Source organism: Heterocephalus glaber, unplaced genomic scaffold (genome assembly GCF_053883595.1).
Source record: "Heterocephalus glaber isolate CG9 unplaced genomic scaffold, H.glaber_assembly_v1.0 deba00001773, whole genome shotgun sequence".
NCBI classification, from domain to species: domain Eukaryota; kingdom Metazoa; phylum Chordata; class Mammalia; order Rodentia; family Bathyergidae; genus Heterocephalus; species Heterocephalus glaber.
In genome coordinates this window covers 10,850,190-10,972,085 of record NW_028258463.1, presented here as the reverse complement: position 1 = coordinate 10,972,085, position 121,896 = coordinate 10,850,190, and the positions used below count along the sequence as shown (strand labels likewise).

The window sequence follows — 121,896 nt, the reverse complement described above, 5'->3', positions numbered from 1 at the left end:
AGAAAAACTCCACTTGCTTCTCACTATGTAATTTAGGCTGCGAACTCACCATACAGCCCAGGCTGGCCTACGAACTCACAGAGATCTGCCCCAGCTTCCTGAGCACTGGGATTACAGGTGTGGACCACCACACCCGGGCTCATGAACTATTTTCCTCTCAGGGCTGGGACTGTAGCTCAGTGGTGGGCGCTTCATGCTGTGCCTGTGGCCTTGGGTTCCATTCCCAGCACGAAACAGAACGAACTCGCTGAGTTTTAGGCAGCGCAGTAAATATAAGCAGAGCATAGAGAGGCTGTTTTCCGGGGCACCACCGGAAGTGGCAGAGGCATGGCCCAGCACTATCAACACGCGCCTCCTGCTGCTCCTCCTGGGGGCCCCTGGGGAACACAGTGCACCTGGGGACCCAGCATCCACTTCCTTCCCCCCCAGGTGGGGGTGGAGGTCACATCCGCAGGGCCACGGCTCTTTCCTGCCCGTAAACTTTTTGAGTTCTTAGCCTGCTTCTTCACTTCTCTCCCCAGAATGGTGTGGGAAAGCCCGGCATGGGTCACGGCTGTCCTCATAGCACAGAGGGGGGCTGAGGCAGGAGGATCGCAAATTCAAACCCAGCCTGCCCTTAGTGACTTAGCTTCTTAGCGGGACCCTGGCTGGTGATGGCGCTTGCATGAAGGCCCTGGGTTCGATCCCCAGTATGAGGGGGAAAAGGAGCAGAAAGTGCTAAGTCTGGCCTGTGAAGTGAAGATCGTATTTAATGGGGAAATAGCGAGGGCGAGGTGACGGTCGCCCTCGACCCCCAGTGACGACCCCACTACGGCGGGCCGCCCTCGGGGCTCTCAGCCGCCTCCCCCGCGCTCTCGGCCCCGCCTGGCCCCTCTGGTCCCCCCGAGCGCTGCCCCCGGGGCTCCCCCGAGGCCCGCGGGCTCACAGCCTCCTCCGCGGCGGAGCTACCCCGGCTGCAGTCCGGCCCAGCTCCCTGCAGGGCCACCCGGAGCTCCTCTTCTGATGGCGCCCCGCCCGGCTCCGGGTCCCACTGCCGCACCACGCGCTCGGGCGCGTCCCACGAGCGCCTCCGCTCGGGCCTGACGGCTCCTGGCTCCTCGTCGGCCACCGCGGGGGCGTCCTCTGCAGAACAGGGCGGGGAGGGGCCGCGGCTGCACAGCGAGACCCGGCTCAAACGCGAGTAAGAAGTCTCGCCGGGGAAGAGCGGCAGCCGACGACCCCTCGGCCAGCCGGTCAGGCCCACAGTCGCCAGCCCCTTCTTGCACCGGCCTCAGGCCTTCCCGGAAACCGCGGTCCCCAAGGGCCCCCAGGCCGCCGAGGTCCCAGTCCCTGCAGGTGACGCGGTGAACGACACTGCCACCTGCTGGTGGGCGCAGGGACTGTGCCTCCTGGGGCGCGCGAGGGGACACGTTCCTGAGGGGAGGCCAGGCCCCACTGCGGGGACAGTCTCAGTCCCTCTCCGAGGCCAGCTGCACTCCCCTCGCCCAGGTGCCGGAACCCACCCTGTGCCCAACCTTCCTTCCCTTTCCTGTGGGACCCTCCTGCCTCAGCCTCCCAGAGTGGGAGGCAGTGACCCTGAGACCCTGAGAACGGAGGCAGAGGGCCGGGGATTTAGCTCAGTGCTTCCGCCACCTGCCTGGGAAGCACAAGGTCCCGAGTTCGATCCCCGATACCCCCCTCCAAAAAAGAAAGAAAAGGAGGCAGAGGCGCAGCTGCTGGCCCGTCCCAGAGGAGTGGCTGCTCCTGTGCCGCTGCTGGTGCCACCTGCCTGGCTGTGACTGGCAGAGCCTGGCCTCCAGGTCCCCCAAAACAGTCCCAGGCCCAGGTGGCAAGCGTACAAGAGGGGCCACTGGGCAGCCCAGGGGGAACTGCAGCCTCCATCTCCCGAATCTAACCCTTCCTGGCACGGTAAGTGCTCAGTGCACATTTGATGAATGACTTTTTCTTTTGGTCCTGGGAATTGAGCCCAGGGCCTTCACACTGAGCTGCATCCCCTCCTCTTTTTTATTTTCAAGTCAGGGTCTTGCTAAGTTGGCCAGGCTGGCCTCACACTTGAGATGCCCCAGCCTCCCAAGTGCTGGGACAACATGGGTGCGGCTACTTCATGAATAACTTGAAAAACTAAATGAGTCCCAAGTTCAAGCCCAGCCTAGGAACTTAGTGAGACCCTGCCTTAAAAAAAAAAATGAATGAGGCCGGGGATGTAGCTCAGTGGCGCTGCACCTGCCTGGCAAGTGCAAGGTCCTGGGGGAATGGACCTCCGTGCAAAGGCTCTGGGTTCAATCCCTAGTACCACAAAAAGGAGGAGGCCAAGTGAGGTGGCGCACGCCTGTGGTCCCAGCACCTTGGAGGCTGAGGCAGGAGGATCGCCGCAAGTTCAAGGCCAGCCTGGGCTATAGAGCGAGACCTTTTCTCAAAAAACAAGAAAAAAGGAAGGAAGACGAGGAGGTGGCAGAGGGCGGCTCAGCAGGTGCTGCCCTCTTGGTCCAGGGCCTCACCTGCATTTCTCAACGTCTCCCTGTAGCTGGTTTTCTTCAGCTCTTCAATGATGCCCTTGTTGGCGTCATCCAAGGCCTGCGGGCAGAGGAACTGGTGAGCTCTTTTTCTCTTCTTTTTTTCAGTGCTGGGGACTGAACTTGTGATCCTCCTGCCTCAGGCTCCCAGAGCACCAGGGTGACAGGTGTGCACCTCGTGGGGCTGGGTGAACGCTCTTTACCTGTTTGGCACCTGTGCCTCCTCCTTCCCGCCAAGATCCCGTCCCTTTGTCCCAAAGGCCCAGATGTGACCCGCAGGCCCCCTTCCCTTCTGCCATGGAGGACCCCGGCCCTGAGACTCAGTGGTGAGTGTTTCCATCCAGGCCACAGTGTTTCGTTTGGCCAGGCTGGGGTGGACCCAAGCCATGGGGCCCCTACGTGCCTGTGGCGCCAGGTGGCGGGAGTGGGTGGGACTTGTGGGCAGGGGAAGCCGCTGCTTGCTCTCGGCCTCCTGAACACCGGAAGGCCAAGGAGGGGACAGTGGAGGGACCAGCCCCTTCAGAATGGCTTCCCAGGGCCCTGACGCAGCCTGTGGGCCTTTTATTTTTAAGGCAGGGTCTCACTCTGCTCTCCACGCTTGCTTTGCAGCCCTATGCTCAAGCAACCCTCTTGCCTCAGCCTCCTGAGGTGCTGCCAGGTCCCGAGGGCAGGTCCCACCCTCTTCCTCGTCACCATCACAGTGCCAGCCGGGAGTGTCATTCGCCTGAGCGCCCGATGGCCTCTTCCTTGGCGAGGTGCCAGCCTTGGCCCCTGGAGGCTTCCTGCCTGGAGCTGCCAGGCTAGGAGGTGAGGGGTTGAGGACCCGTCCCATGGGGAGTCACTGAGGGCCAGCAGGCGCCTTGTCTCTGCTGTCAGCCCTTCAAGGTGACCCCATCCCTCCCAGGAGGCTGTGCTGTCACTCTGTGTTCCCCAGTGCCCCTGTCCTAACCTTCCTGCTGACACCGGGATTCCTGGGGACCCCAAACCCAGCCAGACTCAGCAATGACTCCAGCTCGGAAACCTCTTCCCCCTTTGGTTTTTTGAGACAGAGTCCATGTAGCCCAGGCTGGCCTTGAGCTTACAGTGACCCTCCTGCCTCAGCCTCTTGTGGGCTGGGATAATAGGCGTGCACCGTGCTCTGTTTGCAGGGTGCCCAAGGGACAGGACTCAGGACCACTTGTGTGAGCTGTGGCACACACTGGTGCGCAGCCCAGGCTGGGCTTGAGTGCCAGGAGCATAGGTGTGCAGCTGGCTGCTTTTGACTGTTAGTTAACAATAAGGATGACCAATGTGGCTGCAGCTGCCTCGTGAGCGATCTAGACACCTGCAGTTCTGGGACTGAGCCCAGGGCCTTTCCACTGAGCTGCGTCCCAGCCCTTTTAGTTTTTTACTTTGAGATAAGGTCTGGCTAAGTCACTAAGTTGCCCAGCCTGGCCTCAAACTTGTGATCCTCCTGCCTCAGCCTCCCAGTGTTGGGATGACAGGCATGTGCTCCCACTCCCAGCTAGGTGTAGGCAATGCTAATAGAGCCATGTGGCTTCCCCGGGGATGTTTGGGGCTGGGGATGCTGAGAGAGGTGGCCGGCACCCAGACTGAGGGCTCAGAGGTGCCCTGGGGAAGTTAACAAAAGGAGGTGGCAGGGACAGGAGCAGAGCTTGGGATGCGGGGCCCGGTGGGGACTAGCCTGGGACTCACAGGGCCTGGGAAAACAGCACAAGCTCAGCCACAGACTGGAACCGGCAAAGGACTGAGCAGGACAAGGAGGTGGGGTTCTCCAAACTGCAAGTCCTAACTCTAGTTTATACGGCCACAGTTGCCAGGGATTTAGCTCAGTGGTTCTGCCGCCTGCCTTGCAAGTGCAAGGTACCGAGTTTGATCCCTGGTACCAACCCCCCCCCCAAAAACAAAAAAAGGATGACACATTCTAATAGGGGAGAGAAGAAAAAACCCCACAACATATAAGGCCACAGTCACCATTAAATGAAAGACAAATGGAAAGCCAGGTGAGGTTATCCACACTGGTAATCCCAGCTATGGAGAAGGCTGAAGCAGGAGGACCTCTTGAGCCCAGGAGTTTGAGGTCAAGCTGGGCAACTCAGAACCCCCCCCCAAAATTTTTTTTTAAAGAGTGCCAGGGGGCCGGGGATGTAGCTCAGTAGCACCGTGCCTGCCTCACAAGCGCAAGGTCCTGATTTCGGTCCCCGGTACCAAAAAATAAAAATAAATAAAAGATTGCCAAGGATGTAGCCCAGTGCAAAGGCCCTGAGTTCAATCTCTAGTACCCAAAACAAAACAAAACACACACAGAAGATAATCGGAAATATCAGGATAATAGTTATGAAGGTAACTATGTAAAATGTTCTTGTTCATTTTAAATAAAAGTGTGCATAGCTGCCACACCAACAGCAGGAGCCAACCTCTCCAGGCACCGGCCCCATCCTGCGCCCGCCCGACAGGTGGTAGAGAGGATAAACCGCTCATGAGGCCCCGCCCCGTCGCAGGCCCCGCCCCGCTGTAGGCTCCGCCCCACCCGGCCCCGACTCCTCACACTGATGATGGCTCCCTGCGCCTCCTGATTGTGCACCAGCTTCGCCCGCTCCAGTGCCTTCTCGAAGTTGTTCACGGCCGACTGGAAGTCTCTCAGCTTCACTGGGGTGAGGGAAGAGCCGCAGCGGGCAGTGACCCTGCATCCGGGCCGGCCCCTCCCTAGTACCGCCCTGCACCACCCCCTGGCAGAGCCCACGGGTCCAGCTCTCCAGTGTCCCCAGGTTTGGGAGGGACCCACACTCTGTAATGCTCATCCAGAAATTTCAAAAACAGCCAGCTGTGGAGGGCATTGCTGTCATCCCACCTACTGGGGAGGCTAAGGCAGGAGGATGCCAGGTTCCTGCCCACCATGGGCATCTGACAACGGACCGAGACCCTGTCTCTAAATGAAAAATGGAAAGAGCTGGGGTGCAGCTCAGCACGAAGGCCCTGGGTTCAATCTCAAAAAGAAAACAGTCCCACTGCTCCCAGGTATTCCTTCGGACAGTGGGGCGGAGAGCCGCGTTCCCGAGTCAGCTTCAAAAGGAGAGACAGACGGACTGGGGAGGCCAGGGGATTAACGTGCCTCCACGCACACATCCACCCCATGTCCACACGACTGTGCACAGAGCATGTGCAGCACAGGCTGGTCCTGATCCCACAGGGCTGTCACTGCATGCCCTCCAAGGTTGGCTGCACACCTAGGGAGGCTACAACAGACATTAACTACTCAGGAGACTGAGGCAGGAGGACTCAAGTTTGAGGTCATCCTGGGCTACACTTAGCAAGACCCTGTCTCAAAATGTTAAAAGTGCTGAGGGTGTGGCTCAGGGGTAGAGCATTTACCTAGCATGTGCCAGGCCCAGGGTTCCAACCCTGGCATCGGGGAGGGGGAACATGTTCCATAAAAATATGACAGCCCATGTTTAGGACTAAGCTCCAGCATGAGGCCCCAATCAGATCAGGCTCAAAATCAAAGTGGAGTCAGGCATGTTGGCGCACGCCTGTGATCCCAGCACTCGGGAGGCTGAGGCAGGAGGAAGGCCTTCAGTTCAAGGCCAGCCTACCCAAGTGGAGTCACTGACACTAAAGTTCTGTATCACCAAGGTGACCCCAGCTGCTTATCTGACCTTAGCAGGAGGGAAGTGGACAGATAACTGCCACATTTCCCACCCCTGCCAACTGCCACCAGCAAAACTAAGAATTTCCCTCCTGCCTTGGTCCTTACTCAGGGAGGTAAGCCCCAATTTTCTGTGCTGTTTCCCTGTCCCCACCTTACAGGAAGAGTAACACTGATGAACATTTATTTGTTTTGTATTTATGTTCTGTTTGTAACTTTTGTTCTGAGACGCAGTCTGGCCGTGTCGCCCAGGCTGGCCTGGGACTCCTACACTTGAGATCCTCCTGCCTCAGCGTCCTCAGTAGCTGGGCCTGCAGAGGTGCTCTGCTCTACCCTACCGGAGCTTGAACCTGGGGCGGGGACAGCTGGGGGCCGGGCTCTGAGCTACCTTGGGCCTGCGCCACCAGGACGCTGGCATTCAGCTGCCACTCGATGTCGCCCTCCTCCTCTGCATACTGCAGCGACCTCTCCCCATAGTACTGGGCCTGCAGGGCCTGGTCCAGCTCCAGGTAGCAGCGCCCGATCTCATGCAGCAGCCAGGTCTTCTCCAGCGCAGTCTTGGCCAGAGGGATCTTCTCCTCCCACCTGGGGGAAACTGAGTCAGCCCTTCCCCTGCTCCTGCCCAGCCCAGGGGCAGAAGGGAATGCCTCCAACGGCAGGCCAGGGCAAGCAGGCAGCATGAACATAGAGCAAAACCACTAAAGTGCTGGGCATGGTGGCACAGGCCTTCAATCCCAGCACTCTGGGAGGCTGAGACGGGAGGATCTCTGTGAGTAGGAGGCCAGCTTGAGCTACACAATGAGTTCATGGCCAGCCCGGACTACACAGTGAGACCTTGTCTCAAAAATAAAATATATAGGGCTGGGGATTTAGCTCAGTGGTTTTGCCGCCTGCTGCGCAAGGGCAAGGACCTGAGTTTGATCCCCAGTACCAAAAAAAAAAAGTATATATATATATATATATATATATATATATATATATATATATAAATGAAATATATATATACATATTTATACACACACACACATATATATGTTTATAAGAGAGAAAAATCAACAGAGAAAAAACCTTAGAAGGAAAAACAAAAGTATCGACAAGAGTAGAATTACTAAGGAGCCGAGTTCGATCCCTGGTATCAAAAAAATAATGAGTAGAATTAGTGCTTGTCTTTGGATAGCAGTGCTGCTTTACTTTGAGCACTTTCTTTCTCAGTGGTGGGGACTGAACCCAGATGCTTCACACTGAGCTCCATCTCCAGCCTTGGTCTGTGTTTCGTTTTGAGGGAGGGTCTTGCCAGAGTTCACCAGGCTGGGCTTGAACTTGGGACCCTCCTGCCTCAGCCTCCCAGAGTGCTGGGATTCAGGTGTTTGCCAACATGCCTGGCTCTGCTACTAGTTTTCTGTATTCTCCAAATTAATATTTAAACCACAAGCGCATCAGTATTATAAAGCAGTTTTGGGCAAGGAGCAAGTAAGGGTGGATGCACACACTGAGGGTGAGGGGAAACCGAGTCACGCAGGGCCGCAGCTGCCGGCACAGCTTCTCCCCAGGAAGTGCGGCTGAGCCTGGGGCTCCCATGGTTCTGCGGGGCCAAGCGGACCCCGTCCACCTGACCATGGGGTCACATGCAGCTTCCCCAGGGGTCACAGCCTAAGGATCCCGTGTTGGTAAAAACCAGTTCCTGAGCCCCAGCCCAGCCTGGAGAGTCCAAATTTCCAGGGGAGAGGAGAGGTCAAGTCACTCGGGCCTAAAGACCTGTGATCCAATTATGGGCGTGGACCACCGTGGCTGTCTGCTGGGAAATCGGAGGAGATGCTGATTCTATTGCATCATCTCACTTAAGTGAAGCCCAGAGTTTAAAGTGGTGTCCAGGGCTGGGAGGGCCAGAGTGCCAGGCACAGGGCTGCCCCGCCCCTCACTCACGTGTCGATGGCCTGCTGGAACCTCCCAATCCGGGCGAAGGCCCTGCCGATGTTGTCTAGGGCTCTGGATTTTGCATCAGGGAGGTTGCTGTGGGGAGTTGGGGGAGCAAGCCACTCAGCAGGAATCTGCGCCTCTGCACATCGAAGACAGAGGAGACAAAACCCTGGCCTTCGAGTGGTGGCACAGGCCTGTGAGGCAGGAGGATCGCTGTTGAGTTTGAGGTCAGCCTGGACTACACAGCAAGACCCTGTCTCAAAACAAACAAACAAACACCCTGGCCTCAGGACTTGGGGCTCGAGCTGGAGGAGGATGGGCCCAGGCCAGGAAGGCTGTGGTCCGAGGACTCCCTCACAGTGATCCTCCTGCCTCAGCCTCCTGAGTGTCCGTGTGGAGATCACAGGTTTGCAACCCCAGGTCTGGCCAGGGCTCTTCTCTGAATGCTGCCGAGGGACAGGAGGAAGCCCGGCAGAGGGAGGGCAGGCGTCACTGTCCAGGGCCGGGCACCGTAGGGCTCAGCTGGGCGCAGGTGCTTACCCGGGCCTGGCTTTGTCCTTCCCTCAGGGCGGGTCCCAGGAGACAGTGACCCAGTGGTCCCTGAGGGCCCAGAGGCACAGAAGGGGAGCAAGTGGGTGGTAGGGAGGGAGGGGAGTGGGCTTCTGGCCGGGAGTCCCTGCAGGGGTGGGGATCTGGAGTGGACAGGGCCGCAGGGACCCTGAAGCTGCAGGGCTGAGTGGCCAGGACCTCGTGGCTCAAGGCAGTGTCTGTGTGGCCTCCTAACTGCATGGCTTCAGGAGGCTGGAAACAGACCCACAACTTCCTCATCTGGCTCTGCTGTCTTGGCCCCAGGGTCTCTGTCCCATTCTTTGGGGCCAATGCTGAGCCTGGAGGAACAGAGCCAGGAGGACCCGTGGGGGGTCGGCCTAAATGCGGGCCCTTGGAGGGGCCTAGGCAGCAGGGAGGTGGCCTCCGTGGGGCTGCAGGGACAGCTCCTGGTGCTGGGCGCTGAGGGAAGGTGGAGTCAGGAGAGGAGCGGCCTGGAAAAGGCGGGAGGCAGCACCCAGGAAGTGACCGGTCCCGTGGGGCGCTGTCCCCGGGCCCCCAGGCCATGCTGGGGGTGCAGCCTGCTGTCCACGGATCTTGGCCCACAACCTTAGGATCGGCATCCCTTCCACCTGAGCTAGGTGCTGTTGGGTTTATTTGTTTGTTTTTATTTGTTCGTTTTTTGCCATACTGGAGATTGAACCCAGGGCCTGTGAACTAAGCTGCATCCCAGCCCTTTTATTTTTTCAAGACCCCTAGGGTATTGTTAAGTCGCTAAGCTGCCCAGACTGGGTTTGGACTTTCGATCCTCCTGCCTCAGCCTCCTGAGGGTTGTGATGACAGACATGTGCCACAATGCTTACAGGACCTGCTCCCCTGCCCACTCACCACAGCCCCAGCAGGCCACCTCAGGCCCAGCGACCATCTCTCCGTCCCGGTGAGCCTCTGTAGGAGCTTTCGATTGACATCTGCTGGGAACTGACCCTGTGTGTGGTCACTGCTGTGTCCCCCGTGATGGCGGGAGCTGGCATGTCTGGTGATGCATGCTTGTTGAGATCAGGCAAGAATAAAAATACTGGGCTGGGCCAGGGATTTAGCTCAGTGGTTCCGCCGCCTGCCTTGCAAGTGCAAGAACGAGTTTGATCACCAGTACCAAAAAAAAAAAAAAAGAATAAAAATACTGGGTTGGGAAGTTGAGGCAGGAGGACCTCAAGTTTGAGCCCAGCTTGGGCAACTTAGCAACCCCACACACACACAAAAATTTTTTTACTTCCTCATAATTTAAAAAAGTTGGGCTGAGGCCGCCGAGATAGCTCAGCTAGAAGAGCGTCAGACTGAAGATCTAAAAAGTTGGGCTGGGGATTTAGTTCTGTGGCGCCTCACCTGCCTTGCAAACGCAAGGTCCTGAGTTTGATCCCCGGTACCGGAAAACGAAAGAATTTAAAAAACTAGTAAGGGCTGGGGACTCACTGCTCCTGCGCGATCTCCAGGTCGCGGCGGTGGCTCTGCAGCGCGGCTGCGGTCTGGCCCAGCTCCAGCTGCGCGTTCCCGATGCAGCTGTGCAGGTTGCCCAGCAGCTCGTCCCTGTTGGGCACCTCGTCTCGGCCCCACTCCAGCACCTTCTTCAGCACCTTCTCCGCCTTCTGCAGGCTGCTCTCGGCGCTGCCGCTGCTCAGCACTGGGGCGAGGGCGGGGCTGAGGCTCGGCCCCTCCCCGCCCTCCTGCCCCGCCCTCCTGCCCCTCCCCCTCCAGCCCTCGCCCACGCACGCAGGTCGACGTCCTCCAGGCTCTTGAGCACGTAGTGCGCCGTCTGCGCCGGGGTCCGCCCGTGGTCGCGCAGCCAGCGGTCCCGCATCAGCTTCCGGTCGCGCTCTCGGGCGTAGATCGGCTTCTGCTGCTGCCAGAAGCTGCTGCGGGTGTCCAGGTAGTTGATCCCCGTCAGGATGAGGTCCTCCACCGTCACGCCGCTCCGGATGGTGCCCCGGATGAGGTCTGCGGGCGGGCGCAGGCGGGTCAGCCAGGCGCAGCGGGCTCTGGGGCCTGAGCACCCCGCTGGGTCCACGGGGGGGGGCGCCCTTCTCGGGCAGGCAACCCCCTGGAGGCCCCAGGTCGTGGGGGTCTGCCCCCTCCCGCTGCACCGGCAGAGAGCAGTCTAAGACGGGCGTGGTGGCGCATGTCAGGAATCCCAGCATTCGGGAGGCTGAGGCAGGAGGATGGCCCTGAGTTCTAGGCCAGCCCGGGCTACGTAGTGAGATCCTGTCTCCAAGAACCTGTCCACAGGACAGACAGCCAAGCTACAGGCAGGTCCAGCCCGCGCCCGCGCCCTGCGCCTTCCCCGTTCCCAGCGCCGACAGCCTGCACCTTTGTCCAGCAGCAGTTTCTCCAGGTACTCCTTGTCCACGTACAGTTCGCCCAGCAGCTGGCGCACCGATTTCTCGCTCTTGAGCAGGCCCTTCCGCTTCACCTCCCTCTGCATGTGGTGCAGCGGCTTCCTGGGCTGGGGCTGCTGCTGGGCTTTCAGGCTCTGGGGATGGAACACCGGGCTGGACCAGGAGCACAGGGACCCGCCTCGCCCCAGAACCATACAATATGCCCCCCAAGATCCTCCCCAGAGCCTGTGCCCCACCAGGAGGGCCTAGAGCAGGTGCCCTACCTCTGCCTGCTTGCTCAGGAAAGCCAGGTCCCCTCTGTGTTCCAGCTTAACTGAGGAAGGACCTGCAGGGACAGGTGTGGCTGAGCTGCCCGGCCCCTGGGCACGACCTGTCGTCCCTCTTCATGTGCCAGCACTGCCTGGCCAGGCCACGCCACCAGGGGGCCGGGGAGCCCTAGGGCGGCCCGCAACCCTGTGTGCCATACCATTTGCATCCTGCGCTGCCCATGGGCAACCTGTTCCTGTCCTCCTCCTCCCCTGCTAAGGAGCTGCTGGAGGAGGGAGGAAGCCAGGGCTGGGGCTGCTGGCTGAGGACCCTGTCTGCCCTTTGACTCCAGGCACAGGCTACTATGAAACAGCCCTTCAGTGCCCTTGGAGAGAATTCAGGGTAGTTCCTAGCCTCTGAGACCCTCCTCCATGCTGGGTGTGAGGACACACGCCTGTCATCCCAGTCCTTGGGAGGCTGAAGCAGGAAGATCATCTGGAGTTCAAGGCCAGCCTAGGCCACGTAGTGAGTTCAAGGGCAGCCTGCACTACGGAGCGAGACCCTGTCTCAATCACAAAGAAAAAATCAGCAACAGCCAACCTGTGTGTGAGGCTGCCACCCACCCCGCTGCGTCTCAGGCCCCCGCTAACCTGGTGACCCCAGAGCCCTCCTGATGAGGGCCTGGCCCCACCACACTCACTTCCCACCGAGTTGTTGATGGCCTCCTGCGCTTTCTGAATCCCCACTTTGAATTCCCGGTCGGGCCGCAGCTTGTAGCCTCGATGGTAGAAGACCAGGGCGAACTCAAAGTCCCCCATAGTGTACAGCGTCTCCGCCTTCTGCAAAATGCCCTGTGGAGACAGAAAGTTAGATCCCGGCTCCTCCGCTGTTGTCGTCAGGGGCCACAGCAGCAGGGACAGCAGGGCCCTCGTGTCCCCCACCTTGCAGAAAGTCGGGTCGCCTTGGAGTGAGGCCTCGGCATCCTTCAGGGACCTCTGCAGGTCCCCCATTTTCAGGTAGCACTTGGAGCGGGCCACCAGGCAGCTCTTGTCTCCGGCCTGAAGGTGAAGAGCCTGGGGAGGACCACGCGCTTGGCAGGGCCCGGAGGCTTGGCTTCCAGGAAGGGTGGCCCCACCTCCCTTGGTGGCAGGGGACACCAGGCCTTGGGGGACTTTTTTTTGAGACAAGGTCTCACTATGTGGCCCAGGCTGGTCTTGAATTCACAGTGATCCTGCTGCCTCAGCCTCTCAAGTGCTGGGAGGACAGGTGCTATCACACCTGGCTTTTTTTTTTTGGTACCAGGGATCGAACCCAGGACCTTGCACTTGTGAGGCAGGCAGCAGCACCACTAAGCTAAATCCCCGGTCCTTTTTTTCCCTTTTTTTTTTTTTGGAGAGAGAGGAGGTCTTGCCATGTTGTCCAGGCTGGTCTCAAATGCCAGTCCTCCTGCCTCATTCTCCAGAGTAGCTGGGGTGACAGGTAGGCACCGATGCGCCTGGCTTGTAGCTAATGGGGAGCTGTTGGCATTTCAGGATCAGGATTGGGAAAACTGAATCTGTGCAGGGCCCTTCCCCACGCCCCACCCCACTCTCCTGAGGAGAGCTCACCACAGTCTGTGGTCTGCTTCCTTCACGAGGCCTGGGCTGACTGTGCCCCTGCCACAGACCTTCCTGCCTTCCGAAGAAGCGGAAGTCGCTACCCCTTTCCTGGAATGAACCCACATCTCTGGCCAGGCCACCTTCTCTGGAGGCGCCTGTCTTTCTGCCTGGCTCCTCCAGAAGGGGCAGGGTGCAGCAGAAGGACTGGCAGGGCACAGGGCTCCAACCCAGCATTCACCTGCTGGGGTCTGGGTCTGTTGTTACCATGTGATGAGTGACAAAAGGGACACCAGACTCTGGGTGACGGCTGAGAATTGTGGTTTTAGCGTCACTCTTGGGCCCATGAGCGGGCTGTGGACCGCTCTGTTTGGAGGGAGAGGCATTTGTGGAGCCTGTGTGAGGCCGAGGTTGAGCCCAGCACCCTCCCTCCCCAGCAGCAGCAGTGGGCCTTCTGCAGCACAGGAACTGTAAAACAACAGCTTCCGGGTCACTGGTGCTAACTGTGGGCCCGCATTGCAGCGTGAGGACCCGGCTCTGGGTCCAGGGGAAAGGATCACGATGCGATGTCGCTGTGTGCCAAGCCCTGAAGGTGGGCATAACATCTACCAACAACACACACCCAACAGTGAGAATCGTTCCTCATCCCCAGCCGTGTGCTGCCTTGATCAGTGTTTGGTGGCTTGAAATAGCATTCAACTCCGATCAAGGTGTGGTTATACCAAACTCTAAACCTAATTTCTTCTAAGGTTCTTTTTTTTTGTTTGGTACCAGGGATCAAACTCGGGTCCTTGTGCATTTGAGGCAGACGGTGGAACCACTGAGCTAAATCCCAGGGCCTCTACTAAGATTCTTTTAACGATGCTAATATTTTCTGACCACCTTCTATCCATAAGCGGCTCTGCACCAGAGATCTGCAGCCTCTTCACGCAGCCGCCCGGCCGTTGACTGGAAATCGATGCTGTTCTGTGAAAGGTTAGTCGCCAAACATTTACATAAAAGTAGAGGGAGGGTTCACTCCTAATTTGGAGAATGAAGGACCAAGTAGAAATTGACAGAAAATGACCAAGCGACGGCGTTGGTGGGCACACCTGTCATCCCAGCACCCTGGCAGCCTGAGGCAGGAGGATCTCAGGCTTGAGCCCAGCCTGGGTGACTTAGTGATTTAGCAAGACCTTGCCTCAAAAAAAAGGGTGGGGGCTGAGGATGGAGCTGGGTGAGGAGGCCCAGGTGCAGAGCCCAGTACTGGAGGGTAGCGGAGCCCCGGGCCCGGGCTTGTCTGGTCAATCAGGAATCCGAAGGGATTGGACACAGAGGGTGCCGCGGCATCGGCTGGATCAGCGCCCCGCGCCCCGGAGTCCAGGCCACCGCGGATGGAGGGGCCCGGCCCACTCACGTTGCTGAAGCTCTGGGCGGCCTTCGCGAACTCTCCGCACAGATAGAGCCGCTCGCCCTCCGCCATGTAGGACGGAAAGGTGCTGCGCAGGACTTCAGCCTCGGGGTCCGCCATCGCGGTCTGGCAGGGAAAGAAGGAGCTGCGGAACTTCGGCCTGGCTGCGGGAAGCCCGTCTCCTAGCAACCGGCAGACGCGGGGTGACTTCCGCCCGGCTGGAGCGCGGCTCCGCCCTGGCCCCGCCCCGGGCTGTGCCCATGCGCACACGCCGTCACCACCACCTCGGAGCAGACAGGAGACGAGCGCGTGCCCGGCGGCTGCCGAATGGGTGCTGGCCGCCTGGCTCGGCCACGTGGGCCGCATCCTGTGCGAGGCAGCCCCGAGAGCCAGACGGGTGGAGGCCGAGTTCCAAGAAAGGACGGGGCACTTAGAGGCTGGGCCTGCAGATGCGGAGTGGGTAACTGAGATGAACCTTAGCAGCTCGGCTCTCTGTTTTCCTTTTTGGGGATTGAACCCCGGGCCTTTGGGCTGAGCCACATTCCTCCACCCCACCCCTTTTAAAATTTTGAAACAGTCTCGATTGCCCAGGCAGGGCTCCAGATTACAGTCCTCCTGCCTCAGCCTCCCAGAGTGCTAGGCTTAGAAGCAGTCCTTCCTCAGCCTCCTGAATGCTGGGATCGTAGCCGTGTCGTGCACAGGTGAAGATGGCTGTCCCAGAACCTCGAAGAACCAGTCCTGAGATACCGATCAAGTAGACCAAGCTCGCCGGGATGATACGCACCTCGCAGCCAGCGCCTTTGCTTCCGTTTTCTGTAAAAGCCTAAAGCTGCCTGGCGCGGTGATGCACACACTCAGGCTGAGGCAGGATCGCTGTGAGTTCAAGGGAAGCCCGGGCTACACAGTGAGACCCTGTCTCAAAACAAAACAAAACACAAAGCTTTCGTCAGCCCTTCAAAGAGAATAGGTCTTGAAGCCTTGAATTTCTGTCCCTGCCAGCGAGGCCAGGCTGATAAAAGCTGCTTTCACGATGCTATCTCTTTGATCGGCATTTTGGGGCTGCACCCTGTCTGTTGGGATCCCTGGCACTGGGAGTTACCCCTAAAACCTCCAGTCAGAGACTGCAGTGGGAAATGACTTCAGATTCAACAGTCAGTGAACGCCCACGAGTGGCAGGCTGGACGCGGCTCTCCCGATAGGGGCCTCCCACATCCACAGCAGGGCCAGGGCTTCTGGCCGCCACCCCTAGCAGCTGTCCCAAGGAAAGTGGGCGCCCCGGAGACCACCACGCTAAGTGAATAAATCAGACAGAAGGTTACATATGACGCGGTTTCTCTTATGTGAGAAACCCGAAGCATAAATAATTTGCAGAGGAAAATAAAAGATCAATGACCAAGGAAGTGGGCGCTTGGGAGATGGGAAAGGGTTGTAGGAATGGAGACGGGGAGAGAAACAAGATTAGGAGTCACTGTCGGGGTGCTGGTTCCTCACCTTGACAGCACTCATTGTCCCACATGTGTACTAACAAAAATTTTTGAAGGGCTAGCGTGCCTGTAATCCAAGCACTCGGAGGGCTGAGGAAGGAGGGTTGCTGAGTTTGAGGCCAGGCTAAACTACCTAGGGAGACCCTGTCTGAAAAATAGATAAAAAGGTTTATATCTCTTCCGATATGAAACTCCTACTCATTATGGTGCTGTTCCACCTGTAAGTAGTTTAACAAAACTGTCTCTTGCAAAAACCATTGAACAAAACCAAGATTTCCATTTTTAGCTATAAAGAAAATTCTTTTCTTTTTTTCTTTTTTCTTGTTACTGGAGACAGCCTGGAGCCTTTGCACTGAGCTGCAGTCCCAGTCCTTTTTTGCTAAATCACTGAGTTGCCCAGGGTTGAGCTTGCACCCTCCTGCTTCAGCCTCCCAGAGTGCTGGGATTTTGGGCGTGCACCACCACTCACTGCCGAAAATTCTAAATATGTATTAATTTGTCACTGTCACCAGTGTGTAGTTCCAAAGGACCAGAGTGGAGATGATCTATAAGAAAACAGGCGAAGTAACAATGCTGAATGTAAATATCCTTTAAAAAAATGGAGTGGGTAACCCTGTAATCCCAGCACTCTGGGAGGCTGAGACAGGAGGATCACCAGCTGTAGTCCAGCCTGGGCAATTTAGTGAGACCCTGTCTCAAAATAAAAAATTTTAAAAGGGCTGGCGATGCAGCTCAGTGTTAAGGCCCTGGGTTTAATCTCCAGCACTGAAAAAAAAGCAGACTAATTTAAACAGCCTGAGTGTAAAGTACTGTGGTGACTGCCTAGGGGCCGGGCCAGGTTGGGGGGCTTGGACACTCCTGAGAGCAAAGGGCAGGTCTCCTGCCTGCAGTGACAGTCACACACATGCCAAGCCCATCCGCTCAGCACCAGGTATGTGCAGTTTATGGGACATTAATTACATCTCAGTAAAGCCGGTTTAAACGGCACAGTGGAGCCCCATCACAATGACTTGTGATCCCTGGTGGGTATAAGTCCCGGCAGGAGCGAGCAGCCCTTTTCTGGTCTCACTGTAAAACACTCGGGCCGTGACACACGGGGCCCTGGGCCACAGCGCCAGGACCCAGCTGAGCCGGGCTGGCCCAGGCCTCAGGCACCTTGGCAAGTGAAAGTGCACAGGAGGTAGTGCCAGTCCTGCTCTGCTCTGTCTGGCTTTTTTCTCTCTACTAGGTTTTTGCTTTGTTTTTTGAAACAGGGTCACACTGTGTATCCCAGTGGCCTCGAACTTGTGGCAATCCTCCTGCTTCAGCCTCCCCAGTGCTGGGATGACAGGTGTGACCACCATACTTGGCCTGGCAGGTTGGGTTCCTGTGACTGTGATGGAGGTGCTGCTGGGCAGCTCTTGGGGTGCCCAGGCTGGGGTCCCACATGTTCCCGGCTCAGGCATCTTCCTAATCTCTTCAGTTTGGTGTCTGATGGACATGTTGGCAGGCACGGTTACCTCTGACGCTGCCTGGCTTGGAGAGAATTTCCAAACCTGGTACCTGGCCGGAGAGATAAGGAGCAGAAATAATAAATCAATAATAAGCAGAAAGAAAGCCGCACGCAAGATAAGGCTGAGTGGGTCATGTGGACTGGTCGAGGGTGTCCATGTGCATGGACAGGCACAGGTCCAGGCTACCTGGGAGAGGGGCAGGCTGCGCACTGAGCCCCATCCTGAATCCCTAGAGGGGGGCTGCAGCCCGGGGAGCACCCTGCAGTGTTCTGGGGTTGGCAGCCTCCCAGGAGGGTGGGCTGTGAGGCTCATCTCCTGGGAGCTCTGTCCGTCTCCAGCTGCTTGGGGACAGGTGGCTGAGCTGGGTGTGGTGGTGCACACCTCCCATCCCAGCACCTGGGAGGCTGAGGCAGGAGAATTGCTGTAACTTGGAAGCCAGGCAGGAGGACACGGCAAGACCCTGTCTCAAAAAAGAAAGAATCCAGGACAAAGGTGTTTTAGAACAGGACACACCCAGAAAGAACCTCCTCCTGTCTGTATCTCCTCTCTACTCATTCTACTCTTCCAATGTAATTGTTTTTTTGTTTTTTGTTTTTTGATTTTTTTCGGTACTGGGGATCAAACTTGGGTCTTTGTGCTTGCATAGCAGGCGGAGAAACCACTGAGCTAAATCCCCGGCCCTCCACTGTAATTCTTTCTTTTTTGGTTTATTTATTTTTTGTTTTGAGACAGGGTCTCACTATGTTGCTTAGGCTGGCCTTGAACTCAGTACATAGCTCAGGCTGGCCTCCAACTTGCAGTGATCTTCCTACCTCAGCCTCCCGAGTGCTGGAATGAAAGGTGTGGGCCACCGTGCCGGCTGGAGCTGCTGTTTGCAAAGGCTGAATGAGATGGAAGGGATGGGAAAGGGGCATGCCAGGGCATGGGGATGTCTTGTCCACGAGAGTGTCACAATGCTGTGGCTGGGCACGTGTGACCGGAGTGCTTGGCAGACGCCAGCTGCTGATCCTGGGCTCTGGGCTGACCTCATCACCTGAGTAGTCATTGCAGGGCTCTGGCTCCCTGCCTGCAGCTGTGGGGTGCAAATTCCGGCAGGGCTGGGGGCTTGCAGGACCTGGCTTCAGCAGCACCTGGTGAAAGCCTGTCTGCCTCGGTGCAGGGGGCGGGAGGGGTCGGCTGAGTGTCCAGCCTCAGCTTGGATGGGAGAAGAGCGGGCTGCAGGGGTCCCAGCATCCCGTGGCCCACCGAGGCGACCAGGCATCAGGGCCTGCGGCTGTGACTGGTGCCTCCCAGCCCCACCGGCCACCTTGTCCCATCTCTGGTAGTCTGATGGCGGGGCACAGCACCGTGACGATGTGGGAACCAGAGAGCTGTCTGCCACGGCTGCTTAAAAAGCGAGTTCGGCCGGGCGTGGTGGCGCACACTGTCATCCCAGCACCCTAGGAGGCTGAGGCAGGAAGATCACAAGTTCGCGCCCCGCCTGGCCAATTTAATAATTTAGCAAGATCCTAAAAAGTAAAGAGGCCAGGGGATGGCCCTGGGTTCGATTCCCAGTGCCAAAAATAAAGAGGCAGCCAGGTCCCCCAAGCAGCTCTGCGGACTCGCGGGCAGCACCCGACTCCGTGCAGGACCCCACCCGGCCGCAGAGATCAGGCCACAGCACCTGGCCGCGCACGCTCCGCTTCGCTCCGCTCGCGGCAGCTCCGCCCATCTCCTCATCCGAGGGCCCGCCCACTCCCGGCCTCCCAGAGCCCGCCGAAGACATGAGACTACAAGTCCCAGCAACCTTCAGGAGCGGGGTCGGGGTCTGCGCGGCAGCCAACGGGGAGGAGTCCTGGTGCTCGGGCTAGGGAACGCGTGTGGCCAATCGCGGTGCCGCGCCGGGTGTGAGCCGATGCGCCCGGGGCGGAGCGTGCCGGACCCGGACAAAAGCCGACTCCCGGGCGGCCCCGGGCGGCCGGAGTGCGGGCGCGGGCTGGAGCGGACCTCGGAGGATCTGTGAGTGCGGGGCCGTCCCCGGCGGGTGGTCCAGCTCTCTCCCGGAGCTCCCTGCCTCCCTTCCCAGGCCGGGGCCGTGTGCGGCGTGCAGCTGCACCTGCCCCAAGTTTGGGGTCCCAGCCCGCACCTCGTGGTCCCCACAGTCGCCCCCCGGGGTGGCGCGGGCCCGGCCGCTGCCGCCGCTCCCCGCCTTTCAGGCTCCCGGGCTCTTCCGGGCCACCTCAGTGCCCATGCGGTCCTCCGGCCGCCCTCGTTCCTGCCCTGGGCCTGTGCGCACCGCGGAGCCCCACGGCCGGGTGGAGAGCGGCCGGGGTAGAGGCCGCGGGGTGAGGACCCTCCTTCCCCGGCGCCAGGGGGCCGGGTGCGGCCTCCCGCCTCCCAGCTGCCCCGGCGTCCGGATGCAGCCACGTCCCGGGGGGGCGGAGGATGCTGCCCGCGCGCCGGCGCTGCTGCCCTCTCCAGCCTTGGCAGTCGCGGGCTCTGCCCGGTGCGGCCGGGATCTGCTGGGCTGGGGAGGGGAGGTGTGGGGTGCCTGCCACGCTTGCCCGCCTCCCTGCCTGCTCGGCCCTCTCTCCACGCCTCAACTTCGCCTCTCGGAGCAGGGGCTGGGGGACAGCCGCTGGACGGGGGACCTTGCACCTCTCAGCTTCCCAAACAGCCTCGGGGGGGCGGTGAGGGCAGAGCCCCCCAGGCACGGGACAGCTGGCGCCTCTGACACAGCGAGGCTGAGAGCGCCCGAATAGTTCTGCCCCTTTCCCGTGCTCTTAGCAAACTCAAACTCTACAGACTCTAACCATGCTTCCCAGGAGGGCCCTGAGAGCGCCCTGTCGTTCCTCTCCTGGCCCTGGCCGCGTCCCAGCTGTGCCCGCCAAGAGCACGGGCTCCTTTCATTCAGCTTCCCTAAGGCTGCTGCCGGCCTCAGGGCTGCTGGGTGAACTCAATCCCGGGTCACCCCATCTGCAGAAAGCACCCTTACCTCAGTGCACGGGTGACCCCGTTCCACACCGTGACTTCTTACCTACAATGGTTCGTGCATTTACCTGTTAGCAGGTGACAATCCTGGGGCCCAAGCTCTGCCCTGAAACCGTCTCTCCCAAGTTTATTTTTTATTTTTTTATTTTTTTGGTACCTGGGATCGAACTTGGGACCTTGTGCTTACCAGGCAGGCGGCGGAACTGCTGAGCTAAATCCCCAGCTCCTCTCCCTCAAGTTTTAACAATTCAGCCATGGGGTAGGCAGCCTCAGCCCGGGGGACCCCCAAGCCCAGATTGGTATATACTTTGACGTATTGTTACTAGGAGCACATGCCCTTGTCTGGTGGGACCCACACATTTTCCTCACACGCTAGAGAGTGCAAGAGCAGAGTTGGGGAGACATTGAAACCCCGATGTGGAGGTTTCTCTTGTCTCCTCCCTGGCCTGGCTCTGCCCTTGATTACTGAGCCTGCTGCCGCTGCCGTGGTGAGCATGCAGAGTCAGGCTCTTCCCTGTGTGTACCCTGTCGCACCCTCCCCGTCCAAGCCAGAGCCAGCACCGAGTCCCCATTCTCCTGCCTTCTCTCTGACTGTCCGTCAGTGACCCTTTGGAGATGGGCCATTGGGTCAGGTTCAGTCTGGTCTCAGGAAATTGTGATTTCTTTTGCTGCCAAAGGTTGCGTTCCTTTCCTTCCGCTCATGGCCTGGCAGGAGCCTATGTCCTGGAGAGGCTGGGCAGGGGCTTCTGTCTCCCAGCCTCGCCAGGCCCTGCTCCTCCTCTCTGCCCCATCTGCCCCATTTGGAGGGGTGGGGGTGCACCCATTCGATTTCAGGACCAGTTTTTCTGGTCTGAGTCAAGGTTGGGAAACGGCTGGAGTGGGTGGGGGTGGAGGAGTGGGGCGTACCCTCGGAACCACAGGGATGCTCTTTGCTGAGCCCCTTCCCGCCAGCCTTGGGGGCTTCGGGGTAAGTGTTGGGTTCAAGTCCTGCTGATTAATGAGCTTCTTGGGCAACTGGTTCTTCACCTAAGAAAGGGGTTGTGACTCTGTACCTTGGTCTCATAGGGACTGGGGACCAGACCCAGGCCTGGCAGGCACACGCCGGGCAAGGGCTCTGCCCCAGCCTCAGCCCAGGCTCTCTGCACGTGACCAGGCGGCTGCTTCTGCCCAGTGAGAAGGGACAGCAGGGTGGTCCCCAGGGAGGGCTGCGCTGTGCTCTGAGGGAGCAGCAGCTGACTCATTGGTGGCAGGGTGTGGCGAAGGTCAGCTCTGTCGTCAGCCCTGTAGTCGGTGGGCGTCTGCTTGTCAAGGGGAATTAGCTGGGGTGGGCATGGGGAGGTTGGGGTTTGCTTTGCGAGGTGGAGTCATCCAGGCTGTCCCCGTGGGGCCCTGCAGGAGGCTTGGCAACCTTGCTGGCCTAGTGGGGTGCGTGTGTGTTGGGGTATGGGGCAGGCAAGGCCAGGGCGTGCCTCCTGCCAGGTCAGGGAAGCGGGGCTCTGTGTCAGTCCCACTGTTCTCACTGGGGGGACAGCCTTCTGTCCGTCCCGCAGGGCAGCCCTTCCTCCCTCTTGAGAGAAGCCTCGAGTGGTGCTCAGGGACGGTGGGGATGGGGTCTGCCCGGGCTCCTCGTCCCTGACCCCACTAACTGCACAGCACCTCTCACAGGGAGAGCAGGTCCCTCTGCAGCCATGTCTGCCAAGGCCATCTCGGAGCAGACGGGCAAGGAGCTCCTGTATAAGTACATCTGCACCACCTCAGCCCTGCAGAACCGCTTCCAGTATGCCCGGGTCACCCCTGACACCAACTGGGCCCGCCTGCTGCAGGACCACCCCTGGCTGCTGACCCAGGTGAGCCCTGCTGGCCTCGGGCCCAGGAGGACCAAGGTTTGCAGGGTGTCTAACCCAGGAGTCCTGTACTCCAAATCCCGGGGGATGTGGGGCCGAGCAGGGTCTTAGGCTCCCTCTTCGGCCTTAGGACTGGACTCTTGTTTACCCTGTGGCTGGCAAGCCGTGACACAGCTCTGAGCTTTAGATCTTCCATCTGTCAGCTGGGCTGACCCTGTGATTGGAGGATCAGCAGCCTGTTGGGAGCAGTAGGTGGCCAGGCACGTGCACGCTCTGTCTGGGCAGCTGGAAGGGCGACCTTGTGTCTGTGCCGTGCAGCAGCTGCCCAGGCTCAGCCCAGAGTAGAAGCTGCAGCCTTCAGACCCACAGGGTCCCAGGGCGGGGCCAGCACCGCAGGGGTACTGAGATGCCAGGCCAGTGGTGGGGGGTGTGTCTGCCCCCTGGGGCTGTTGTGAGGGAGGAGACACAGGGATGGTGACGGCTGGCCCTGGAGTCCCCTCCCCGAGGCGGTGTCCGTCCTCCCTTGGGGATCGAGGCTGGCCTGTCCTGAGGGCCCCCATGGGGTAGGGAAGTGCTGGGTGTTCCTGAGGACCACCCCTGCCTGGCCCGCCTGCCCGGGGCATTAGGCAGGGTGGTGAGGGAGCTCTCGGAGCTGTCCCCATCCCCTCCGCTCACACCAAGTACAAACCCCTCTCCTTCCAGAGCCTGGTGGTCAAGCCCGACCAGCTGATCAAGCGGCGGGGGAAGCTGGGCCTGGTTGGGGTAAACCTCAGTCTTGACGGGGTCAAGTCCTGGCTGAAGCCCCGGCTGGGCCAGGAGACCACGGTGAGTGGGCGAGGGGTGGCGTGGGCAGCTGTGCTGAAGGAGCCCAGGGCCAGCGCGCCCGAGTCCCTGGATTTCTGTCCAGCGCAACCGCCCGTGCCGCTGGCGGCCATTGTGGAGATGGCTCTGGGCTGCTTCTTTCCAGGTCCTGGGGTTCCCCGGCAGCTTGTGTGATGTGCGCACTGGGTGCTGGTGTAGGGCGGCTGGCGGTGGAGACATTGGCCCCCTCCTGGCTTCCTCAGAGGCGGTCTTGTCGGGGTGGAGGTGCTGGGGCCCAAACCCAGGGCCTTGTGGCTGCTAGGCGAGTGTTCTGCCACTGAGCTACACCCTGTTTGGTACCGGGGATGGAACTCGGGACCTTGCACTTGTGAGGCAGGCGCTGGAACCACTCAGCTACATCCCCGGCTATTTAGGTTTTATTTGGGGTCAGGGTCCCTTGGAGGGGTCAGGCTGGCCTTCCACTTGCAGGCTTCATGTCTCAGCCTCCTGAGCAGCTGGGTTAGAGCCTGCCCACTGCGCCTGGCCTCGAGGGAAGAGAGGGACCCTTGGAACTGCGAGGGTCTGGGGACAGAGGGGAGAGCGTGGGCCTGGGGCTGCGGCTGTGCGGTGTCCCCAGGGAGCCTCGGGAGGGGCTCAGGGACGCGGGCTGTGGCATTGGCTCAGTACCTCTGATGGATCACCGCCTGGTCCCTGACTCAGCAGTGATGCACAGCCAGTGGGGGTCGCGCGGGCACTCGGTCTGTCTGGCCTCCGCCGCAGCCAGGGCCACACTCAGCCTGATTGGCTCTGCAGGCCGCTGGCCTCGAGGCTGGACTCCTGGGCTCCTCCTCAGCTGGGGCAGAGCGTCCCCTGCCTCCACGGGCCCCCTGTCTGCCAGGGATCTGGGATAATTCAAGGCCTGGATGGGAGTGAGATGCCTTTTGATGCTGTGCTCTGTTTTTTCGTTTTTGAGACAGGGTCTTGCTATGTAGTCCAGGCTGGCCTTGAATTCAGGGCAATCCTCCTGCCTCAGCCTCCCAAGTACTGGGATGACAGGCGTGCGCCACCACACTCTGCTCTCCTGAGGGCTCCTTGAGTTTCGGGATCTGTGACCCCATTGCCCTGGGTTCTGGAAACTCTGCCCGGTGTTTGTGCCTCTGGGAGCAGGAGGTGCCACCCACTTAAGCTTTGTCTCCCTACTTTCTCCCAGGTGGGCAAGGCCAGGGGCTTCCTCAAGAACTTCCTGATCGAGCCCTTCGTGCCACACAGTCAGGTACGCGAGGGGCGCAGGCTGGGCCTTTCCCTCCGTCCACCCCTAGGGTGAGGGAGGAGGGGTGGGGCCGCCAGGAGAGGCCAGGCCCAGGGTCTCCGAGCTGCCCCAGGGGCTGAGGCAGGAGTCCCCAGGGCGGTTAGGGCAGGGGACAGGGGGCCTCCCCTGCTGGGATGAGAGGGACTTGAAGGCTGGACCCGCCGGTGGGGCCAGGGCAGCCCGGAGGGGCAGTGGCTGTCTCTGGTCCCCGAGGGGAGGGTGGCCGCTCTGTCCTGGCTTCACCGGCCCGGGCCCCGCCCTGCAGGCGGAGGAGTTCTACGTGTGCATCTATGCCACTCGAGATGGCGACCTTGTCCTCTTCCACCACGAGGGCGGGGTCGACGTGGGCGACGTGGACACCAAAGCCCAGAAGCTGCTGGTTGGCGTGGATGAGAAGCTGTATCCCGAGGACATCAAGAAACACCTGCTGGTGCAGGCGCCAGAGGATAAGAAAGAGTTGAGTGAGGGCCTGATGGGGAGGGGGAAGCGGGGAGGAGGAGGGTGCAGGGCTGAAGCAGAAGCAGAATCAGTATGCGCCCAGCCTTGCCCCAGCCTCCGGCTGCCCTGTCTGCCACCTCCGGCCCACGCCTGGCAGCTCTCTTCCGCCTCAGTGGCCAAGAGTGATGTCCAGGGCCCAGGGTGTGCAAGGACTGAGGACCGGGTGGGGGCGCTCCCCACAGGGCGGTGATGGTGGGGCGGGGCCGGGCCGGTGTCTGTTGGGCAGGGCCCCTGGGCTGACAGCCCCTCCCCGTGCTGCAGGGTCCTGGCCAGCTTCATCTCTGGCCTCTTCAACTTCTACGAGGACCTGTACTTCACCTACCTCGAGATCAACCCCCTGGGTAAGGCTGACGCCGGGTGCGGGGCCAAGGGTCCCTGGTCACGGCCCAGACCTCGCTGCCCTGGGCCTGGAGAGGCAGTGTGCTGGTGCCGCGCCGGCGCCTGCCTGCAGCCTCAGCCCGCACTGGTCAGTCATTGACCCCAGCAGAGCACAGGCCTGCGGCTGTGAAGGCGGCAGCTGGCATGGGGGGCGTGGGTGGTTGCTGCTGCTGGCCAGGCCCCCAGGGCAAAGTCCAGGCTGAGCCCGGGAAGAAGGCGCTCGGGCTATGAGCAGATGGCCGCCTGCTGACTTAATTAGCTAAGAGGCCGGGAAGGGACGCGCAGTGTCCCTGGAGGTGGCAGGCACTGGGCCTGCTGGCAAGCAGCACTTGAGGCTTCTCCCAGCCTGGCCTCAGGCCCTGGCTGCTCACCAGGAGTCCAGGCAGGCAGACCTGGGGCTTCTGCCAGCTACGTGCTCCTAAGTGCTTCTGATTTATTTCTTAGTCTTTAATATTACTGTTGTGGGGCCAGGGATTTACCTCAGTGGTTCTGCTGCCTACCTCACAAGCGCAAGGACCCGAGTTCAATCCCCGGTACAAAAAAAAAAAAAAATTACTGTTGTGTTTTTTGTTTGTTTGTTTGGTTGTTTTTTTTGTGAACTCAGGACCTTGCGCCTGTGAGGCAGGCGAGGTGCCTCTGAGCTAAATCCCCAGCCCCTTGTTTTGTGTTGTATGGAGACAGGATCTCACTATAGCAGCCCAGGGTAACCTTGACCACCCTGCCTCAGCCTTCTGAGGGCTGGGATTACAGGCGTGCACCACCATGCCTGCTTTTTATTAAAAAAATTATTTTTTTGAGACAGGGTCTCACTATGTAGTTCTGGCTGGCCTTGAGCTTATGGCAATCCTCCTGCCTCAGCCTTCTGAGTGCTGGGACCACAGGCGTGGGCCATCATGCCCAGCTCCAGTTTGTATTTTATTAACTGATTTTTGGTACTGGGAATTGAACCCAGGGCCTTAGGGATGTTAAGCACACTCTGACTGTGCACATCTCCAGCAGGTACTTTTAAATGGCAGGGCTATGGATGGGTGAATGGTTAAATATTTAAGGCAGAGAGTATACCATTTTACTTCTTCATTTTTATTTTTCTGTTTTTAGATAGGGTTTCGCTGTGTAGCCCAGGCTGGCCTTGAGCTCGTGGAGATCCTCCTCCTTCAGCCTCCCAAGTAGGGGGATTGCCGGTGTGCACCACTACGCCTGGCACTTCGTTTTATAAGACGTCTGAAAATTGCCATGGCAACTAATGGACCTCCCTATCCTATTAGGAAAAGGGCAGGGAGTCGCGAATCGTCTTGGAGAATTTTTTTCCTTTTCCGGTGCTAGGAGTTGAACCCAGGAGCTTTGTGATGCACTGTATCTCCAGCCCTTTTTAAAATTTATTTTCTTATTATTTTTTAATTTATTTTTTAGTTTTATTTTGGTACCGGGGATCGAACTTGGGACCTTGCGCTTTCGAGGCAGGTGGCGGAACCACTGAGCTAAATCCCCAGCTCTTAAAATTTATTTTATTTTATTTAATTTTTTTAATTTTTTATTTTTTGGTACCGGGAATCGAACTCAGGTCCCTGTGCTTTCGAGACAGGCGGTGTAACCACTGAGCTAAATCCCCGGCCCTTAAAATTTATTTTAAGAAGGAGTTTGGCTATGGTACTCAGGCAGGGCTGGAACTGCAGTCTTCCTGCCTCAGCCTCCCAGAGTGCTGGGATTACAGGTGTTGGCCCCCACACCCGGCCTAGAACTTGTCTTCCCTTTGCTTGGGTGTCTCTGGAGGCCACTCTGGGTTCGGGCTGGGATCCGAAGTCCCTGGCCCGAGAGCGAACCCTTGGGGTGTCTGGTGTAGGCTTTGGGAGCTGCTGGTCGCCTCTGCCAGCGGCCGTGTCTGATGCCTCTGCTCATCTTGCAGTGGTGACCAAGAATGGCGTCTACGTCCTTGATTTGGCGGCAAAGGTGGATGCCACGGCCGACTACATCTGCAAAGTGAAGTGGGGCGACATGGAGTTCCCTCCCCCCTTCGGGCGGGAGGCCTATCCTGAGGTCAGGCGGGTCTCGAGGGGCCGGGGCGGGGTGGGGTGACTCAGCCAGACAGCCTCTGGCCCCCTCCCAGGCTGAGTGTTTGGCCCGAAGGAGGTGCAAGGAGCATTTAATTTGCTTAAAATCCCAGTGGGGTGGGGCGGGGCAGCCCAGCCTCTGAACCCCAGCCAGAAAGCCTCTTAGCCCTGCGGCAATCAGCCTCCCAGGGCTCTGTCTGGATCTGATTCTTCCCACGATAATTTCAGGCGGCCCCTGCTGGCTGCTGGCTGTTGGGAAGGGAGGAAGGGAGGAAGGGAGGAAGGGAGCGTTCCTTCCCCCTGGGCCCTGGTCCTACAGATGTGCTCCTGCAGCCCTCAGTGACAGGCAGGGCTGGGGTGGGGTACGTGGCCCTGTGTCACTGTGCACCATGGTGACAGTGGCCTGGGGGACTTGGGACTCGATGTCATCAGTGTCCCAGGTGCTGGGGGGGGGGGTCTGGGCTCCGGGAGGGGCCGCCCCAAGGCCACCGGTCTCTGCTCCCCAGGAAGCCTACATCGCAGACCTGGACGCCAAGAGCGGGGCGAGCCTGAAGCTGACCCTGCTGAACCCCAAGGGGCGGATCTGGACCATGGTGGCCGGGGGCGGAGCCTCTGTGGTGTACAGGTGACCGTGGGACTGCTGTGCTTGGGGTCCGGGCGCCTACCCTGCTGCAGGGCAGGGCCTTGTGGGACAGGCACGGGGAATCGAGTGGCCTCTTCTGCAGCCTGGGTCTGCTTGGAAATGATCGGGCTTGGGGCCCAGGGCCTTCACACTGGACAAAAAATATAAACATTTTTATTTTGAGCCAGGGTCTCACTGAGTTGCTAAGCTGCCCAGGCTGGGCTTGAGCTTGTTTGTGGTCGCCCTGCCCCAGCCTGCCAAGTCCCAGATTCCCGGTGTGCCCCACCAGCCCTGAACTTTTGCTTTGTTTTGTGCTTTGAGCCTAGGCTGTCCTCAATTTCACGGTTGCCTTGGCCTCCTCCGTGCTGGAGTTTGAGTTCGGGATATGTACCCCATGCAGAAGTGTGACAAATGCAGGAAGTGAACCAGAGATGAAGGTTGCCTGGTGTTTCCCTGCTTCGCTCTGACCAGGGCCCTGGTGTTTTTACTACGCTGTCGTCCCAGGCTGGCAATGCCATTTGTTTTGGTTTTATTTTGTTTTTTGAGACAAAGTCTCCCTGTGCAGTTCAGGCTGCGATCCTCCTGCCTCTGCCTCCTGAGCGCTGGGATGACAGGCGGGCTCACCACGCCTGGCTGAAATACTAGCAGTTCATAGAGCCACTGGGGTCACAGTCTGCACTCTTCGTGGTAGTCACCTGCAGTTGTTTGTCCAGAAGCTCGGTAGCCGCTGCCCTGCCCCTCCCTGAGTGGCTGGGGTTGTGTGTATCGGGTGCTCGCCAGGCTCCTCCAGCGCACGCTTCTGTCACTCGGCCCACACTGTGCCCAGGCAGGAGACCTGGACAGCGCAGCAACTTCCATGGGAGACCTCGGGTCGGGTCGGCTCTAGCGCCCGGTACCCTGTGCCCGTGCCCCAAACCAGCCCTGAGCGCATGTCTCCCTGCAGTGACACCATCTGCGACTTGGGGGGTGTCAATGAGCTGGCCAACTACGGGGAGTACTCGGGCGCCCCCAGCGAGCAGCAGACCTACGACTACGCCAAGACCATCCTGTCGCTCATGACGCGCGAGAAGCACCCGGATGGTGAGGCACGGCACAGGTGGCACAGACACTCACGCACCCACCCTGCTCCTCCCAGGCGGCCCCCTGCGCGTGGCAGCGGGAAGGGCTTGGTGCCAGGAGTCACCGAGGCTGTGGTCCAGCTGCTCATGTAACTCAGGGCCTGTTTCCCACGGGCTGCGGGCAGACGGCGTTTGCTGGAGCGGCGCGTGGGGTGGTGCCTGCCCGGTGTCTGCGGCTCCTGTCCCCTCCCTGGGGCCCACCGGGGTGCCCAGACCCCAGCTGGGTTCTGGGGGTCCTGCCCAGTCCCTCCTGATGCCTCTGGAGTGGGGCGGCTGCGGCGCAGTCCTCCGAGCGTTTCCTAACTCCTCCAATGCAGGCAAGATCCTCATCATCGGAGGCAGCATCGCCAACTTCACCAACGTGGCTGCCACCTTCAAGGTGAGTGGGGGCTGGGGTGTGTGCGGGGGCGTGAGGCCGGAGCCGGGCGTGGGCAGCACTCGCCGTCCCTGCCCCCTCCTTGTCAGTGGGGGGATGGAGCTGCCCCACGTCCAGGCTGGGCCCTGGGCAGGAGCTATGGGCCTGAAGCTCTGGCTCTGGGCTGGCAGCCGCTGTGCCCTGGGCCCAGCCTCCCCCAGGCCGAGGGAGGCCGAGATTTGCTCCCCTTCAGGCCCGGTCCTGGGGCGCTGGCCCAATCAGCCTGGCCCCACACTGCTCGCTCTGGGGGCTGCGCGTGCCGGCCTTTTATCTCCTGGCCCTGGCCCCTTCCCCAGTGGACAGGCGGGGGACAGGGATGACCTGTGCCTCCACATCCCATCTGGGGCCCGGGCACGGGTCAGGGCTGTAAGGAAAATGAGAGACCCGGTGAGGCAGGCACGCCTGTTAGCCAGCACTTTGGAGGCTGAGGCAGGAGGATCAAAAGTTCCAGCCCAGCCTGGGCTACTTAGCAGCTTAGTAAGATCCTGACTGAAAATAAAAAATGAAAAGGGCTGCGGGTGCAGCTCAGCGTGAAGGTCCTGGGTTCTGTCCCCCGTACTGGGAAAAAAGAACCCAAAAGCCCTGACTGCCAGTCGACAGGGCTGATGGCCATCCCCGAGTGGCCGCTTCGAGGGGCTGCCCCAGGATCCCTTCGTCATTACAGTGACACCCGGGCCCCCCCTTCATGCCGCCTGTGCCGGCTGCACACGTGTTTTGAAAACACTGAAGAAGTCAGAGTTGACCTTGGCGGTCCAAGTGTGGGGTGGGAGCAGGGGAGGAAGGAAGGGGTTGGGGGCTCCGCCACTGCTGCTGCCCGCTGCCCACAGCTGATGTTCCGAGCCTCCTGTCGTGGTGAGCAGTCCCGCGTCTGTTTCCTCTGCACCTGCAGGGCATCGTGAGAGCCATTCGAGATTACCAGGGCCCCCTGAAGGAGCACGAGGTCACCGTCTTTGTCCGGAGAGGTGGCCCCAACTACCAGGAGGGCTTGCGGGTGATGGGCGAAGTCGGTAAGGTGGAGCTGGCCTCCCTGCGCCGGCCTCAGCCTGCAGGCTCTCCTCTGTGCTTGGTTTTCTTTTGGCACTGCTGGGGATTCGACCCCCAGGGCCTCTGCATTGGGCTACATCCCTAGCCTGTTTCTGTGTTTTATTTTGAGACAGAGTCTTGCTAAGGTGCCCAGGCTCGGCTTGGACTTGTGATTGTCCTGCTTCAGCCTCCCAGCCTGCCGGGATTATAGGCACAGCCACGCTACCACTGTCGCTCGATAGTGTCCATATGCAGTTGTCTTCTGCCTGTCACCACCAGGCAGAGGGCTGTCACAACCTGAGCGGGGGCTGGAGACCACTGCTGTCTAGGAAACACAGCCAGGTGTGGTGGTGCAGGAGGCTGAGGCAGCAGGAGCACAGGTTCCAGTCCAGCTTGGGCAGCTTCTTGACTTATTTTTTTTTTTTTTTGGTACCAGGGATTGAACTGGGGTCCTTGCACTTGCACAGCAGGCAGTGAAACCACTGAGCTAAATCCCCAACCCAGCTTCTTGACTTCCTGAGATCCTGTGTCAAACTAAGATAGAAATTTAAAAAGGGGCCAGGGATGTAGCTCAGGGTGGAGAGCTTGCCTGCCTGGGGTTCAGGCCCTAGTCCTGCCTGGAAATGGGACGAAGAAGATGCTGCCAGCTAGGAATCTGCAGCGTGGTGGGCGGTGAGGCCAGCGAGGGCTCTGGGCAGGTGGCAGGCAGTAACGGTGCAGGACGGAGAGGCGAGTGAGGCTCGCAGAGGACGCAGCAGGCCGGCGCGCTCTGCACGGGTGACGCAGTGTGGGCTGGAGGCTGAAGTGGAGGACGGAGGAGGAAGACAGGAGCTGCTGGAGGGAAAAATAGCGCCCAGCAGCAGGAGGGACTCAGGGCTGTGGAGGATTTAGAAAAGAGGGCGCTGAGGACGGGGCCACCTGGTCCGTGTGAGCTCTGACCCCAGGCTCCTGTGAGTCGGCCGGGCTGGGGGCTCCTGCCTGCCGCCTCCCTCGTGCAGCCCGGGGCCCGGGGAAGGAGCTCAGCATGGAGTTCTGACAGCCAGGCATCCTGGAGCTCGGCTGTTGGGGACTTTGCTGCTGTCGTGGCGACTGGGCACTCAGTCACCGCTTTTCCTGCCCTCGCAGGGAAGACCACAGGGCTCCCCATCCACGTCTTTGGCACCGAGACCCACATGACTGCCATCGTGGGCATGGCCCTGGGCCAGCGGCCCATCCCCAACCAGCCCCCCACCGTGGCCCACACTGCCAACTTCCTGCTCAACGCCAGCGGGAGCACTTCGGTACGTGGTGGCCTGAGCCCAGCCCTGCCTCGCCTGGATCCCGTGCCCCCCTGCTCAGGGTGTAGAGTAAGGAAGACTCGGGCTTTGAAATCAGCTGAGTCCAGCCAGGCGTGGTGGTGCCCACCTGTCATCCCAGCACTCAGAAGGCTGAGGCAGGAGGATCACCGAGAGCTTGAGGCCAGCCTGGGATAATAGCAGGAGCCTGTCTCAGAGAGGATAATAAGTAAATAATACCAGAGCTGAGCTCACACCCGCACCTTCCTGCTGGGAGCGCAGCCTGGGCTGGTACTCAGCCCACGCAGCCCCCGTGCTGTGCTTTCTCAGCCCTGGCTCAGGAGTGTTCAGGTTGTGCCGCTGATGCCGCTTAGCGGGGCCACGCTGCAGGCCTCTTCTCGAGCTGATGTCCCCTGTGGCTCTCACCCTTCTCTCCTCCGCCCCTTAGACGCCGGCCCCGAGCAGGACGGCGTCTTTTTCTGAGTCCAGAGCTGAGGAGGTGGCACCTGCGAAGAAGGCCAAGCCGGCTGTGCCCCGAGGTGAGTCCCAGGCTGCGGACCGGCGTCTCGGGCACTGTGGCCGCCGCCTCCTCCTGCTCCTCCTCCACCACCACCTCCTCCTCCTCCTCCTCTTCCTCCATGTCCTTTTCCTCCTCCTTTTCCTGCACCTCCTCCTCCTCCACCACCTCCTTCTCTTCCATCTCCTCTTCCTCCTCCTCCACCTCCTCCTCCTTCTCCTCTTCCACTTCTTTCTCTTCCTCTTTCTCCATCTCCTTTTCCTCCTCCTTTTCCTGCACCTCCTGTTCCTCCTCCTCCTCTTTCTCCTCCTCCTCCTGTTCCTCCTCCTCCACCTCCTCTTGCTCTTTCTCTTCCCCCACCTCTTCCTCCTCCACCTCCTTCTCCTCTTCCTTCTCTTCTGCCTCGTCCTCCTGCTCTTCCTCTTCCTCCTCCTCCTCCTCCTTTCTCCTCCTCTTCCTTCTCCTTCTCCACCTCCTCCTGCTCTTCCTCCTCCTCCTCCACCTCTTCTTCCTTTCCTCCACCTCCTTCTCCTCCTCCTCTTCCTTCTCTTCTGCCTCCTCCTCCTGCACTTCCTCTCCTTCCTCCCCCCACGCCCATCGGTGGGAGCAACTGGCTCTCTGCTGCTGCAGTAGGCTGGGGCTGGGGTGGGAACAGGACGGGAGGAGGTGGCGCAGCCCTCCTGGCTCTCCTGAGGGGGAGGCTCGCTGCCTGTCCACTCCGCCTGCTCTCGGCCTGTGGGTGACTCGTGGAGCAGGGCTTCAGGTATCTCAGGAAGTGGGGGCTCCGACACCCCGTCCTGGGAGCCCTGCTAGGGAGAGGCCTTGTGCCCACCCAGGATGTGCAATGGCCCCAGCCGCGCCCCTTGCTGATGCTGCCCCCGTGCTGAGCATTTGGGGGCAGGGATGCCGTCGGCTGGGTCCCCAGGCTGTGTGACGTCTGCCGTGTCTCACGGGGACCAGGAGGGGTGGCTTGCCGCTCTCCGTGCCCTGGTTCTTGGCGCCTCCCTGCTCCATGGGCCGCCCGGCAGCACCTTCCCCTGGCTGCCAGCCGCTCCCGTCGCTGCGGGACACAGGCCTCGTCCACACCAGCCCCTCTTCCCACTTCCGCCACAGCCTCTGGGCCTCCGCAGGTCACTCAGTCGCCTTGGTCGTTTTCTTTGACAGATTCAGACCAAAGTCCAAGACCCCTGGAAGGTAGGACCCCCGCCCACCCACCTGCGTGGCTCGGCAGTGGGCTTCAGGCTCTCGCGTGCTCCTCCACCTGCCCCGCGGGCGCAGTGCTGTCTGCTGCATTTCCTGCCCTTGCGTTGCTGTGGCCTAAGCCCGAGTCTAGTCCTGCTCTGTCCCTCCCACCTTGGCCCAGTCACCCTCCCCGGGCGGGAAGGAGGAGCAGTGGCCGCGGCGACCACTGGCTCATTCTGATCGCATCGCCGTCCACACAAGCGCATCCCGAGCACCCGGCACCAGGCCGCGTGTGGGCCCTCCGGAGTGGGGGAGCGGGCGGGGATGGGTGCGCTGTCTGCAGACCAGGTCCTCAGCGGGATGCAGGGCTCAGTGCAGGCACACAGCCCAGGGGTCAGCTCGGAGCCCAGCAGCTGCAGGCCGGGCCGTGTGCTGAGGGCTGGGGTGACGGGCAGCGTGCAGCCTTAGTGCTTCGATCCCTGCGCAGTCTGCCGTTGTGCCCCGAAGGCGACACAGGAACCGCTGTGCTGCTGGTGGGCGTGGTGCCCCACAGCCCCTGCTCCCCTGTGCTGGGGAGGGGAGCGCTCAGGCTGGCGGTGCCCGGGCTTGTGGGGACACGGGGTCCGTCCCGGCTGCCATGTGTGGTGTGTGGTCCCCGGGGATGGCAGGACCTCTGGGTTCGTCGTCCTCCTCCTCAGGGCTGCTGAGCTGCTCCCTGAATCGTGACATAATCGGGCCTGGCGTGAGGAGACCCAGGAGCGCTGTCACTGGCCTCCCTGGGCTTAGCTACCCAGGGCAGCAGGGCATGCGGGTGGACTGGGTGCGGCCCTTGTGCGAGAGCCCCATCTCCTCCAGCCCTCGAGTCCAGCCAACAATGGGTCCCGGTGTCAGCACCCTTAGGTGCCTTCCGAGGGGCTGAGCCAGGCCTCACCCTGGGCCTTCTGTGCCCGCGCTAGCACACGGTGGACCTGTGCCCGGCCTGGGCGCTTCTCCCAGGGTGCTTTTCCCTGCACTGCTCCTCCTCCTGGTCCCGCTGCCAGCCCTGCCCTCCTGCCAGCTCCCTTTACTCTCTCCTTTGCCCTTCGCCTCTCCTGCCTGGGCAGAGGGGGGATTACAGCGGAAACAGGAGCGAGAAGGGCCAGGGCCTGTGCCTGAGCCCAGGCTGGAAGCTCAGCTGCAGACCAGGCTGTGCGTCCTCTCCGCTCTCTGCCCTGGGTCTGCCCAGGTCCTGAGGGCCTCTGTCTACCCAGATGGACAGAGCATTAAGCAGTGCTGGGCACTGTCCCGCAGCCACCAGAGTAGGGAGTGCTGAGCATCCTCTGTTCAGTTACTTTAAATCAAAACTTGCTAGGGGCGGGATTTAGCTCAGTGGTTCTGCCTCCTGCCTCATAACTGCAAGGACCTGAGTTCAATCCCCAGTACCAAAAAAACCCCAACAAATCTTGCTAAGCCAGACAGCGGCACATGCCTGTAATTCCAGCTGGCATGCAGAATTGTGAGTCTGAGGCCACCCCAGGCCACCTTAGCAAGACCTTGGCTCCCAGTAGAAAATGAAAAGTTGGGCGGGGGATTTAGCTCAGTGGTTCCGGCGCCTGCCCCGAAAGTGCAAGGTCCCAAGTTAGATCCCCAGTACCAAAAACAAACAAACAAAATGAAAAGTGCCAGGGTGGTGAAGCGTTTGGCTAGCTTGCTCGAGGCCCTGGATTCTATCTCCTACACCATAAAAAAGGGAGAAAAAGAGTTTAGAGCTCACTTAGGCCCACTTCCTGACCTGGAGCAGCTCTGGGTTTGGCAGCTGAGGCCCGGCCCCAGATGGGGTCCTCTTTGTTTGTGTGGTGCCTCAAACCTGGCGGGCGGTCTCACTTCCTCTCCCCTGCTGCCTCCTTCCAGAAACACCGAGGCCCTCTGCGGCCCCAGGGTCTCCGATCCCTGTCCTTAACATCCTGTTCTGTCTTGAAGAGCCGCCATCCTGGAAGCAGGGCGCCCCATCTCCCCTCCCTGGTCCCCACGGTCCCCAGCTGTGGATCCTGGGTGCACCTGCTGTGTCTTTGCCCACCAGGAAAGAGTGCCACCCTCTTCAGCCGCCACACCAAGGCCCTTGTGTGGGGCATGCAGACCCGGGCCGTGCAGGGCATGCTGGACTTCGATTATGTGTGTTCCCGCGACGAGCCCTCGGTGGCTGCCATGGTGTACCCCTTCACGTGAGTCCCCGCAGGCGGAGCTGGGGCGGAGCACCCTCCCTCCTAGCCTGGCGGGCCAGGTCCTGACCTGTCCCCTGCTGCCTCTCAGGGGGGACCACAAGCAGAAGTTCTACTGGGGACACAAGGAGATCCTGATCCCCGTCTTTAAGAACATGGCGGATGCCATGCAGAAGCACCCTGAAGTGGATGTGCTCATCAACTTTGCCTCCCTGCGCTCTGCCTACGACAGCACCATGGAGACCATGAGCTACGCACAGGTGGGCGCGCACGGGCAGGGGCCTGGGGGGACACAGGGCAGGGAGCTGCAGAGGCCGGGGCTGGGACCTTTATTTTATTTCGAGACAAGGTGTTGTAAATTGCTGAGTTGCCTGGGCTGAGCTCAAACTTGCATTCTCCTGCCTCGGCCTCCCGGAGTGCTGGGGTCATAGGCATGCCCACCACCTGGGCATTTGTGCTTCTCCACATCGGGATGGGCATCAGCGACGAGCACTGGCAAATGCTGTGCATCCTGCAGGCTGGCACGCTGCGTCAGGTTGTGCGCATCCGGAAGTTGTGGGCCCGGAAGTGTCGCAGTGAGGCCAGTGATGTAGACCCCTCTGGTCCCGGCGCCTGGGGTTTGCCAGATGACTGGCTGTTCGGTTAGTCTGCACCCACCCTGTGCTGGGTCAGCCCCAGGCTCACTGTCCACCAGTGAGCTGTACCCCAGCCTCCTGGCTTGCTGTCTTTTGATTTTGGTCTTGGTGTTTTGAGGTAGTATCTTGGACTCAAGGCTGTTCTCTTGCCTCAGCCTCCTGAGTGCTGCTGAGGTTTCAGGCATGCGCTGCCACGCCTGGCCTTGATTTGTAAGGAAGACTAAGGCGCACCTTTGAGAACACTCATTGCCCATCTGTGTGCTATGGCTCGTCCTGCTTTGTTCTCTTTCTTTTTCTGCTTCTTTTTGAGACTGGTCTTGCTGTGTTGCCCATGCAGCGTAGCCTGGAACTGTTGAGCCCAAGTGATCCTCCCAACTCAGCCTCCTGAGTGCTGGGATTAGAGGCCTGTGCCACTGTGCCTGGCTCCCACCCGTTCTGAACGCACTGTGTGTTCCTGGTTTGCTACTGACGTGTAAAAGCCCTGTGTAGATTAGGGAATGGATTCTTTCACTGTCTGAACCTTGGCTGGAGAGCACAGGAATGTTCCATCCTTCTTGAAGTACGAAAGAAAGCAATGACCCATCTGCTGGGGCCGGCTGCGTTCCCGTGTCCGTTTGTCGAGTGCACATCAGCTGCAGGGGTGAACGGTGTCGCCCAGGCACTCTGAGCCCTTCCATGCCACCCTCGCGCCCGAGCTGCCCTCTCCTCCTCCTTCCTGTCCTCCCCTTGGGGTCTGCACAGTGGGCACAGCACGAGAGAGGTCTGGCTGGTCCTGTCTGACAGGCTGGGACTGCAGTGTGCACACACGCGTCACACTGACGCTGCACCACGTTTGCACACGCCACACTTCCTCTGCACTCGTCTGCTGGCGCACACCAAGGCTGGTTCTGCACCCCGCTGTTGTGCGTCGTGCCGCAGTGAACGTGGGTGCGGGGTCACGCTAGCACACTGACTTTAAACTTGCTATGGTGCAGGCCAAGGAGTGGGGTAGCCAGATCCAACGGTAGCTCTGTAGGCTTTTGGTCTGTCTGTCTGTCTTTTGTTCATTTGTTCATTTTTGTTTTTGTTTTTATTTTTTGGGGTACCAGGGATTGAACTCGGGACCTTGTGCTTGCAAGGCGGGTGGTGGAACCACTGAGCTAAATCCCGGGCCCCTCGTTTGTTTTGTTTTGTTTTGTTTGGTACCAGGGATCGAACTCAGGTCCTTGTGCTTGCGCAGTAGGCAGCAAAACCACTGAGCTAAATCCCCGGCCCCTCGTTTGTTTTGTTTTTGAGATAGGGTCTGGCTGTATAGCTCATGCTGGCCTTGAGCTCACTGTAGCCCAGGCTGGCCTTGAACTTGCACTGATCTTCCTGCCTCAGCCTCCTGAGGGTACTACTTCAATTACAGGGATGACAGGGGTGGGCCACCTTGCCTGGCTGTTTTTAGTTTGTTGAGGAACTTCTGTACCAGTTTCCATAGTGGCTTATTAATTAAATTATGTCATTTTCAGCAGCAGTACAGACTGGCCCCGCCCCATCCTGCCAGTTCAGAGCCCTTTGCCTGGGAAAGGTAGTGGCAGTGTGGGTTGGATCTGCACTTCCTGAGGGCTGAGGAGGATGAGCGTTTCCTCACAGACGGGCTGTCCTTTGTACTGCTTTGGAGAAGCACCACCTGACCCTCTGTGTGCCCACTGATCAGATAGGCTCTCTGAGCTCTCCGTGCTAAGCGTCGAGTCTTTCCTGTAGCAGAGCCCTCGCCCACCCTGCGGGCCATCTCAGTACTCTGTTGCTTGGTTCTCTTCTGTGGGCAAACTGAAGTTTGATGTTGTCCAGGTGCGGCAGGAGTGCTGCTCGGGAGTCTTTGCTGGGCCTGTGGCTTCCAGGGTCCCCTGAAGTTTTCTTTCAGCTCTTTGGAAGTTTCAGGTCTTGTGGCCGGGTCTTTGATGCATTTTGAGTTGATTTCGTTTGTTTTGTTTTTTGTTACCGGGGATTGAACTCGGGTCCTTGTGCTTGTATAGCAGGTGACGAAACCACTGAGCTAAACCCCCAGCCCATGAGTTGATTTCTGTATGGGGAGAGACAGGGCCTGGCCTCAACTTCTCCAGGTGGAGTCCAGTCTCCCAGCACCATGGGTCAGAGGCCGTCTCCCCTGCGTGTTCTTTTGGGTCCTTTGTCCATATCCAGGTGGCCCAGCCGTGTGCGTCCGGTCCTGTGGCCTCTTGTTCCCGTCTATGAATCGGTTTTGCTGCCAGTTCTGTACCTGGAGCCTCACACGTTCTAAGTAAATGTACTATCATTTTGCTACATCCCCGGCCCTTTAATTTTTTGAGGCAGGGCCTCACTACGTTGCCTGGGTTGGCCTTGATTTGGTGACCCTCCTGGCTCAGCCTCCTGAGTAGTTGGGATTACAGGCCTGCACCACCCTGCCTGGCTGTGAATACAGTTTTTTGTTAAAATGCAGCTGTTCATTTACTTACTGTGTATGGCTGCCTTCGTCCTAGAAACACCCCACGGGGACTTGTTGGGGACTCTGCAGGTGGCCGCCTAAGCAGCCAGCATAGCACAGGGGAGTTGGGTGGGAGAGGGCACAGCAGGCTTGATGGCAGCAGGGCATCAGGAACACGTGCGTCGGGCACTGGGCCGCGGAGTCTGCTCCTCTCCAGCCCCGTGGCTGGAGGGGCCTGGCGGAGGCTGCAGGTTCACAGCGGGGGCTTGTCCTAGATCCACACCATCGCCATCATTGCGGAAGGCATCCCCGAGGCCCTCACGCGGAAGCTGATCAAGACGGCAGACCGGAAGGGGGTGACCATCATTGGGCCTGCCACCGTGAGTGTCCCTGCTGCTGGCCCCTCCCGAGTGCCAGGCCCGGGTGGCTGTGCCCGATTCTCCTATGCCTCTTCTGGGGGAGATCTGGGGCAAGCCTGTTGTCCAGCACCTTTAGGGTTTCCGGGGGCAAATGGGAAGTGGGTTGGGGATTCTTAGTGTTCTTCTGCCTTCCGTTTTTCCTGTAACTGTAAACCAAAGAAAATGCTATAGATCTAACTTTTTTTTTTTGGTACCTCAAATCAAACTCAGGACCTTGCACTTGCGAGGCAGGTGCGGTGCCGCTGAACTAAATCCCCGGCCTCAGATCATACCTTTTTTTTTGGTACTGGGGATCGAACCCAGAACCTTGTGATTGCAAGGCAGGCATGGTGCCGCTGAGCTGAATCCCTGGCCTCAGATCTTACTTTTTTTTTTTGGTACCAGGGATCGAACTCGGGACCTTACGCTTGTGAGGCAGGCAGCCGAACCACTGAGCTAAATCCCCGGCTCTTCTGAGTATTTGGTTTTTTTTTGTACCAGGGATTGAACTCAGGACCTTGCACTTTTGAGGCAAGCACAGTGCCACTGAGCTAAATCCCCAGCCCCTATTTATGCTTTTTGAGACAGGGTCTCCTTATGTAGTCCAGGCTGATCCTAAACTCATGGTAACCCTCTGGCCTCAGCCTCCCAAGTGCTGGGATTACAGATGTGCATTCCTGGCTTGTTTATTTTTCCTTGGTTGTTCCATTAAAAATTCCAAACTACATTAGGGCAATATTACTTGGTGTATATGTTTTCACTGAATTGTTAAGTTTTTAAAAGTTTAAAATGAAACAATCCAAGCTAGGATTTTCTTTTTCTTTTTTTTTTTTTGAGACAAGAGTCTCACTATGCAGTCCAGTCTGGTCTTGAACTCACTATGTAACCCAGGTTGGCCTCGAACTTGTGGTGATCCTCCTGCCTCAGCCTCTCGGTTGCTAGGATGACAGCCGTGGGCCACCACTCCTGGCCCACGCTAGGAACTGAGAACAAATAAGCAAGGGCCTTTGTTGTGCACCTGCCCTGGGTGCCGTTACCTCCTGGGAGTGAGGGTGGGACTGGAATCTGAGCATCGTGATCAGAAGCCACAGTAAGGGCCACCTTCAAGGCCCCTTAGTAAAGGGACCGAGGGGGGAGCTGGTAGGTGGTGTCCTTTGTCCAGGAAGGGGTCCCTCAGGTGAGCTGGTTTCTGCCTGCAGGTGGGCGGCATCAAGCCTGGCTGCTTTAAGATTGGGAACACGGGTGGCATGTTGGACAACATCCTGGCCTCCAAACTGTACCGGCCGGGCAGCGTGGCCTACGTGTCGCGGTCGGGGGGCATGTCCAACGAGCTCAACAACATCATCTCGCGCACCACTGACGGCGTCTACGAGGGCGTGGCTATCGGCGGGGACAGGTGACGGCGCGGGGCGAGTCCCAGGACCTGCTTGCTGCCCCAGCGCCAGGCTATGCCTGGTACAGGAAGGGTGTTTCAGGGGTACCCTCGGGAGGCTGCAGATGCAGCGCGTAGGACTGCAGCTGGGGAGCAATCAAAGGGGCACACCGGTCCCTGTAGACCAGCGTGGCGTCCTGTGTGGCACCAGGCTCTGTCCAACCCTGCACCCGCCCACGACCAGGGGCTGGAGTCGGCATTGCCGCATGGCCCGGAAGGCCTGAACGCGTCCTCTGTGTAAGGTGCCCATGCTGGGCCGGGCCCTGAGCCACTGGGTGCGGGGGTGTCACTGTTTTGTTTTGATTTTGGGATCTTTTTTTTTTTTTGGTACAGGAGATCAAACTCAGCACCTTGTGCTTTTGAGGCGGGTGGCGGAACCACTGAATTAAATCCCTGCCCCTTTGGAGTCTTCTTTTTTTTGGTACCGGGGATTGAACTTAGGTCCTTGCGCTTGCACAGCAGGCACCAAAACCACTAAGCTAAATCCCCGGCCTTCTTTGGGGTCTTTTTTGAGACAGGGCCTTGATATGCATCCCAGCCTGACCTTGAACTCACAGTGATCCTCCTGCCTCAGCCTCTGGAGTGCTGGGATCACAGGTGGCACCAGACCCTGCTAAGTGTTATTTTCATTAGTGGGAGCAGCGGTCATGTTCCCTAACCCTAATGCCCAGCATTTAGCAAGTCCAGGATCGACACAGCCGCCCTGCTGGGAAGGGAGAGCCTGCCCATCGCTGTCAGGACGTGCAGCACCGCACACGCACTGGCCCTGTCTCGGCTTTCCCTGGAGCTGGCTTCTCACCCATGTCCCTCACCCAGTGCTGTGGGAGGAAAGATCCCCTGTGCCCAGTGGCTTCCAGGAAACATTTGCCCTCGGGGGCAGGTCAGGGAGAGGATCCTGGGTGCTGTGGCCAACAGAAGGACGCTGGCAGGGCTCCTCGAAGGCTGCTTGAGCAACCCCAGGCCATGTTCAGGAGGAAAGGCAGCAGATTCTGCCTTTTCTTTCTGGTGTGGTGCTGCACACTGTAATTGCAGCACTTGGGAGGCTGAGGCAGGAGGATCATCATGTATTCGATGATCATTCAGCTAAGTAGGGAGACCCTGTCTTAAATCAAAAAAGGTTCCACCTTTTGGACCAATTTGTGGACATATTTTGAAACCACCTCATGTGTGCTTCTGCTGCCAAGGATGCCTGCCTGGGCTCCTCTGTGCATGCCATTTGCTGTCTCCGCCCACACGGCCTCCCTCCTCCCTGTCCCCTGAACCCTGTGCCTCCTGCTTCCCACAGGTACCCCGGCTCCACCTTCATGGACCACGTGTTGCGGTACCAGGACACTCCGGGAGTCAAGATGATCGTGGTGCTGGGAGAGGTGAGGCCCCTGCTGTGCAGCCATGTGTGCCTGAGGGCTGGGGGAGCCACGCCCACATGCTGAAAGATTGTGACAGGAAATCCCAACATGCTGGGCATGGACAACTTCGGGCCACCATCCCTGTGATCCCCTGGCTGAGTGCTGAGCTCAGCCCCGGAGAGGGTTGCTGTTGTCACCGCTGTCCCTATACCTGGACATGGTCTCACTGCCCTGTGTGTGCGACCTCAGGTCTCGCCTGGCCTTCCTGTCCCTCGATGGTTCCTGGAGTGTGGCTGGTCCCGAGTCACCTTGTACTCTAGGTCAGGAGCAGGTGTCCGGGTTCCCGTAGGAGTCGCTGTCCCCTGGAGTGCTCCCTGTGTCCATGCTGAGTCTTCTCCACTGGACAAAGCCCATGTGCCTGTTTCGGGCCCTGGGGCGACTCGGAGCCCTTGCATGCCAGCCCGGGCCACCCCAGGGCAGCTCTGCTGACCCAGCTCCTTGTCACACTTCCCTGCAGATCGGGGGCACTGAGGAGTACAAGATCTGCCGAGGCATCAAGGAGGGCCGCCTCACTAAGCCTGTGGTCTGCTGGTGCATCGGGACCTGCGCCACCATGTTCTCCTCGGAGGTGCGGAGCGGCCCGGGCCAGCCGAGTTGTCTTCAGCCCCAGGCTGCTACAGCCTAGAGCCTGCATGCTGAGGGTGTGGTCGCCCATGGCCCCCATAGACAGCGTGGCTCCCTGGGTTCTGATACCGCACACTTCCTCTGGGCCCAGAGGACAAGCCGCCTTCCCAGCCTGCAGCTCCTCCCAAGACAGATACTGCTTGGTTTTTTGGGTAGTACCAGGGATTGAACCCCAGGGCCTTTGCACTGAGCTACATTCCCGGCCCTAGATACAGTCTCTTAAAGACGCTGGGAACATGTCACCTTCCTGATTTTTCCTGTGTGCACAGACTTCGTGAGACCGCTTGGGACTGAGGCACTGTGCAGAGCTCAGCTCGGGCTGGGGCTCGAGTCTGTTGCTTCTCTGTCGCTCCGGCTCTGGCCCAGCCCCTGGGGCCCACGTGTCTTGGGTAACAGCTGTGGGTCCTCGGCACGAGGCATTGCACTCTGGCTGCCATGTCCGCAGCTGTGTGGTGTGCGAGTGTCTTGCCTCCGGTTCCCCCCAACAAGCATGGCCCACCCTGCTTGTTTCTGAGCCCCACTGAGGCCGGAGGACTGGCCATGGCTGCCTGGAGCCCTATGACTGCTGTCCTTATCCGCAGGTCCAGTTTGGCCACGCCGGAGCCTGCGCCAACCAGGCGTCGGAAACTGCAGTCGCGAAGAACCAGGCCTTGAAGGAGGCAGGCGTGTTCGTGCCACGCAGCTTCGATGAGCTCGGCGAGATCATCCAGTGAGTGTCCCCGGGTGCAGGCCTCTGTCCCCCACCCCAAGGCAGGGAGCCCAGCTGCCAGGCTGAGTCCCCAAACCAGCCGCGTCAGGCTCCGCCCGGAGAAGGCCAAGGGCCAGGGGCTGTCTCGGCCACACCTGGCTTCCTCCGTCCCGAGAGGAGGCTGGGGAGCGGCCTGTGCGAGCCACTGCTCTGCCTCCCCAGGTCCGTGTACGAGGACCTCGTGGCCAGAGGAGCCATCGAGCCGGCGCAGGAGGTGCCGCCCCCCACGGTGCCCATGGACTACTCCTGGGCCAGGGTAGGTGCCGGGACCCAGCAGTGGGTGTGGGGTTGCTCTGGTCCAGTTCAGTGCAGGCCTGCGTGTGGCCTGGCCAGGAGCAGGGCCTCGGGACAGGTAATGTCTCCAGAGTCGGTTTTGCGAAAGGTTTTCAGTGGAAGGTGCAGGGTCCACTCCGTCTAACTGGCCCTGTGCCGCTTGGTGAGGAGCTGATTAGTAGCCAGTGTTCTTGTCCTACAAGGGTTCTTGGAAGTCAGGGTTAAACTGCGGGGGAAGGCACGCCTGTCATGCCAGCACTTGGAAGGCTGAGGCGGGAGGGTCAGAGGTTGGGGTCATCCAGGGCAACTCAGTGAGACCCTGTCTCACACAAACAAAGAACGGAAGTCAAAAGACCCAGTGACCCATTAGATTAGGAAATGGCCCTCACGAAAAACTGGTCAATCACACTTAGTATAAAGGACCTGAAATAAAACTGAGAGCACTGTCCCCTGCCCAGCCTGCACAGACAGGGTTGTTGAGGTGTGTGTGGCACGGGTGAGGGAGCCACATGAATCCCCAGATGCCAGTGAAGTGCACAAGACTCATGCCTGGGAACTGTGTCCAGAAAGCTGGTTCTGAGAAAGGCTGTCGTGTGACAGGAAGGACCGTTGGCAGAAATTTTTTTTTGGACTGGGGATCAAACTGAGGACCTTGCGCTTGTGAGGCAGGCATGGTGCCACTGAACTACATCTCGGCCCCCAGAAGTCTTTGTTTTTGAGGCACAATCTTGCTATGCAGCTCAGGGTGGCTCTGAACTTGGAGGGACCCTCCTGCCTCAGCCTCCTGCATTCTGGGATGGCAGGTGTGTGCCACCCTGCTCAGCTCCAAAAGTTCTCAGTCGACATTTATCCATGGGGCCATTAGTGGGTCATGGTGGGTTTTGTTTGCTTCTGTACTTCCTGCTCCGGAGGAGCTGGGCTGGGATCACCCCACCATCCCTATCCTCGGTGCTCTGTGGTCCCTGGACCCTGTTCTGCCCGTCTGCACAGGAGCTGGGCCTCATCCGCAAGCCCGCCTCGTTCATGACCAGCATCTGTGACGAGCGCGGCCAGGAACTCATCTACGCGGGCATGCCCATCACCGAAGTCTTCAGGGAGGAGCTGGGCATTGGCGGCGTCCTTGGGCTCCTCTGGTTCCAGAGAAGGTGGGCTGGTGCGGCGGCCTCCCCGCTGACGGGCCTGGGGGCCACCAGCCGGCAAGGGCCACACAGGCTGTGGCCGGCTCTCCAAGGGCGGCAGGCCGCTCTACCGCAGAGCAGAAAGAGCAGCTTCCTCCTCTGAGGTCTGGGCAGCCCCTCCCGGGGACTTGTAAAGAAGTGAGCGAAGGCAGCTTGGTGTCCCAGCAGCAGGGCAGGGTTCCCAGGGAGGGCAGTGGATCGGGGGCTTAGAAAGCGCTGCGGATTCGCTCTGCAGACTGGCGTCTGGGCCTCCTGAGTGCTGGCTGCGGCTCCTGTGTGAGCCCTCTGCGGGGGCCCGCTGCCCACTGCTCCTCTCGGCTCGGGGACTGGTTCTGGTGGGGAGGTGGGAGGACCTGTAGGTCCCTGGGTCCCACTCACCTCTGGGCCCGCAGGCTGCCCAAGTACTCGTGCCAGTTCATCGAGATGTGCCTGATGGTGACGGCCGACCACGGGCCTGCCGTGTCCGGGGCCCACAATACCATCATCTGCGCCCGCGCCGGGAAGGACCTGGTCTCCAGCCTCACCTCGGGGCTGCTCACCATCGTAAGAGAGGTCGGGGAGGCAAGGGGCTGCTGGGCTGCGTCCGTCTGCAGGGCTGAGCGCGGCTGTGCTGTTCCTCCAGGGGGATCGCTTTGGGGGTGCCCTGGACGCGGCTGCCAAGATGTTCAGCAAGGCCTTCGACAGCGGCATGATCCCCATGGAGTTTGTGAACAAGATGAAGAAGGAGGGGAAGCTGATCATGGGCATCGGCCACCGCGTGAAGTCGGCAAGTGGCCGAGCCCTGTGGGAGGGGCCGGGGACTCATCAGGGTGGGGGCCGCGCTGCTCAGACTCGGCAGGCCCGGTCTGTGCCGGCCACAGGTGGCTCAGGCCCCAGGAGGTGAAACCTGGGGCTTGTCAGGGCTGTCGGGACTGAGACGGAGCTGTTACTCACAGCCCTTGGGTTTGAGATAAGGTCTCATGGAGTTGCCTAGTCTGGGCTCAGACTTGCGGCCTCCTACCTCAGCCTCCCCGAGTGCTGGCTGGGATTAAACCAGGCCCCACGAGACAGGGCCTGCCTCACACAGGGCGCTTCGCTGGCTGCAGGCCGACAGCCTGCGTCGGGTAGCTTTTTCATGTGTGCAGATCAGTGGCAAGGTGGTGGCAGCTGCCTGGGGCCGTGTGAGGCTCCCCTTGCTCTGGGCTCTTTGGCTCTGTGGCCCAGAAGCCTCTTAGCTAGGTATGGCAATGCTCCCGGCACAGAGTGTGACTCACGCTGACGCAGGGTCGAATATGTGCCAAGTATGGGGGCGCACGCCTGTCTGCCCGTCACTTGGGTCGGGTGGCTGCGGCAGGAGGACTCTGAGTTTTCAGCCAGCTTGGGCTATACAGTGAAACCCTGTCTCGTACAACAGCAAAGCCAAAAGGGTCCTGTGGTGATTCAAGAAGCCCCAGTCAGGTATCCAAAGGCGAGACGCAGTCGGATTAGACTTCAAAGCCGCCAGAGAAGTGAGGGCTAGGGAGAGGCAGCCCGGGGAGGCGGCGGCTCCTTCCTAAGTGAGGCCAGAGGAGGTGGCCGGAGGAGGTGGCCCCGGGATGGGTACACTGTGTGCCTGCATTCCCAGCCCCGACAGTATGAGGGCTTCCCGAGGATTTGGGGCACCCTGCTGCCTACTCCCAAGTGGCTCAGCGGCTGGGGCTGGGCTGAGGCTTCCAGTGGGCCAGTGGTGACCCGGGGAGCAGCTCCATGGCAGGTGCCCTCTTTGTCATGGAGAAGAGGACCCTGAACCCTTCAGCCAGCAGTGTCATTGCTGGGCACAGGAGGCTGAGGTCCCCGCAGCATCCCCGGCATCACACACCACCGGCCGTGGCCCCAGGCAATGTGGGGAGCAGCCGGAAGCTAAGTGGGGTCCCCATAACTGGCTCTGATTCCAGATCAACAACCCGGACATGCGGGTGCAGATCCTCAAGGACTACGTGCGGCAGCACTTCCCGGCCACACCGCTGCTCGACTACGCCCTGCAGGTGGAGAAGATCACCACCTCCAAGGTGCGGGGCGCCTGGGTGTGTTCAGGGGGCCCTGGGGGAGCCTCGCCAGTCCGATCAAGTAGTGGAGGTCAGAGCTGGGGCTGCAGGGGGACTTCCTGTTCGTGAGTGAGGCAGACAGCCAGTCCGCCATGGCGCAGTCTCAGCTGGGTGGGAAGGTTTTCAGTGTCAAGAGGAACAGCAGGGCGAGGTGGTGCAGCAGAGATCCCAGCACTGGAGGCTGAGGCAGGAGGATTAGGAACAGTGGAAATACTTTGAGAACAAAAGTGAAATGATGACAATGCTTTGAATCGCTTGCCTTCCCAGAAACCCAACCTGATCCTGAACGTGGATGGCCTCATCGGGGTGGCGTTTGTTGACATGCTCAGGAACTGTGGCTCTTTCACTCGGTGAGCGCCGTGCTGCCTCTTCCTCAGCAAAGCAGCCTGGGCTGGCCTCGAACTCCTGGGATCTGTGCTGCGTGGGGGGATCGCAGTCGTGCGCCGCCCCTCCTGGCCTCTGCACCCATTTGTTGTCTTCCCGGCTCCTGATAGAGGATTTGGAAAGACAGGAGACAAAGCCACCCCAGTCCTTCCTTCCCGACAGCCCCTCTCCCACTTTGGAGCCAGAGCTGCTCCAAGCAGAGAGGGCTCCCTCTGCGCCAGGGCCTGGGCCAGCTCCAGCCTTGGTCTGTGTTGCAGGGAGGAGGCGGACGAGTACATCGACATCGGTGCCCTCAATGGCATCTTCGTGCTGGGCCGGAGCATGGGCTTCATCGGTGAGTTCCCCGAAGTGCTTCGTCCTCCTCCCGCCCTCGGCTGTCCCTGGCGTCCTAGCCCGACTTTACCCTGGTTCTGACGACTTCATTCACAGGCCCGGGGGAATGGAGTGAAATCTGACAGTTTCCCTTTCGCCAAGTCTGGACCAGACTAGCTTTTCTTCACCACTTCTTTGTGTCTGTCTTATCTTTTTTTTTCCCTAAGACAGGGTCTCGCTATGGAGCCCAGGCTGGCCTCAGACACACGGCAGTCCTCCTGCCTCAGCCTCCTGAGTGCTGGCATGACAGGCACCCCCAGCATGCTGGCTCCCTTGTTTATATGAGGCGGATCTCCCTCCCTTGTCCTGTGCCTAAGCCACCTTCCAGAAGCCTGATGCAGAGCTGTCCCCTCCGTTTCAGGGCACTATCTGGATCAGAAGAGGCTGAAGCAGGGGCTGTATCGTCACCCATGGGACGACATCTCCTACGTCCTCCCGGAACACATGAGCATGTAGTCAAGCGTGAGCCTCTGGGTGAAGCCGAGACTCCGGGCAACAGCGTGAGACCACACCCGTAGCCGGAACCCATGCAGTCCACACAAAGCAGCTTAGTATTTTTTTTATAAGCATAGAAATTCAAATCAAGCCCAAACGTGTGACATTTGCTCTGCTGCCCGCTGTATTTATTATACCGAAGTGTTGACCCAAGTTCTGTCCTAATAGTGTTCTTCCTCCTTCCGGGGCATTATAATGTTGCTTTCTTTCCGTGAAGTTTTTTCCCCTCTGTGGAGGAAGGGAATGGAAGGTTCAGACTTCAAGATACAAAGTACTCCCTCCTGATGTCCTGTTTTTTCACTTTGCTTTCTTCCTTCTGATCTAACATGAAGAATATAGTATTAATCTGATTTTTAAGGACCTTTCTGTATGTTACGTGTTTTGGCTTTATTTAGCATCCCACCGACATGTTCAGATCAAAGTCTGCCGCTGTTGCATTGGCGGGACCATGGCACCCTTAGCCACTGTCAGCACTCGTGGAGTAGTAATTTAAGATGTAAAGTTGTCACATACCACGTCCAAACGGAAGTGCAACGCAGAAAGCTGTGAAACGTCTTCTGTTGATGCGGCTGGCTTGCCTGTTCCTGAAGCACAGGTCCCAGGGCTGCTCCCCAGCCTCCCCGAGGCTGTGACCCACAGACCTGGGCAGCTGCACCTCCATCCTTCTCTGTATTATCATAGTTTGGTTTAAATAAACTGTATAGTAACAGGAATGCCTGCTGAAGTCTCTGTCATCTGTGTTTGAGCCTTTGAGTTACACTTTCTGAGAGTCTGAGTACAGGTCGTTTTTAAAATGCTCATCCACCTCTTGAAAATAAAACAGAGCTAAAAAAAGAGAAAAGCCCTGTGGTGTCTCTCCTCAATCTCTTCTCTCCCCTTTTGGTGAATGGTACCCAGAGCTCTACCCCATACCCTGGCTGGAAGCGGAGCATCACCTAGGCCTCTGCTGTCTGCTGCAAGTCCTGATGGCCCTGTAACTCAGATCTGGTAAGATCCATTCTCCACAGACTGCTTGGTACTTTGAACAGTTTTTTGGTTTGTTTGGGTTTTTTGGTATAAGGGATCAAACTCAGGACTTTGTGCTTGTGAGGCAGATGGTGGCACCACTCAGCCAAATCCCTGGCCCTTAGACTGCATGGTATTTTAAAAGCACATGAAGGGCCAGGGATTTGGCTCAGTGTTGCCAGCGGCTGCTTTGCAAGTGCAAGGTCCTGAGTTCTATCCCTGTAGCAAAAAAAAAAAAAAAAGCACATGAAGTCGAGCCACTCCTGCTTAAAACCCAAAAGTGGTTTTTATTATTGTCCTTTGAACAAGTTGTGCTTTTGAACCTCGCCCTGGGCAGAACTTTTCCGCTCTGCAGCTCATTCAGTCCTCGGGGGTTTTTAGGAAACAGTTTATTAAATCCTCATCCACTGGGCCGGGGCTCAGTCTTTCTTTCCTTAAAATTTTTTTCTTCAAAGCCGTTTTATTTCTTGTGCTGGGGATCAAAGTCCAAAGCTTTTTTTGAGACAGGGTTTGGTTGCCCAGGTTAGCCTCGAACTCGTGGCAATCCTGCTTCAGCCTGCGAGTGGTGGAATTACAGGCGTCACCACCACGCCTGGCGTTACAAAGACATTTTAAGAAGAAAACCCACATCGCTTTCGAACAATGGGTGAGCGAAGGACAGCTTGAACTTCTCGCGGCAGGAGCATCTTGCCAGTGTGATGGAAGACAAGGCGCCGACCTCCGGCCGCCCTGTGCAGGGGCCCGGGGCTGACGGCGCGGGGGGAGGGCGCATGCGTGGCTCTTGCGCGCCGCCTGTCTAATCCCAGAATCCCTCCGCGTCGCGCTCCAAAGGCGCTACGCTCTGCGTCTCGGGGCCGGCGCGGCTGCGCAAGATGGCGGCGGCAGTGGCGGCCGCGGCGGCGGCGGCGGCTGCAGCCGCATCCCTGCAGGTGTTGGAGATGGAGGGCATGGAGACGGCCGCTGCCGCCTCCGCAGGGCTAGCGGCCGAGGTCCGAGGCAGCGGCACGGTGGACTTCGGGCCCGGGCTGTCGGCCGTGGAGGCGGGCGGCGGCGACCCGGGCCCCGAGGCGGAGGACTTCGAGTGCAGCTCGCACTGCTCGGAGCTGTCGTGGCGCCAGAACGAACAGCGGCGCCAGGGCCTCTTCTGCGACATCACGCTCTGCTTCGGCGGCGCGGGCGGCCGGGAGTTCCGCGCCCACCGCTCGGTGCTGGCGGCCGCCACCGAGTACTTCACGCCGCTGCTCTCCGGCCAGTTCTCCGAGTCGCGCTCGGGCCGCGTGGAGATGCGCAAGTGGAGCTCGGAGCCGGGGCCCGAGCCCGACACGGTGGAGGCGGTGATCGAGTACATGTACACCGGGCGCATCCGCGTCAGCACGGGGAGCGTGCACGAGGTGCTGGAGCTGGCCGACAGGTGCGCGGGTGCGGGGACGCGGGCGAGGAGTGCTGTTCCTGTTGCAGGGAGGCTGTTGGAGGAGGATCGCGAGTTCCAGTCCAGCCTAGGGAGACCTCGTCTCAAAGGATTAAACAGAATCGCACGCTGCAATCACAGCACTGTGGGAGGCTGAGGCAGGAGGATCGCGAGTTTAACCCCAGCCTGGGCGCTTTAGCGACTGAGACCCTGTGTCAGAAGATAGAGAAAGGGCTGGGCATGTAGCTGAGTGTTAGAGCGCCCTGGATTCAAAAGTGAAAAGCTGTCAGTTAAGGAAAGACCTTTCTGAGCAGTTTGGCATTTAAACTGATCTCAAAGGGCAAGAAAACCGGTTGTGCAAAGGTAGGGGATGAAGTCCGAGAAGCACAAAGGCCCCAGGCAAGATCCAGGTTGGCGTAGCAAAGGGTCTTTTAAAAAGGAAAATCCTAGCTGGGTGTGGTGGCTCACTTCTGTAATCCCAGCACTGGGGAGACTGAGGTGAGGCAGGGGGATTACAGGGAATCGGAGGCCAGCCTGAACTACAAGCGTGAGACCTTGTCTCAAAAAAAATAAAACAAAGAAAAAGGAACATCCAAGCCAGTCTTGGTGGAGCATGCCTGCAATCCTAGGACTCAGGAGGCTGAGGCAGGAAGATCACAGTGAGTTCAAGGCCACACTGGGCTACATAGTGAGACCTTGCCTCAAAAAAATGCATTGTGGCTGGATTTGGTGGGTGCAGAGGGGAAGGGTGTGGGGGTGCACGGATTTCATGGTGAGTGCCAGAGGCTGGAGAGAAACTATGTGATTTAAACAGTGTATCTGGAAGTAACCCAGGCTACTTCGGGCAGGAGGAAGGTGGTGGTGGGGGACGCTGCAGAGGCTGCTAGGGTTAGGAGGCTGCTGGGTGCGGGGTGGAGGTTTGGCAGCAAACGCCTGGTGAGCACCTCAGAAGGCAGCGGGACCCTGGGCTCCTGGGGAGCAGGCACAGAAGTCCCGTCCCTCTTGGCACCGACACTGGTGGGCAGTAAACAGTCGTCTGTGGAGTGACCATCAGGCTGCAAGGAGAGGGGGAGGCACGGAGCACATGACAAAAAGGAGCTGATGGGCAGATGCAGAGAAAAGGAGGCCAGGTGGAGACTGGTGCAGAGCTCAAGGGAATTTAGAGGACCCCGGGCACAGGTGGGGCAGGATCCTGCACTCCGGGTGGGAGGGCAGGGCCAGGTGCAAATGTTGGGGACGCTGCTTGGGCAGAAGACTGGAGCTGACTTTGAATGGGAGGCCTGCTGTATTTGGGGTGGGGCGAGGTCTGGGGGGAGAAGGCTGGGACCCAGAGAAGGTGCGCTGCTGGGGAGACGTGGGTGGAGGAGGAGGAGGAGGGGATGCATCTGTGGGTCTGCAGGTCTGTGAGGTTTTTACCCAAGCCCCTGGTGGATGGGGCTGGTAGGACGTGGAGGATTGCAGAGGAGCGGTTTTGGAAGCTGGGGTTTGGATTTGGTAGGGATGTCTGGACAGGTGGTTGGATAGAAGAACATTAGGTCTCAGCACTGGGCTTCGGAAAAATCAAGGAAGTCATGGGGGAAGCAGCATACTAAGGGTCTGTTGGGCAAGGGTAGCTCCTTGAACACTGAGATTAACAATTTTTTTTTTTTTTTTGGTACCGGGGATCGAATTTGGGACCTTGCACTTATGAGGCAGGCGCCAGAACCACTGAGCTAAATCCCCAGCCCCTGAGGTTAACAATTTTTTATGGGGAAGGAAGGTTACCGCAGGTGGCACCCAGGTGCCATGTTACTGAGCTGCAGCTGCAGGTCTTAAAGATACTTTTGAGATGGCCTCATCAAGTTGCCCAGGTGACCTGAACTTGCCATCTTCCTGTTTCAGCCTCCCTCCATGATGGAATTACAGGCACACAGTGCTGTGATGCTTGAACTGGACCCAGGGTCTTTGCACTGAGCTACAGCCTCCCCCCACCCCTTTGAGACAGGGTCTTGCTTGTAGTTCAGGCTCACTTTGAACTCAGTCCAGGCTGGCCTTGAGCTGGGGGTGGTTCTCCTGCCTCAGCCTCCTGAGTGCTGGGATAACAGGCATGCGCCACCATGCCCCCCCCCTTTTTTCTATTTTGAGACAGGGTCTCACTAGGTAGTTCAGGCTGGCCTGGAACTCATGGCAGTCCTCTTGCCTCAGTCTCTTGAGTGCTGGCTTGTCTTTGATCCTCTTGCCCCAGCTTCCCAGAGTACTGGGACTATGAGCATGTGCTACCACCCACAGCTCACAATCTTTATATTAAAAACAAGTGCTTTGGAAGCTAGAGGTACAGATGGGCTGTGGTGAGGTGGGGGATGTCACTGCAGAGGGGCTCGGAGGAAAGGGGCAGCTGAACTGCGCCCTGGCGGTCTCCGGGTGGCAGAGAAGCCTGGGGAGGAGGTGTCGGTGAGGAAGCTGCCCACCACATGCCCACTGGCTGGGCGCTGTGTGTTGGCAAGAAGGCGGGCTGGGCCGAGGCTCAGTGGTGGAGTTACAGGCGCAGCATCCAAAATGAGGGTGAGGACGGAGCTGGTGTGAGGGTCTGGCTCTGTCCTGGGACTCTTTCCTCCTCTGGAATGGGAGGCATCAGAGCAGGTCGAGCGCCTGAGCGGAAGAGCTGGTGTCCCAGGGGGACAGGGTGCTTGGAGGAGTGGGGTCCTCCAGACCATGGGCGTGAGGGTCTACTTTGCAGCTGGCAAGCGGGCGGGCGGGCAGCAGGGGGCCGGGCTGGATGCTGGGGGCCCGGAGACGCACAGTGTGGGCAGCTCGCCCCAGCAGGCAGGCTTGTCCTCTGAGCTTGGGTTTTCTGGCCCAGCCACTTTTGTTGGGAGTTGAGGAGAGGAGAGAAAATTTAAGACACCATCTTCTCTTTATCTGTTTGGCCAGGAGGCAGACGAGGCCACACTGACTCCTCCAGGAGCGGGACAGGGTTCCCTGGGGCAAGGGACAGGCGCCTGGTGTTCACAGTGCTCCAGGGCACAGCAGCCCCCAGGCCTCCCTGAGGTCTTGTCTGTAAGCCAGTCAGGACACAGTGAGTCCTCACCTCTCTCGAGAGGGCACGGTTGTCCTCACCACTGTCTTTTTTTCTTTTTTTGGTACTGGGGATCAAACTTGGGACCTTGCACTTTCGAGGCAGGCACGGTGCCACTGAGCTAAATCCCCAGCCCTTTCTTTCTGAAGCAGATGTGATGAGAACTACGATGAAGGCTGCTGCCGAACACCACCCAGCGGAAAGCGGTCCCCGTCCACCTGGTCACGTCTGGCACCGCATACCTGGGGCTCTTCCTCACGGTCACCGTGACCCCCAAAGGCCATTTACTATTGAAACACATACTGAATTTTTGTGTGTGTGTGTGCCAGGGATCGAACTCAGGACCTTGCACTTTTGAGGCAGGCACAGTGCCACTGAGCTACATCCCCTGCCCCACATACTGTATTTTTTATCACACCTCATGTATTGTTTAAAGTTCTTCTCAGCCCTGGGGCCTTAACTTTAACGCAGTGGTTTCCAGCTGTCCACCCTTGCTTAAGCTGAATACTGCTGGATTTGTGCATTTAGCTAAAACATTGTAGAGTTTTTAGTTAAATCCAGGGGGGCGGCAGCATCCTGTCCACCTCTGCTGAACCCCTGGGTTCTGCTGTTTCAGCCTGCACCACCTATTTGTGTTTTCTACTGTGCTGCGTTTTGTTTCTGGTTCTCTGGAGCTCGGTTTCCCTTCCACCCCTGCCTTAACAGGCCCTGTCCAGGGTGCAGCCGCTGAGCACCCAGCCCACCCAGCATGGGCTCTGCTGCGGCTCCACCTCTGCCCGTGCAGCCCCTAACCAGGCCCAGCTTCTGGGACGACACAGCTCCCGCCTGGCGCTTCCTGTGGGCCTGGCCTGCCCCTGCCCCTGCCCCTGCCCCTGCCCCTGAAGAGGAGGCCCACAGTGGATGAGGGAATCGGAAGGATGGTGGGGACAGGTCCAGGCTGCAGTTCACCTGTGCTGAGGATAAATTACAGTGAAAATAAGGTGTGGTGCCACGGACCTGTAATCCCAGGATTTAGGAAGCCTGAGGCAGGAGCATAGGGACTTAGTGTGACTCTTCCTCAAAATAAAATATTGCTTTTTTTTTTTTTGGTACAGGGGATTGAACTCGGGTCCTTGCGCTTGCACAGCAGGCGGCGAAACCACTGAGCTAAATCCCCGGCCCTTCAAAATAAAATATTAAAGGGCTGGGGATTTAGCTCAGTGGTGCCGCCTGCCTCGGAAGCAAAAGCTCGATCCCTGGTATCAAAGAAAAAAAGGCTGCAGATGTAGCTCAGTGTGAAGGCCCTGGGTCCCATCCCCAGTACTGCAAAGAAAGAAAGCACTGTACTTTATTGAAGGATATAGTCCAGAAAACCTTATGTAATAAACTTTGTGTATAAATATATGTTATGGATAACATAACTGTACATAAACTTCATTATATAGAAATTTACTAATCTGGCCATGATGGCGCACACCTGTAATCCCAGCACTTGGGAGGCCAAGGCAGGAAGATTGCCACAAGCTTGAGGTCATAGTGAGTTCAAGGCCCCCCTGGACTACATAGGAAGACCATCTCCTTTGTTTTGTTTTATTTGTCTGTTTTGGGTTGGTTGGTTGATCTTTTGGAGATGTGGTCTCGATATGCAGTGCAGGCTGGCTGTGAACTCAGTGTGTAGCCCAGCCTGACCTCAAACTGTCGGCGATCCTCCTGCTGCAGCCTCCCTAGTGCTGGAATTACTGGTGTGCGGCCCTGGGCCTAGCACAAGACCATCTCAAAAAATTGTTATTTTATATAAAGATGATTTCACACTTTGTTTTGTTTTTCCTTTTTGTGGTACTGGGACTTGAACCCAGGGGTGCTCTGCCACTAAGCTGCACTAAGCTCTTCACTTGAGACAAGGTCTCACTAAGTTGCTGAGGTGGGACTTGAACTTCCAATCCTCCTGCCTGAGCCTCCCTTAGTCCTGGGATTACAGGTGTGTGGTGAGGCCTCCGGCTACACATACACTCAAAACACACTTTCCCAGCACAGCACTTCCCATTTGGGGGGCTTCCTTTGGCACACACCACGCGTAAAGCAAGATGCAAGCTCACCAGTGCTATTGGGCTAACTGGGGTTCCTTCAGACTGTGGCCACGAAAGGAGCGCACGTTTGCAATCAGTCTCTCCCTTTGTGCTTGCCCCTAGGTTCCTGTTAATTCGTTTAAAAGAGTTCTGCGGCGAGTTTCTCAAGAAGAAACTGCATCTGTCCAACTGCGTGGCCATCCACAGCCTGGCCCACATGTACACCCTGAGCCAGCTGGCCCTGAAGGCCGCCGACATGATCCGCAGGAACTTCCACAAGGTCATCCAGGATGAGGAGTTCTACACGCTGCCCTTCCACCTCATCCGGGACTGGCTGTCCGACCTGGAGATCACGGTGGACTCCGAGGAGGTGCTCTTCGAGACCGTGCTCAAGTGGGTGCAGCGGAGCGCGGAGGAGCGTGAGCGGTACTTCGAGGAGCTCTTCACGCTGCTGCGGCTGTCGCAGATGAAGCCCACCTACCTCACGCGGCATGTCAAGCCCGAGCGGCTGGTGGCCAGCAACGAGGTCTGCGTGAAGCTGGTGGCCGATGCTGTGGAGCGGCACGCACTGCGGGCCGAGAACCTACAGTCAGGTGCGCTGCGGCCGCCGGCAGCGCCCGTGTCCCTGCTGCCGCGCTACGGGCAGAACATGGACGTGATCATGGTGATCGGGGGCGTGTCGGAGGGCGGGGACTACCTGAGCGAGTGCGTGGGCTACTTCGTGGACGAGGACAGATGGGTGAACCTGCCCCACATCCACAACCACCTGGATGGGCACGCCGTGGCGGTGACTGAGTCCTACGTGTATGTGGCGGGCTCCATGGAGCCGGGCTTCGCCAAGACCGTGGAGCGCTATAGCCCTAGCCTGAACACGTGGGAACACGTGTGCAGCCTGATGACCCGGAAGCACTCCTTTGGGCTCACTGAGGTCCGGGGCAAGCTATACAGCATCGGCGGCCACGGCAACTTCAGCCCCGGCTTCAAGGATGTGACTGTGTACAACCCCGAGGTGGACAAGTGGCACAACCTGGAGTCGGCGCCAAAGATCCTGCGTGACGCCAAGGCGCTGGCCGTCGAAGACCGCTTCGTGTACATCGCTGCTCGCACACCTGTGGACCGCGACACAGAGGACGGGCTGAAGGCCGTGATCACCTGCTACGACACTGAGACCCGGCAGTGGCAGGACGTGGACTCGCTGCCGCTCATCGATAATTATTGCTGTTTCCAGATGTCCGTGGCCAGCTCCAGCTTCTACCAGACGGCGTCGTGCTGCCCCAAGAGCTATGCCATGGAGAACGCAGAGGCCATGAGCAAGATCGCCGGCCACGCGCCGGACGAGATCCTAGAGAGCCTGCCCCCCGAGGTCCTGAGCATTGAGGGTGCGGCCGTGTGCTACCTCAGGGACGACGTCTTCATCATCGGGGGCTGGAAGAACAGCGACGACATTGACAAGCAGTACCGCAAGGAGGCCTACCGCTACTGCGCCGAGAGGAAGCGCTGGCTGCTGCTGCCCCCCATGCCCCAGCCCCGCTGCCGGGCCACCGCCTGCCACGTGCGCATCCCCTACCGCTACCTGCACGGCTCGCAGAGGTACCCCATGCCCCAGAACCTGATGTGGCAGAAGGACCGCATCCGCCAGATGCAGGAGATCCACCGGCACGCCCTGAACATGCGGCGGGTGCCCAGCTCCCAGATCGAGTGCTGAGCCCCTCGCCTGCCAGCCTGCCACAGGAGGGAGGCACACGACTGCCCCCTGCGAAAGTGTCGCTAATATATTTTCTCCCCAGACGGACTGTGGGCTGTATAACCGAAGTGCTGTGTGGTTCAATGGAAGAGTAGGAAGCGGTGAATACGTGGTAATTGTTAGCTTGCGACCTTTATCTGTTTTTGGTGCGTGTGTGTGTGTGTGTGTGTGTGCGTGTGCGTGTGCGTGCGTGCAGTAGCTAAGTAAGATCTTACTGAGAAGCAGGGCTAGTGATCTGGCCATTTTCTGCCAACGAGTTAAACTCCCTTGTCCTGGGGACTTGGGTTTCAAACATGCTTTAAGCCCAACTTTATTTGCACATTTCCTTTGATATCTTTTTCATTGTTACAGAATGGTTGGTTTCAACAGGATCAGAACTTACGCATTAAGCCCTTATCTGCAGGAGGCGTGTGCAATAGTGAGCCTGAAATTTGAAGGAAAAAGCACAATATTTCAGCCAAATGATTTTGCTGTGTTCGCACGGACACTGGAAGATCTGTCACGGTCCTTTTTGGAAGAGGTGACTGATTTGAAATGAGTGCTTAGCTCCGTGCTTTATTACTCCATTATTACTCTGTTATTACTGATACTTTCACGACGTTGGCAGCTGTTTATGACTTCACATCATGCCTCCAAGACGCTGGTAGCCGGCCGAAAGAGCAGATCGAGGAGAGGAAGTTACAGGTGTGAAGTTGGTCTAAGAGAGGACTGTTACAAGCGTGGGCAGAGACCGCGTGTGACACGGCGAGGTTGTGTTCAGAGTGCAGCACCGGTGACTGCCCTGCAGGCCTCTGTCTTCATCTTTCCTCTAGTGCATATTGTATGGAATCCTCATTTCTTTTTCAAAATGGGAAGTAACAATTTAGAAAAACGTTGCTACAGAAAAGCCTCCTTATTGTTACAATATTTTATCCAGTTTTCTTGGAACTGACCTGAACCGAGAATGCCAAATCTGGGTGCCTGATTTTGGCTCTTGAAAGGTTTATCACTGCAGTTGTCAGTTACTTGTTTTTGTGAGTTCTCCTGATTCTAGGACACTCGCTGGCTCTGTGTGGTGAGCATTCAGAGGTGGGGATGGTGGCGCATGCCTGTGATCGCAGCACTCAGGCTGAGGCCGAGGCAGAAGGATCGCCAGGAGTTCGAGGCCAGCCTGGGGCCTGTAGTGAGACTGTGTCTCTTCACACCAAACCAACACAACCCCCCAACGAGGATTCAGCGCGTCTGGCAGTGCTGGTTGACAAGGGCCACCATGAGGGCGGCCTGCAGTGTGGGCGGAGTGTGCCTTTATTTCAGCGAGCAGTGTCTATCTCTTTAGCTTCTGGAGTATCATCGCAGAAGTCAGAGTCGAGGCAGCGCTGTTTTCTCCCTAGGCGGCTAACACTCAACCGTGTTGTATGATCAGACGTCAAAAGGAGGAAGGGCACAGCCAGAAGCCTCAGCTGTCATTCACTGAGAGGCCAGCTGATGTTAGCTCCCAGGTGTGCAGCCTTCTGACTTACTGCCCCCACCCAGGACAAGGGCTCTCGGCGAACCTGTCAGTGCAGTTGGCGGGGACAGACAGCCAGTCCGAGCCGGGTGCCTGCGTCCTGATCCTGCCCCACACAGGTGCGTGCCTTGTCCCCCTTTTCCTTTCGCAATGGTTTTAGTGAAAGCCCTGCAGGTGCTCAGCTGCGAGGGCTCTTGTGTGGGCGAGGCGGTTGAGGATGCAGCTGTGGGCTGCACCTGCCGCCCTGCCCTGCCCTGCCCTGCCCTGCCCTTGTCCCACTGGGGACGCAGCATGAGCTTGCTGCAGTGTGGCCTCCAGAAGGGGCTGGGCTTCAGCTCAGTCACTAGGGCCCGTCTGTGGGTTCCTCTTTTACACAAGCTGGCAGAACCTAGAACTCGGGATTGAGTGTGGCCCATGTTGACAAACGTGACTGACACTTGTTTCTGACCCGGCAGGCGACCTAGGCCCTGGCTGCAGCAGGGTAAGTCCTTCTTGCATGGTGATGTGTGCAGGTTTGCCCAACCACTGAGTGTCTGGTTTTTATTTTTCAGTCCACACGTGTGACTACACATCAGGAGTTTGTAATTCTGAAATATCCCAACTAACTTGTTAACAAGGGAAGAAACCAGATCGGCTTAAATCTGCTCAAGGCTGACATTCTGAAATCCTAAACTGGAAATAATAGCGTGGAGGGCTTGGAATGGCTCTAATTATGATAACCGGGCCTAAAGTGGTTCTTAGGGGGGGAAGGTCCTTTCTGATGAAAACGATTGTGTTGGGTAACTTAAGCAGTTAAAAACACCTTGCTCAGCGTGGTGGCACACATCTGCAATCTGAGCACCCAGGAGGCTGAGGCAGGAGGTACTCCCTGAATTTGAGGCCAGCCTGGGCTACATAGGGGACCCTGTTCTCAGAAAGAAATCAAAACCACAGCTTAATGTCTACACAAGCAAACCTTTCTTTTATTGGTTTTGTTTTCCTTTGGTAGAGAGAATGAGGAATTGACTGTACCAAAAAGCAGTGACAGCATCCCTGAGGGTGTGGCCGCTTCTGTCTTAGGAATGGCCTCTTAACCCTCCCTCCCTCCCTGCCCCAGTTCAACTCAGCAGTCCGAATGGAGAATGTCAGTCCTGAGCCGGTGTCTAAGCGACACCCCTTCCCTGCCGCTGTATGCATGACTCGTCTTATACATCTCGATAACAGCCTCGCTCTGCAGGGCCAGCTCAGAAATCACTCTGCTAGGCGCTAAACCTGATGGCATCTGCCTTGGTCACCCGGTTTGTATAGATTTCCGGGACCAAAAGCCCTGAGTGGCATCGGCCTTTTCAGTGTAGCATGCGAGTTCTCAGCTAGGAGGGCAGTGTTGCTGGGGCAGCAGAGCATGCAGCTGCCTTGTGCCTAGTTACTTAGTGTGAGCAGTTAGGACAGGACCTGTGCTCACTCGCGACCTCCAGCCAAGCTGAAGTACAGAGGCTGTCCCGGCCCGTGCCGTGGTCCCCACCTCTGAACGCCTGCTCGAGCTCAGTCTACCCCGTCTGCACCAGGAGCACAGGCTGCACAGCTGCAGGGATCTGGCAGCCGATTCTGTCTCCCCGCCAGCTCCTCACTCCAGCTGGTCGCTTTCTTGAGAAAAGTCCACTGTGCCGCTGCCCTTCACTCTCCTTGTGTCGCCTGTGTTCTGGCCCTTGGGAACAAAACAGCTCTAGGTAGCGGTCTCCTGCAGCAGCTGAGCAGAGCCCTGCAGGCCCGACGCCTTTCCCACTGCCCCTGGAGCCCCTGCTGGTGCCCTCCTGCTAGGTGCCGGCCTTTTTCCTCCTGACACACCTAGCTGCCCTCCATGATCTTCCCGTCCAAGGGACCTGCTAGGGGCCAGGGGGAGTGGCGACACTACGGTGGCCTGCTTGTGTTCCGGAAGCTGCCTTGCTGTGACAGCTACTCATTGTCTCCATGTCGGTTTTCAATAAATCCGCTGTCTAGAGCCACTGTGTGCAGTGACTAATTCCGCAGCGCCCCCGGGCCACGGGCTGAGCATTTTTCCAGCACTCCTCCAGGTTTTAACACTGCGTTTATTTTTTTTAAAAAAAGACTTAACCCTTACTGCTTAGGTGCTTTATTAGCTACAGAGGCTCACACGGGCAGCGTGCTGGTCGAGGCCGAGTGCTTGACTTCATCCCGCTGGGCCAGACCCGGCAAGTGTTCGCGGCACGCCGTGTACTCGCCCACGTTGGCCAGCCCCGGCACCACGCAGCAGCTCAGCGCGCTGCGGTAGATGCCCATGTCGTGCGCGTCGTACCACTCCTCCGTCTTCTCATCGTAGCACTCCACGTTGAAGGTGGTGGTGAAGCCGTTGAAGCCGCCCACGACGAACAGCAAGTCGTCCACCACCTCGATGCCGAAGTTGCTGCGTGGGTTGAACATGGTGGGGATCGTGCGCCACGTGTTGGCCACCGGGCTGTAGGCCTCCGCGCTGCGCAGCCGGTTGATGCCGTCAAAGCCGCCCACCTGCCGGGCGGGGGAGAGCGGGTGAGCGTGGCCCTGCCCACCCGGGAAGGCGGCCCGGCCCCACTCACCGCATACACGTGCTCCCCGTAGGCAATGACGCCGACCCCGCTGCGCCGGCTCCGCATGGGCGCGATCACCGTCCACTGGTTGCTCTCGCTGTTGTACACCTCCGCTGTGAAGAGGCACTCGTTCCCGTTGAAGCCGCCGCAGATGTACACCTGCATGCAGAGCAGAGGGCGCGTGTGCGGCAGCTTCAGCGCCAGTCGGGCCGGATTTACTTCCTTAGGTGCTGCATCGTTTTGTAATAAGCAAGAGTGGTCACACAGAATTAAGTCACACCGTCACCTGAGGAGGTGCGCAGGGGCAGCCAGCCCGTTCTCGGAACGGCCCTCTTGCACAGCTTAGGGTCAGCTGACCCCGGACGGAAGGCAGACGGAGACCGTCTGAACCGAGATGTGCAGACTTCCTAAGTAATCCAGTTGACTACTGACTCGGGCCTTAAATACTAGTAGACATTGCACGTAATCTGGAGAGAACTTGGAGCACACAGGAAGCCGGATGTGTGTGCATACCTATAATTCCAGCTGCTAGGCAGGCAGAGGCAGGAGGACGGCAGGTCCAAATCCAGCCTGCCCAATTCAGCGGGACCCTGTCCCCCGAAATACAAAGGTCTGAGGGGGCTCGCTCAGTGGCAGAGCGCTTGCCTGACCAGCACCAGGCCTGGAAAATGGTGTTGCACTGTGAAGTGCAGAGGAGCCTTAACGTCTCAGGCCATTGGAGAAATGCAAATTAAAACAGATGCCGGGCCAGGGATTTAGCTCAGTGGTTCTGCTGCCTGCCCGGCGAGCGAAAGGTCCTCAGTTCAATCCGCAGTACCAAAAAAAAAAAAAAAAAGGAATGTGGGCTGGGGATTTAGCTCAGTGGTTCCGCCGCCTGCTTCGCAAGGGCAAGAACCCGAGTTTGATCCCCGGTACCAAAAAAAACCACCACCAACAAAAAAAACAGATGCCATCTCACTCCAGAGAGCATGGCCAACATCAGGAAACCAGACCATTAACACATGCCGGCGAGGCTCTGGGGAGAAAAGGGAGCCCTTCCCCACCGCTGGGGAGTGCAGACCAGTGCAATGTGCGGACAGGCCCCAGAAAACGTGAACTGGGGGTTCCATCCCCCCGCTGTTCCCTCCCTAGGCGTCTCTCGCGGTGGTTAAAGGCTGTGCTGCGGTGACGCGCACACACTTGTGCTTATAGCAGCGCAGTTTAAAACCAATCCTTGGGAGCGGCCTCCATGTCCATCAACGGATGAACGGATGAAGAAAGTTATTTCCACAGGGACGCACCCTGCCATAAAGAAGGGCGAACTTGAGGCCTTCTAGGAAAATGGGTGCACCCTGAGACCACAGTGTTCAGTGGAACAAACCGTACACCTCGAGTACCAAGTGGTTCCTCTTACGTCAGAAACCCGAAATATAAATAAAGAGCAAGATAGAAGCTAAAAGGAAGTACGGAGGCAGATCTTTGCCAAAGAGGAGGTGAACAGAGATGGAGAGAGGGGAGAGGGGGTGAGAAAGGGAATCCGGAGGCGCTGTGTGCGTGCACCGCCTCCACGTGCGGGAGGCCCGCTTCGCCCCCAGCAAACGGACTCAGGCGCGGGAGGCTCTGCGGGGTGTACGCATGCGCGTGGGCCTTGGCGTAGCGGCTGGCCCGGGTCGGCGCTGCGCTGCGCGGGCCCCTCCTGCCCGCACCCCGCACCTTGCTGTAGAGCGTGGTGGCGCTCGCGTCGCTGCGCTGCTCGTGCATGGGGGCGATGAGCGTCCACTGGTTGGTCTCGGGCTCGTAGCGCTCGGCCGTGTTGAGGCGCACGTAGCCGTCGAAGCCGCCCATGGCGTAGATGAAGTTGCTGAGCACCGTGACGCTCACGTAGCAGCGCCGCGAGTGCATGGGCGCCACCTGGTGCCAGGTCTTGCACACCGGGTCGAAGCGCTTGACGCTGTTGAAGTAGTCCACGCTGTCGAAGCCGCCGATGATGTAGACGTAGCCCTTGAGGTAGGCGGCGCCGTGGTAGGCTCGCAGGCTCTCCTCCTCGCAGGTCACGTTCACCCAGCGGTCGGCGCGCGTGTCGTACGCCTCGATGGCGTTGGTCGGGCTGCCGCCGCTCCAGCCGCCAATGGCGAAGAGGATGGCGTAGGGCAGGCGCGGCCGCGTCAGTGGGTTGTTGAAGTCCGAGTTGGACGGCCCGTTCATGTTGAGGTCGTACATGGCCTTGAGCGCGTTGATGATCACCGGCTTGCAGTCCTCACTGTCCTTGACGTAGTCGTTCATCTTCACGTTGTTCATGAAGTACTCGGCGTGCATGAGCGCCAAGCGCACCTGCAGGGCACAGACAGGCATCCGGGTGAGGTGGGGCTGCGGGACACCGGGATGGGCTCCGCACCCCTCCCGAAGGCTGGCTTGGGGTCGCTGTGGACTCGGCTTGCTTTGTAAATGCATAACGCATCATTGGAATATTTGGTTTAGCCCAGGCCTGGTAGTGCACCCCTGTCACCCCAGCAAGCAGCACTATGGGAGGCTGAGGCAGGAGGATCGCCATGAGTTCGAGGCCAGCCCGAGCTGCATAGTGAGTTCAAGGCCAGCCTGGACTACATAACAAAACTGTCTCACAAAATCAAATCAATACGCAAACAAACATAAATACAAAGGGCTGGGGATGTAGGTCAGTGAGAAGGCCCTGGGTTCAACCCCAATACTAAAAAAAAAGATAGGTAGTTTTGGGGAGGTGGTGTACACCCAGATACTGAAAATGAGCTAGACAAAGGCACTGGTGGGTCACAGAGCCACCTGTTCCATGGCCACTCCATTCTGTGTTGGTCTAGGTCTATTAGAAACTGAGTGTGTATCTGTATAGAATAACACCAACTGGCAGCCCACAGCTACAACTGTATGGATACTCATGACTGGGGGACTGGGCCAGCTGGTCCGGTGGGCACAGACTCATCGAATGGGGAAAGGGTGAGAAAACCTCTCCTCGCCTGAGACTAGGGAGGACTTTGGCTAAAGAATGTAACTGGAATACAAGGAACTCACAACACCAAGGGAAAGGAAACTGCAAAATTCCAGCGAATAGGAGAAGTGGCTTCTACCCAGTGCATTTAAATACAGCCCTGGGACTGTCCTACACCGGAGTGTGTCTCTTAGAGTCCCTCTGGGATAAACAAATCAAGAGAGCAATTACTGCAATCCCAACGTTCTGGGAGGCTGAGGCAGGAGGATCAAAATTTTGAGCCCAGCCTGGGTAACTTAGTGACGACTTAGCAAGACCATGGCTCCAGACTAAAAGAGCAATTGAGGATTCACAAAGAATAACTGAACTTGACCTTAGGAAGTAAAACTGAGATGTACTGCTTCCTGTTTTGGGGGTCATGGGAAATCCACTTTAAAATGGCCTCAAACACGGCGTCCTCCTGCTTGACGTTGAGCTCGTCCTTTTCTATGATGTCCCTGAGCTCGGTGACCGACAGCTCCAGGAACTCGGCGGAGACCTTCATCATCTCCTCAAAGTTGTGCAGGATGAACATGTAGGCCTTCTGCCGCAGCTCGGGGCAGTAGTAGTAGTCTGTGAGCTTGCAGATGCCGATGCAGTTGTCCAGGCACAGCTTGGACTTAAGGAATTCGCAGCAGCCCCGCACGATGCCCATGATGTTGAACTGGTCGGCAGCCGCCAGCAACTTCTCCACGTTGTCCGGGGTGATGGGCACGGTGCGTGTGTAGGCGTACTCGATGATCAGCTTCATCATGTCGGGGGAGACGCCGGGAATGTTGTACACCTTCTTCTCTGTGTTGTTCCAGCCACTTGTGAACAGAGCTCTAGAAAAGACAGGAAGCTGGCAGCTCGGAGCATTTCCTGCTGTCACAGCCCCCGACCTTCCTCCTCTCCTTGAGGTGACCCTGGCAGACATTTCCAACAAGGGCATGGTGACTGCACTGGGAGGAAATTGGTCTGAGGAAGCTGGCTGTTGCCTGGTGGGGTGGCGAACACCCAGAATCTCAGCATTCTAGGAGGCTGAGACAGGAGGCTCGAAAGATTGAGTCCAGCCTGGCCACATTCCCAAGACGTTATATCAGAAATAATACTAAAAATGGGCTGGGTTCAGTTCCCAGTAACCGGCCAAAGGAGAAACAGCCCTCTGTGCTCCTGACCACCAGCCCCTCTCCTCCACTGTCCCCCTCCCCTACTGCCATGCCCCCAGCCAGTTCCCCTTTGTGCTTCCTGCTCCCTGACCTGGACCGGGGGCATCTCCTGCCCCAGCCCCTCGTGACCCACAGCTGATCCTCCCCCTAGTGCTTAGGTTCTGAGAGGTGCTTGGCTCAGTCCGGCTCATCGTGGGGTCTGAGTAGGACTTGTGGTCCACAAAAGCTGATCTGGGTGGGAATCAAAGAAACCCAGACAACGAGCGGCAAGCAGGGGGCCTGGCCCTGCACCTCCTGGACCAGCACGGCGGGGCGCACCTGAAGTAGGAGCTGCAGCTGCAGAGGATGTTCTTGTGGGCACTGAACTCGAAGCCATTGACCTTGATGACCACGTCGCAGAGCTTGCCCTCCAGCCGGAGCTCATTGAAGATCTCGCAGGTCATGGCACTCATTTTCCTCTCCATGTGAGGCTGGGGGAAGCAGGAGGAGGTCGTGGCGCCCTCCATGTCCATGTCTCCTGGGGAGCAGCGGGCAGAGGCTGCGCTCCTGCACGTGGTGAGGGTCGGGGGCCCCTGCAGGCGGCTGTCGGTCCCCTTCCCTACTGCATCTTTCATGTCAGGCCTAGAACCCTGGGCTCAGTGAGGTCACAGCAGGACTGTGTGCTCACCATTGGCCGCTGGGGTTCCGGAACCCTGCCTGTCCCGCCCCTGGGCCCACACCCTTCCTGTCCTGGTCCCAGCTTGGGGCCGTGACCACCAGCAGCACAGGGCAGTTCTGATCCATTCCGCTCCTGTTGCCCCCTCCGGGTTGTCCAGGTTCCCAGCCCTGCAGCAGCCACCCTGAGCTCCCCAGGCTCCCTACACACTGCAGTCTGCCCAGGCAGAAGCACAAGGGCCGGCTTGGTGGCCCATGCCTGTGATTCTAGCACTTGGGAGGTTGAGGTAGGAGGCTCCCCGCGAGTTCAAGGCCAGCCTGGACTACATAGTGAGTTCAAAGCCAGCCTGAAATGTGCAGGGAGACCCTGTCTCAGATGGAAAGACGGGAGAGGGACACTGATTCAGTCTGCTGCTGCTCAGCTGCCCGGGGCTCCCAGCCCCCTGGATGTCAGTCACCCACCTTGTCCCTGAAGAAGACCCAGAAGGCCCTGTGACCTTGCTGGATGCTTAACAGAGCCCCATCCCACCCCATGCAAAACTAAATTCAGAAATGACCACTGTTAGGGGAGAGGTTTGGTTTGGTTGCTTTTGCAATAACGGATTGAACCCAGGGCCTTTGCACTGAGCTACATCCCCAGCCCTTTTTACTTTTTTTTTTTTTAGAGACAGGGTCTCACCAAGTCACCTAAACCCACCCTGGGCTTGAGCTCCAGATACTCCTGCCTTGGCCTCTTGGAGTGCTGAGGTTACAGGCCTGTGCCACCTCCTTTCTCGCTGCATTGCGGATCAACACTGGGCCCAGCACTTCCAGTCAGGCGTGTGGCCTGCAGCCACATCGCCAGCCTTGGAATGGCCACTTGCCAGAGTTTTTACTCCAGAAAGCTTGGCAGAAGAGAACGCCTGTCATCCCACCTACTCAGGAGGCTGAGGCAGGAGAATCACAAGTTCCGGGCCAGTCTGGGCAATTTAGCAAGACCCTGTCTGAAAAAAAACAAGGGCTAGGGATTTAGCTCAGTGGTGCTGCCGCCTGCCTCGCAAGCTCAAGGTCCCGAGTTCGATCCCGGTGCCAAAAAAAAAAGCCAAAAAATAAAAAAAATACAAAAAGGCTTGGGAATGCTGCTCAGGGGTGGGGCGCCCTTGGGTCCAATCCCCAGTCCGGGGGTGGGAGTGGAGGCAGCAGGAGGCCCCAGGGCAGTGGGGCCCCCCCCCACGTGAGTCGGCACCTTGGGACCCCCTCCACCATCAGAATCCGGGGTCCCCGCAGCCCGCCTCCGGCCCCGAGACTGAGCCTGCGCAGTGCGGCCGCGGGGCGTGGCCCTGCTGAGCCGCGAGCGCACGCCATGGCGGAGGCGGTGAGGCGCGGATGCGGGGCTGGGGACGGGGCGCGGGGTCCCGCGGCCCGGCTCATCTGCGCTTCACTCCCGACAGGTGCCGGCCCTGTGCGCGCCCACGGTGCGGATGCGGCGGCCGGGGCGCGTGCGCGAGCGGGTGCACGAGCTGCGCAGGGCCGGGGGCGGCCGCCTGCAGGTAGGGGGTGGGGAGGTCTGGCGGGGCGCTGCGCCCCGGGAGCGGCCTGTACCCCAACACAGCGACGTCGGGGTCTCGTGGGTCGCCGCCCCCAGGACACGGGGATCTCAGGACCCCTTCCTCCCCTGCACCCCTCTGCTCCCCGCTCTCCCGAGGGCGCCCCGTGAGCACAGCGGTCTCCCTGCCGCAGGTGGTGTCCGACTTCGACCTGACCCTGAGCAGATTCGCCCATGGCGGGAGGCGCTGTCCCTCCTCCTACAGTGAGTCGCGCGCTCCCCTGCGCGGGCATCACGGGGGAGGGCGCCCAAGGGGCAAGTAAAAGCAGTTTTGTTTTCCCAGATATTCTGGATAACAGCAAGGTCGTCAGCGAGGAGTGTCGCAGAGAGGTGGGTCTCCCCTTTGCTCCCCGGGCTACCGCCTGTTACCCAGAGGCTTCCTGGTTTAGATCCAAAGATCGCCAGATGCAGACCTAAGGAAGTTGATCCTGTTTAAAATTGGCGCCATATTCAGATCCATGTAGATCCCGATTTTACCAGACCGGAAAGAAGAAAGGAGAGACTTGGGACTTGTAAATAGCGTGTCCCCACACGACAGCTAGGGAGCCAGTGCTCTTGCCTGCAGTTTTCTGGGCTTAGGATTTGTTCTGTTTTCATGGAACTGAGGATTGAACCCAAGGACGCTGTACCACTGAGCTACGTGGCCAGCCCTTTTTATTTTTATTTTGCCTTGCTGGGGATTGAACCTAGGGCCTTGAGCATGCTAAGCAAGGCCTGTGCCACTGAGCTACAGCCACAGACTGTGTTTTATGTGAGATCTCACTGTGCTGCCCAGGCTGGCCTCCACCCTGTGATCCTCCTGCCTCAGCCTTCTGAGTTGCTGGGAGAACAGGCTTGCGCTGCGCCCCCACACCCAGCCAGTGGTACCTCAGGCTCATGGCTTTTCTCTTGTGTGGCTGTCACAGCTCACTGCTCTCTTTGACCACTATTACCCCATCGAGACGGACCCACAGTGCCCCATGGAGGAGAAGCTGCCGCACATGGTGGAGTGGTGAGCCACCTTCAGGCCGGGCCGGGCGGGCGGGTTGGGGCGGGGCAGGGCGGGGTTGGGGGGTGAGGGAGGGAGGAGGCGCCGGGCCCTGCCACAGGTGTGCCAGAGGGCACCACCAGCGATACCTCAGGAGCCCCAGGCTGCGTGGGAAACCCTGCGCAGCTGCGCTGTGCTGCTGTCGAGCTGGCCACATGCTGCCCTCCTGGGGAAGGGGTACGGAGATGGGTGGCCAGCTGTGCTGGAGGAGGGCACCAGCCCAGCCTGCAGGGGCTCCTCCAGGCTGCATCTTCCCAGGGGAGACGGGAAGAAAGCGAAGGCTTTGTCCTTCGTAAGGACCCCAGCTGGGAGAATGGCCCTGCTGGTGAGGACAGGGCCTGGGCACCCAGTGTTGGGTCTGCATGCAGGTGGAGCAGGGCCCACGATCTGCTGTGTGGACAGAGGATCCAGCGGCTGCAGATCGCCGAGGTGGTCCGGGAGTCGGGCGCAATGCTCAGGTGAGCTCCCAGGGAACTGCCTGGGGCTCGAGGCAGGGCCCTGGCCCTGAGTGGCAGAGCCCCATGCTCCATCCCACACAGTGGCAAAAACTGCTGAGCTCACGCAGAGGAGGCTGGGAGGAACTATGCTGAGGCCCAGGACGCAGTCTGGCCAGGGCGAGGAGCTGCCCAGAGTTCGCTCACTTTTCACAGCAGTAGAGACTTTTGGAGTCCCCCTGGGTGGGAGTTGGGGCGTGCACGCGTGAGTGTGTGTGTGTGTGTGTGTGTGGTGCTCGGAATGGAACTCAGAATCACTCTGCTACTGAGCTACGTCCACAGCCATTTTCTTACTTTTTATTTTTGAGTCAGAGTTGGGCTAAGTTGGAAAGTTGCCCAAGCTAGCCTCAAACTTGTGATCCTCCTGCCTCATCCTCCTGAGTACTTGGATTACAGGGGTGCCCACTACGCCTGGCAAGACTGCTTTTCCTGAGCAGGGCTCTCTGCTGGATACTGTTTTGAGACAGGGTCTCACTATGTAGCTCAAGATAACCTTAAAGCCCCTGCAATCCTGCCTCAGCCTCCCCAGTGCTGGCCTTGTAGGCATGTACCACCACGCCTGGCTGGGGGCCTTCTTTCTTGGAGGAGGAACTTGGCTCACAGAGGCAGCGTGGGCCTGGGCACCTACACTCAAGGGCTGTCCGTCCCTTGAGAAGAGAGGATTGCCCTGAACAGCTGCAGAGCAGGCGGGGGTGCAGACTTGGGGAGTGCCGGCCAGGGTGTGGGGTGGTGCAGGGAAGGAGTCCCAGGGATGCTGCCCAGTGGCAGGAGTGGTGGCGGAAGTGTTTGCCAGCCTCAGCTGCCCTCTCCCAGGCAAAGCCCAAGAGCTGTTTGTGTTTTGGCCACCGAGGCAGGATGTGTGTGGGACGTGTTGATAACAGTGACGTTGGAGGTGCCAGTGTCTTTGGGGGGAGCTGCATGGGTGAACTGCACCTGCACATAGGGTGGAATCACCTGTGAGTGACAGCAGCAGTGGCAAGAATGGCCTGCTGGCCGGACGTGGTGTTGCACGCTGTGATCCTAGCACTCAAGAGGCTGAGGCAGGAGGATTGCTGTGAGTTCAAGGCTGGTCTGCGCTACACAGTGAGACCCTGTCTCAAAACAGAGCCAGCGAGCCCAGTAGCAACAGCAGTGACGTTCAGAGCCCTTGTCCTGCAGGGAGGGCTACGGGGCCTTCTTTGACACCCTGCACCGCCATGGCATCCCGCTGTTCATCTTCTCTGCGGGCATCGGCGACATCCTGGAGGAGGTGATCCGGCAGAGGGGCGCGCTGCACCCCAACACCCACATTGTGTCCAACTACATGGACTTCGGAGATGACGTGAGCCTCGGCCTTGGGCAGGCAGGGTGGGGACCCATGAGGCGCTGGTGGCTCTGCCCTGGGTGGCAGTGACAGTCTCTTCAGAGGGACCTGGTGTGCGGGGCAGCCTGGCCCCTCCCGGGGCCCCAAGACCAGGCCGTTGCTGCTGTGTATAAACCAGTGGATGGGACTGACCGGGCATGGCAGTGCACGCCTATGACCCCAGACACTCAGGAGGCTGAGGCAGGAGAATTGCAAGTTCAAGGCCAGCCTGAGCAATTAAACAAGACCGTGTCTCAAAATAAAAATAAAAAGGGCTGGGATGTCACGCAGCAGCAGAGCTCTTGTCTAGCACGTGGGGTGCCCTGGGTTCCATCCCAGGCCTGTGGAGTAATACTGATTTTATTTAGAAAAACAGCCCAAATCTGGCTGCTGGGTGCTGCTGGGCCCCAGCCTGGCCTCCCCAAGGTTCTGGTGAGATCTGTGCCTCTCTTAGGTTCCTTCCTCGAGGCAGACAGGGCAGCTGGTGCCGCACAGCCCCAAGCACAGTCCCAAGCCCTGCGCTGTCCCATCTTGGTCCCCAGGGGCTCCTGCAGGGGTTCAAGGCCCCTCTCATTCACATCTTCAACAAGAACAGCTCTGCTGCCGCCAGTTACTTCCAGCAGCTCCAGGGGAGAACCAACGTCCTTCTCCTCGGGGACTCCCTGGGGGACCTCAGCATGGCGGACGGGGTTCCCGGGGTGCAGAATGTCCTCAAGATTGGCTTCCTCAACGACAAGGTGGGTGAGCCAGGCCCTCCCGGCTTCCTGCGAGTGGAGCGTGTTAGGGGCACCGGCGCTGGCACCACCGGGTTTGCCCCAGCAGGTGGCCGTGTGCTTTGCTGGGGTGTGGGGGTGGCCCCACTGGCACAGGTGTGGGGTCCCAGCAGCCCGGCAGGTCCTGGGCAGGGCCAAGATGATGCCCGGGGCATCTGTGAGCCCTGCTGCCCTCCTTTTGGTCCAGACAAGGGTCTGTTGGGGCAGCCCGTGCCCCTCGCCCTCCCGTGTCCCCTGGGGCAGGACCCTGTGGCCTTGGGCTCCTTGCACTAGGCAGCTGAGTCAGGCAGCCGGCCATCCTCCTGGCCCTGCCTGCTTGGGATGCAGTGCCCTGGGAGGCACCTTGGGCACCGAGCGCCTTGCCCACAGGTGGAGGAGCAGCGGGAGTGCTACCTGGACTCCTTCGACATTGTGCTGGAGAGGGATGAGACGCTGGGTGTGGTCAACGGGCTGCTGCAGCACATCCTGTGTTCGGGGGCCTGCGGGAGCGCACAGGGCTCCTGAGGGCATGCACAGCCGTCCCCAGACACAGGGACCCACTACCTCCTCCCCACGCCTCTGTCCTCATGACCCGGACCCCCGTGCGTTGACATCCTGTGGTCACCCTGTCCGTGGCTCTTAGAATTTTTTTAAACTTGGAAAGCTGTATTTTAGACAAATAGAATGGGTAAAGCGGGTGCAAATTAAAAAATGAAAAGACAGAGCTGTTCTTTTTTTTTTTTAAGTAGAAAAATTTATTGAGAGAGAGTTCCTGAGAGACAGGAGGGGACCCAAAAGTGGGTTGCCAAGGAGCCCACTTCTCTGAGAAAGTTTTATAGAGCAAAATCACAAGGTGGGTACAATGTGGGCCAAAACTAATCAATAGGATTACAAGGATGGCCACTTGGCTAGCACTAATCCAGTAGCAGAAGGGCACGTGGACGACATCACCAACCTCGGTGGGCAACTCAGACTCAGGCTTAGTCTTGTGTCAGGGAGGGTGGGGCCCTCCCTAAGGAGATAATGGTTTATGTGGAGAACCTCTGTCAAACTTTTTTGGGGGGATACGGGGAATGGAACTCAGGACCTTGCAGTTGCTAGGCAGGTACAGTACCACTGAGCTAAACCCCCAGCCCTCAAGCCTTTTTTTAGACTTCAGGGGTTTTTTTTGGTACTCGGAATAGAACTTGGGACCTTGTGCTTAGGAGGCAGGGGGCAGAACCACTGAGTTAAATCCCTGGCCCTTCAAGCTATTTTTTATACCGTAGGAAAATATGTAAATCTGGCCATTGTGATTTTAATCTTCAGATGCGCCTCCAGCCACAGCTGTACTGTGTTCTCATCCTCTGTACTGACTCCCTCGAGAGCCTAGCCCTGTCTGACTGCCTATGGTATCTCCACCTAACTCAGCTGTCTATAATACTCCCCCTTGAAGAAGTACCCCTAACTGCCATGAGGGACAGGGGCCGATGACCACTCTGGCCACTTCTGGCTGAAGGGGGTTGTAGCTGTGATTGGCAGTCAGAGATTCTCTTCAGAGGGTCTATCTAGGGGCCCTGGATAAACACCGGCTGTTCTCGTCTTGGGTAGGCGTATAGCTTTGAGTCTGGAGAAGACAGGGTTAAAGAAATAGTTAAGTATGCATGGGGTAAACAGTAAGATGAACAAGACTATTATGAATACAACCAACAAATGTTTCCACCAGGAGGAGGAGCCAGTGATAGTCTCATGAACAGGGAAAGGAGAAGGTCCAGGGAATTTCAGGATCTGACATGGCCCTCACCTGTCATTTTTATTTGTTTTTGGTACCGGGGTTTGAACTCGGGTCCTTGTGCTTTTGTGGCAGGCGACAGAACCACTGAGCTAAATCCCTGGCCCTGTCATTTACTATCTTGAACAGCCATTGAGATATTAGAAGGATCAGGAATGTACACGCGATATTCAGGTTTTATGATTGTGCAAGTGACCTCTTGTGCTGCTGTTAGAATGTCTAATACCATCCGATTTTGGAGGATGACTTGGGTCATTAATTTTAGTTCTTCATTTATTTTTTTATTTTTATTTTTGGTACCAGGGATCGAACTCGGGGCCTTGCGCTTGTGAGGCAGGCACTGGAACCACTGAGCTAAATCCCCAGCCCAAATAATTATTTAGAGTTTTTTTTTTTTCAGTACTAGGGATCAATTACTTCTTCATTTAGGAGAGAACGACCAGTTGAGGTGTTAAGACCCATGGAACATAGTCAAGGCCTCTATGTGTTGCATGGCATTGTCTAATCTTAGGGAAGAGACAAAGATGGAAGCCAAATGATCACACCAATGAAATACACTCCTAGACCATCGATGTTGTAGGTGGGGTAAGTTTGCAAGTTGACACCGCTTCAGTCCAGGCAGTTCTGCTAGGCCTCGGGGCAAGGTCACCATGTGAGTCTGGGTGTGTGCCCACTGCTGGGCCTCCAAACCCTGGTGCTCAGGGGCAGGGGCCATGGTCACTTCCCTTGCGGCAGTCATGGCTTTCAAGAGCCTGGGTATAGCTGGGTGTGGTTCTGCACACCTCTAATCCCTGCACTCTGGGACGCTGAGCCAGGAGGGTTGTGATTTTGAGACCAGGTTGAGCTACATAGCAAGACCTCATCTCAAAGAAACAAGAAGATCCTAGGTGTGTTTACATTCTATCACTGTAACACTTCTCGGCCTTTTGGGTAAGATCAAGTGTACATTCTATCACTGTAACAGAGGACTTGAAATAATCAACTTAAAAGGAGAAAAGGTTTATTTTGGCTCTTGGCTTTGACGGTTCTGTCCTTAGGTGAGGAGGCCCATTCCCCTCATGGCAGCTGGTGGTGGTGGGGGGACCAGGCCCTTGGATTCAAGGGCACCTCAGTAGTGCCACAGGCCAGGAACCAAGCCTTTGCCCCACCACCCTCAGGCTGGGACACCCAGACCAGACCACAGCCCTGAGCTAGGGCTGGGCTCATAGGCAGTGCTTGGTACCAGCCCAGGCAGTCCTCAGGAGACCCAGTCCTGTCCCTGGTGGTGGTGACTCCAGGCAAGTGGCCTGATCCCCAGGACACTGTCCTGGTCCCAGTCCCTGTCCTCCAGCCAAGGGAGAGGAGCTGGTGACAGCTGGGAGGTCACAGCACAGGGCAGTGTGACCCCTGTGTGGCTCCTTTAGTCCTTGAGCCTCGTCATGTGGGAGGTGGCGGTGTCTTTCCCACTCAGCTGGGATAGTGAGGGGACAAGGGCCCTCTGTCTGCGCCACGCCTGCAGGCCCATTCCTTGGACACTGCCCTCAGCAGCCTGGGCTCCTGGTCCACCCAGGGCGCTGTCTGGGGTGAAGGAGGCCATGGCATTGCCTAGTTTGTCTCCTCTTTCTGTCCCAATCTTTGGGTCAAAAGTCCTCTCCCCAAGCTGGGCTTGTGGCCCATGCCTGTAATCCCAGCACTCTGGGAGGCTGAGGCAGGAGAATCTTAAATTTGAGCCCAGTTTGGACAGCCTAGTAAGACCCTGTCTCAAAATAAAAGATTAAAAAGGACTGGGGATGCATCGCAAATCAGAGGCCCTGGGTTCAATTCCCAGGACTCCCTGCCCTTGCTCGCCAAAGACCACCTCCTAAGACCTGTGGTTTAACCTTTTATTTGACACCGGGAAGGGAGCGGGCACGGTTTGCCCTTGAGTGTGCAGAGCTCCACGGGGAGGTTTCTCTCCGTGGCCTAGGCCTCTGCGAAGGCTTTTTCTGCCCTCAGCACCTTTCTGGGTTCCTGGAGATGGGAGACTCGGTGAGCGGGGAAGACCAGGGGTGGGGACCCCAGCCTAATCTGGGGTCCAGAGGGAGGGGAGCAGGGGCCGGTGGAGCCCAGCAGCCCTTTCCCAGGAGCCGGGCCCTGGCGCCGCCACGGGGCGGGGCGTGGCCGCACCCTGCCAAGAGCCCGGTGACAGGGTCCAGGGCCTGCCCCACAGCGCAACTGCGCGCTGGCGACCCCCGTCAGGGCGGGGCCCCGCTTTGGCACCACCTCTCCTGCGTCCTGAGCCGCCCGGCAGGGGGCGCTGCGGCAGGTCAGTCCCGCTGCCGCTGTCCCTCCGTGACGCGGCTCAGAGCTCCTCGTGGAGGCGCTCCTGGTCCTCGTCCGACTTCAGCTTCAGTTCTGCGGCCGTGATCCTGCCGTCCTGATCGCGGTCCTGGTTCCGGAACATGTCCCCGATGGTCTTCTCGGGGTCCTGCCCGGGCAGCAGGCGGCCCTTGCCCTCCTGCACCTGAGCCTTGATGAAGGAGGAGAACTGCGGAGAGGCGGGAGTTAGGCCGGGGGGCGCCGCCTGGAGCAGGCAGGGTCCTCGGAGGCGGAGGCGCAGGTGGTTGGAGGCGGCTTCCCAACTGAGACACGGGAGGGGAGGGGCGCGCGGAGGGCGAGGCCGAGGGGCATGGCCTGCAGGTGAGGTATGGGGAGCACCGGAGCACCGGGCGGGGGTGTGGCCTGAGGTGGGAGGGGTATAAAGGACTGGGTGGACACCGCGGTCATGGGGGCTCCTTTGGGAGGGGCGTGGCCTGGGAGGGCCTGCCCAGGAGGGGCCGTGGCCCGAGGCCTGGCTTGGACAGAGGGCGTGGCCCTGGCCGGCCGCAGGGAGCAGGTCTCCCGGCAGGAGCACTGCGGGGGGCGACAGGGAGCATGGGCGCGCTGGCTTCCTAGCCTGGAGGTGGCTGAGTTCCTGACCTACCTCCTCCGGGGGGACCTCTCCGTCCTTGTTGAGGTCCATGTCTTCAAACAGGCTGCTAGGAGGGTCCTTGTGCCACACAAAGAGGTAGCCGTCGGGGAGCCCGTCCTCCCGGGACACCAGCTCCACCTCGAAGAGCAGCACGGCACTGCCAGGCACCCCGCGGGCTAGGCGGGAGGGGGCCCATCAGCCCACACAGCCCCGCTGCCACCGGTTCCCTCCTGGGTTGTGGGATGCCCGAAGAGCCGGGCCCAAGGGTTTCCTGCCTCCCCCTTCCCACTGCCACTCGGCGAAAAGGACCAAACCCTGTGGCGCCCGGCCTCCGTCTCACCTCCGCTCTCGCCGTGCGCCAGGTGCGGGGGCACCACCAGCCGCCGCCGCTCCCCCACACACATGCCCTGCAGGCCCCTGTCCAGGCCCTCGATCACCTTGTTGGCCCCCAGCGTGGCCTCCTGGGGGGCCGCGAAGTCGTGGCTGGGGAGGGCAGAGCCCGGGTCAGTGTGGGCCGGGACACACCCGCAATTCCAGAGCCGTCCCGGGCACCCCAGCGCCTGGCACTGGCCCCGCACGGCCTGCGGGGCTGCTGTCCCCTCCCTGCAGAGGAAGGGCGCTCGTGCTGCCCACTGGGAAGGGACAATGGGCACAGTGGGAGGCTGCAGTGGGGTGCTGATGGGGGACCCCGACCCACGAGGAGAACAGCCTGGTGCCATCCATCAGCGAGCAGTTGTAGTGGTAGCGAATGAAGTCCCCGAGCTTGGAGGTCTTGTTGCAGGGCTCCGAGGGTCTCAACAGGGTCTCGATGCCCACGGGGTCGGAGGGGTTGTGGAAGTCAACGATGAGCACATGGAAGATGAGCACGGCGGAGCCCGGGATCTTGTTTCCTGAGGCCAGGAGGGGGAGGGGTCAGCTTCGTCTACTCTCACCCTGGAGACCCAAGTAAGGGCAGGGTGCCTCCAGTGGCCCAAGGACGGAAGCTGCTGACCAGGAGGGGTCTCAAATCCAAGTCTGTAAGCCTGTAATCCCAGAACTAGGGAGGCTGAGGCAGGAGGATCTTGTGGCCAGCCTGGGCTACATATGGAGATCCTGTCTCAATTTTAAAGAAACCCAGGCTTCTTTGCTCCTGCGGCTGTGTGAGGTCCCCATAGGCAGGGTGGTGGGTGGGGACCGCCCTGGGGTAGCAGGGAAATGGGCAGCGTCCCTTACCGGTGCCGTTCTCCCCGTAGGCCAGGTGGGGGGGCACGGTGATCCTGCGTAGCTCGCCCATGCATGCGCCCTGCAGGCCTTGGTCCATGCCCGGGATGATGTAGCCCTGCCCGATGTAGGTGTCGTATGTGTGGTTCCGTGAGTAGCTGTGACAGAACAACTCGGAGGCCGTGAGGGGTCGGCGGGGCCCTGCCCCATCTGGGGCCTGGCCTTGCTGCCCTGGCCCTGCCACCCTGGGACCCTCCAGACCTGGAGTCGAAGGGCGAGCCGTCCATCAGCGAGCCGTTGTAGTGGTACCGCATGAAGTCCCCAGGCACTGCCTTCCGTACACAGCCGGCCGGGAGCTCCAGCGTGTCCACCTGGACCGTGTCCTTGGGGTTGTGGACATCTACCAGCAGGATGTGGAAGACCAGGGAGGCCTGTGGGGGGATCACGGTCCCTGTGGAGGGCATGGGACCTGAGCCAAACAAGCAGGGAGCAAATGGAGGCTCGGGAAGGCCCAAGTGGGCTTCCAGTGAAAAGACATTTGCTCTCCAGTCCTAGTTCTTGCGCCTTCTAGCGGCCAGAGCCAGGTACCCAGGGTCACCACCAGCCAGAGCCTCTGTGAGTCAGAATAAAGCCGCTCTTGTTTGCGAGGCAATCACCAAGGACTGGATTTCACCTCTACCTGCCTCCTTGGCTGGAAGCCCTTGTGCACTACACAACCCGAGCAACTGTTCCCCTCTTCTGAAGTCACCCCAGCCGCTATCTGCCCTTACCGTAGCCTTTCTCGCCATAGGCCAGGAACGGAGGGATGGTGACCCTCCTCCTCTCTCCGGGACACATGCCCTGCAGTCCCTGCTCCATGCCCTTGATCAGCCAGCCAGAGTCCACGTAGGTGTCATAGGTGCCGCCCCGGCTGTAGCTGCAGACAGAGGGCCGGTGCTGTTTGTTGGGGACCCCCTCCTCCGCTAGCCCACAGCGCCGGTCCAGCCCCGCCGTACCTGCTGTCGAAGGGGACGCCATTCAGCAGGGAGCCGTTGTAGTGGTAGCGCACGAAGTCACCGGCCTGCACCATGCGCGGGCAGAGCGGCGGCCGCAGCAGAACGCTCACCTGGACCGTGTCCGCCTTGTTCCACACGTCCACCAGCACCACGTCGAAGTACAGGGTGGCGTCGGGGGGGATGAGCCCCGCTGTGGATGGGCCGGAGGTCTGGGCACCCCCCCCACGCGCGCTCCTGCTTGCCCGCGCTCCCACCCGGGCTGCCCGTGTGCTCACCCACGCCGATGCTGCCGTAGCCCAGGTGCGGGGGCACCACCAGGCGCCGCCGCTCATTCACGCACATGCCCATGAGCCCGCGGTCCATGCCCGTGATCAGCCGCCCCACGCCCACCACGATGGCCACCAGGCTGCTGCGGTCGTAGCTGGGGATGGAGGGACGGGGTGGGGGAGGCGGAGGGCTCAGGTCCGCACCCTTCCGCCCACCTCTCTGTCCCTCCAGGAGGCGCAGAGGGGGGTGTGCCCTGCTCCCCCTCCCGACACCTCAGGGGGCCGGGCTTTGCTTGGGGTGGGGGTGGCAAATGGGCACTGCTTCCGGTCACCAAAAGGAAGGCAAACCAGGCACAAGGGCCGTGGAGCGTCTATGAGCTCTCACTATATGCCAGCCTCAATGCTTGGCACTTTACACTCATTATATTTTTTTTAATTTTACTTATCTGTTTACTTAGTTGCAGTACTTGGGATTGATCCCAGGGCCTTTACACTGAGCTGCATCCCCAGTCCTTTTTTTTTTTTTTTTGGTACTGAGGATCAAACTTGGGACCTTATGCTTGCAAGGCAGGTATGGTGCCACTGAGCTAAATCCCCAACCCTACCTGTTTTCAGTTGCATACTTTTAAGTTTTCGGAAGTAGAGACTTTTATTTGGATCACAGGGGACCATGGGCCAGGTGTGAGGATGGATCATTTCCAGCACTCAGGAGGCTGAGGCAGGCGGATGGCAAGTTCAAGGGCAGCCTGGCTCACACTGTGAGACCCTGACTCCAGAGCAAAACGAAACAAAAAACCCCAAGAATGGGGAGGGGATGAACTATCAGCTAGGTGATAGTGCGTGCCTATAATCCCAGCACTCTGGGAGCCTGAGGCAGGAGGATCACAAATTCAAGCCCAGCCCAGGCAACTTAGCAATTCAGTGAGATCCTGGATTCTAAAGAAAATAAATACATAAAGTTTTCCAAGCTCAGCTCTTAAGAGCTGAGCCCCAGCCGGGCTCCCAGGGTCCCCACCTGGGAAGCTGGCCCGGACCTCCCGCCCTGGCCAGAGGGCTCCTGGCTGTGTTCCCAGCTAGTTTGTCAGTGCTGTGTGGTCTGCTCTGTCCTTGGCCAAGGCCACCCTGTTCTGCACGCCTGGACATCTCAGACCAGCCTAAACAAGCTGCCCCTGAAGCTTAGCGCCGGCAGCCCTTGTCGACGGCGTGGCCCAATTTGAACCCAGGACCTTGCACTCAGCTCCTATTCTTGCCCTCTGCACTGCCAGGCTTTGCACTCAGGGCTGAGGCTGGGCCATGTGGGCAGGGTCTTGGGCGGTGACGTCCCATGGTTTGGGGGTTGGCAGGGTTACCCAGAGGCTGGCACAGCCCTGCCTGGTCCCCGCCAGCCGGAGTGGGCAGACCGGAGGCCCCAGGCAGCAGGGTGGGTGGCAGTGTCAGCCTGGTAGAGGCAAAATGGAGGAGGCAGCCTGCAGGGAGGCATGAGGAGTTTGGGTGCCCTGGTGCCCATCTGCCTGGGGACATGACGGAGCTCTGCCTGCCCGGCTCCTCCTGCCGTCCGTCCACCATGGCCACCCCTTCAGAAACAGCCGCGAGCGACCACAGGCACAGTGCCCCGCAGTCTCTGAATGAGGCGGCAGCAGCGGTGGCACGGTTCTACTGTCAGGTGCTGCCTTTGGAGTTGGGGGTGGTGGTCTCCGGGGGACCACCAGTCTGGGGGGCCCTCCCTCATGCTGTTTGTGGTCAGGGCGTCCTGGGGTGAATACAGGGATGCAGTTTTAAAGGAAGAACAAGCCGGGTGTGGTCGTGCATGCTGGTAATCCCAGCACTCTGGGAGGCTCAGGCAGAAGGACGGCAGTTTGGGTGCAGACTGAGCAATTTAGTGACCTAGCAACATTAGAGGGCAGGGATGGAGCTCAACGCCCAGGCCCTGGGTTCAATTTCCAGTGCCACAGAACGGAGGGAGGTGGTAAGAGAGGCCCCGGGAGCCACTTTTACCTGGAGTCAAACTTCCTGCCGTCCTCGAAAGTGCCGTTGTAGTGGTAGCGCACGAAGTCCCCCATCTGCACCTCGCGGGGACAGGCCCTGGGGATGTGGTACCTCTCAATCACCACGTCTTCCAGGGGGCCCCCGGCCGGGCTGGCGCGGCCCAGCGCCCTCCCCACGGCCTGCAGCGCCAGCAGGGCCTGCAGCAGGGGCAGCCGGCCCGGGCGGCCCGCGGGTTGCATGGTGCTGGCGCGGACGTGGGCTTGGAGAGGCGAGGCGGAGGCCTCCCCTCCTCTTCCCAGCGCTGGCTCCCCCTCTTCCTGTCCCCCACCTCCACCCTGGCCCGTCCACGTGGAAGGGGGGCTGGGGACACCCGAGGTGGCCGGCCGGGAGGGAGGGCCGAGTCGCAGGAACCCCGCCCGCGGCTCCCCCAGGTCCGGGTCCCCGGGGCGGAGGCTGGGCAGGGAGGCGGGGAGGGAAAGATGAGACGCCGGCCGGGCGGACTCCGACGAAGTTAGCTCGGCGTCCTTTTCCGGAGCCCCCGGGTCCTAGGACCGGGCGGGGGCTTCGGCTCCTTCCGCTGACCCCGAGCCCAGGCCCCCGAGGGTGAGGCCAGGCCGCGTCTCCACGCCCCTCCCCGCAGTGCCCACTCGGTCCCTGGGAGTGGCTGCGGGGGTCGTGGGTACTGGGGGACGTGGGGTGCGGGGCGCGTGGGGGACCGGGGCAGGCGGGGCGGACAGCCCGGCAGCCGACGTCCCGGGTCCGCCTCCCTGGTCCTGTCCGGGGCGCAGCGTGGGGAGGGGCTTGGCGGGCTCTCACGCGGGCGTGCAGCGAACCCCACGCGCTCTCCTCCGCAGGGAGCGCCCGCGATTGGGCGTCGGGGCTGTAGGAGCCTCCGCGGGGCAGGGTTGACGACCCTGTCCACCCTCTCCGTGGGCCCTGTCGTCCCTGGGCGCAAGGGATCGGGGCGCGGGTGCGGGGCGCAGGGCGCGGGCCTCGGGTGGAGCGCGAGGTACTGGACCAAGGGCGCGGATCGGGGCGCGGGCTCGTGCGCGGCCATGGCGGCCGTGGCGCGCGCGCTGCTCGGCCTCCTGCTCCCTCTGCTGCTCCCCCCGCCGGCCGCGCGTGCGCAGTACGAGCAGTATAGCTTCCGCGGGTTCCCGCCCGCCGCGCTGGCGCCGCTCGCCTCCACCTACGGCCGCGCGCTTGAGCTGTACGAGCGCGGCGCGTGGCGGGAGAGCGCGCACGGGCTGGAGGCTGCGCTGCGGCTGCACCGCCTGCTGCGAGACAGCGAGGCCTTCTGCCACGCGCGCTGCGGGGACCCCGGAGACCCCGGTGGCCCCGGGGACCCCGACGGCAGCGAGGCCTGGGCACAAGAGCTGCGGCTCTTCAGCACCGTCCTGCAGCGCGCCGCCTGCCTGCGCCGCTGCCAGAGTGAGCTGCCCGCCTTCCGCGTGCCCTACCCGCCGCGCCAGCTGCTGCGCGATTTCCAGAGCCGCCGGCCCTACCTGTACCTGCACTATGCACTCTTCAAGGTGGGCGCCGCCAGGAGAGCGCGAGGGACGGGCGCCCAGGATGCACACTGCGCCCCACCGACCTCGCGCTCCTCGCTGTCTGCCCCCAGGACGATCGGGTGGAGAAGGCGGTGGCTGCGGCCTACACTTTCCTGCAGAAGAACCCGAAGCACGAGTTGACCGCCAAGTATCTGGCCTACTACCGGAGCATGGTGGACATCCCTGATGAGTCCCTCACAGACCTGGAGGCCCAGCCATACGAGGTGCAGGGCAGGAGGAGGATGCTTAGGACCCCGCGCCCGTGCCCGTAGGATGTAGAGGAGCAGAGGGATTGGGGTCTCCCTGACCCCCATGTCCCCCCCCAGGCCGTGTTCCTCCGGGCTGTGAAGCTCTACAACAGCGGTGATTTCCGAAGCAGTGCCGAGGGCATGGAGCGCGCCCTGGCCGAGTACCTGGCCGTCTTTGCCCGGTGTCTGGCAGGATGCGAGGGGGCCCAGGAGCAGGTGGAATTCAAGGACTTCTACCCGGCCATAGCAGGTACCCGCCTACCGAGGGCCGACACACGGGGGCACAGGTGTGGAGCAGCTGCGAAGAGCTCCTGCGGACAAGACCCAGGGTTCAGGGGTGTTGAGGTGCCGGGCGTCCCAGAGGGGGGCTAGGAAGGTGCCAAGCAGATGCCCCAGGTGAGAAATCCCACCATGAGCCGGAGTCGCTGTGCACAAAGCTTGCCACCCACACTGCTCCTGGTGACCAGCGGCACATCCTGGGCCAGGAGGGAGGGCAGCAGCCAGAGCTGGGGCCCACCGAAGCCCCCGCCCTGTCCCCCAGATCTCTTTGCAGAGTCGCTGCAGTGCAAGGCGGACTGTGAGCCCTCTCTGACCCCCAACGTGGGCGGCTATTTCGTGGACAAGTTCGTGGCCACCATGTACCATTATATGCAGTTCGCCTACTACAAGTGTGAGCCAGGGGGCAGCACAGGGCCTCCCCGGAGCCTGGGGTCAGGGGATGGAGCCAGGGTCTGGGGAAGGCTGCGTGGGAACTCGTGGACAGAACTGGGGCCTCTTGCCAACAACTAAGCACTGTCGGCTCACAGAGCCCGGACTCGCTCATGCGGACCTCCCCAGGACCCACTGCACTTTGCAGATGGGGAAACCGAGGCTGATGGAGGGCAAGAGCTGTGAGTGCCGTGGCTATGAAACGCAGGGCAGGAGGGACAACAGGGCTCTGACGCCAGGGTTCGGAGGCTGGGGCTGGGGCTGGGGGTCCCTCAGCATGGCCATCCTCCCAGCTGTGCTGGCCAGCTCAGCCTCCGGAGCCCTGGGCTGCAAACTTCTCTTTTGTAAAATGGGGGCAGCAGTGAGGGGGGCCTCCGGGCACCTGGCACCCGGGATGCACCACGTTTGCTTGTTTGCATGGGAGGGAGCCACTGTCCCCAAGGGCCTGGCAGGGTGACTCCTCACTGTCCCACCGCCCACAGTGAACGACATGCACCAGGCCGCCCGCAGCGCTGCCAGCTACATGCTCTTCGACCCTGGGGACAGCGTCATGCAGCAGAACCTGGTGTACTACCGCTTCCACCGTGCACGCTGGGGCCTGGGGGACGAGGACTTCCTGCCTCGGGAGGTGGGCACCAAGTTCAGCTTCCAGGCAGGGCAGGGCAGGGTCTGGCTGCTGTGTGGCCAAGGGACGTCACTGACCCTTCTGAACCTGGCACTGGCAGACAGGGGGCAGGGGCAGGAGACCGGGTGGCTTTCCTGTGGGTGACAGAGATCGCTGATGGGTCCTGGTGCTCTCTCCCCGAGCCCCAGAGGCCCCCAGCCCAGTGCTCCGGGTGGCCGTGTCTGCCTGATCAGCACGAGCTGCCGCTGCTCCCCCAGAAGGACAGCAGGCTTGGGTGCAGATCCCTCCTCTGTCCCTGTGGCAGTAGGACCTGCTGACCCCGGCCTCCTTCCCCTAGGAGGCCTCGCTCTACTACAATCAGACGACTGAGCTGCGGCAGCTGCTGGACTACACTCATGCACACCTGCAGGCTGATGACGAGGTCAGTGTCCCAGCCTCACCGGGCCTCGGGGTCCCAGAACTGCCCTTCTCTGCTGGCCCTGGCATCCCCAGGACCCTCTTATACCGCCCCAGGCCCAGCTTGGACTGCCTTCTGTGTAGGCAGGTCCAAGGCCCTGAACTCAGGGCCAACCCCGGCCCCTTCCTCCTGGGGCACCTGGCTCCATCTGGCCTCACACCGCGTGGGAATGACAGGGTGGCTTAAACCTGGCCACTCCTGGCTAGTCTCAAGCGAGTCCGAAGTGACATCTCCACTTTGTGGTGGTGAGAGTTAAGTGAGATCAAGGGGGAAAAGTGGGCAGGGCGTGGTGGTGCACACCTGTGATCCCAGCACTCGGAAGGCTGGGCCAGGAGGATCCAGGTTCAAACCCAGCCTGAACAACTTCACAACTCAGGGAGACACCGTCAGAAAAAACAGGACTGGGGATGTAGCTCAGTGTGGAGGCTGTGCGTCCATCCCTAGTGCTGAAAAATACTGTCAAGCCCTGGGGGAGCCAGCCTGAAGTAAGCTCTGACAGTAGGAGCCAGTTGGTGGCTGTCACCTGTCACTTGCTGCCTGCTGGCATCTACCAGCCACCAAAGGTGCGGTCCCTGTCCCAGGTCTTGTGGGGAAGGAGACTGTTGCTGGAGAGGTCCAGGCGGCCCAGGGTCCTGGCAGCAGGGGGCATCAGCGAAGGTCCCCGGGCTCAGGCCCGGCTCTTCGGGCTCGGCTGGAGCTGTCCAGGCAGGGCAGTGCCAGGGTGGCTGTGCCCTGGGCAGGCTGGATGAGGGCTGCAGTGCTCATCGTCACAGGGCCAGACACCCATGCCATTCTGCCGCTTGACCTCAGGGGGCTTGGGGGACTGAGATGGAATAAGAGTCCCCTGGCCAGGAAGGAGCTGGCTGGGCCTGCGCCCCCAGTGACCCTGTTTCACCCCTCACCCTGAGCCCCTCCAGATGGAACTGGAAGGGACGGAGCCACCCCCCGAGCCCCAGCGGCCCCTGTCCGATGCGGAGTTTGAGGGTGACGGCGACTACGAGGAGGGACTCTACGCAGACTGGTGGCAGGAGCCGGATGCCAAGGGGGACGATGCCGAGGCTGGTGAGGGGGCCCTCTGCTGGGGGTGTCCTGGGTCCCAGGGCTGAGACCTGTCCCCTCCTCCTCCAGCAGGGCCAGGCCCCAGGCCAGGGTGGGCAGTCAGGGCTCATCCCTGTGCCCTCCTCTGCCTTTCAGAGCCAGAGCCTGAGCTGGCGTGAGAAGGGATCACCCGAGGGGTCACCACACCCCTGGACAGCTCAGGAAGCAGGGCAGCAGCAAGCACTATTTATGAAAACCTGACCATGGACGCCGCTGGCCTGTCCCTACCAAGCGCGGTGCTGGCTCATCTGTGTCCGGGTGTGCAGGGGCTGACGGGGTCCTCTGCTTCCTGGGTACCCCCTGTGGGAGCCCAGGCCACAGCTGGAGGCCCGGCCTGAGTGTCGGAGGGACAGCGGGGCCGAGGAGCACTGGAGCAGGCGTCCAGGATTTCCCGCATAGACCGTCGGTGCTCAATAAATGTTCGCGGTTGGTGAATGGTTGTCTGCTTGCAGCGTTCACGGGCGTGGGGCAGGCGTGAGGCAGGAGTGGGGAGGACACGGGCGACACCTCTGGCTGGGAGCCGGTGCGATCCGCATCGGCCACCAGGGGGCGCGGGCGAGGGTCCGGACGGGATGGGCGCCCTGTTCCGGGCTGGCACCGCTCCTGCTGGGCGTGGTGGATGCCAGGGGGCGCCGAGGGCCCTTGGCTGCCTAGCCCCCCTCATGCGCAGGGCCCACTGCGCCTCCCCGGCCCCACCTCCCTGGACCACCACGGTGCACCCGAGGGCCAGAGGCAAAGTCCGGCTGCCGAGGGCCAGCGATCTCGTCCTCCGTCCTCCGGGCAGGTGGGGCGGAGCCGTGGCCCTGCCCATCCCATCCTCCCCAGGCTGGCGGCGATGCCCTGGCCAGCCCGGCCGCGAGCGCGAGCTCTGGAATCCCGCGCGTGGCCGGTGTGTGGGTCCGCGGACGGCCGCTCCGGCCTCGGGACTGACCGAGCGCTGCGTGTGCGAGCTCAGAGTTCACGCCACGCTCGTGTTGAACACCAACTGGGCGCCATGGCACAACCGGGAGCAGAGCAGACCGGCCCGTGCCTCGGAGCTCCTGTTCTGGCGGGACCGGCAGTGAACTGAGTTACATACATCGTAACATGTCCTACATCAGCAGCTAGAGCGGGGCGAGGGGCTGCTGGTCGAGCGGGCGGACGCCCGTGCACGCACGTGAGTGCGCGTAAGCTGTCCACGCCTGTGCGTGTGCGTGCTGATGCACCCGCGCAGCGCCCGTCTCTCAGCTCCCCTTCCCTGGGCGTCGCCGGCCTCTCCTCCTCTCCTGCCAGCGTCAGCCTGGGCCTCCCCAGCGCCCGTCCGCACGGGCAGCGCGGCTGCTGCAGGCTGCGCGCTGTGTCCTCGGCACCCCGAGGTTATTCCCACCCCAGCTTGTGTGTGATTTCAGAAACATTTCTCTTTTTTAAAAAGAATTTTTTAGTACACTTTTGCAGCCACAGTGATCACACTCGTGATGGGGAGCGAAGCGCTGGGATCTTTTATTTTGTTCAGCTCCCCTCCTGCTCCTGACTTGTCCAGGGTTCCTGGGCGGGTGCGGGGCTGGGCCACCCTAAAGCTGCCTAGAGAAGCAGGGGAGGAAGAAGGTGCCCAGCCCCTGGGGTTGGTGTCTTGTCTGTCACTGGAGCTGGGAGAGGAAGCCAGGCCTGTAGGGTGTCAAAGCCCTTGACCAGCACCTCCATGGGATTTAGGCCCGATGTTGGGGCCGTGAGGACCCAGATGTTGGGGCCACTTAAGATAGCAACTGCTAGATGTGGTGGCCCATGCTTGTCCTCCCAGAGCCCTGGAGGCTGAGGCAGGAGGATCGTTGTAAGTTTGAGGCCACCCTGGGCTACACAGTGAGACTGTTTCACAAAAAAAGAATGTGTTGGGGCCGGGGATTTAGCTCAGTGGTTTTGCTACCTGCTGTGCAAGCACAAGGACCCGAGTTCAATCTCCGGTACCAAAAAAAAAGAATGTGCTGCCCAAGGTCCGTACCGCCCCCCTGGTCCCCTACTTTGGGGTTCCTTCCAGCCTCCTGTGGCTGCTTTCCTGGACATCTCTGGTGATCCCAGATAGGACACTGACTCCAAAGACCTGGGTTGGGCCTCCGGGTGCTGTGACCCTGCCCGGCCCTGGCCCCATGAAACTCCCAGATGACGGGGGTCAGACAGGAGTGTCCTGGGGTCCCAGCCCAGACCCCAGGCCTAGGTGGGACACATCACCCCCTAATCACCACTCTGGGCCCTAACAGGCGCAGAGGCCTGGATAGCATCACTGCCCCTGGACAGCCCTGAGGCTGCAGTACCTCACCTGCCTGTGACGGGGAAACTGAGGTAAGGGGGCGGGGTGCTTGCTGAGCTACCCCTCCCCCACAGGCACACTGACCTTTGACACCTGAAAGAACTCACTGTCTCCGAGTCCGGGACAACGGGACAGTGTCCACTGTGGGCCACCTGTCCCAGCTCTCTGATCAGAAAAGCGTGAGGCTCTGTGCCCCGGAGGAGGTGGAGGGAGAGGCCAGAGGCTCAGTCCCCTGGGCCTCCTGGAGGAAGGGCTGGGAGGGCCGGGGTTCAGGCTGCCCGGGTGAGGAGTCAGGTGGCCTTTCTCCCTGTTACTGTGGCCCTAAGCTACACCTCCAGGCTTGCTAAGTCGCCCAGGCTGACTGGAACGTGGGATCCTCCTGCCTCAGCCTCCCAATTGCTGGGGTCACAGGAGTGTCCCACCACGCCTGGCTATCCCTTGAACTGTTTTGTTATCTCTGAATGAGGCTGTACCCCATCACAGGGACCTGCAGGGATGAAGTCAGAAAATGCTTGTCCTGTGACTTTAACCTTTAGCACAGTTCGACAGCCTTTCTTTTGTTTGTTCATTTTTAATACATCACTATCCTCAAAAATGGAAAGTCCCTGGCCTTGGAGCTGGGTCCCCCACTTCGCCCACCGGGCTCCTCTCCAAAGCCCCTCACACTCACAGCCTGGTCCTGGCCTCCCGCCCCTGCCCTGCCCCCTCCGCCACCCGTAAATTATCCATGAGCTGTAAGTTGGCCGAGGCTTCCAGGAGGCTGAGGCGCTGATGAAATATTCAAGAATCGCAACTCCCAGGTCCCCCGAGGCCTGGGCTGGGCGGCCCCGTCCGGTCCTGCAGGTGGGGGAGGGGCGGCTCCCCGCTGCGTTCTTCGTGCGCGGGGGGGGGGGGGGGGGCGCCCCGTGACCTGCAGGACGCAAGGTCTACGCTACTTATTCGGATCCCCGAGGAGGGTGCCGGGCCCTGGCCACCCGCCGCCTGCACCCACCCCGGGGGTTCAAGTCCCAGCCCTGCCAGGAATTTGCGTTCTCTCCTGGCCTTAAAGCTAAGTCCCTGTCCCGGCTCCAGCCTCAGTTTCCTGCTATGTGCAAGGGGGACAGAAACTGCTGCAGTGTATGCGCGTGCGCGTGCGAGCCTGCGCGGGAGCCGGGCCCCGTGGGAAGCGCGTCGTGTCCCGGCAGGCAGCTGCGGCCCGCGGAGGGCGGGGGGCGGGGCTGCCAACGCAGGTGGGGCCCTCGCTGTGGAGCAGGAAGGAGCCAGGCTGACTCAGGTGGGGAGCTCGCGCTCACCCGCCCGGCAAAACCACTCGGGGAGGGGAGGGGAGGGGAGGGGAGGGGAGGCTGAGCCGCTCAGGGAGCCGGGGAGACCCAGCCCAGAAAGCAACACTCCTAGCCCGTGCGGGGGCGCACGCCTGTCTTCCCAGCGCTCGAAGGCTGAGGCAGGAGGATAGCCATGAGTTCCGGCCAGCCTGGGCTACAGAGTGAGTTTGAGGCCAACCTGAACTGTAAGGCAAGACCCTGTCTCAAAAAACAAAACAAAACAGGGCCGGGGATTTAGCTCAGTGGTTCCACTGCCTCCCTCGCAAGCGCAAGGTCCCGAATTCGATCCCTGGCACCAGGGGAAAAAAAAAAAACAAAGAAAAGGAAAGGAAAAAAAAATCATACTCTTGATGGCCCAAACCCGTCCTGGGGCTCCAGAAATCCTGGGTCTGCACCCCAGGCGCTGCAGGGGTTGGGGCAGTGGGGACCACGGAGCTCTGTAGCCTCCCCAGCCCCTCTGGCATCTGCCTGCACTATTTCTGGCCTCCTATCTCTTGTTTTCTGGTCGCCTGTTTCCCTTCTGGCATTCCAGCCCCGCCCACACACCACCGGCCCTCCAAGGAGTGTCCTGGTGTCCCAGTGTGGCTGCCCCCTCTGTAATTAGGAGCCCTCCCTGGCCGGCACCGCCTCCGCCTCCGCCTCGGACTCCGTCTGGACAAAGGGCAGCAAACAAGGTTGCCCCGCCCCGTGTCCCTCCGGTCACCGTCACCGCCGAAGGCTCTTTCCAGCCGCTGTTCTCCTGGGCCAGGAGGGATGGACACGGGGCAGGGACGGGGGATGCTGGGAGGCCAGGTATCAGGATCTGCACGTCCGAAGTGAGCCAGCCAGCTGTTAAACTACCTGGTGACGTCAGGGCTGCTGCAGGCCGGGCCCCAGGTGTTGCCCATTCATTCTCGCCCCAGGCTCCGTCCACAGCCCAGTCTCCCTTTGGGAGGCGTCCCTCGGCCACCACCGCCCAAGCTGCCCATGGCACACCCTTGGCCTAAGCCTGCTCGGGCCACTGGTGAGCTTCCGGGGTCGGAAGGATCCCCAGGCCTAAAAGCAGGGTCTAGGCTGGGTGAGGGATCCCAGGGCTCCTGGCCCCGGGTCCCCCTGAGGTCTAGAAGGACAAGAGTTATTCGGGTTTCTTCCCTTGACGCCCAGGAGGGCTGGAGCAGAGGCCTTTTCAAGGATCGAGGCCTCCATCCCAGGCCTAAGGTGCCTCCCTAGCATTTAGTTTGTGCTGCTGGGGATTGAACACAGGGCCTTTGCATTGAGCTACATCCTTGGCCCTTTTTGTGTTTTATTTTGAGACGGTCTGGCTAAGTTGCCCAGGCTGGGCTGGAACTTGTGTTCCTCCTGCCTCAGCCTCCCAGAGTGCTGGGATTCCGGTGTGCGCCACCCACATCTGGTAGCCTCTCTAGTATTTGTTGGGCCTGTATTGACCCCCTGATCGAGGACTTTCAGCTGCCAGTTCTCCTTGTCGCTGCTGCAGAGTCAGAGGACAGGCCCCTCTGTGTCCCTAGCCTGCGGTGTGGCTGGCCGTCCCCTTCTAGAAGTGGCTGTGTCTGAAGCAGGAGGGGCAAGGATTTCGCCCCCGAGCAGGAAAACTGAGGTCCAAGTGCAGGGCTGGGAGCAGAGCTAGACAGCAGGAGGAACTCACCGCTGCCAGCACAGGGGGGCAGGGGCCCTCTTGGATGGGAGGTGGACAGTTTCCTTTTCTGGAGCTCTAGCAATCAGAGGCATCCTTGCCTTTAAAGGCTTGGAGCCAGGGGATTGGGCGAGGTGGCCTTGTGGCCTTTCCTCCAAGTCCCAGCCGAGAAGGTCTCTGGCCCTGTGAGGGGCCTCTGAATCACCAGAGGAGATTCGAGGAGAGAGCTACTCCCTCCTTGCACGTGCTCCTCAGGCACAGCTGCCCCTCGGCTCTAAGGACACTAATCTGGGGCAGAGACTCGCCCTGTCTGGCCTGTGCAGCCTGGGCCCCAGGCCCAGCCCGGGAGTTCAGCTTTGGGGTTGGCCTGCTGTGACACGTTCCACACTAGGACATGTTTGGGGACATTGGAGGGACACACACTCAGGGTTTCTTCCGGAGCTTCATTTCTGCCCCTACCCGTCTCAGCTGCTGAAATCAGGACGGGGGGAGGGGATGGAACCATGGGGCTGGGACCCGGGTGTCGGTGTTGCTGGGGAGGGAAGGCAGGAGGGGTGTGGGCTGGGAGGAAGTGAAACCTGGCAGTGGTGGCCTAGGAGAATGATGAACTCCTTCCACCTCCAGCTGTGGGCTGCCCATAGGTAGCAGGCAAGCAGGGGGTGGGCAGGCGAAGGAGGGATAAAGACGCCCAGGGGCCTGGTGTGGTGGCGCCCTGTAATCCCAGCACTTGGGAGGCTGAGGCAGGAGAATGGCTTCGAGTTCGAAGCCAACCTGGACTACTTAGGGAGAACTTGTCTCAAAAAAACAGGACAAAAAAGATACCCAGGGGGCTGGGGATTTAGCTCAGTGGTTTAGCTGCCTGCTGCGCAAGCACAAGGACCTGAGTTCGATCCCCGGTACAAAAAAAAAACAAAACAGATACCCAGGGAAGCCTGAGGAAGTGGGTGGTGGTGGTCAGGGAAGTAAAGCAGAGCAAGGGGCCCACTGGGAAGACCTTTGGGAAGCATACTTCAGAACAGCTTGGGTGGTGCCTGCTGTTGCTCCTTTTTCTGCTGGGAACAGTGGTCAGGGAGGTGGCTAGGGTACCACCCTGGCCTGGTCTGAGAGCTTGCTTTGTGCTGTAAAGCTTTTGAAAGGACCTTCTCTAAACAACCATGCCCCACACCCACACGCAGCCTGTGTCCACGCATGCCATGAGCTCACTGAAGGCCGGAACCCATTTCTGTGTGGATTCTCAAATGTTGCATGAACAGATTCCGGCAGAGCCCTGGCACCAGCTACTGCCCGCCTCACCCATGTCACCCAGTGCAGAAAGGACAGACTGCCCTGCTGACTGGAAAGTTCTTTCTGGTGTCTGACCCAGGCCCTTCCGCTGAGGAGCCTGGGGTCTTATTTTCTTTCTGCTGTCTTTTCTTTAGAGCTGCTGCCTGACTTTTCTTCCAGACCCACCAAAGCCTCCTTACACCAACACTTTATTCTTGGGCCAAACAGCTGCTCTTCTGTCTCTGCCTAGAGCGTCGCTGTCCCCTGCCCCTTCCCTGTGGCTTTGACATTTTATGCCTGAGCTCTTCCTCCAGGAGGAGGAACACTGGTTTGGGAGGACTTGGAATTAGAAGAATTTATTTATCAAGACAGGGTCTCACTGAGCAGCCCAGGCTGGCATCGAATTTCTGGGCTCCAGTGATCCACCTGTCTCAGCCTCCTGAGCGCCCTGGATGACAGCTACGCCCCACGGCACCCAGATTCTGGTCTAGTTTTGTGACCTTTCTTAACTCCAGCGTCTTCATTTTCAAACTGAGATAGTTTTGTGGCCCTAACAGTATTTCAGAACTGTCACGCAAACCTAAAAACCCGTATGATTGTTTAAACCCTAACATTTTGGAAGCTGGCTTCGTCTGATCCCCCCACGCTGAGAAAGAGAAAGCTAATGGGCCCGATCCGCTTGTGAGGAGAGCGGGGTGACAGGCGAACTAACTTGCCTAAGACCATACAGCTATTGAGTGCCAGGACCCAAACTAGCGCCCTGCTAATTCTGCAGGACAGGGGCGCTCATCTCTGGGGTAAAAAAAGTCCAGCTCAGTGCAAAGCCTGTGAAATGCTTTCCAAATGTGTCGATGCCACTTAGGGGCCTGGATGAATAAGCCCAAGAAGCATCATGCCTGACGCTGAGCTGGCTGACCAGCGAAGGCGTCAGTCCTTTCCCACGGCGCACCCTGACTCACCTGTTGGACAGGTAGGGGGAAGGGAAGAGTGAGTCTTACCTGTTCCTAGCTAGGGTGGGGCAAGACACACCCCGGAGCTTCCATTGGTCTTTTCTGCAGTCTTACTGACAGACCCTCGTCCAATCAAAGGGAAGCAACTTTCCATCTGCCAATAGAAGCAGAGTGAGGATGGGCCCTCGCGTTAGGGGTCCACCCCTAGTATTGACTGACAGTCCCTGGGGCCAATGGCGAGCGCATAAACAGAAGCGGCCGTGGAAGCGGAGCGGGCACGAGGCTCCACCCAAAGGTGGGAAAATTGGACGATGCAACCAATGAACTCGCGTTAGCGAGTGGGAGTCCCCCCCAACAGGGGCGTGGCTTCGAGGGCCGGGGGCGTGGCTAAACTGTCAGGTTCCCCTCGCCTTTTGTTCAGTTACTGAGTCGCTGCCTCGGCCAGAGTCCGGAGCAGTCATCGCCCGCGCGCCGAACCCAGTTCTCTACCCGCGCCGGTCCACACCCGCCTAGACCTGACCCGACCCTGCCCAGCCCCGCACCAGGTGCGCCCGGTGGGGGGATAGGGACCTCGGGGGGCAGAGGAGGGGCAGCGGTCGGCCCCGGAGCCGGGCTCGAGGCAGGTGAGGGGGCCGGGGGCGCCCGGGTGCCCGACCAGCAGGGGACGCGCTGGGGTCCTGGGCGCGGCGCCGAGGGAGGGGCGCTTCCGGCGGAGGTGCTGCGGGGTCTCGAGCTGCCACCGATCGGGTGGGTGGCGGGAGGGGCCCGCAGGTGCCTCCGGGTCCCGCGACCCCCATCAGGCCGGGGCCTCTGAGGAGCCCGCTCCCCGCGTCCCTGACTCCCCGGCGGCGCCCGCGTCCCACCGTGCACCCCGCCTGGGGGGTGGGGCTTCGCGGCCCGCGTTCTCAGGGCGGAGGGGGGCACTGCACCCGCGTCCTTCTGGGTGCCCGCCTTCCCGGCTCCCCCAGGTCTGGGTGCGGCCCTATTGTCTGCTCCGCAGGGCTGAGCGCGTCCCTGGCGAGCGCCCCACCTGCGGCCAGGTGAGCAGGTGAGGGCTTGGCCGCGGCGTCTCGGGGGCAGGCTGCTGAGGGCGGGGTCCCGGCCCTGGAGAACCGCCTGTGCACGCACGGGGATGCGGGGTCCCCTCTCCTGGGCCCCCGAGTGGAGCTGGGAACGGCGGCCCCCTCTCTGCCCGACCTTCCCGGTTGGAAAATCATCCCGAACAAACTTTGCACGAGAAAGTGTCCGCGGGGCTCTCGGGGGCTTTCCCGGGTCCCGGCCCGGCTTCCCAGGGAGCGGCGTTCCCGGGAGCGGAGCCCCGCCCGCCGCCCCGCCCCCACCTCCGTCCTGTTTGCCGCCCCCGGGGCCGGGGTGGGGGCGCCGAGGGGAAGCAGCGGCTTCTTCCTTCTCTTCCTGCCCCCGGGACCACCGCACCCCCGCGACCCGGCCGGGCCCTGGGCTGAGTAGCAGTGGGGGCGGGGCGGGGCGGGGCAGAGGGTGCCGGTCCTCCTGTTTGGGGGGGTCTGCCCCTCCCCCACACGACCCCCCCCCCCCCGCCCCAGTTGAGGCTGAAGATCCCGGCGCACGGGGCTCGCTTTCTATTTGGTTTCTGTTACAGCCCCGTCCCCACCCACCGCCTTTCCCGAGCGCGCTCCCGGGGGAAAGTGGGACGGGAGGACGGCGTGTCCCTGCCTGGCGCCCTCGGGCAGAGCTAGGTAGCGCCCTCTGCCTGGTCCCCAGCGTCCTGGGAGTCTGGATTTCCAGCCAGCTGGCTACACTGGTTTCCAAACATCGGAGGTGTGGTCTTGGGGCAGGACTTGGGGCCCCGCCCCCTTGGGGAGCCGCCGGAAGGTGAGGGTGGCTCTGCCTTGCCCTGGGCCACACGAAGATGGGGGCTTGGCCCTGCTTGCCCTCCCTGGGCTTTATTTTATTTTTTTGACTGAACCCAGGCCCTCATGCCTGCTAGGCAAGCAGCCTACCGAGCTGTACCCCGGCTCCCGCTCTCCCCTGGAGAGACCCTCCTGCTAGTGTCTTCTGTGTAGATGGGAAAGTGCTTTCAGGGGGTGAAACCCTTGGGCCGCCTTGGGCGAGCATCTGGCTCAGCCCTGGGGGCAGGGACCTTGCGTGGACCCCTAGGGAAACAGGGGGTGGAGTTTGGGTCCAAACTACCTGTTTCCCCTCCTCTGGGAGCCTGGGGCGGGGGGCGGGGAGGCCTCGTACTGTTCGGTAACCGGCTAAATGATTAGTTTAGCTAATCTGGTTTGTGGCTGTGATGAAAAGATAATGCTGAGGGGGAATTGCTAGCCAGCGCCTGTGAGAACTGGCTACAGGACAGGGGCGGGAAGAGGAAGGCAGGATCCATTAGTCACGGCTCTCAGATCAAGCCCCGACTTGGGTGACGCTGCCTCCGTCCGCACCCAGCCCCACCCCGGCCTGGTGCACCCCGCGGTTTAGGATGCCGAGTGGGAACCTAGAAGGTCGCGCGGGGGCGGGGGGAGGCAGCCGCTTCCCTCCCGGTGCCCCGCAGTGAGGGGTCTCCCCCACCAGCGGCCCCTAAGACCGGCTGGAGCCGAGGACTCGCAGCTGGGGTTTATCTGAGCGGCCGTGGCAGAGCCGGTTCTGATGGGGACCAGGGTTGGATGGAGTCGCTCCGGGCCCCTTCGCCTCCTTGAGCCTCCCCTTGGGGAGTGGGGCCCGGGCAGTGGTGCCCCAGGGTGGACAGAGACTTCGTGGGTGCCAGGACTTTCATTTTGCTTCTCCCTCCGTCACCGCGGCCGCCCTCAGACGCAGGCGGCGCTGACTGCTGACGCCTGGGGACCCGAGCTTGCGCGTCGTCCTCGGGTCCAGGGCCAGTCCCGTCGCGGGGCCTTGGCGAAGCTCCTGAAGGATGTTTTCCTTTCTGGTCGGGGATGGAACCAGGAAGAGCTCTGCCCCTGGGCCGCCCCAGCCCTGCCTTCCTGAGAGCCTTGTGGGAGCAGTGGGGGTCTGGGGGGACAGCGGGGACAGGCCTGGTGCCTGGGTCCTGGCCTTCCACTCTGCTGCCCTGGTGGCTTGGTGGAGGCCCGGGCCCGGGGGAGTGGTGGGGAAGGTGAGCAGAGGTTGTGCTCGGTCCAGTCAAGGCTTCCTGGGCTCGTCCTGGATAGGAAACAGCAGTTGCCAGCTTGGCTGGAGGTGGTGCCCAGATGTGAAGCCACTGTCTGCAGAGGTGAGGGTGGGAGTCAGCTTTAGGCCTGGGTTGTGCCTCTGGCTGACCCTGAGGAGACTAGCTGTCATGTGTTGGGGTCCTGTGGGTGGCAGTAGGCTGCTGCTGGCCAAGGCGGGGGTCCTGGAGGCCAGGGAGTAGAGGACCAGAGGAGGGACTTCCTGGCTGTTACAGAGATACTCACTGTGTAGCCCCAACGCAAGATCCTCCTGCCTCAGCCTCCAGAGTGCCTGAACTACACACCCAGCAGAGAGATGAGCAGCATCTAAGACCTAAGACCTCCCCAGGCCTCTCCCAGGATGAGGGCGACTCTGGGGTGCCACTGCCCCATTTCCCAGCAGCTCCCCTGGCTGGCAGGGTGGCTCAGCCTGTGGGGACAAGGAGAGTGGACAGGCGGGACAGGCCGAGAGGCAAGCAGGCTGCTCAGTTGGTGCTGCCCCACTCCCCTGATTGAAAGAGTGAATATCTGACCGTTGTAAAAACGTTGCAAAAAAATTGGGAGAAGAAAAATTCACTTTAATCCCAACTCTGTAGGGAGCCCGCTGTTCTCTTTTCTTAGTGCTGTCTTTTCTGCAGCCTCATCTGTGAGCTCACTTGCTGCACACGGTGAAGTTTTTCTCTTTTTCTTTTCTCTTTTTTTTTTTTGAGACAAGATCTTTGTAGCCCAGGCTGGCCTTGAACTCCTGATGATTTTCCTGCCTCAGCCTCCCAAGTGCTGGGATCACAGGCGTGGGCCACCATGCCTGGCTCACCGTAAAGTTTTAACCAAGCCTCCTTCCAAACCAGCCTGGTCTGGGTGGGGACCGGGCTGCAGTGCCACCATCCGCCCAGGGGAGGGCGCTGCCATCCCTGAGGAGGGGTGGGCGGCCCAGGGGTGGGGGAGGCCGGGCAGTGGGAGCAGGGGACCCGTGAAGCCAGCGCTGTTGCCCTGCAAGTCACCCCTGCTGCTGTCCCTGATAGGGCTTCGTCTGCTCGGGCTCACCTGGACTGGGCCCCCAGCAGGAGGTGGCCCCTCTCCAGGGCCCCAGGGTCCCCAGGCCAGGCTGCTTGCCTGGGCACTTCCGTCCCCTGCCTGTCCCCTCCGTGTCCCGCCCTGTGCTGGCCCTGCTGCAGACCGGAAGGGAGGGCCTAGCTCCAGAAGCCCCCAGTCCTCTGTCCCCAGCGCCTCTCAGGGTGACCCTTCTTCCCAGAGGGGCCCAGGTGTCCCTGGCCCAGGGACAGTAGCCTGGGCCCGCGAGTCGGCTACTTCTGCACTCTCCTGAGGTCACAGGAGACCCAGGGTCCTCCCGCTCAGCTGCAGTGGTGTCTCCAACAGGAGGTCACCAGGGCCTTTCCTGTCCAAGCCAGCTTTGGAGCACACGGGTCGATTGGCAACAGAGGGAGTGGCTTGGGGTTCACCTCACAGAGGAGGGAAACTGTGGCCCTGGAGGTGTCGTCCTGCCTCAGCGTGGCCCTCCTGCCCCTGCTGACTCCCTGGCATGGGGGTAGGCACAATGTGGCCGCCTCTGGCACACAGAAACCCGGGCCTGGCCCTGCCCAGCTGCTTCCTGAATGCCTGGCTCTGTGAGGCGTCTCTGGCAGCCCTTCCTGTCCCTGTGCCAGGTGTCCCGCAGCCCACCTGTGCCCATTTCTTTCAGTCACAGCGATCCTCCTGCCTCAGCTTCTGGAGTGCTGGGGTGACAGGTGTGTCCCAGGACGCCTGGGGGTGGGCTTACTGTTAAAGGACTCAGGGTGCTGGTGCCAGGGCCTCTTGGGCTGTGCACCCACCAGGGTGAGGGTGGGGCCGTCCCAGACTCTTTCCCAGGGTGGACCTGGCCTTCTCCCTTCCTGTCCGGTCACTGAGCTGACCTCCTCCTCTCTGCTGCCGACAAGGTGCCCATTCAGCAAGGCCCCGCCTGTCTCTGACTGTAGTCTGTGGCAGGACTCTCGATGCCCTGGGGGGGCGGGTGACAGCAGCCTGGGTGTGGCCCTCCACCCGGCCAGCTGGGGAACCTGCTCCGGGTTCTGGGAGTTTGGGGTGGGCTGGGGCATCCCGCCTGAGGCTGACTCAGGAAGAGCTCTGTGCGTCCCTTCTCGGGACTGTTTTCCCATGCCCACCCTCGGCCTTCATTCCTAAGACCGGCTGGGGCGGTCGCTCTGCAGACAGAGCTCAGGCAGGAGACTGGACCACCGAAGGACGCCCAGTGCAGTGAAGTGGAGATGGGACAGCACCCTGAGGTGCCCTATGTGCAGTGGGGCTGTCTCCACCAGGGACCATGCTGGGGACCTGTCTGCTGGCCCAAACTCTGGCCAACCTTCTCAGTGTGGAGCCTCGGTTTCTCCATCTAGAAATTTGAAATAGCAAAATGCTTGCCTCACTGGGCGTGGTGGTGCAGGCCTGTCTGTCATCCCAGCACCCTGGGAGGCTGAGGCAGGAGGATCACTGTGAGTTCAAGCCCAGCCTGGACAAGTTAGAGACCCTGTCTCACAATGAAAAGGGCTGGGGACATGGCTCAGCCTTGGTTCAAACCCCATGAGCTCTAAAATAAGAAGAAAATGCCGGCCAGTGCAGTTGAGGTTAATTTGATGATAAAGGCAGCTGGCTGTCTGCTCCGACCCCCGAGTCGCCCTCCCACCCTCCCTGGGCAGCTGTCCGGCTCCTGCTGGCTGGAGTCTGCCGGGACGGGATGGCTCTGGTCCCGAATCTCCTGTCAGCTGTGGCCCTGGAGACTAACCCAGAGCCTTCGAGCTCAGCTGCATCCCAGCCCTTTTAAATATGGGTAGTTTTTACTCTGAGACAGGGTCTGACTAAGTTGCCCAGGGTGGGTTTGGACTTGCGCGCCTCGTCTCCCATTGTGTGGTACTGGGGTTGAACCCAGGCCCTTCACAGTAAGCCACAGCCCCAGCTCTTTTTCAGATTTTTGTTTTGAGTCAGGGTCCTGCTCAGTCACTAAATTGTCTGGGCATTGGTCACTTGAGCTTGCGATCCGCCTGCCTCAGCCTCCCAGAGGCCCCTGAACAGGAGGCTGGTCCTTGGTTTTCGGGGAGCCCCGTCCCCTCTGCCTGGGCCCTGTGGGCTGGGACCATTTCTGGTCAGCATGGGGTGTGGCCAGGGCAGGGGACCGCCAGCTTGTCCCAAGCCCAGGGACTGAGGTCCCCTGCAGTGGCGTTGGAGGGTCAGGGCGGGGAGGGACAGGAGTTTCCTGCCTCTGGCTCCTCTGTACCTGCTGCTCCTCTGGCCCCTCCCTGCAGCAGCTGCGCACTGGCTGCTTCTGCTCCTCAGCCTGAAACTCTGAGTCACTTGAGCGAGGGAGGGAGGCAGGGGTGGCGCCACCTCTGCCTCCCGGGTGTGCGGAAGGGGCGGGGCTGTCACCCAGGGCCTTGTCACCTGCTGGAGGGCGGAGCTGGGAATCCCCTGCTCCTGGGCGGGCCCGGGACACCCGCTGCCTCTCCCTCAGCCTTGCTGGCCCTGTTTGAGGTGCGGGGCCCACCCCACTGGGTAGGGGGCTGGCTGGGCTATGCTTGCCCCCGGGAGCTGCGTGGGGCATGCATGCTGGCCTGGTCCCAGTGACCGCGTCACGTCTGTTAGGGGCACCCGAGTCCCTCTGCCTTCACGCCCCAAGTGCCTGCGTGAGGAAGGATGCCTGCCACCCTGGTGCCCCAGCCAGGCTCCGGGGGCCTGGAGGGGACACTGAGCCCATGCGCCCCACTGTGCTGCCAAGGCAGAACCTGCTTGATCCCCACCAGTGAGGCCACTGAGGCCCAGCAGAGAGGCAGGGAGCAGAGGCTGAGCCTGCGCTGGGGGCTCCAGGAGCTGGGGCACGGGGACAGTGGGCCTGGGGGCCTCGTGCCAACTGCCCAAGCTGCTGGAAAGAGAGTCCCATCCTCTGACCACGCCACAGCCTGCAGAAACCTGTCGGGCCGCTTCCCTGCCCCACCCAGGTCCAGGCCTGCCCCTGCCAAGCCCATGGCCTATGGCCCCTTCTGGCCCCTGTGGGGGCACCGGGCCCTTCCTGTCCCTCCCGAGGCCGGGTCAGAGCTGCCAGCCTGGGGCCTGGGCCTTGGCTGACCTCCTGCCGCTGTCCCACAGCCACCATGGAGGTGATGAACCTGATCGAGCAGCCCATCAAGGTGACGGAGTGGCAGCAGACCTACACCTATGACTCGGGCATCCACTCGGGCGCCAACACCTGTGCGCCCTCCATCAGCAGCAAGGGCATCCTGGACGAGGATGAGACCTGCGGGCGCCAGTACACGCTCAAGAAGACCACCACGTACACGCAGGCCGCGCCCCAGGGGCCAGGTGCGGCCGGGACAGAGGTGGGGTGGAGTGGGCAGCTGGCAGTGCCATCCTCACCTGACCAGAGGACAAAGTGCCTGCCCCTCCTGGACAGCTGGGGCCCCTGGCATTGTGCAGAGGCCAAGCAGTGCTGCTGGGTGACCTGGGGTGCTTGGGGCTCTGCCGGCCTTGCTTTGGGGGTGATCGGTATCTTGTGGTTTCAGGCAGTCTGATCTGAGGGAGCATGGGGCTGTCTTCAGCCCTGGGGCCCAGGCTTCTCTGGAAAGCAGGGGAATGGATCACACCCTCGCACACCCTCGCCTTGTCGGGCTGTAAGAGTTAATGAGAAAACAATCGCCTCGTTCACTGCCAGGCACCTAGCAAGGATTCAAAAATATCAGCGTTTTTTTTCTTTTTCTTTTTTTCAGAACTGGGCTTAAACCAGAGCCTCTGCACTGAGCTACATCCCCAGCTTTTCTGTTTTTAAAATTTTTTTATTTTTTAAGAGTAGGAAAATTTATTGGGGAATAAGAATAGCTCCTGAGAGACAGGACGGCTCCTGAATGGGCTGCCCCATCCTCAGCCTTTTTATTTATTTATTTATTTATTTATTTATTTGGTACCCGGGATCGAACTTGGGACCTTGTGCTTTCGAGGCAGGCGCCAGAACCACTGAGCTAAATTCCCGGCCCCTTTTTATTTATTTAAAAAAATTTTTTGTTTGTTGTTTTGAAGCAGGGTCTCTCCTTGTAGTAAGTAGTCCAGGCTGGCCCTGAACTCACTATTTAGCCCAGGCTGGCCTCAAACTCCCAGGGATCCTCCTGCTTCAGCCTCCTGTGATTACAGGCATGTGCCACCACACCCTGCTCCCCAGACTCTTTCAGTTGTTTTTTTTTTGGTACCGGGGATCGAACTGGGGTCCTTGCACTTGTGCAGCAGGCGGTGAAACCACTGAGCTAAATCCCCGGCCCTTTCAGTTGTTATTTTGAGAAAAGATTTTATTAAGTGGCTAAATTGCCCAGGCTTGCAGTCCTGGCTCAGCCTCTGGGGTGCTAGGAGCACAGGTGTGTGACTGCTCCTGGCTTAGCTGTTCTCTTCTTTATTTGCACCTCTGGGGGTGGAACACAGTGCCTGGTGTGCGGTGGGTGCGTGCTCTGCCTGCCACTGTGCTACCCTGGCCCAGCTGTCCTTGTTCAGAATCATCACACATTTTTGTAGTGGTGGGTGCCAGGCCACAAGATGCTTTGAGACAGGGTCTTCCTTTGCATCCCATATGTGGCCTTGAGCTCACTATGCAGCCCAAGCTGGCCTCGAACTTGGGGTGATCCTCCTGCCTCAGCCTCCCACGTGCTGGAATGATAGGCTTGTGTCACCACCCCTGCATGGGACTTTTCTTTTGAGAGTATGTGGCAGCTATGATGTCCTTTAACTGTTGTAAGAAGCCCCTTGCAGGCAGAGCAGGAGGACGCCACGTTCCAGACGGGGAGACTGAGGCGTAGCGCCCCCGTGTGGCTGGGGCCTCGGTGCACCGGTGTCCGCAGGCGGGGGGGGGGGGGGCTCGCCGGTGTCTGTGCCCCAGCTCAGCCCCTGCCTCTGCCCCCAGGTGACCTGGACTACCAGATGTCCACCACGGCTAGGGCCAAGCGTGTGCGGGAGGCCATGTGCCCTGGCGTGACCGGCGAGGACAGCTCGCTGCTGCTGGCCACGCAGGTGGAGGGCCAGGCCACCAACCTGCAGCGCCTGGCTGAGCCGTCACAGCTGCTCAAGTCGGCCATCGTGCACCTCATCAACTACCAGGACGACGCCGAGCTGGCCACGCGCGCGCTGCCCGAGCTCACCAAGCTGCTCAACGACGAGGACCCGGTGCGTGGCGGGAGGGCGGCCCGGCTCCCCGCACATGCGCGGCCTCGGCCTCAGTCCCCCTGACCTTCCCGCCCGGCCCCAGGTGGTGGTGACCAAGGCGGCCATGATCGTGAACCAGCTGTCCAAGAAGGAGGCGTCGCGCCGGGCGTTGATGGGGTCCCCGCAGCTGGTAGCGGGCGTGGTGCGCACCATGCAGAACACCAGCGACCTGGACACGGCGCGATGCACCACCAGCATCCTGCACAACCTGTCGCACCACCGCGAGGGGCTGCTGGCCATCTTCAAGTCGGGCGGCATCCCCGCCCTGGTCCGCATGCTCAGGTGCAGTGTCGGAGGGGCTATGCCCCAGGCGCTCCCGTGGGCCAAGTTCCAGCCAAGGCAGCAGCTTGAGGTCCCTGAGCTCTCCTGGCCTTGGCCCTGCCAGGCTGCAGCTCCTGGGGGCAGAGGGCTGGGTTTTGAGCCCTCTGGGACCCCAAAGGCCTCTTCGTGCTCAGCACCAGCTGGGGCCAGAAGCAGGAGGTGGGGTCCCACTGGGAGAGGACAGGATGGGACGCCCTGCGCCCTGTATTTAAGAGTGCTGCTTGGCTCAGGGGACCATGAGATTTTATTTTATTTAAATGTCCAGCAAGAAGCTGGATATGGTGGTGCAGGCCTGGAATCCCAGTGCTCAGGAGGAGGCTGGGGCAGGAGGATGGCCTAGAGCAATGGTGGTGAACCTGTGGCATTGTGCTGCAGTGGCTGTTATTGGGAGCTCTGAAAGGCTCGCCGTCACTGGTTAGAGGCCAGCTTGGGCTATTTAGCGAGTTCAAGGGCAGCCTGGACTACATAGTGAGATCCTGTCTCATAAAAACCAACCTCCAAAATGCCCAGCAATTATGTATAATATTTAATATAAGACATTATACAGCCATTAAAAATATTACTACCGAGGGCCAGGGATTTAGCTCAGTGGTTTTGCCACCTGATGTGCAAGCGCAAGGACCCGAGTTCAATCCCTGGTACCAAAAAAAAAAAAAAAAAAAAAAAAAAAGTCACTACTGAAACATTCCTGAGAATGGGCAAATGTTTATGCTATACTATTTTTTTTTTTTGGTACTGCAGATTGAACTCAGGGTCCTTGCCCTTGCGCATCAGGTGGCGAAACCACTGAGCTAAATCCCCAGCCCTTATGCTATACTATTAAATGAAGAGTAGGATACACGCTTTATAGGTTATTCCTATTATATTAAAATACATATAAGCCAGTGTGGTGGCAAACATCTGGAACCCCAGCACTCTGGGAGGCTGAGGCAGGAGGATTGCAAGTTTGAGTCCAGGTTGGGTAATTCTGCGGCTTCGTGAGACGCTGTGTCAGGAAATACAGGACACACAAACAATAAAAAAAGACATGCACAGTGGAAAGATCAAGTGTTAATAGTGGTTATTTTAGCGGTGGGTGGATTGGTGATCAATCAGTGAGGACAGAGAGGAAATGGCTAAGGGTTGCACGGGAGAGCAGACAGCGAGTGAGTGGACGCAGTGTGTGAGCAGGCAAGAGAAGTCATCACGAGTCGGCTGCTTACTGGAGTGGGTTTTATTTCTTGAGACAAGGTCTTGCTGTGTAGTCCAGGCTGGCCTTGAACTCTCAGGGATCCTCCTGCCTCAGCCTCCAGGGCTGGGGTCACAGGCGAGCGCCACCATGCCCGGCAGAGCCTGATGTTCACATCCTTGGTCCAGGACCCTGCTGGGCCGCACTTCTGCTGCCTGACTTTATTTTCCGTTGTGCCAGGACGCAAGCCCAGGCCTTGCCTGTGCTGAGTTTATCAGGGGGAAGGGACGGTACGGGAGGGGAGGGGACGGACAGCACCCGGTCCTGACACCCACCTGCTGCATGCAGTTCGCCCGTGGAGTCCGTGCTGTTTTACGCCATCACCACGCTGCACAACCTGCTGCTGTACCAGGAGGGCGCCAAGATGGCCGTGCGGCTGGCGGACGGACTGCAGAAGATGGTGCCGCTGCTCAACAAGAACAACCCCAAGTTCCTGGCCATCACCACCGACTGCCTGCAGCTCCTGGCCTACGGCAACCAGGAGAGCAAGGTGGGCCCTGGAGGCCACGTCCCCAGGCTGGGCCTTCACACGAGCTGCGAGCGTCCCAGCCTTCTTTATTTTGAGACAAGGTCTCACTAAGTGGCTAAATTGCCTAAGCTGGTCTTAAAGTTGTGATCCTCCTGCCTCAGCCTTCCTTCCAGAGTGCTGGGATTACAGGAGAGCATCTGCTTTGCCCAGCCATTTCCCCCCTCTATAAGCCAAGCTGTAGGGGGTGTCTCTGGGCACACAGCTTTCCCAGAATGCAGACAGTTTTCATTGGTGGGGCTAAAGGCTTTCCATGCTCCTGGACCAGCGGTGGTGAACCTATGGCACGGCACGTGTGCCACAGTTGGGCTGTTTGTTATCTTGAAAACTGAAAGGTTCGCCGTCACTGTGGCCTAGACTTAACCTCAGGGACCATGGCTGGCAGCGGGTGTTACCCTTGTTTCCCACATTTGGTTTAATATTGCATGCAATACTTGGGAGGCTGAGGCAGGAGGCTCCCTGGAAGTTCAGAGGCCAGCCTGGGCTGGCTACATAGCGAGACCCTGTCCCTAAAGAAAAAAAACCAAAAACGATTTGTTGTGGCTCGTGTGATGGCACAAAAGTTCTCCGGTTTTGGCGAAGCCGGGTGCTGATGACCGCCCCATCTCCATCTGTCTCCTCCAATCCCTGCAGCTGATCATCCTGGCCAACGGGGGCCCCCAGGCGCTGGTGCAGATCATGCGGAACTACAGCTATGAGAAGCTGCTGTGGACCACCAGCCGCGTGCTCAAGGTGCTGTCCGTCTGTCCCAGCAACAAGCCCGCCATCGTGGAGGCCGGTGAGGACTGCACCTGTGCGGGCGGGGGCGGGGCCCGCGGGCGGGGTGGGCGGGGCTAGGCTGATTCCCTGCCCCCCCCCAGGTGGGATGCAGGCCCTGGGCAAACACCTGAGCAGCAACAGCCCACGCCTGGTGCAGAACTGCTTGTGGACGCTGCGCAACCTCTCAGACGTGGCCACTAAGCAGGTGAGGGGGAGCCCGGTGCCCTGGGCCGGGCTGGGGGGGCACTTTTGTCCGGATCGTGAGCCATAGGACGGCTTCCGGGGAAGAATCCAGCCCAGGACCAGGCCCCGAGCCCCTTAATTTCCGAAAGCTCGGGGTGCAGAGTGTACCCCCCTGGCTTAGCTGGAGAAACTGAGGCCCCGGGAGTTCAACAGTGCTCACCTTCTCAGCCAGCAGGTGGGAGAGCTGGGATTCAAAGTCAGCACCGTCTGTCCCCAGTGCTAGGCTCCTTCTGTGGACCACAAGGCCCTTGTGCGCCCCAGATGTGAGACTCCTGAGTTAGGGGTCTTGTGAAAGCCCATCTGGCTTGGGGGCCGCTAGGGGGCGCAGCGAGGGCCCAGGAAGGGGAGAGGTGTGGACATCGGTCCTCGGGCCCTCGCCTGGTCCCTGGCCTCTTATGGCCTCTCCCAGGTACCTGGAAATGCCCGGGCATTAGCTGAGCCTGACGGTGCACTGTGGGAGGCTGAGGCAGGAGGACCGCAAGTTTGAGCTCAGCCTGGAACTTAGACCCTGTTTCGAAATAAAAAGTGGGCCGGGGATTTAGTTCAGTGGTTTCGCCACCTGCTGCACAAGCACAAGGACCCGAGTTTGATCCCTGGTATCAAAAAAAACCCCAAAACCGAAATAAAAAGTAACAAAGGGCGAGGGGAGGGTGTCGCTCGGTGAGGCCCTGGGTCCCACCTGCACCCGCGCTGCGTCCCCAGGAGAGCCTGGAGGGGGTGCTGAAGACCCTGGTGAGCCAGCTGAGCGTGGACGACGTGAACGTGCTCACCTGCGCCACGGGCACGCTGTCCAACCTGACCTGCAACAACAGCAAGAACAAGACGCTGGTGACACAGAACAGCGGCGTGGAGGCGCTCATCCACGCCATCCTGCGCGCCGGCGACAAGGACGACATCGCGGAGCCCGCCGTGTGCGCCTTACGCCACCTCACCAGCCGCCACCCAGAGGCCGAGATGGCGCAGAACTCTGTGCGCCTCAACTATGGCATCCCGGCCATCGTGAAGCTGCTGAACCAGCCCAACCAGTGGCCGCTGGTCAAGGTGGGGCCCGCCGGGCAGGGCGTAGGCTCGGGAACCAGGAAAGGAGTCCAGGGCGAGGTGGTCGTGGGCTTTGCTGACCTGAGAGTGGGGGTCCCCGCCGGGCTTCTGTGAGCTGGTTTCCATGAGGTGACACTGTAACCGCGTGTGGTGGTGCACACCTGTCATCCCAACACTCAGGAGGCTGAGGCAGGAGGATCTCACTGAGTTGAAGGCCAGCCTGGACTACAGAGCCAGACCCTGTCTCAAAAAAAAAAAACACAACAAGATGCCATGTGATTTAACGTTAAATTAAAAAAACAAAGTCTAGCCAGGTGCAGTGGTGCACACCTGTAATCTGTCTAGTCCAGCTCTGCTGGAGACTGAGGCAGGAGGAATGCAACTTCATGTCTCAGCCAGGCAACTTAGATGTTCCTGTCTCAAAAAGAATAAAAAGGCCAGGGATGTAGCTTAGGGGCAGATGCTCATCTAGCAGGAGTGAGGCCCTGGGTGCCATTCCCAGTGCCACAAAATGGATTAAAGACCAAAGACTCTGTCTACGGAAAGTGTGGCAGCGTGGGACCAGCCTTGGTGCTTGGTCCCTGCTCTCCCCGGGCCGGTGACAGTCTTGGCAGCTAGGAGACAAGTGACAGGCTCCTGCCCACACCCTCCTGTCTCCCGATCTCTTTAACCCCTGGGGATGGACCCTTACCACTGAGCGGCGGCCCCAGCCCTTTTTAAGTTTGATTCTGAGACAGAACTTTGCTAACTTGGGCAGGGCTGGCCTTCAACTTGTGAGCCTCCTGCCTCAGCCTCTTGAGTGGTGGAAGCCAGGTGTGCGCCACCACGCCCCGCTTCTCAGGTGACTCGTTTTGGCTTCTGGTCTTAAGCATCCGATGAGATGACCAACTGCTGCAGAGGGGGGTCCCAAAGAGGGGCCCCATCCCGCGCAGCCCTTTGGGGGACAGGTCACAATCCAGGCCAAAGATGGGCGGGGCCGGAGCGCTGGCCGGGCGGGGACGGGAGGCTGAGGCCCCGCCCTTCTCGCAGGCCACCATCGGGCTGATCCGGAACCTGGCCCTGTGCCCGGCCAACCACGCGCCGCTGCAGGAGGCGGCTGTGATCCCCAGGCTGGTGCAGCTGCTGGTCAAGGCGCACCAGGACGCCCAGCGCCACGTGGCCGCGGGCACGCAGCAGCCCTACACGGTGAGGCGGGGGCCTGGGGTGCCCTTTGTACCTGCCCCGAGCAGCCCTGACCTCCCGTCCCCCGCCTGGCGCAGGACGGCGTGCGGATGGAGGAGATCGTGGAAGGCTGCACCGGCGCCCTGCACATCCTGGCCCGAGACCCCATGAACCGCATGGAGATCTTCCGCCTCAACACGATCCCGCTCTTCGTGCAGGTGCGCGCGGTGGGCGGGGCTCGCAGTCGGGCCGCCAGCGCCTCAGCAGGTCCGGCGGGCAGCCCCAGGGAGGGCAGGGCTTTCCAAACACAGGAGCACGTCGGGAAGGGAAAACGGAAACGGATTCAGCCACAGACAGCTCAGTGTCCTGTTAGAGACAAACTGCAGCCGGGCCTCGTGACGCGCGCCTGGCTGGGATCCCAGCACTCGGGAGGCTGAGACAGGAGGATCGCTGCGAGTTCTCGGCCAGAGTAACAGCCTAGAGAGTGTGGAAATATTAAGCAGAGGCTGGGAGAATGAGGAGCCCAGGCGGGCAGAAACAAACAGTGCGGGCTGGGAGGCTGAGGAGGGAGCGTTCCTCCGGAGAGCCGTTTCCAGGGGCACGGAGGACAACGGGTGGCCGTACCGGGCTCCTCCCCTCTGGGCTTTCGGTCTGGGGGAAGACAGAGACCCCAGGGTGTCCTGTGCTGCGACGGAGCCACAAAGCCTCAGCTTCTCTCCTCAGGGAAGGGTTGTACATGATTTTTTAGAAAGATTTAATTTATTGGGGTCGGGGATTTAGCTCAGTGGTTCCTCCGCCTGCCTCACAAGCGCAAGGACCGAGTTCGATTCCCGGTACCCCCCCCAAATTTTTTAAAAAATTTATTTATCGGGCTGGGGATTTAGCTCAGTGGTTCCAGCGCCTGCCTTGCAAGCTCAAGGTCCCGAGTTCGATCCCCGGTACCAAAAAAAAAAATTATTTATTTTTGTTTTGAGACAGGGTCTGTGTAGTCCAGGCTGGCCTCGAACTGACAGAAATCTTCCTGCCTCAGCGTCCCAAGTGCTGGGATCATAGACGTGCACCATCATGCCCTGCCACATTTTTATTTTCATTTTGAGACAGGGTGTCGTGCAATCCCCATGTAGCCCAGGCTGAGCTCAAACTGGCCATCCTCCTGCCTCAGCCTCCCGAGCGCTGGGGTGACAGGCGGGCGCCTCCACACCCGGCCCCCCGGGTTCTCTAGGGTCCCCTGCAGGCAGGGAGGTGGGAGGCGCCACCTGCCCCCACTCACCCGCCGCTCGCCCGCCCCCGCAGCTGCTGTACTCCTCGGTGGAGAACATCCAGCGCGTGGCGGCGGGCGTGCTGTGTGAGCTGGCCCAGGACAAGGAGGCGGCGGACGCCATCGATGCCGAGGGCGCCTCTGCGCCCCTCATGGAGCTGCTGCACTCACGCAATGAGGGCACCGGTGAGGCGGAGCAGGGCGCGGGCGCGGGCGCAGGTGCGTTCCGGCCGCCCTTCGCCTGACCCGCCCCTGGCTATCTCCCCTCAGCCACCTACGCGGCCGCCGTCCTGTTCCGCATCTCCGAGGACAAGAACCCTGACTACCGCAAGCGCGTGTCCGTGGAGCTGACCAACTCCCTCTTCAAGCACGACCCGGCTGCCTGGGAGGCGGTGAGCGTCGGGCTGGGCCGCGGGCGCACAGGGCTGTTCAAGTTGTGCACTGCTCAAGGGCTCCACTTGTGGGGAGGCCCCAACCTACCGTGATGGGGGTGACAGATTTCCCTATATAAGTAGATCACGTGTGACAACTCGCAGCAGGTGGAAGTAGTAGGTTGAACTGTGTATCTGTTTTTGTTTTGTTTTGTTTTGTTTTTGGTATGGGGATCGAACGCAGGACCTTGTGCTTGGGAGGCAGGCGGTACCACTGAGCTACATCCCCGGCCCTGTATATCTGTGTTTTACCTATAAAAGCAGGGGTTTCCTTTTGTCCAAATGAATGTATAACAGGTTTGAGGGCGGAGCCTGCTTTGCTTTGCTTTGCTTTGCGACAGGGTCTTGTAATGCAATTCAGGCTGGCCCGGGCCGCCTTGCGGGCGGGCGATCCTCCTGCCTCAGCTCTGGAGGCCTGGGATGATAGGCATGCGCCACCACACCCAGCCCTCCCTGAGTTTCTAAGCCCGCTCTGTCCTCTGTCCCGCAGGCCCAGAGCATGATCCCCATCAACGAGCCCTACGCCGATGGTGAGTTTCGCCTGAGGGGACACCGGGTCCTCCTCGCGGGGGCGGGGCACGGGAGGCAGGGCGCTGAGGCTCCACCCCTCCCCGCAGACCTGGACGCCACCTACCGCCCCATGTACGCGGGCGACGACCCCCCGGAGCACCTGGACGTGGACGGGGAGTACCCCCTGGACCTGCCCTACGGCGACGGCCTGCGGCTCCCGTACCCCACCTCGGACCACATGCTGGCCTAGGCGCCCTGCTGCTCCGCGCTCTCCTCCTGGCTCTGCTGAACCCCAGCTCTAAGCCGGCTCCTTTCTGGGGTGCCGGGGTGTGGTCCGCCTTCCTCAGACCTTGCCTGGGCGGGACCTTGGCCCTCCGGGAGTGGCCGGCCTGGCTGTGCCTGGGCCGGCAGCTGTGGGCAGGTGTGGCCCCTGGGGACACAGGTGAGCCTGAAAAGTGCCTGCGCGGAGCCGCCGCCCCTCCGCTGCGCCCCGGGGTCCCCTGTCCCGGGCCTGCCCCCCCCTCCGTGACCCTGGCCCTAAAGCTTCAGACCCCGCGACCCCGGGCTGTGAGTCCTGTGCATGGTCTGGGCCCCCACAGCTGCAGCCCAAAGCTCAGGACCTGGTGGTGGGGCGGGAGCCCCCCTGAGCGACGCCCCTCCCGGCCCGTCCCACCCGAGAACCCCAGAAGTGCTCTTGCTGACCCCTGCGGTGTGCGGTGTGGGCTTCCTGTCCCCCTCCCCGCTGTGGACCACGTCCCCCGCCCGCCCGTGAGGGCCGGCTGCGAGTTCATGGTCATCGTTGCTTTATGGCCTTGGTTCTTGGTGGGGTTTTTGTATCGACCAAAGCAAAGGAAATAAAAATCACACTTGGAGTCAAGGAGCCATTCAGAGGTGTGGGTCCCGGGTCTCCAGTGGCTACTCAGCAGCTCCAGGCCGGAAACACCAGTGATGGAGAACCCGGGAAAGCACAGTTGATAAAAGACACAGTCTGGGAGGCTGAGGCAGGAGGGTGTTGGGTTTGACCCCAGTCTGAGCCCCTCAGTGACTAGGGAAGACCCCAGAAACGGTGCCCAGGAGCACCCTGGGCTCATTGGGCAGCACACCCCGCCCCACCTCTAGCACAGGTCCTCTGAAAGTGTTTTCAGGACCCTGGCTAAGAGGAAGAGGGAGGGTTTTGTTTGAAGAAAGTTAAGTACGCATTCAGACAAACAGTTCAGGCCCTTGAGGCTCCTTAGGGCCTGAAATGGAACCTTTCTACTTGAGCGGGTGGGAATCCCAGAAAAGGGCTCACCCAGTGGAAGGGTGTGGCCCATTCTCCAAGTAGGCCCTGTTTATTGTTTTTCTCTTTTGAGACAGGTCTCACATGTAGCCCAAGCTGGCCTGGAGCTCACAGTCCTCCTGCCTCAGCCTCCTGAGTAGTAGGGGTCATGGCTGTGCACCACCACACCCGGCTCCCTTCCCCTCTCCTGGGGCTTTGGCCTGGCTCAGGTCTCTGCTGAGCATCCCAGCCTCGAGATCCCCCTGGATAGCTCGGGGACCCTGCTCTGTCTACAAAGCAGGTAGAGGAAGGGGGCAGAGCAGCCCCAGGGCTGGCCCAGGCGGGGCTCTCTCCTGCTGCCACTTCAGGGCAGCTGGTTGGTTATTGTGTCTGGGACGCCTGCCTGGCGGCCCTGCAGCGGGATAGAGACCTCACTTAGCACAGGCAGAGCCAGGCAAAACCAGACGCGCCTGTGAGCCTTGCTCCAAGGGAGGCTGAGGCAGGAGGGTCAGGCATTCGAGTGTCACCTGTCTCCCCACTCCTAGTACCTATCTTTTATGTTGCTGTTTATTTATGCTTTGAGTCTGCTGAAGCTCCAGCCCAGTGATTTATCTCAGCATAATGGTCTCAAAGTCCCTAGAATATTTTGAAAGCCTCAGGTGAAATGTGAGATTCCAACCGCTGGGCTCGAGATACCCTCCTGCCTCAGCCTCCTGAGTGGCTGGGAAGACAGGCGGGAACCACCAGCACATGAGGAAGCACGGAGAGGAAAACCCGAGCCTCTGCCTCGTGGCCCTGAAGGGTGCCGAATCCAGAGAGGACCCTGGGACCTCTGGGAGCTGGCTCCGGACAGGGGTGGAGCAGGGAGGGGACCTGGGGTTCCTATGGAGCTGCACCCCACCCAGCCTCGCGGGGCTGAAACTTGGGATCCTCCTGCCTCAGCCTTCCGAGGGCTGGGACGACAGGCGTGTCCACCACGCCCGGGTCTCACTCCACAAATATTTATTGGGCACCTAATTTGGGTCCCCAAAATCCGAAGTGAGCAGCCCAGGCACTGCCACGAGATGACTGAAGGAGCCCAGAGCCGGGGGTTGGGCTCGGGTCGTCCCCAAGAACGTGAGGCCGATGAACTCAGACATGGACCAAGAAAAACTTAGAAAATAACAAAAAAGGGCGGGGATCCCGCTCATTGCGAAGACCTTGGTTCCAGTGCTTGGGGTCAGAGAGAAAGGAAAGTGTAGACGGTGCGCTGTGGACAGAGCCGTCCGGCCGTGCGAGCCCCTTCTTGGCTGCTGGGGCCGCTGACTTCGGGACTGGCCAGGGTCAGGGCGCCCTCAGGCTCTGGGTCACCAGCGCCACCCCCGGTGTCCCCTCAGGCCTAGCGCCCACAAAGCCCCAGGGGAGGCCCCTCCAGGCCCGAATCCATCCTGGACCTGGGTCCCTGGCACAGGGTCTCTTGTCTGCTTATTTTGCGATGCGAGGGTGGAACCCAGGGCCTGGATGTGCTGGGCAGGCTCCACCCCCAGCCCCACCCCAGCCCTTCTTACTTGATTTTGAATCTAGGTTTTGCTGAGTTGCCCACCCTGGCTGTGGATTTGTGGTCCTCCTGCCTCAGCCTCCTGAGTAGCTAGGGATTGAGTCCAGATATCCTTTACCACAGACCTGCATCCCCAGACCTATTTTTACTTTTTATTTTGAGACAGGGTCTCGCTATGTTGCCCAGCCTGGCTCCAACTCCTGGGGACCCTCCTGCCTCAGCCTCTGAAGAGCTGGTATCACAGGGTTGTGCCACTACACCAGGCCAGGACCGATCCTTTGTTAAAGGGCAGATAATCCCTGGGCATGGATGGGGGTTGGAGGAGTGCAGGCCAAGGAGGTGAGTTGGTCCCAGGGTTCAGCTTCCTGCTGTGTCTCAGAACTTCCAGGAAGTGCGTGTGGATCTCACCCCGACCAGGCCGGGTGAGGGTGCCCCAGTGGGGTTTGCTAGGTGTGCTAGCACACAAAGCTGAGAAGAGGGGCAAGGCCTCGGCCTTGGCCTGGGACTGGGCCTGGGATGCAGGAGGGCTGAGGGAGATGGCAGAGAGGAGAAATATTTAAGAGAGAGATTCAGCAGGGTGTGGCTGAGTGCACCTGTGATCCCGGGCCCTGGGAGGCCGAGGCAGGTGGATCTCAAGTTCCAGCCCAGCCTGGGCAATTTAGCGACTTATGGAGACTGGCTGGGGATTGAGCTCAGTGGTGCCACCGCCTGCCTCACAAGCGCGAGGTCCTGAGTTCGATCCCCGGTACCAAAAAAAAAAAATGATTCCAAATAAAAAATGAAAAAGAAAAGGAAAAAGCCTGGCTGTAGCTGGGTGCTGGGGCTCTGGGTTCCATCCCGGGATGAGGACAGGGAGGAAATTCTGCAGAGCTTGGGGGTCGGGGATTGAGAAGGAACATGGGGGACAGCGGGCAGCCCCACTTCCCTCTGCTTGGACTCTGTGCCCCGCCCCGGCCAAAGGCGCCCAGAGGTCGTCAGAGACCCGCACTGGGGGAGGGGGGAGCCCGTCCACCTGATGTCCACCCCTGCGAGGCCACTGCGCCTGTGCCCTGCCTGGGTGCTGCTCCTCCCGGGCCCCATGGCTTTGCTTCCCACAAGCCTCGGCCAGCCCTGAGCACCTGGCCTCAGCTCTTCGGGGACAGATGCTGAGCTGCCGCTGTGAGGCCTGGATCACCTCGTGGCACGGTGGACAAAGCCTGAGGGAGGAGGCCTGTGGTCACCCGGCCAAGCAGGTTCCAGGGGAGGCCGAGTCGGGAGGGTCTCCCCAAGAGCACACGCCGGCTTTGGGTCCTCGCTGGCCTGTCTCACTCTGTAGCCCAGGCTGGCCTTGAACACAGTGATCCTCCTGCCTCAGCCTCCTGAGTGCTGGGCTCACAGGCGTGCGCCACCACGCACGCACTTCGTGTCCTTTGTTGAAGCCGTGGTACACACCTGGATCCCAGGCCACGTGCGTTCATGAGAGACGAGTCCACGAATGCTTGCCTCACAGCGTCCCTCTGACCTGTGTTTACTGGGCCCCTGCTTTTTTGTTTTTTTTCTTTCATTATACAGCTTTATTAGCCCTGCTAAAAGCAAGGCCTCAAAAAATTGGGTTAAGACTCACAATTGTTCCTCTCCACGGAAATCTTTAGTACAAGGCGAAAGATTTATACGATCTGAAGAGAAACCAGAGTATCTGGGCCCCTGCTTTAAACACCGGGGTCTCTGCAGGAAGGGGAGTGGGGTGCCAGTGACGAAGCGGCGGAGCCGGCACCGACAGGGATGTGAGCAAGGGTGGCGGGCACGGGAGGGCGCTGGACCAAGACCTGGGCGCCGGGAGCACCTGGGGCGGAGCAGCTGGCACGGGGTGCAGGGGCAAAGGCTCTGGGCCCCAGGAGCTCGGTGTCCTCTGAGAGGGCAAAGCAGGGAGGGCCGGGGAAGGGGGCGGGGCCCCCGGGCGGGGCGGGGCCAGCTCTTCCAGCTCTGGTCAGAATCCTTTTATTCTGAGTGTGCTGGGAAGGCTTGGCCTTTATTATTATTTTTTTAAATTTACTTTGAGCTGGGAGTGGTGGTGCACGCCTGCCATCCCAGCACTCTGGAGGTTGAGGCAGGAGTGTGACAAATTGAAGCTCAGCCTGGGCAATTTAGCGAGACCCTGTCTCAGAGTAAAAAATAAAAAGGCTTGGGACGTGGCTCTGTCCCTTCGCTGTGGCTTCGGGGGCCCACGGGCAGGTTCCGTCCACAGGGGGCGGGAAAGGATCCGCCCCATCCTCGCCTTGGGGCATTGAACGCCACCGGCCCAGACCAGCCCTCCCCTCCCAGCAGTGACAGAGTCCGGTGTCCAGGGAACGAGTTTATTTGGATTCGTGTCCTCCTCGGAACAGGGCTGGTGGAGGAAGCTGGCGCTAGGGGCGCTGCTCAGCATCCTCGGCGCTGCGGCGGCCGAAGTCCATCCACCCGTAGGCGGCCGCTGCCTCCTCCTCCTCCGCCCACGGCCCCTGTTTCTTGGACAGATCTAGGAGGGGACAGACGAGGTGGCGCGGGGGACACCGGCACAGGAACGGGGTCAGGGCCAGCGTGGGGACCCTGCCCAGCCCGCCAGGCGCGGTCAGGGGCTCCTACCTGCCACCAGGTGTGGGGGGCCCGGGGGGCCCAGCTGTCTTCGCTGGGCCGACGCCGGGCCGGGCAGATCCAGCCAGTGTGTCTCCAGGCCCCTGCCGGTTGCGGGGCCCAAGGGTGCGCCCTGCTCCTGGGAGCGGGGCCTCCACGAGGCCTCGGAGAAGGCGGCCAGGGCCAGCATCAGGGCCAGCATCAGGGCCAGCGAGCACGCGTACAGTCGGGGCATCGCGTCTGTGGGGAGAGGGGCTCCACGGTGACCGTCCCCATTCAGGCCCAAAGGCTTGCCCCCCACTACACCCAGTAGAGGCACTGCTTCAAGCCCTAGAGTAGTTGGCCAGGGCCAGTGGTTCACACCTATAATCCCAGCACTCTGGGAGGCTGAGGCAGGAGGATCTCAAGTTGCAGCTCAACCTGGGCAACTTAGTGACTCAGGGAGACCCTGCCTTGGTGAATGACAATAACCTAGCTCCTGGACCTGGCTCTGTCTCAGGTGCCCATGTGGCTCGTGGCCACCATGCAGGACAGTTTTAGACCTGGGACAGCGCAGTTGTTGAGGAACGTCCTTCGGCCCAAGCTGGTCTAGGACAGGGCTGGAGATGGAGTCCAGGGTGAGCCTAGAGCTGGGTCTGTGTCATGCCCGGGCCAGGAGGGTGCCTGTCTGTCTCTGGGAGTGCCTGGTGCCCTCCTAGCATCTCACCTGAAGAGCCGGGGGGGTGGCTTGTGGTGTCGGGGAGCCAGCTCTGCTCTGTCTGCAGCCTGGGCGCCTTATAAAGCGCCCAGGTCCCTCCTGAGCCTCCTCCTGCTGGCAGCGGGCCGTGGGGTGCTGTATCGATCTCTGACTCTGCAAACAGGATGTGCACGGTTATCGGGAGCAATGGGCCATGGGCTGCCAGCCGGCTCCTTCCCCGATGCCCACCTGGTTGCCTGGGACCCCTGCCCTCGCCTCTCGAGGACACCTGGCTTCCCCTTCATTCTGCCCTCTGCTGCAGGGTGGGTTTTGCCCCTGCTTCTCTGCTCCCCAAGCCCTCGGCTCACAGACGCCCCCCAGCCCTGGAGCACCCCGGCTTCAGGGCTGTGCTTTCGAGGGGAGACAGGAGACTGCATAAAGCACCCCCAGCTTTGCACTGGAAACACACATCTTAACAATGCTAGCAAGCTAATGACAGCATCCGCCCGAAGAGGCAGCAGTCGGGCCCGGTGTGAGTTCGAGGCCAGCCTGGGCTACATGTGACAGCCACCTCATCTCAGAGAACCCCAAAATAAATAAAATAAATAAAATTAAATAAGGAAAAGGGACCCAGAAAATGAGCGGGTGCACTGATGGCCTCTGATGAATTCCCCTTGATGGTCCTGTACGGACGGACGAGGGCAGCTCCAGGGTGTTCCAAGTTTCTGGTCAGGACCGGACAGCTGTCCTGCTCCACATCGTCCTGGTGCGGGGCATTTTGGTGCCCGGGGCTCCGAGTGGTGCCCACGCTCATGCCAGCTTTGCTGAGGACTAACAGGCATGCAGGCTGCAGGCTGCGTTTCCATGGTGACCGGCAGCAGCTGTCCAGTGGGACAGCAGCGTCTGAGGACGCCAGTGGGGGTCTCGGGAGGGGCAGCTGCTGCTGCTGTTGCCACAGTAATGGGGAGGACAGGCTTGGGGAGCCCAGGTTTCCCAGAGCCCAGGCTGGGCCACGGTCATGGCTGGTGCTGAGTCATGGCTTCCAGAACAAGCGGGTCCCGGGGCGGTCACTGTGGCCAGGATGGAGCCCATGGAGGCCGGGACCTGGACATAGCTGCTGCTGGGCAGAGGGCTCAGAGCCAGCAGGGCCTGGGCTTGAATCCCGGCCCCCTGCGGCCTCCCGGGCAATCAGAAACTACATCCTTGGACCTTCATGCTCCTGAGACCCCAGAAGCAGTGGAGAAACTGAGTCACACACCAAACAGCAGACTTGAGCCTGAACCTCTGGGCTCTGTCCTCCCAGTAGGGGTGTGGTGGGGAGTGGGGGGTCTCACCACAGATGCTCACACCCCAATCCCTGGCACCTGGGAGTATGGGACATTCCAGGCGAAGAGATTCTGCGGAGGTGATCAGGACTGTGGAGAGTTTAGCTGGGTGAGGTGGCACCCTCTTGTTACCCCAGAACTCTGGGAGGCTGAGGCAGGAGGGTCCCAGGTTTGACTCCTGCCTGGGCAATTTAGCAACTTAGCAAAACCTTGTCTCAAAATAAGAAATATAAAAGGGCTGGGGGTGCAGCTCAGTGTGACGGCCCTGGGCTCAGTCCCCAGTTCTGGGGTGCAGACCCCTAAAGGTTTCTGTAACTGCTGGCCCTGTGGGAAGTGCAGTCTCTACGGTAGAGTTAGGGGACATTTGGCATTTTGACTTTTCAGGTACCCCAAGTTTGTCGCAGTTCCTGAGCCTCTCTGGGCCCCGGGGGGACAGAAGGTGAACAGGTCTGCTGCCCTGACAGTGTCCATGGGCTTCAGCATCTAGAGCTTGGAAACCCCTGGTCCCTGCACCGCAGTGGCTGTGGGAGCACCTCGCTGCTGACAGCTCCCGGCTGTGTCAGGGTCCTGGCACCCACGCTGTCTAATTGCTTCTTGATGGCAGAGCACAGGTTGTGGCCCTATCACCTGCCCCAGGCAACGGGGCCTGAAGGTGACGCGTGACAGGGACAAACAGAGACACCTGGAGGTGCTGGTGTCACAAGGCCTCCATGCAGGACACGACCAACCTTGGGCAGGTGATGGGCTGGGCAGAGGCCTCAGAAGTCTGGGCTCAGAGCCCACAGCGGCTGGAGCTGGGCTTCCTGGGCCTCAGTTTCCCAATCTGTGACACAGGCACGGTGCAGGGACAGCGTCCTCAGTTTCCTCAGAGGTCAAACTGACTTTGGTCAGGTCCCTTGTATGAATTGGCTCGGCAGGTGTGGTAGTGCGTACCTTCGTCCCCGCATCTGGGAGGCTGAGACAGGAGGATCTGAAGATCAAGGCCAGCCTGGGCTACATGGAGAGACCCTGTTGCAGAAAACAACAAAAGCAACAAGGACAGATGCATAGATATGTCATCAAGAATAATAAAATAGGGCTGGGGATTTAGCTCAATGGTTCCTCTGGCTGATTCACAAGTGCAAGGTCCCAAGTTTGATCCCTGGTACCAAAAAAAAAAAAATAAAATATAAATGACAGCGTCTAGGTGGTGGGTATATGAGTGTTGCATTAAAATTGAAATCCCTTTAACTTTTTTTTTTTTTGGTACTGGGGATCGAACTTGGGTCCTTGAGCTTGCAAGGCAGGCGGCAGAACCACTGAGCTAAATCCTTGGCCAAAAATCCTTTTTTTTTTTTTTTTGCGGTACCAGGGATTGAACTCAGGACCTTGCTCTTGCGAGGCAGGCTCAGTGCCACTGATCTAAATCCCTGGCCCCCCTTTAACTTTTTTGAGTTAAAAATTTTAATAATGAAATACTAGAGAGGACCTCATTTGGCAGTTTAAAACAAATGGTTTTATTTACTTTTTTGTAGCAGGTTGTGGTGGTGCACACCTGTAATCCCAGCACTCGGGAGGCTGAGGCAGGAGGATGGCTGTGAGTTTGAAGCCAGCCTGGGCTACAGAGTGAGAACCTGTCTCAAAAACACCAAAAAAAGGCCTGGGGATTTAGCTCAGTGGCATAGCACCTGCCTTGCAAGCACAAGGTCCTGAGTTTGATCCCTGGTACCAAAAAAAAAAAAACCCCACAAAACAACCCAAAACAAAAAACTGTACTTATTTACTTATTTTTTTGGCTTTACTGGGGATTGACCTGGGGTCTTCACACTGAGCTACATCCTCCACCCTTTTTTATTTTCTGATTGCCAAGTCACTAAATTCCGAAGCTGGACTCCAACTTGTGATCCTCCTGCCTCAGCCTCCTGAGTGCTGAGATCACGGACATGAGTACTCCTGGGTTTTTAAAATTTTTACTTAAAATTTTTTTATTAGTACATGCAGTGCCTAATGAACACCCTCCTGGAGGGGAGCTGGGGGACACCATGAATCCTGGGCCTTTTTGCTTCCCGTCCTCCCTCCCACTCCACCCCAGGCCCCGCCCTTCTCTCCGAAGGTCTCCCTTTCCTGTTTCCACCTTGTTTTGCTCTTGAAGTTATTTATAGTTTGGGCTGCTCATATGAGTGAAATCAGGTGCTCTTGAAGCTTGTGTGTCTGATTTATTTCACTGAAAATTACAGACTCTAGGTGCATCCATTTTCCTACAAATGATTCAAGTTCACCCTTCTTTACAGCAGAGAATGCACCTCACATTATGCTTGTCCAGCGCTGTGTGTGAACACTGCATTTCCTTTCCAGTCATCTGTTGGTGGACACATAGGATGCTTCCAAGATTTATTTATTTTATTTTATTTATTTTTTGGTACTGAGGATCGAACTTGGGACCTTGGGCTTACGAGGCAGGCGGTGGAACCACTGAGCTAAATCCCCGGTCCTATTTATTTTATTTTAATGAACTAGTTAATTAAGAAATTTTTCTTTTGCTTTTTTGATCTCCCTTGGGCTCCGTAGTGAGTTCAAGGCCCTCCTGGACCACATACTGAGGCCCTGTCTCAAAGAACAAACTGTAATTTTGAGAAAACTGTAGCTTCCAGATGTAATCAAGGTTACTCCAATTCCTTTTCATCCCCCCCAGCTGTTTTCTTTCTTTTTTTAAATTTTCCCCCTTCCAAGCCCCTGTCTTCTGAATTCCTAAGTTTAAAGGTACTTCGAGTCCATCCTCAGGTCTGTGTTTTCCTCTGATACTTGAATCCACAAGTCCCACAGGGGCCCAGCCTCAGGAAACAGCATTTAACTGGGTTCCCATCTCTGAACTTCTGACCTGAGCAGGTGGTTTGTATTTTAACCTGGTTGATGAGTTTCGGTCCTTGCTTCTGCCCACTAAAGGGTAAGCTGGCACACAGGTGAACAGTAACTCCGCGAATAGACATTTTGGGTCCTCTGCCTTTTTTTCCCCCCTTGTGGTGCCGGGGATTAAACCCAGGTCCTGTGCATTCAGCTCCATCCCCAGCCCTTTTTTTAATTTTTAATTTTGAGATAGATTCTTACTAAATCACGATGTAGCCTGGGCAGGGCTCAAACCTGTGGTCCTCCTGCCTCAGCCTCCCAAGTGCTGGGATGACGTGTGCAGCACGATGCCCAGTGATCATAGGCCCTGAGGAAACCCCAGGACCACAGCGGTGGCCCTCAGCCCACAGCAGACTCCCTCTGCACACCCTCCCTTCACGAAGGTACTTTTGATCCCATAACCCTGCCTGTGCCGCTCCTGACTGGCCCGCTCAGGGACAGGACCAGGCTGAGGTGCCCCTGTCCTTTGTGAGGGGACTCCTCAGATGCTGCCTGGTGACAGTGATACTAATGCCCCAAGACCGCCCCTGACAGCATGGTGGTGCTCGCCTGTAATCCCAGCCTTCAGGAGGCTGAGGCAGGAGGATCGCTGTGACTTCAAGGCCAGCCTGGACTACGTAGACCCTGTCTCCAAACAAAAATAAATAAATTTTAAAAAAATCTCAAAATAGATAAATCAGTAAATAAAAGGGGCAGGGGATGTAGTTCAGTGGTTGTGCACCCCAGAGTTCAATCCCAGTACTGTAAAACAACACAACATAAATCCCAACTCCACTCAGTGATCTGCCCAAAACCAGAGCCTATTGACGCAGGCGCGGTCCAAGCCAGGTGGTTTGATCCCAGAGGCAGCGGCAGGGAAGTTTTGTTTTGTTTTGTTTTTTGAGACAGGGGCTTGGTATGTAACCCAGACTGGCCTTGAACTCAAGGGGATCTTCCTGCCTCAGCCTTTTTTTTTTTTTTTTTTTCCTCTTTTCCGCAGTTCCAGGGCCTTTGCACTTTTAACTTTTCATTTCCAGACAGTTGCCCAGGCTGGGCTGGAACCCTGAGAAGGGGTCCAGGCAAGCTCGCTCCTAAGCCGAGTTCCTGCCGCCCGCCCCCACTGACTGTGATTCCCGGACAGCAGTCTTGGGGCATACACACCGCTGTCACCAGGCGGGGCCTGAAAGGTCCCCAGAGAGGACCCGGGGGTCTCGGTGTGTCCCCAGCAGGCTCTCGCCCGATCATCTCAGACAAGCATCTCCGGTGGCACATGGGGAGGCTGAGGCAGGAGGACTGGGCCCCAGGTTTGAGGCCAGCCTCGGTTACGCAGTGAGACCCTGTCTCAAAAATAAAAACAAAACAAAAATTCTTGCTTTAAACAAAAGTTCGTTGGGACCTCCTGATATCCATTACATGAACATTGTGTGTACTTGCTTACTCAACTGTTTTGAGACAGGGTCGCTCTCTGTAGCCCAGGCCGGCCCGAACCCCTGGACTCCCCGGCCTGGCTGTCAGGACAGCTGGGCCCTGGCTCCCACCCGGTGCAGGGCGATCCTACCCCTGTGGTTACGCAGGGCCTGGAGTTCATTCAGCAGGGCTGATGGTGGAGGTGGCCCGGGTCCCCGGGATTCCAGGCTCCGCACCCACCCTCCCTGCGCTGCTCCGGGCTCCGGAGCAAGAATCGATGCCTGACGCACACGGGCTGCCTTCGCTCCCCTGTGACTTACTTTTCACCACTTCCTGTTTAACCCACCGCTCATCCTGGCTGTAAATCGACCATGAAGGAGAAGGATTGAAGAGGATTTAAACTGAGTGGCCGTCCGGCTTCGGGAAGTGAGCGTGATTGAAAACTCGTTAATCTGCGTGGGCGGCACCGACAGTTCTGCCTGCCGCCCGAGCCTTGGTTTAGAACGGCTCCTGGCTTGGGCTCTGTATTTTCGGCTGGGATCCAATGCAGGGCCTTGAGCACCTGCCACGGAGCTGCACACCCGGCCCCAGGGCAGGCGCTGGGGCCTCCCCCAGAATTGTACACCGTACGGCGCCTGACACCCAGGTCACTTCCCCGGTATAATAATCCTGACTGCTTTTCCTCACGTTGAGCTCTGATGAGTCTTCTTCCACTCTTGGCATGGAGGATGGGTTTGAGACTGGGTCTCCCTATGTAGCCCAGGCTGGCCTGGAACTCGAGGCAATCCTCCTGCCTCTGCCTCTGGAGTGCTGGGATTACAGGAATGTATCACCACACCCGGCTTTGTAGCAGAGTTTTTGAAAAGTTTTGCAAACTTAAATTTTGTTAAGAACATTTTCTCTAGAATTTTTATTCCGTTTCCATGTTCCTACACAGGAATTATCCTGCAGTTATTGACAATGCTTTTTTTTTGTACTAGGGATTGA

At 59.6% G+C, this 121,896-nt stretch overlaps 9 protein-coding genes, 1 long non-coding RNA gene and 1 other non-coding gene across 28 annotated transcripts; 5 read left to right on the top strand and 6 right to left on the bottom strand.

Moving 5' to 3' along the window:
- Positions 1–449: 449 nt before the first annotated feature.
- Odad4 (outer dynein arm docking complex subunit 4) lies at positions 450–14,697 on the bottom strand. Of its 4 annotated transcripts, XM_013077682.3 has the most exons (13): positions 14,250–14,693; positions 12,200–12,331; positions 11,959–12,109; positions 11,276–11,337; positions 10,984–11,146; positions 10,390–10,614; positions 10,093–10,300; positions 8,083–8,169; positions 6,548–6,744; positions 5,062–5,162; positions 2,499–2,574; positions 926–1,122; positions 450–728 (listed from the first exon to the last, which is right to left on the bottom strand). In XM_013077682.3, the coding sequence occupies exons 1-13, from the start codon at positions 14,607–14,609 to the stop codon at positions 633–635; spliced, it is 2,055 nt and encodes a 684-aa protein (XP_012933136.1). In that variant the 5' UTR covers positions 14,610–14,693; the 3' UTR covers positions 450–632. The 4 variants fall into 4 exon arrangements, with proteins under 4 accessions (XP_012933136.1, XP_004859435.1, XP_012933135.1 ...); XM_004859378.3 differs by having other exon boundaries at positions 727–1,122; positions 14,250–14,694; XM_013077681.3 differs by having other exon boundaries at positions 727–1,122; positions 12,200–12,316; positions 14,250–14,694.
- Acly (ATP citrate lyase) lies at positions 10,414–48,566 on the top strand. 4 transcript variants are annotated; one of them, XM_004859372.3, is made up of 30 exons: positions 10,420–10,546; positions 13,750–13,828; positions 21,856–22,037; positions 22,737–22,859; positions 24,046–24,108; positions 24,410–24,600; positions 24,904–24,983; positions 26,924–27,054; positions 27,575–27,693; positions 28,634–28,770; positions 29,126–29,187; positions 30,113–30,230; positions 31,372–31,526; positions 31,969–32,059; positions 33,202–33,231; positions 35,279–35,420; positions 35,509–35,677; positions 38,756–38,860; positions 40,078–40,274; positions 41,596–41,677; positions 42,174–42,284; positions 42,922–43,049; positions 43,251–43,344; positions 44,352–44,506; positions 44,932–45,082; positions 45,162–45,305; positions 46,453–46,566; positions 46,870–46,952; positions 47,244–47,320; positions 47,720–48,566. In XM_004859372.3, the coding sequence occupies exons 3-30, from the start codon at positions 21,879–21,881 to the stop codon at positions 47,812–47,814; spliced, it is 3,306 nt and encodes a 1,101-aa protein (XP_004859429.1). In that variant the 5' UTR covers positions 10,420–10,546; positions 13,750–13,828; positions 21,856–21,878; the 3' UTR covers positions 47,815–48,566. The 4 variants fall into 4 exon arrangements, with proteins under 4 accessions (XP_087058417.1, XP_004859429.1, XP_004859428.1 ...); XM_087202291.1 differs by lacking the exon at positions 33,202–33,231 and having other exon boundaries at positions 10,414–10,546; XM_004859373.4 differs by lacking the exons at positions 10,420–10,546; positions 13,750–13,828 and adding an exon at positions 19,076–19,218.
- Positions 48,567–49,706: 1,140 nt separating this feature from the next.
- On the top strand, positions 49,707–60,574 carry Klhl11 (kelch like family member 11). 3 transcript variants are annotated; one of them, XR_205851.3, is made up of 3 exons: positions 49,707–50,269; positions 55,490–57,222; positions 57,462–60,574. XR_205851.3 is itself a non-coding variant. In XM_004859382.3 (2 exons), exons 1-2 carry the CDS (start codon positions 49,731–49,733, stop codon positions 57,069–57,071), a joined length of 2,121 nt encoding a protein of 706 aa, XP_004859439.1. In that variant the 5' UTR covers positions 49,707–49,730; the 3' UTR covers positions 57,072–60,574. The 3 variants fall into 3 exon arrangements, 1 of the variants encoding a protein (XP_004859439.1); XR_002387740.2 differs by having other exon boundaries at positions 55,490–58,715; positions 59,052–60,574; XM_004859382.3 differs by having other exon boundaries at positions 55,490–60,574.
- Positions 60,575–60,659: 85 nt separating this feature from the next.
- Positions 60,660–65,997, bottom strand: Klhl10 (kelch like family member 10). Of its 2 annotated transcripts, none has more exons than XM_004859384.4 (5): positions 65,604–65,997; positions 64,472–64,961; positions 62,850–63,467; positions 61,203–61,316; positions 60,660–61,098 (listed from the first exon to the last, which is right to left on the bottom strand). In XM_004859384.4, the coding sequence occupies exons 1-5, from the start codon at positions 65,897–65,899 to the stop codon at positions 60,724–60,726; spliced, it is 1,893 nt and encodes a 630-aa protein (XP_004859441.1). In that variant the 5' UTR covers positions 65,900–65,997; the 3' UTR covers positions 60,660–60,723. The 2 variants fall into 2 exon arrangements, with proteins under 2 accessions (XP_004859441.1, XP_004859440.1); XM_004859383.4 differs by having other exon boundaries at positions 61,167–61,316; positions 65,604–65,996.
- Positions 65,998–67,239: 1,242 nt separating this feature from the next.
- On the top strand, positions 67,240–71,861 carry Nt5c3b (5'-nucleotidase, cytosolic IIIB). The gene is made up of 9 exons (XM_087202311.1): positions 67,240–67,293; positions 67,370–67,468; positions 67,659–67,728; positions 67,808–67,854; positions 68,430–68,515; positions 68,920–69,009; positions 70,204–70,366; positions 70,930–71,124; positions 71,530–71,861. The coding sequence occupies exons 1-9, from the start codon at positions 67,282–67,284 to the stop codon at positions 71,662–71,664; spliced, it is 897 nt and encodes a 298-aa protein (XP_087058437.1). The 5' UTR covers positions 67,240–67,281; the 3' UTR covers positions 71,665–71,861.
- A 2,897-nt stretch (positions 71,862–74,758) lies between these two features.
- On the bottom strand, positions 74,759–80,824 carry Fkbp10 (FKBP prolyl isomerase 10). Of its 2 annotated transcripts, none has more exons than XM_021240329.2 (10): positions 80,296–80,824; positions 78,310–78,455; positions 78,035–78,224; positions 77,810–77,955; positions 77,301–77,508; positions 77,052–77,197; positions 76,537–76,729; positions 76,180–76,322; positions 75,852–76,015; positions 74,759–75,416 (listed from the first exon to the last, which is right to left on the bottom strand). In XM_021240329.2, exons 1-10 carry the CDS (start codon positions 80,523–80,525, stop codon positions 75,231–75,233), a joined length of 1,752 nt encoding a protein of 583 aa, XP_021095988.1. In that variant the 5' UTR covers positions 80,526–80,824; the 3' UTR covers positions 74,759–75,230. The 2 variants fall into 2 exon arrangements, with proteins under 2 accessions (XP_021095988.1, XP_004859444.1); XM_004859387.4 differs by having other exon boundaries at positions 77,301–77,490; positions 80,296–80,767.
- A 517-nt stretch (positions 80,825–81,341) lies between these two features.
- Positions 81,342–85,407, top strand: P3h4 (prolyl 3-hydroxylase family member 4 (inactive)). Of its 6 annotated transcripts, none has more exons than XM_021240332.2 (8): positions 81,342–81,818; positions 81,908–82,060; positions 82,163–82,334; positions 82,626–82,754; positions 83,275–83,420; positions 83,755–83,838; positions 84,792–84,932; positions 85,069–85,407. In XM_021240332.2, the coding sequence occupies exons 1-8, from the start codon at positions 81,342–81,344 to the stop codon at positions 85,171–85,173; spliced, it is 1,407 nt and encodes a 468-aa protein (XP_021095991.2). In that variant the 3' UTR covers positions 85,174–85,407. The 6 variants fall into 6 exon arrangements, with proteins under 6 accessions (XP_021095991.2, XP_004859896.2, XP_021095990.2 ...); XM_004859839.4 differs by having other exon boundaries at positions 84,792–84,936; XM_021240331.2 differs by having other exon boundaries at positions 84,783–84,932.
- A 7,391-nt stretch (positions 85,408–92,798) lies between these two features.
- On the top strand, positions 92,799–110,132 carry Jup (junction plakoglobin). Of its 3 annotated transcripts, none has more exons than XM_004859389.4 (14): positions 92,799–92,963; positions 99,690–99,902; positions 101,482–101,741; positions 101,824–102,062; positions 103,618–103,819; positions 104,489–104,633; positions 104,716–104,819; positions 105,560–105,898; positions 106,925–107,080; positions 107,155–107,274; positions 108,350–108,500; positions 108,585–108,706; positions 109,236–109,275; positions 109,363–110,132. In XM_004859389.4, the coding sequence occupies exons 2-14, from the start codon at positions 99,695–99,697 to the stop codon at positions 109,503–109,505; spliced, it is 2,229 nt and encodes a 742-aa protein (XP_004859446.2). In that variant the 5' UTR covers positions 92,799–92,963; positions 99,690–99,694; the 3' UTR covers positions 109,506–110,132. The 3 variants fall into 3 exon arrangements, with proteins under 3 accessions (XP_004859446.2, XP_087058424.1, XP_012933229.2); XM_087202298.1 differs by having other exon boundaries at positions 92,914–93,041; XM_013077775.3 differs by lacking the exon at positions 92,799–92,963 and adding an exon at positions 93,436–93,458.
- Positions 104,986–105,652, bottom strand: LOC110344800 (uncharacterized). Its single transcript, XR_002387624.2, has 3 exons — positions 105,537–105,652; positions 105,271–105,365; positions 104,986–105,087 (listed from the first exon to the last, which is right to left on the bottom strand). It is a non-coding gene; the product is annotated as an uncharacterized LOC110344800 (long non-coding RNA).
- Positions 110,133–113,608: 3,476 nt separating the features above from the next.
- LOC147821064 (U5 spliceosomal RNA) lies at positions 113,609–113,725 on the bottom strand. Its single transcript, XR_015447846.1, has one exon. It is a non-coding gene; the product is annotated as a U5 spliceosomal RNA (small nuclear RNA).
- A 599-nt stretch (positions 113,726–114,324) lies between these two features.
- On the bottom strand, positions 114,325–114,874 carry Gast (gastrin). The gene is made up of 2 exons (XM_004859840.3): positions 114,652–114,874; positions 114,325–114,544 (listed from the first exon to the last, which is right to left on the bottom strand). Exons 1-2 carry the CDS (start codon positions 114,872–114,874, stop codon positions 114,435–114,437), a joined length of 333 nt encoding a protein of 110 aa, XP_004859897.1. The 3' UTR covers positions 114,325–114,434.
- Positions 114,875–121,896: the final 7,022 nt, after the last annotated feature.

Bases quoted from the DNA above. Each gene is read 5' to 3' on its own strand.
- Odad4 (XM_004859378.3), bottom strand. From the start codon at position 14,609: ATGCGGCCCACGTGGCCGAGCCAGGCGGCCAGCACCCATTCGGCAGCC. The intron at 12,332-14,249 runs GTGAGTGGGCCG...GGTCCTCCCCAG, and splicing joins CCGCCCAGAGCTTCAGCAAC to GCTCTTCACCTTCAGGCCGG. The intron at 5,163-6,547 runs GTAGCTCAGAGC...CCCTCACCCCAG, and splicing joins CCTGGTGGCGCAGGCCCAAG to TGAAGCTGAGAGACTTCCAG.
- Acly (XM_004859372.3), top strand. From the start codon at position 21,879: ATGTCTGCCAAGGCCATCTCGGAGCAGACGGGCAAGGAGCTCCTGTAT. The intron at 22,038-22,736 runs GTGAGCCCTGCT...CTCTCCTTCCAG, and splicing joins ACCCCTGGCTGCTGACCCAG to AGCCTGGTGGTCAAGCCCGA. The intron at 24,109-24,409 runs GTACGCGAGGGG...CCCGCCCTGCAG, and splicing joins CCTTCGTGCCACACAGTCAG to GCGGAGGAGTTCTACGTGTG.
- Klhl11 (XM_004859382.3), top strand. From the start codon at position 49,731: ATGGCGGCGGCAGTGGCGGCCGCGGCGGCGGCGGCGGCTGCAGCCGCA. The intron at 50,270-55,489 runs GTGCGCGGGTGC...GCTTGCCCCTAG, and splicing joins GTGCTGGAGCTGGCCGACAG to GTTCCTGTTAATTCGTTTAA.
- Klhl10 (XM_004859383.4), bottom strand. From the start codon at position 65,899: ATGAAAGATGCAGTAGGGAAGGGGACCGACAGCCGCCTGCAGGGGCCC. The intron at 61,317-62,849 runs GTGCGGGGTGCG...CTCTGCATGCAG, and splicing joins CCACCACGCTCTACAGCAAG to GTGTACATCTGCGGCGGCTT. The intron at 61,099-61,166 runs GTGAGTGGGGCC...CCCGCCCGGCAG, and splicing joins ACGGGGAGCACGTGTATGCG to GTGGGCGGCTTTGACGGCAT.
- Nt5c3b (XM_087202311.1), top strand. The intron at 67,855-68,429 runs GTGGGTCTCCCC...TGGCTGTCACAG, and splicing joins GCGAGGAGTGTCGCAGAGAG to CTCACTGCTCTCTTTGACCA. The intron at 70,367-70,929 runs GTGAGCCTCGGC...CTTGGTCCCCAG, and splicing joins ACATGGACTTCGGAGATGAC to GGGCTCCTGCAGGGGTTCAA.
- Fkbp10 (XM_021240329.2), bottom strand. From the start codon at position 80,525: ATGCAACCCGCGGGCCGCCCGGGCCGGCTGCCCCTGCTGCAGGCCCTG. The intron at 78,225-78,309 runs GTGAGCACACGG...GCCCATCCACAG, and splicing joins CTACGGCAGCATCGGCGTGG to CGGGGCTCATCCCCCCCGAC. The intron at 76,323-76,536 runs GTGGGTCGGGGT...TGCCCTCCCCAG, and splicing joins GGCACCAGGCTGTTCTCCTC to CCACGACTTCGCGGCCCCCC.
- P3h4 (XM_021240331.2), top strand. From the start codon at position 81,342: ATGGCGGCCGTGGCGCGCGCGCTGCTCGGCCTCCTGCTCCCTCTGCTG. The intron at 82,335-82,625 runs GTACCCGCCTAC...CCTGTCCCCCAG, and splicing joins CTTCTACCCGGCCATAGCAG to ATCTCTTTGCAGAGTCGCTG. The intron at 82,755-83,274 runs GTGAGCCAGGGG...CACCGCCCACAG, and splicing joins GCAGTTCGCCTACTACAAGT to TGAACGACATGCACCAGGCC.
- Jup (XM_004859389.4), top strand. From the start codon at position 99,695: ATGGAGGTGATGAACCTGATCGAGCAGCCCATCAAGGTGACGGAGTGG. The intron at 99,903-101,481 runs GTGCGGCCGGGA...CTCTGCCCCCAG, and splicing joins GGCCGCGCCCCAGGGGCCAG to GTGACCTGGACTACCAGATG. The intron at 107,081-107,154 runs GTGAGGCGGGGG...CGCCTGGCGCAG, and splicing joins GCACGCAGCAGCCCTACACG to GACGGCGTGCGGATGGAGGA.
- Gast (XM_004859840.3), bottom strand. From the start codon at position 114,874: ATGCCCCGACTGTACGCGTGCTCGCTGGCCCTGATGCTGGCCCTGATG. The intron at 114,545-114,651 runs GTAGGAGCCCCT...GTCCCCTCCTAG, and splicing joins CCCCCCACACCTGGTGGCAG to ATCTGTCCAAGAAACAGGGG.